Below are 103,991 nucleotides of genomic sequence, written 5' to 3' on the forward strand. Positions count from 1 at the left end.
GCGGGCGGGGAGCGCACGGGGCGGGGGCGGATCGGGCTGTCGGTGCCTGCGGCAGGGCGGCAATCGCGGGTCACCTGCACCGGGGTGGGAGCAGGGGTGATGAGGATGAAAGCGGTGAGGATGGAGGTGGGGGTGAGCATGAAGATGATGGGGATGAGCTTGAGAATGGGGTAGGACGCTGCTGATATCCCAAGGCAAGGGCGCCAGCATGGAGGGAAATGGTGGCTAATCTGGGGACACCACACTCACCGAGCCCCGGCGCCACACCACCCTGTCCCCACACGGCACAGACCCCACAGCTCCCCTGTTCTTTTCTTCCGGAGGCTGCCCAGAAAATGGCTCGAAATGCGTTTTTCCCCGGGCAGGGACATCCCCCTCTCCCGCCCGCAGCCCCTTTCCCAGCTTGTGCCAACACCTCCCTCCCGCCCCCGGTACCGCATTGCGGAGCTGCCCGCGGACCGGACCGGACCGGCCGGGGGACATGGGGGGACATCCCAGCCCTACCGGGGCTCGACGTGTTTTGGGGGCAGCAGTAGGAGTCCCACGGGGACCTCGGCTGTGCCTGTGCTGCGGGAGCGCTGCCGGTGCGTCCCCCCATCCTCATCCTCGCTGTGTAGCGGCAGCCGATGGACAATTAGTTGTGGTGGCTTTTAAAATTGTGTAAATCGAGGTGGTTTCGGTCACAGGATTGGAGTGTGGGGCTGACCTCCCCCGCGGTGGCGGCTTTGCCCGCAGCGGGGATCAGCCCGACGCTCCACACCCGTGGGCAGGGTTTGGCGAGTTTGGATCAAGCCAGGGGTACACCCAGCCTTTTATTTCGTTTATGTCTCCCCCTTTGTTTGTTCGTGCGGGGAATTCTTTTCCTCCTCTTTCACAAGAACAAAAACCCCGGGGTGCATCTGCAAACTCCCGTGCCTGGAGTCCGAGCACTACGGGGGAAAGCAAAACTGTGAGGAGGGGCAGCCCCATCACCCCCAGCTGTAAGACGACCTCTCCCAAAAAATGTCTCCTACCTCTTGAAAACAGCTGAATGCCACCTTCTCTAGAAACCCAGCATTGCCTCCCCTCAGCCCGAGGATGTGTTGTAGCTCCCACACGGGGAGGATGAACCTGCTCTGCCCCTGCCCTGCTCCTCCAAGCCCCCCACGAACCAGGCCAGCCTCATCGTCTATGTTTTCTCTTTATTATTCCATATATTTATGTACCACATTATATGTTAAAGATAGATTTTTTTTTTTTTCTGATATACATTTTTCATCTTATTTACCACAATGACACCACACGTACATTGGAAACAGCTCCACGGATCTGGTAGATTGCACAGAATGAATTGTGTCATAGTTTTGTTCCTGTAATCCTGAACGACATCAAATCCAACCATATATATATATATATATTTTTTTAGCTTTTCATAATTTAGAAATAACAATTGTTAAAACGAAACGAAACATAAGTCACCGAGAAGTGGACTCCAGGGCTGCGATTTCAACCAGAGGCAACACATTTGTATTTGATGGGAAGCGCCGATCCTCGGTGTGGATTCGGATGGAAGAATCGAGCAGTCCTGACATCTATGTGACTACGGTGTAAACATTGCAGGTAAGCGGCATCACCGGTCGTCAGACGCTGCTTGGGCTTGTTGGGCCGGTCGTACAATCTGGGTCTCGTCTACATCCATCTCTCAAAATGTTAAAACGAAAGTCCCTGCTCCCGGCGCCCACAGCGGGTTTGCTTCCCAACCCCATGGGATCGGCAGCTGTGTTTCAGCTCCTGAAACACTGATTTGCATATCTGTGAGGAGTGTTGAAAACTGCGACTGTTTCCCAACAGGCCGTTTGTGGGGGGCCAAGCTTCAGGCAACGAGTGAGGATATAGGGGTGGGGCACCAGATAATTTCTTTCCAAAAAAATCTAAATAACAAAAAAATAGATTTCAATCTGAGCTTGTTTAAAAAGACATCAGGGCAAGCACTTTCATCTCTTCTTATTCCTTAGTTTGCAGCTTCTATGACATAGAATTTGTTGGATGCATGTAACGAAAATAATTACTCTTTCCATTAAAGGGATGCAGAATTATTTGGCTATGCGGATGTTGGATGCGATTCTCTTCCTGCACCCGACTCTGGTCCCTCCTTAGTCTTCAGCATTGGTTCTGAAAGCCTCTATGAGGCCTTCTAAAGAGTGGATGAACCCAGAGATGCTGCAGATACCACCTATAACGAAAATGGCAACATCGAAGAAGACATGATGCCACAAGAGCTTCCTCCACAAGAGTTTGAGGTGGAAGAGACTGGGGAGCAGGAAACAGAGCCCTGCGCCTGTGAGGCTCCCAGTAAGACCCATCAGGAGGGCAAAATGGGGGACATAAATAGCCATGAGCAGGGTAAAAACTACCAGGGCACATCTGAGGGTGAGTCCCCAGGATTTGAGCCGCCCGTCACCCCCATAGCAGTTGGGGAAGAAAGCCCTGTTTCCATCTTGGAAAAGGGATCGCTCCAGGACTTCTACAGCTGCAAAGAACGGCAAGGGGTACGAGAGCAAGGCTTTGGCCACCAAGAAAATGTTGACTACTGCCCTAATGGTGGATGGCAAGTTGTCTGTAATGACCTCCTTGGTCTCATCAGCCCAGGTCAGGTAGGCGACCAAGGCAAAGAGTCCCTTAAGGATGCAAGCTGCTATGTGAGTCCAGTTCATCATGCAGTGAAACTCCTTGGGGTTCTGCATGTTCCCCTCCAAGGAAGGCAGAAAGATCTGGGAGGTGTAGCTGAAGACAATTATGCCAATGGAGATGGGAAACTTCTTGACATCAATGTAAAACTTGACTTTGTCCCAGGCCCAGTCGCGCGCCCTGGAGAGGCAGTAGGCGATCACCAGGATGTTGATGACAAAGTGGGCTAATGTGCAGAGCAAGCTGAACTTGGAGACTGCCTTGAGGTTCTTCAAGAACGCACAAGGCAGGAGCACTGCCGTGGCAATGATGGACCACGACTTCTGGGAGACGGGCAGGTTGGGGAAGCTGTTGTACATCAGGTTCCCACTGACCACCACGTAGAGGATGCAGGTCATGACCAGTTCAATGATCTGAGCCACGTTCACAATTCTGCCCCCGAGGGTGGGGAAGCGGGGCGCGCAGCACGCGTTCGCGATGTCCACGTAGGAGTCTCTCACCCTGACTATCTCCCCATCCTCATTCTCTTCATAAAGACAGGCAATAAGGATTTTCCCAGTGTAGCAGCAAACCACTGCAGCGAAAATTATTAAAAAGAGTCCTAGGTATCCACCGTGAAGGATGGCATAGGGCAGGCCCAGAACAAACATCCCCTAGAAAGAGACAAAATGGAAACCGTGTTGCTGGATGTCTGAGGGGCCTGGGCCCACGCCCGCGGCCGAGCACACGCAGCCGCACCACGGCGGTCACGTGCGAGCTCTCTGCCTGCCCACGCACCACGGCACCCACGCAGGCGGTCACACAGTCACGGTGACGCACCCCCCGTGTCCCTGTGACGTGCCACCCCCACAGTCACACCCACGTCATCGCACCCACCACAGGCCAGCAAGCTTTGGGTGCCCGGGCTTTGCTCCGGTCTCTACCCTCTCTGTCCCCTCTCAGTGCACCAAGACCTCCATAGCTGGGGACATCCCGAGGAGCCAAACTGGGCTCACACCAGTGCAGCCCCACCACCAGCCCAGTCACCCCCAGGCCCCCTGTCTCTCCTTGCCCAGAATCTGCAGTGTCACTGGGCTGGGGCCTGGGTCCCCCCCTGGCACTGTGCCCGGCTCAGGGGTGGGGAGTGGGGGGGCAAAGCAGAAAACTGAGCTGAGGGGTTTTACCTTCCTTTTTTTTTAAATCTGGTTTTCCTTTTCATTCCTTCCTCCTGCTCTATTATTCGCCTCTATCTTTCACCTATTTTTATTTCTGGTTTTTACCCCTTTTTTTTCCCTTTTCCCCCTTTTCCTCGAAGCCGGTTTGCAACCAGCCCACGGCTTCTGCCCGAGATACAGAGCACGTAACAGGACCGGGATCGGGGAGCGCTGCCCGGTGCCCCGCGGCGGTGGCGGGGCGGCGGCGGCCGTACCTGGATGGCGTTGGTGACGTTCCATCCCGCCTCCCATGCCGTGATCTTGGGCTTGCCCTGCCCGGAGAGCTCGGAGCAGGCCTCCTTAGAGGCGGAGGGCGGCAGGGGCCCGGTGCCGTCCCGCTGGTAGTGGATGTCCCCCTCCAGGGGCGGCTCCCCGCCCTCCTCGCTGCCCTCGGACTTGAGGATGTCCATCTGCAGCCCTTGCCGATGCTCCATGTCCAGGTCGTCGCAGTGGGCGAAGCCCACCGCCTCCTCGTCGGTGGCCGCCTGGAAGCCCATCCTGGCGAACATGCCGCTCATCTTCGCCTGGGATTTGTGCGACACCGAGGTGGCCACGTTGGAGAGCTTGCTGCGGAGGAGGGTGGCCATGGCGGCGGCTCCGGTGACTCCGCTGCCCGCGGACCCTCGGGGATGCAGAGACCCGACGGGGCGGGCGGGCGGCGGGGCGCTGGACGGGGCTCGGTCGCCCGGCGAGGGGCGGCTGCGGGGAGCTGCTCCGAGCCGCTACCTCCGTGTCCCGGCGCAGTGCGGGCGGCTCCCGGCCGGGGTGCCCAGGGGCATGACACCGCTGCGGGGGGAGCGGGCCCGCACGCCCCGCCGCCCGCTCCGCGCTGCTCCGCGCCGCTCCGCCGAGCCCCGCGGCGGGATCGGGGGGCGAGTCGGGCGGGATGGGGGCTGTCAGCAGCCGGCGGATGTCACCAGACGGGCAGAACAAGCCCCTGGCAGAGCGCGCCGCGTCTCCATCGCAGTGCGCCCACCTCGCGGAGAGAAGAGGAGAGGGGAGAGAATTGCTGCATTTCTGGGGGAGGTACCAGCCTCCCCGGCCAAGCCCAGCCCCCCGCACTCCCCCCCGCCCCACCCACGCCCGCCGGGCCCCGCCAGCAGCGCCGCAGCCCGGGACCCCCCCCATCCCACCCCAACCCGCCCGGCTCCGCATCCCTTGCGCTGCCCGCCCTGCCCCGCACCTGCCCCGCACCCGCCCGCAGGCCCCCGGCCGCCAGCCCCTTCCCCTCGGAGAAACAAAAGAGCTCCTCCGAAGAGGCAGATAGGCGGCTTTCGACAGGATCTTAACGGGATTTTCCTCCTCGCACCCCCTTCTTTTTCTTTTCTCTGTCCCCCAAAACGCGCGGCCCCTTGGGAGGCGGGGGGCGGCCTGGGCAGCGGCCCCTGCCCAGGGGACCCAGCGGTGCGAGTTCCCCCGCGCACCGGCAGCGAGGGCTCAGCTCCCTGTAACGATTCCCGGCATCAGTGAGCTCCAAAACCGGCGGGACCGGGGCCGCAGATCTGGTTTGGGGCCCGCAGCCGGGTGGCACCGCAGCGGCACCGCGGGGACACCGCGGGGGCACCGGCACCGGGGGATGCTCCGTGCAGAGCTCTCCATCCTCACCAGCCAGCACTGAGGTTCTCCTTTCTTTAAACAAAACACCGGTATTTTCCGTTTGCTTCCAAGCGCTTATGTTCGTTTGTAAATTAAAAGCCTTACGATTTTTTATTTATTTTAATTTATTTTTTTTCCGAGGTGAGCGGCCAACATAGCTGAAAACGGCAATGGGAAATCCCGGTCCTATGGCACAGACAACCGGAGTGTGGCAGGGGGAGCGATGGAATTCGGGGGCGGTGTGTGGGAAAGCACGTCCCCTCTGCGGCGGCAGAGCCTTTGAATCGTTGTTTTAAAAATTATATATATATATATATATATATATATATATGTATGTATGTTCTTTGAAAGGTGGGGGAAGGGAGGAATTTCTGTTTCCTTTGCTGTTTTGGAAGACAAAAAAATAACATTATATTACTACAGTTGAGAGGAAAAGCCACTACTAAATTATTTCCTAGTATCGTTGTTGAGGGAGTTGGGAGGGAGCGCCCGGGATGCGGTTGCAGGTGGGATGCGCTACTGAGCAGAGATGGAGAAAAAAAACAACCCAATTCCTAGGTAAAAACCCCTTAAATCCCGTCCTTAAAAACCTTTTAATTCTTTTTCCCCAGCCACAATCCAAAAGCAAATAGGGTTAAAAGAGGGTGAAGGGCGCAAAAAACCGGAATAAAACTAAAATATCCGCGGTGAGGGCTGTACCCCTGATGGGTCTCTCGGCCACTGCTCCCGGCGCGGGGATGAGCGAGCTGCTTCTACAGCAGGCCCCCCAAAAATGAGGGTTTTTTTTGATGGCAGCGGGGGAGGAGGGCGACTGAGCGTGGCGCATCCTTGGCTTGCGTGGGAATTATTACATGTGAGTGCACAGATAGGTCGCGAAAGCCGAGCGGGGCACGGCTTGGCCCCGGGTTTAGCAGCATCTTGACGGGCTGGGATTTAAGGGGCGAAATTGAAAAACTCGGGGCCATCACCGCCGTCCTCGGCTGCCGCAGCCGCCGTTTCTCCTCTTCACAGCCCGGGAAAATTAGTGTCACGACGTGAGGGATTAATCCAACGATTTATTTTTCGGTTTTATTAACATTATTTTTTTTTATTCATCCAAAGACGAGTTCGTTATGAAAGATAGCGTGAAGGAGCTCTGTTTCTGGAGGCTGCAGGGGGCATCAGGGAAGAAGGAACGAAAATGCATCCAAACCTCTGTCTGGTGCGTGATTATTTCCTCAAATAACCCTGGCGCATCCGTGCCCCCGCCCCGGCACCCCTGAACCCCTGGGAGATCCAAAATGGTCCCACCGGGCATCACGCCGCACCCCCGGGCAGCAGCCCTCGATGTCGGGAGTGGAGTGCTTCACTGGGAGCCACCCAGCCGACCTTTAAGGTCCCTTCCAACCCAAGCCTTTCTATGATCACTCCAGGGGTGGAGGAAATGGGCTTTTGGCTCTTCGTTGAGCATCCAGAATGTCATGGATGTGTCGGGCTCGGGAGACATCTCTCAGAGAAAAAAAAAAAAAAAAAAAAAAAGCCTAACCAAAATAAATAATAATATTTTAAAAAATAATGAGCAACAAACAAAAAGGAAGCAAAAAACCCAAACCGACAGAAAAACCAACCAAACAAGCAAAAAATACCAAAACAAACCCAGGAAACCAAAACTAGCAAAATCCCCCCAAAACAACCAATAAAGCAAAAACTCAAACCAAGGAATGGAAGAAAAAAAAAACCAAACACAGAGAGCTTGAGAATATGTCCAAGATCTCGGGGCCGGGGTGGAGAGAATGCCCTGCGGCAGGGACCCTCCGTCCCCTCGGCGGGCTCGGGGCGTTCCTCCGGCCGGGGATGCGCTGGGCTCGGGGGTCTCTTTTCCCAGTGCTGCCGGGGCTGTGCCCCCTCCTTGCCGGGGAATCCCTCAAACTGAGAGCCCGCAGGGCGCCGGGGGCTGCTGAGCCTCGTGGGACCCCGAGGTCAGTGAGAAACTGGGGGGGATGCTGAGAGGGCAGGGCTCCGAGGGGTACAGGAGCGGGGGTACAGCCGCGGTGCCCCCCGGTTTTAGCGCCGGGAGCTCAGCCCGCAGCCGCTCCCCTCTCCCGGCCGGCGGGGCGCACCTCGGAACCGCCCCGCTCCCCGGCTGGGAACACCCACCCGCGGCCCCTCTGCCTCCTGCCCCGTTTCCAGGAGAGGGAGATGAAGATTTTCTCTAGCAGCGGCTGGAAAAATAAAAAGAATTTTCCCCCTCTCCCCCCATGAACTACTACCGGCGGCTGAAAACGGGTAGAAAGCACAAAAAAATAGGAGCGGGGGCGGGGGGGCGGGGAAGGGCTGCGGGACGCAGAAAGAGGGAGAGGAGGAGAGGAAAACCCGAAGAGGTGGAGAGGAGGGTCGGGACATTTACCTCTGCTTCTCTCTCCATCGCTGCCCGCAGCGCACCGGGGAAGGCTGGAGGGGCGGGTGGACGGACGGACAGACGGACGGACGGATGGAAGCAGCCGCGTCACTCCTGGGCTCTCCCTAACTCCCAATTAACCCAAGCAGGATAATGGTGCCAAACCTTATCCAAAGGTTAGCGGCTCTCAGGGGGGCGTTTGAGCTGCAAATCGTTCCAGCCGAAGCTGAAAGGCGAGAGCGAGCCCGCGAAGAGCCGCAGCCAGCGCTGAAGCCGGGGGCTCTGGCACTCTCTGCTTTCTCTGAGCCGCTCCCCGGGGCGGGCTGAGGGTCTCCTGTGCCCTCCCCAGCAGCCCTAGGGGTGCGCAGCCCTGCTCCTGCGGGGAGCAGCCCGTCCACACCCCACCATCCTCCCCAGGCACAGCAACTCTGCCTTATCTCTGCCGACCAGGCTTGCGAGGCTTGTGGCTGGGTCTTCTGATTATTAAACTGAGAGAAAAGAGCAATTTGTGCTCAAGAATCATTTAAAGCAAGCCAGAAGTCCAATCCTGGGTGTGTTGTCTTTCTAAATCCCTCGCCACCAGCCCCTCTCCAGGCTGGGCGGCACAGAGCGGTGCCAGTTGCACGAAGGTGCAGATATTTGGGAGCAGGATGGCCATCACTCCAAATTCACTGCTCAGTCAGAGTCTCAACTGCAAAGGATTTGGTTCTCATGGGCTTTGGGGGCTGCGAGCTGCTACAAACACACTAGACTGCAAATTGTGACCATACGAAAAAGGGGGTGTGCGAATCCTGAATGTTCACCTTCATCCTCCCCTGTAACACTCAGGAAAAGAGTGAGTGTCCAAATGCAGGTGTGCAAGCCCCTGATTCCTGCTCAGACTCCGGGCCCGTGCCACGATCTTTCCCCACAGCCCTCTAACCTGCAGCAGAGCACCTCCAGCACAACTGCCGGCTGCAGAGACGGGAAGGCTGAGGGCCACCTTCTGCCCAAACAGCCCAGAAAATTCCATGGTCACATCTGCCCGAAGAACAGAACCCTCACAGGTCAGCCCAGGCACTCCTGGAGCAGCAGCCACCCCTCTGCACAGGTACATGTGCACCTGGGGAGGTGATCCCAGGACGTGGAAGCTGTTCCCTTTTCCTGCAGCTGCCAAAAGCAGCTCCTGTGTTTCTGGCCGGGCCGAGGCAGCCCTGCAGCCCCGGCAATGCACAAGAGAGGCTGCACAGCTGCGCCCTTCATCCCGGCTCGGCATCCTCATCGCCCCGCCGCCACCGCGCCGGCCAGCTCTGACAGGATAATGAAGAGTTGCACGATATACTCTAAAAAGGCAATTAGATAAACTGCTGGATTGGGAGCAGCTCCCTGACCTAGTTAACAGCTCTGGGAATTTCGGCTAGGGAAGGAGAAGGTGTCGGAGTCAGGACGTGGGGCACGGTGAGAGGGATTTGGGGGGCTGTGGGCTGCAGCTCAGGCTGCTGGAATGTCCCAAGCCTTGGCTGCTCCCTCCTGGGTGTGTTCAGAGCTCGCCAGCAGCAAAAATCACGAAGTGAAAACTCTGCATGTGGAATCACACAAGCTGCTGCTGGGTTTGTGCTCTGGCTGTTGTGGCTGGTCCACAGTCCGGTGCTCGAGACAAAGACAGCAACAGCCACGCTGGCAGATACTCTGCAGTAAAATAACCATAACAGAGGGAAATCCAAAGGCAGAGTCTCCAGGAGAAAGCCCGCAGTGGATGTCCCCTCTTGATTTAATTTTTTTTTACTGAACACACAAAATGGCTGCCTAAATTGCAGACTCATTAAAAAAAAAAGACCACACATATTAAGGATTTGGAATATAAAAATTTTAGATTAATGTGTATTACAATAAAAAAATTACCATATGTAAAAAAAAGTTTCTTGATTTAACCTCACTATTTGCAAAATAAATAATTTTTGTAATTTGGGATAAAATTTGTACATGAATTGCTGTGATTTCCATTTCCCAGAGGGAAGAGCCTTGATAAACCATTATCACATATAAACTAGAAATTAATTTGCAATTTGAGCCCCACACATTCCCCAAAACACTTACCATAGGTTGGAATTAAATTTAACCCATTGTTTGTCTTTATGCTTCACATCAAAATTAAGTGGTAGCCACTGGGTACCAAATTCCCAACTCACTACTCTGTAGTATTGTTCCCACGAGCCTAACAACATTTTCATTGACTTAATATATAAAGCTTCATCACTGTCAAATTAAATATTCATATATGTACACACTCTTGAATTTCACAGGAAATGACAATGGACTAGGAAAGGAAGGTGCACGCTTCATAGGTGCCAAGCTTTTTAATATCAACTTTCAAATAATAATCTCTTCTGCTGCACTTGTAAAGGCTGCAACAAACAGCAACTGGTCTGTACAGGAAATGTCTCCTGGTGGTCAGATGATGCCCCAGTATTGCAGCCTTTTTATATAATCTATATTTTTTCTTTAATCTATATTTTTTCTTTAATGCTGTTTTTTCTTCATTGTGTTTAATCTGTGGGAAGGCCTCTCATGCCGAGGGCCGGCCAGCAGCCAGCTTGCCTTGGGGTGTTTCTTGTCAGCAGGGCTCAGTCTCAGCCTGCTCCATCCCCCATCTGTCCATGTGCCTTCTCCTTTTTGTGTCCATTTCGGAGAAAAGCAGGTCAGCAACACACAGCCCCTCACATCTCCTGCAAACATCTTCCAGCTCCATCCAAAAGCCAACAGGAGCAATTTGGGAAGCCCCAGATCCTGCTTGGAGATGTTCCTGACAGCTCAGCCAAGCCCCACAAGGCCAGGCAGCAGGCAGAGGTTTGTGCCTCTCCCTTTACCAGGACCTGTCTCAGTGCTTTGGAGTGACAGAAACCAGGTTCACCTAAGCCAAGGACTGAAGCTACTGGCAAAATTGCATTTGGGTCTCTGAACCTGATTCCCACATCAATTTGTGGAGCCCCACATGTGCAGGGTGCTGTTTCCAGCAGCAGGATTTGGATGTGCAGCATCTGTGTGCAGATATCATTCCTTAGTCTGGGTTTTTTTTTTTTCCTAGAGACAAAAAATAAACTCCGTGTAAAGGATACAGTCAAAACCTGATCTCAGAAATCACCAGGTGAAGCTGCTGCTGTGACCGAAGGAAAGCCAAAGGGAAAGTGAGGTAATTAGGGCTTGATCCAAAGGAGAGCCCAGCCCACAGCAACACTTCCCGTGCTGCTGGAGAGGAGGAGACAGAGATCCTGACCTGCTGCCTGTGCCCCCTGCATGCCCACTGCCAGCTGAGGGCATCCTGCTGCTCCTGGGCCAGGACTGGATGCTGCACTCACCTTGGCTGCCTCTGCTCTGCACTGCGGGCAGAGCCCTGCTTCCAGCAAAGAAAGCCAAAAAAAAAAAAAAAAAAAAAAAAAAAGAGAAGAAAAAAAAGGAAAACCCTCATTTTGCAGGAAGGCTCCACACACATCATTCCCTTTCATCCCACATTGCCAGTGTGAGCAGTGCAGTGTACAGTGCTGGAAAACTCACTGCAGCACAGGGGAGGGTGTGAGTGCCTGGCTGTCTGCAGCCAGAGGGGCACTTGGCACAGGGCAGAGCCAGCCCTGCTGGAGCTGCACTGGCACGGTGCAGGAAATGCAGTTACTGTGCCCAGCACAGGCAATGGAGCTCAGGAGGTCAGCTCAGCACGGTGTCTTTGTCTGCAGGGGTGCCCATCATAACCCTCAGCACCTCACACTGCAGGCAGTGCTGACCCCAGGGCCAGTCATGGGGACAGCACTCAGTAATTACAGCCTAAATGCAGCATTTCTACAGAGTTTCTCAAATGCTCTGGCCTGAAAAGCTTTCCTGACAGCATTTCAGATTAGCAAAGCTGGGACAGGGTAATATTTGTGATGTTTATTGTCCTCACAAGCAAGCAAGCAGTGGGTTTCCTGTCCAGAGGTGCCAGAGGAGTGCAGCCAGCCCTGGGGGTCTCAGCATCAACCCCACAGGCAGAAGACCAGACCTTTGCAGAGAAGTCTTCCTTCTTTCATCTAGGATAAAGTACAGAAAGAGAACAGGTTCTAGGGCAGAACTGAAATTGTCCCCTGCCAGGAGAAAATAAAGAGGGAACAGACCATGAGCTGGAAACCACAGCTGCAGCAGAGGATGTATTTTTGGTGATGCAGCAGCACAGTGCCCAGCTGTGCAGCTCACACTGACACACAGCAAATATTTTGGCAAAATAGAAACTTCACCTGTTACCACTGCAGCAAACCTCTTGTGGGGGTTTTGGCCACTTCCTGGTGGGATGCTCTGCTCCATAAGAGGCAGAAATGGTCCCAGGACTAGGCCAGGGGCAGGCAGGGTGCTTCTCACCCAGGCTCTGCTCTGCAGCTGCCAGGAGCCCAAGGGTCTCTGCTTCACGGCCATCACAGGGACAGATTCTGTGCCTTTCCATGAATTTAGCTTAAGCCTTTGAATTAAGAGATGAAGGAAAACGAGATTAAAAAACATTTGCAAATAAGTATTTTCTGGGCACTAAAGCAGCATTCCTGCCCTCTGCTTCTATCCTTGCAGAGCTGAGGGCAGCAGCACAGGGTGGCTGCTGGGGCTCAGAGGTGCTCGTGGTACCTGCACTGAGCACTCCAGGAGCCCAGCCCAGTGTGGTGCATCCCTCTGGGCCACCCTGCAGCTTATGGAGGGGCTTTACCCTCCTCTGCTGCTGCTTTTCCAGGGTTTGAGCCTTGCTGGGGAGCTTTGCTGTGCTGGTTTGCTGTTCCCCCAACCACTTTTCTCCTGGGAAAAGCTCCTAATGCAGGGGACAGCTCCTAATAAAGGGGACAAGCTGTTGGTGAAGTGCATCACTGCATCCCATGAAGGAGTCCATGAGTGCACCAGCTGGGCTCACTCTTTGTGGCTCAGGAGCTTCCCAAACCCACTCAGGCACCTCTGCAGCTTTGTGTGGGGATCCAGGGATCTTCAGCAAGTAAAATAACCAATATTTTAAGCACATTTATAGCTTTTCATCCATTTGTACCATGTTGTAGGCCTCTGTAAATGCATATCAGAATATTTATTTCACACAGGAGTGCTAGGCAGTCTTTAAACTGAAACTCTGAACTTAGCAGCCTGTAATTCCAAAGTGTTACTATTAAAAACATCATTCTCATAATAAACTTTTGGCATCACAACACTATTTGCTTTTAATAGAACAGTACTTCTTCAGCAATTCAGTTAATTTGATTTATGACAAAAAGAAATTTGGAGACTATAAAACCTCAGGAAGAGAACAGCAGGGAAGGCAGCTCTGTGATTACCTCCCCCTGCACACATGTAAACTGCAGATGAGGTAAATTAATACTGAGATTTAAAGTTACTTCTTCACATTAGAAAGTTGAGTGAGAGGAGACTGCCAGGCTGGAAAGGAGAGGGCTGTGCTGTCCCACAGCAGGACTGTGATTCAGGAACTCTCTTCCCACACTGAAACACCTCACCTTAGGACCAGCTATCCAATAAACATTTGGTGGTGCATCAGGTAGCAGATCCTCAAGATTTGTTTCCTGAGGCTTGCAAATGTCACTGAACTCACCAAGCTGGGCACAGCAGCCTCTCAGTGTGCCCGGGAGGAGCTGACATCCTTCCTGCCACACCAAACGTCTTTGGCTGTTAAAGCTGGGCACTTGGCTTTGCCAAAAACTTCTACACACAGCACAAACCCCTGATGGGGAAAGGGCAGCCTGGGATTCCAAATTTCCAACTTGTGCAGGAAGGCAGAGATTAAACTTCCTTGTTCCAGTTCAATCGTTGTAGCTCTGTCACTGTAGATAAATCACTGGAGCCTGGTTCAGCTCACATCCCAGCTGACAATGGGACAGAAGTGCCCAGAGGGAAAGTTAAACTAGAGGGTTTCACATTCCTTGGTTTCTCTAGGTTTGATCCTTTCTACAAACCAGGATTCCTTCCTGGCACCTGATGTCAAATTTCTCCCTGACATTCCCTCTGTCACCTCGCTGGCTGTCACTGCAGCACAGCCCCGCACAGAGACCCCTCCTCACGCCCTGGCTCAGCCACTTTCCATGCTGGAGGCTCCTCACATCCCAGCTCATGCTCCTCCCTCCCACTGTCCCTTCTCTCCTTCCCCAGTCCTGCTGTCCCCTCTCCCAGCCCCTGCCAGGTGACCTGAGTGACACAGCTGAACTAGAGGGGCCAGAGGTAACATTTATTTGCTCTCATTAACAGACTACTACCGAGGGCTCTGAAGCTGTCAGATCTGATAAAGGGACATTAAAATATTCCTTATCTTCCTTCATTTTTCCAGTTTCCCTCAGAACAGAGCAGTGGTCACTGAGTCCTGTCTGGGAGCACTGAGGATGACCTTACAAGTCCCTGTCTCCAGAGAAGCTGCTAAAAGCAGCATGTCCTCCTGCTGAGTCCAACCCAGTAGCTGTTCAGACCCCCACCCATGGCTTCTTGGTTTGTTTATATCCATCAGTCAAATCTTTCCAGGGAAATTCAATCTTCAGAATGATTTTCCCATTAACCTTCACCACAGAAAGCAGGAAGAGCAGTGAAACAGCCACCTTAAAAACCAGCTCTGAACAGCTGCTGGCTGGAAACTCTCTGGGGCAACGTGAGAGGCTACAGCAGCCCTAAAGGGACCATTACCCAGAGAAACAGCAGCCAAAAAGGAACTATTACCCAAATAAACTTCTTGAAAGCCCAGTTCTGAAGCAGGGAGGGCTTAGAGCAGATAATCCATGTCTCCAGGGGCTCAGGTGGTGCCTTGCAACAACACAGAGTGTCTGCAGAACCATCACCAGGGCTGAAAGCAGGGAAATAAGTCAATAATTGTGTAATCAGTAGCATCTTACTTATTTTTAATGAACCTATGGGATGAGGGCTTCCCCCAGCACCCTTCCTCTCCTCTTTTTGCCGGAGCTCATCTTTCACTTTGTCATGCAATTCCCAGCTGGCCGGCTGCAGCCTGCCTCCATCTCTTTTCCATTACACACTCGGCTGAGCCGAGGACCAAAGGGCCCCTGGATTCCAGCGCCGAGGTAATTAATTGACTTTCTGCTCTCGTTGCTATGCGGCAAAGGTGGAAGCTGCAGCAGCCACAGTTCATTTTTAATCCTGGAAGATCAGGCACAAACGGCATCATTACCGAGGTGATCAGCTGCCCCAGCAGAGACACAGGCTCGGGGCACGGGTGTTTTTGGCAGGAGGAGGGCGGTGAGGAAGAGACCTGAAGCCAGGAGCAGCACACCCACCCCACTCCCCTTTAACCCATCAGCCAGGGGTTAATTTTGTAGCTCATCTCCTGGGTAGTCTTTACCTTTGTGTCTTAAACCTGTCCTAACCTCCAGGCTGGGCAGAGAGCAGAGCCACCACTGCTCTGCTGGCTGGTGTCAGCCCCAAAGGCTCAGAGTCCAGGTAGGAGCAAAAATACAACTTTTTGGAGCTGAAAACAAGTGATTGGTTGGATATTCTGTCCCTGGCAGTGTCCAAGGTCAGGTTGGGCTGTGCTTGGAGCAACCTGGTCTGGTGGAAGGTGTCCCCGGCCATGGTAGGAGGTGGAATGAGATGGTCTCCAAGGTCCTCCCCAACCCAAACCACTCTGTGGTTCTGTGACTGTGCCGTGTGCCCAGCTCAGCTGAGCACCTTTCCCTGTTGTGACAGCAGTGCTGTGTCCTTGAAGGCACAGACATCACCAAGATCAGCTTCTTAATGTGATGGAATGGAAAACTCCACCAAAAGTTTTTAGAAGATAATTTTTCAGTTCAAAATACTAAGAACTATTCTCTATCTGAGATGGCAGGACCAATTACATGCAGAAAATTATACATACACTGAAAATATGTTTGAATTTCAACTCCAGACATACAATGAAAATTAATTCCTCTCTCTTCAGCAACAAAAAATAATGGCAAAATATACCTGTTATTTGGGCACATTCATCCAGGTAAGGGCTTCTCACTGCGCTGGAATTCGACTCCCCTGAGTAATCATCTGGTTCTCTACAGCCCACTCTGGCTTTTGGTGATTTCTCACTTTCCCAGCAGCACAATGCCTCCAGCCCCACAGGGCCTGATGTGCTATTTGCCTGAGAAGGTCAGCAGCAGAACAAATATTTGCCTTTCCTGTGTCTCATTTAGGGCTTTATAAGAATTAAAGTTTTATTTTATGATCAAACTCTGTATCTCTCTCTCTGTTCTTTCCCAGCTTTCTTGTCATTCTGGGATTGTTTCCTTTGATTTTCAGGTAGTACCAGTGCCATTTTGCCAGCACACACACACAGAACCTTGCCAGGATCCAAACCTTAGTGATAGTAAAGAAAATATTGTTTTCACAGACTCACGGAATGGTTTGGGTGTGAAGGAACCTGAAAACCATCTCATTATAACCCCTTGTCATGGGCAGGGACAACTTCCACTATTCCATTTTGCTCCAAGCCCTGTCCAACCTGGCCTTGGACAGTTCCAGGGATGGGGGGGCTTTGCAGGAGTGCCCTGACGTGGGGGCAGACTAAACACCTGTAACAACAGAAGGGATTTTGCTGCTTGTGTGCCTTGTCCTCCACTCAGCAGTGGAAGTTCAGCCTTTTCCACTCACTCGTGTCCCAGGACTGACTCACCCTGGGACTGACTGAGGGCTCAGTTTTGGTCAGACCCCAAGCACTGCAGGAGGAGCTCACATGGGGATGTGCTGAGGGTGGAAGGAGGGTTACTGCCCTGAAGTGAAACCTGTCTGAAACAAGGCAGGGATCCTCTTCTCGCTCCCGGCCAGGGCCATCATCACGTTCACAGCACCTGTAAAAGCACGAGGCTCCCTCCCTGCCAGCAGTCCCAGCAGAGCTGTCTCGTTTGCTGAGGTGGCAACTGCTCTCCCACATGGACCTGCGTGCAGACATCGCAGCAGCGAGAGGTGGAGGGGCCTCAGCTGCAGCAGCACCAGGAGTAAAAGCACATTGTTAAAGGTGTCAGCGTATAGCACAGGGCTGGGGCCAGGCACAGATTCATTTTCACCTTTCTGAAACTGTTGCAAAGCCTGAAAGTCATTTTCTTTCCCGATTCTTTGAGCATTGTGAACTGCCCCCTTCATCCCTGCGAGGTGTTTGCTCTGAAACTCGACCAAGGTGACCCATGTTCCTGTGCTGCTTGCAGACAGCTGGTCTGTGATCCTCACAACCCCTGTGGCTGTACGAGCAGTGGGCACAGCAGCATCATCCCAAGGAGCTGATTCCAGGAGTTCCCACCCCGCTGCATCCCAGGGATTTCTGCTGCCGTCACCGATGGCATTCAAGCCCTCACCTGCATAAGAGCCGTGCTTCCCCCTCCTCCTCCCCAGCCGCCTGCTCTCAGGAACTGGGACACACCTCTGACGTGCTTTCCAGAGTGAAACTGAAGAAAATCAAGAGCTAAAATGTGTTTTACCTCTTGAACATTTAACACCTCACACAGATTTCATCAGCTTGGCGTTTACAACCCACTGTGCTTCTCCCGTGCCTGACGAGGCATGCTGTGAGCTGTGCTTTGTACAGCTGGAGCACTTCCCTGTGCCCACGGTGAGGCTGCACAGCTGCTGCACCATGCCTCTGACGTGGGATTTGCATCAGCAAAAAAGCAATGCCTGAGGTTGTAAAGAAGAATTTCTGAATGGGCACACCCCCCTCAGCAGAATACTGCCTTGTGAAAGGAGCAAGTGTATTTCCTGAGACGTAATAAAGTTAATTGCCTTCAAACGTGGAGGTGGAGAAATGTGTGCACATGCCCTGTATATAGAATCAAGAATCTCCTGAGCTGGAAGGGGCCCACAAGGATTGAGTCCAAGTGTTGTCCTGCATAGGGCACCCCCAAGAATCCCACCCTGTGTCTGAGAGCAGTGTCCAAGAACTCCTTGAGTCCTGGCAACCTTCATCCTGACATAGATTCATCTATTTTATGCAGAACACGGTGGCTACAGGAGACATATGTTTTTTCCTATGGAGTTACAGCAGAGTGTGATTTGATGCAGGTTTAATGTCCTCAGATTCTCTCTAGGGCAGTTTCTGTAGGTTCCTGGGAAGACACTGGAGGTACAGCCACTCACCAATGCCCATACACCCATCCATCCATCCAACCATCCATCCATCCATCCATCCATCCATCCCTCATCCATCCATCCTCCATCATCCATCCTCCATCCATCCATCCATCCATCCATCCATCCATCCATCCATACATACATACATCCATCCCTCCCTCATCCATCCATCCTCCATCCTCCATCATCCATTCATCCATCCATCCCTCATCCATCCATCCTCCATCATCCATCATCCATCCATCCATCCATCCATCCATCCATCCATCCATCCATCCATCCCCATCCCCCACCCATCCATGCTGACTCCAGTGGGAACATTTTGCTGTGCTCTGACACGCTGGGCGGGCATTGTTGGACCGAGTGCCAAACGCTGGTGACACGGAGCGAGGGGCTGTGATTGTGTAGATAGGAGGCCTCAGACAGCGTGAGGGGAATTATTCCTTGCCTTATCTCCTCTGCTCAGATCACGTCATCATCCCTGATCTCACAGGTCCCAGAGGACGTGGCTGCCAGTGCTGCTCACCTGATAAGGGAAGCTCCATCATGTGTGTTTGCACAGTTCCTTATATATTTTGCAGAGCCATGACTGTTATTCTGCATTTCTTATACAAGACACATGGAAGACAGCAAATGCAATAACTCTGATTAAAATGCATGTGTAGGCTGCTGCTGTCACAGCATCCACAGTGGGGACCAGGCCTGCAGGCCTGATATTACAGCATAACATGCAAATTGATGTTTGATGGGAAGCAATATGATAATTGCCTCAGAAAAAAAAAAGTCTGCATAAGAAGATGTGGTGAACACTCACCTCTCTGCCTCTCTCTTCCCCACATTTAGCAGCAGAGGTGAACCTCAGTGGGAGTTTGAAATTCTCCATAGAGAGCAGCCCATCCCCAAGGGCACCATTTCCCTGCACATCCCATGTGAGCTGGAGCCTCTGCTTTCTCCTCTGGCTGCATTATGCTGTAAACAAGCAGCAGAGCATTTAAGGTACTGTCACCTCTCTTCCTGCACATTCCCGTGGCCGAGGTGGTCTTCATTGCCTCTGACTCACACAATGAAACCAAAAAAAGCAAACTAAGAAAAGAGAGGTCATAGCTATGGCCATGTGGGAAGTTTATCCTCTACACATCCTGCATGGAATATTTCTGTGTTTACCCAGGGATATTTCTTGCCTACAGCCATCCAAACAGTCCCTGGCACAGGGGACCTGCTGTGCCCCGTGCAGGTACACACTCAGCTACTGCAAACTGTGCCTGTGCCCAGGAGAGATGGGGCTGGCTTCTGCTATTCCTTGTTGCAGAGTCCCTGGTTGGCATTTAGACTGTCCAGGGGAAGCAAGGTCAGCCTGTGCTATCTCCTCAGCTGGAAAAGAGGGAGGCTGAGAAGTGTCCATTACTCAGTGCCCAATGTCTGATTCTCAAGTGTGGCTCTTTCCCAATCAGCAAACATTTTGTGCATCATGTCTGCAGTGCCAGGTGATATCCCTCAGCTTTTGTGCTTTTAGCCAAGGTGAAAACACCACAATATTCAGGAAAGCTGGAGGTCCAGGTCTCATTTAAACAAGAGCTGATATCTGGGAAAATGCACACCATGTAACAGAGGGGTATTTTCTGCCTTTCAGAACTCCCTTCTTTGTTGGAAAGAGGCAAAAGGCAACTTCTAGACAAGAAATTAGGGAAGGAGATGCTCTAGGCAACTGAGTTGTGCCTATTTATTCATAGATAGAAAATGGTTTTATTCATCCATTTTTAAAAACATGGCAAAATACCCCAAATATTTTTCCATGTCTCAGCATGTCTGTTCAAAAACTGTCAGTGCTAAGCTTACTTTTGTTCACAGCTTTTGGGGAAGTTAAATATTTTGATCTCTACCTTTAGATCACTGGGCACTTGGTATTTCTTTCCAGGCACCCTGCTCTGATCCCTTTGCCAGAGGTGAGGAAAATTCTATTGCTTTCATGGGCAGACGGATCAGGCTCATTGGGAATTTCAGACCTTGCCTCTTTGTTGTGTTTCATGCTCGTGTGTTTAAGAATTGGCTTATTGTCCAGCCTGCTAATGTTTTCAATTATGTGGAGCCCAATTCAATATCCCTACCTGACTGGGAGGCAGCAGGAGTTGGCTTTTTGTGCTCTCTGACCTAGAGCTGACTCCATTTGCTGCCTATCTGACTAACTAGTGAAGCAGAAAATGCTCACAATACAGCACAATTAATGACAGACTCTGAAAAACACACCAGATCCCAGTGGAGAGGAAGAAATTAGGCTCTTGCACAGTGAAGGAGTTTGTTGATGATGTTCTTCTATTTATAACATTTTAAAGGGCAGGCATGAGTTAGGCTTACTGGAAAATCCTGATCCTTATTTTTTTTTTCTAAAATTGGCTTTTTTTTTTTTTTTTTTTTTTAATTGGAGACAATAACATTCAAATTCACTCCAGCTGTGTGGCCCTGTGGAGCGCCAAGAGAGTTTTTCTGGCTTTTAACAATCTGTCTCCCTTGGCAAATACAGCAATGTACTTAAATCTATATATAATGAGAAATACCTTTTAAAATTGTTGGCAGTGCTGATTTACTACCATTAAACAGGATTTTACAGCAAAGGGACATATGAAAATATACATCTGGAGTGCTGTGTCCAGTTCAGGGCTCCTCAGAACATGAAAGAGCTACTAGAGAGGTGCAGTGGAAATCACAAAATTCATTTGGGGTCTGGAGCATCTCCCTTATGAGGGGAGACTCCAGGAGCTGGGGCTGTTTGCCCTGGAGAAGACTGAGAGGAGATCTCATCAATCCACATAAACATCTCCAAGGGATGTCAGAGGATGGTGCCCAGTGACAGGATGAGGAGCAGTGGCCAAAATACAAGAAATTGCACCTCAACATGAGGAAGAACTTTACACTGAGGGGGGAGAGCACTGGAATGGCTCAGGCTGGAACCCTCAGTTTGTAGGAAAACACCAACACTGTGTCAGCAATCACTGATTTCAGGAAGTTCACCAAGGGGATGGGTTGCTGTAAGCTCCTGGTCTTTAGCTCAGGTGTATGAGGTGCCCTTGGACACTGTAAAAGAACCTACAGGAGCAGCATGAGCTCATTCATGTGATGGTAATAGAGGATCCAAAGCATCACAATGAGGTGTAACAAGGGGAAAATACAGACACATGGAGCTATCAAGGCATGATCTCTGTAAATCAGGGATATATTGACTTATTTACAGTGCCCCTCTCTTCAGGCTACTTTAGGAGGAGCAAATGCTACTTTGGCAGATGGTTCCACTAATATTTTTTAAACACTTCCTGCACACATTTAAATACCCAATCTAAATTTTAACTTCATTTCACCTCTACCCTGGAAATTTTCTCCATGCCCTGTGTTCTCCCACTGCAGGGTTTCCAGCCAACGCACAAATCCTGCTTCACATCACCCATGGGAAGGCCACTGCTCCAGGAGGGAATAAAGAGCAGCAGCACCATCTATTTCTGCTGTTCACTCTGTGACCACAAGCTCCATTCATTGCACAGAGGCAGACACTGTTCTCAGTGATGACTTCGTGTTTCCCCACAGGCTGCTTTTCATGGCCAATAGAACAAGCAGATTTTTCAAGCACTAATAAATACAAATGCCCGTGACTCAGGAGGACACAGCAGCATCAGTCCCATCTCACCTTGGCAGCAGAGTTCTTGGCTGTGTAGCCAGCTTGAAACACATCTCCAGGTTTTCCAAAGGAATTTCACGTTCTCCCACCTCTGGTGTCTTCAAAATCCAAACCACTTGGCTTTCAATGCAGACTGCAGGAGCTGGACTGCTCAAAAATCAGGTCTCAGAGTATCAGGTTGTGAAACGCTAATGTACATCTACCTTTATCCTTTAGTGAGCAGTTTCTGGAAAGCAAATATTTTTTTGCTTAATAACATTCATTTTAATGCCAATATCTTTCAATAACCCTCTCTGCAAGCACTGAGCACTGTGCCAGGCCTGGGCTATGACAAACAGGAGTATGGCATTTGGCCTCTGAACTTTACATCATTTGCATATTTTGACAGTGAGTTTCTAATTCTCCCCTGTTTACAACAGTTTGTGGGGCTGTTTTTTTGTTTGTTTTTGTGATTTTTTGGGGCTGGTTTTTTGTGTTTTTTTTGTTTTGTTTTGTTTTTAATGTTAATTTAGCATTTGAACATTTATTTTCATTCAAAAAAAATAAATATTTCAGAAATTCCAGTTCCCCAACTGCTTTCCCACACTTCCCAGTATTTTATTAGAGAGCTATAACCCTGGATCCACGTGGTAACACAGGGCCTTGAGAGAGCCTGCAAATGCATTCTAAATTGATGTTTAAAAGCCTTTTTTTTTTTTCCTAGATGGTAGAGGCTAATGAGTCTTAATTCCTTGAAAAGCCAGCTACTGCAATAAAAATATATTTTTCTATTACCAGCAAACCATCTGCTTTGGAGACTGGTTTACTTATTTATGTAAGACCTGACCAAAAAAGCATTTGATTAAGGCTGTGTTTTGTCTTCCAATAAACTCAAAGGGGTGCTGCTGAAGCAGGTTGTACTTTGTAAGCATTCATAAGGAAGGAGAGGTGGAATGGAATAGATGTTGGCCACATCTGAGCATTCCTACCAGCACCCTGGTATTTACATAATTTCCATGTTCTGAGAACACTAAAACACACACAGAGTGCTTTAGGCCCCACAGGAAAAACAGCTCAAGACAAGAGCAACATTTCAGATCTGAATTCACCATTTGGGGCTCTTCACCTTAGGGTTGTCTGCCCATGGCAGGAGAAATCCTTCCAGTTTCAAGAACAGAAAAGACAACATTCTGCCTCTTGCCATCTTCATTGGGAGAGAACCTGGAATGGCAGATAAATGGGGACAAGATGAAAAACCTGCTGTCTCTTAAAAAACAGGGTGTTAAGGAACACTGGGATAGAGTTTGGAGGTCTGGACAGCTTCCAGCTGTTGGTGGGGCAGAGGAGAGCCATGAAAAGCACTGTGAGAGGATGACTGAAGCCCTTGATCACACAGCAGCAGGAGAAAAAAAAAAAAAAACAAAAAAAGGATGGTGTTGAGGGAAGGACAAGAGCCTGTGCTGGAGCCCATGGACCCCTGAACTGCTCTCCAGCAGGATTCCCTCCCTCTGGACAAGCAGAAGTGCCTGGGGAGAACCCTCCATGCAGGGACAAAGGTGCCATCCCCTGCCTTGCATCAGGGGAGAAAACCAAAACTGGGAGCCTCAGGAATGAGATTTATTGCTTGGTTAATGACATCCTTCCCTTCCCAATGACCCCAGCGAAGCACGGGAAGGCTGAGTGACTTTATCTTTATTCAGTGCCGTGGTCCTTCTGGGACACTTGAAGCTGATTGCATCACTTTCGGTGTCAGCCTCGATAAGATGCTGATTGTGTTTCCCGGTTTTTTCCCTGGCAGAGCAGTCCCCCAGCAGCCTGGGTGGTTAATGGGAGCTGACTGGCTCTCCAGTTTGTCAGAGCAGCTCCCTTTGGCTTCCTGCTGTAGCACATTAGCACAACAAATTAACATTGTAATTGCGTTTTAACTATTTATCGCTGTGGAAAAAAAATCGGAAAAAATGGAAGATCACAGGCAAGGGCCCAAGAGACAGGTTAGTAAAGCAAGGCTCTGTCTGCGCCTCCCTTCATTTCTATTTATATCCAGCCATTAAGTTATGCTAATAAACAGCCAGCCACAGGCTATGGCAAATCCCCTGCTCAGAACACATGAAAAGTTGAGTTAAATATATTCAGTTTACTCAACTCCCAGGACCGGTGTGACTGCTACCAAACCCAAAACCACAAGGACCAAAGAACAGCTCCAGCACCTCTCACTGACACCCATCCATGCAGCACAGCCATGGCAAGGCATGTACATTTGCCATTTTTATACATACATATGTAAGTCAAGCACAGGATAAATAAAACATGGAAATTCCAACAAAATACGCCATATCAATGGCTCTGACTTAATCAATTATTTTGGCAAAGGCCAATTCACTTCAGTTCACAAACTGATTCATCTGGGAGAAAACAGCCCTTCTAACCAAATAGCAGCATGATGCATCTGCCACCAATTTCTCCAGAGCAATTGCATCAAAAATAGCATTTATTGTAACTCTCCCTCACATGCAGTTGGTTGTTATTTTATTTTTGTCTGTATGCAGCAGTTTCTAAAGGGGATAGCAGCAGGTCCTCACATAACCTATATATTAAGTCAGATTATCCAATTAAATAATACAGCCTTAAATGAAAAGTCTGCTATTCCCTCAAGCAGTTCTGGGAAGGCTTTCATTGCTCATTCTTGTGCTTAAAATGTACTAGCAGCACTGTCTTCTGCAGCTATTTTTGGGAATCCAGACATTTGTAGAGCACCCATCACTAATTTTTAGATGCCAATACCTTGTTTCCTCATCAAACTATGGCAGTCAGAAATGTCACATTCATCTGTAAAGTCACAGCACATAAAAATAATGAGTGCCTTTATCTTTTCTGACTGAGCAAACACAGGATGAAAAAGTGATTGTGATGATGAAGTTTTTATTGAGGAAACAGGGGAATCCCAGCAGGGTGATGCGATTGTTGTCCCCTACAGGGCTGCTGCTTGTGCAGAGTTGCAGCTTTTGGGATTTTGCCAGCATGTACCTGGCAGAGGAGCAGCCAGGGAGGCTGGATAACCCCCGGGATTCCCTCTGACTTTCCCAGCAGCCAGCACAGTGAGGTGCTGTGGGACTGATCCAGCTCCTGGGGTGCCCCATCCTGACTGCAGGACTGCAGCAGCTCTGATGCTTCAGCCTTGAGGCTTTCTGCACCCCTCTGAACAAAGATGTACAGGCAGGGAAAGGTTTTTATCAACTCTGAGCAGAAAGTGCTGGGGATTGCAAATCCCTAGAGGAGGATTTCACATGAGGAAGGTCATCATAATGCTGTGCCACCGGGAATGCTTTTTCCTGCAGGAAAACCTATGGTTGTTTTCCCCCCCAGCCCCATCCTGGTAAAATTACTATTGATTTACAGGTTGATCCACTTCTCCATGTAATTTCTGAAATGGGTTACAAGGGACTGCCAGGAGAGAGGCAGGGAGGTGCTGGTCTCAGGGAGGTGGAGGAAGGCTCAGCAGTGTGGATAAGTGAACACAAACACCAAGTGTTACAAGACTGTCTTTGCCATGGGAAGCTGGGGGCCAGTGACAGGTTCAGCCTGGACTGAGCAGACTCTGCTGGCACTGAGCACTGAGCTCTCTCTGAAAAGCATCCCGAGGTCCAGGGGTGCCAGTGGGACTCCACCATGAGGCTCTGGCTTGGTGCCCAGGAGTTTCTGCCAGTCTGGCTCTCCCAGAGTGCCCAAGCTTGGGCAGATTCGGAGGTGCTGGTCAGAGCCCAGAGCACGTTCTGTGTTCAGTATCAGTTCCATTGCAGCCATAGGAACAGAACCAGGAGCCTGTGTATGCCACTTCCAAGTCAAACAAATGATTCTCAGCAAATTTTCTTCACCCACAACACAGAAGAAATAAAATAATTTTTTAAAATTATTAATTAAAGAATCTGTTCTGTCTCTTTACTCCTCCCTACCACCCCAGGAAAGCAGGTGAGAGGCATCAGCCCCTGCACCAACTCCTGGGCATTCCCCAACTTCCCAGCCCTCCCCTTTCCTCCAGAGAGCAATTGTATGGAAAAGGGGTATTTTGCAGCCATTAAAATTTCATTTTATTTTTAGCCAGGCACGCTGCCATTTAAAAAGCTCCCTAGTGAGCAAGGGACTGGCAGTGTGGGGAAGAGGGAGCAGAGGCAGCAGGGTCTGGGGAGGAAGCAGGAGGTGTCGAATGCAGTGGCTGCAGGAGCAGCAGAGATGCTGCTGGCTCAGGGAAGGCTTGGCTTCCTGCCAGCCTGCTCTGTGCTCTGAAAAATAGCAAAACTAATAACCTCAATTACAGCCCAGCCTCTCTGGGGGCTGCTGCTGATGCCTTTGTTTATCTGAGTCCCAACGTGAAAGCAAAGATTGTTTTTTGTCTGCAGGGGTATAGAGACACTGGAGAAATAAACAGTCCATGTCAGGGAAGGAAAGGTCAGAGAATCACAGGCTGGTTGGGGTTGGAAAGGATCTTTACAAACCATCTAGCTCCAAGCCCCCTGGCATGGGCAAGCACAGCTTCCACTAGAAGAGTTTGTTCAAAGTGCCATCCAACCCATCATTGAGCCAGTACAGATCAGCCACACTTTCTTCCAAAATCCACTTTAAACACTGACAGCTTTAATGCCTTACATTCTGACTCTTTTGGGCTTGTAGATATTTTAGTTTAGCACCAGAGTGTGGAAAATCACATGGAAGATCCCTATAAATGTGTCAGTCTCAGCTGAAACAGGGGTGGGCTTTCACCCTGACCTGTCGTGGCTTTAACACTGTCCACATTTCCACTGCAACACTCATAACACATTTCCACTCATAACATTCATAAAAATAGGTCTGCTGGCTTTTAAAAGAAATTTGGAGCTATGCTGTAACAGCAGTTGGGAGATGATTACCAAAATATGGATTTTGTAAGTGTATTAGTTAGAGAGGGATGCCTAGAAGAACCAGGCAGAAAGAAAACCACCCGATGTCTGTTGGATACTCGACACTGATGCAACATTGCTGGACTTCCTGCAATTTTTCCTGCTTGATTCTACTCCATATTCAGGAAATCTGAAAGGATGGGCTAAAGAAACCACTACCTTCATCATGAGATGAGAGACTTGAAAATGGAGCATGGCAACATCTATGCTGGATCAAGAGAAAAAGAGAAATCCAGCCTGTGGTAGAGGCGAGCTCTGCCTTCCCCAGTGGGAAGAATTAACTATAACAGATTTCACAGAAATGACTGTCACTGCAAAGCTCTCCTTGTGTTTAAGCTCTGCTCCTGCTGCTGAAGTGAGCAGTGCTTTTGTTCATGCATGGCTGCCCTCGGTGTGTCACAGGACCCTGAGCCTGCAGGCTCAGCCACTCTTGGCTCTGCCAGATGGTCCAGGCAGGCCCCCACTGCAGCTGCAATGCAGTTTTAACTGCACTGCAACTTCATTTTCTCTACAAGAAAAGCCACATAAAGGTTTGTTAGGACCAGCAAAATCTGGTGTTGTCAGGTTACAGGTTCCCCCTCAGCAGCCCCTTGCAGCAATGCACCTCCAGGTTGTATTGGTATAAATTTCAACGGGGGTGAACTTATGCAATGGGAGTTAAATTTTCCCAATTCTCTGACAAAGTAGAGGCAATCAGACCCCAAAGCTATGCCATGAGTCAACTCTGTGTCCTGTGCACAGACACAAGAAGCACAAGCCTTGTTCATCTGTAGCAGCAAAAATCTGAAAATACATCTAATAATCCCCAGTCCCCACTTACCAGATACTGGATGCAAAGGAATAAAACACTTCTTCCTGGCCAATAAAAGTGCAATGCCAGCCAGCTTAGCAGCCTGCAGTTGGAGAAGTTCTGGGTAACAGGTTACCAGGGTGTGTTAGACCAGGTTTACACAGACTGATTAAATCTAGCACCCCTCACATCCAGCAGGGCTAGTGGGGCTGTGCTGTTGATGTGTTTTGGCTATGAAAAAGCAAGATCTAACAAGCAATGTAACACTCAGGGTAGATAACCCTGCCTCAGGCTAGGAGTCAAATCTCTCCTTGGCTAAGAGAGCCTGACAATTTAACCTTTGCCTGATCTCACACATGGCTGGCTCTTAAAAAATTACAGTAGGACTGTGAAGGTGTGGGGGGGGAGTTATTTTATCTTTGACCTTGCTTGCTTACAATAAGTAACCAGACACGGGAGGGTGTGACACAGCCAGGCTGAACCTCTCTGTGGACACACACTGGCTTTTCCATCAGCCACAAATTGCTGTTGAGAAAAGCACATGGAGCAGTCACAGAGGAGCCACAGAACAAGGCAGGAGTCATTGCCTGTCCTCACCATGGCTGGGCATCTCCCGAGCCACGCTGCACCAGTGCTGCACTACCAGTGACTGGAGCCTTTACATGCTGGTACCACCAGCTGCCCCTTCCTCTTCAGATCCCTTTTCCTCCTTTAAGGACAGTAAAGATTGCACGGAACTTAGAGCTGGAGGTTTGCCTTGCAGACATTATGTGATTTCTCAGTAAAATCACAGAAACATCAAACACATGTTTAAGTTCTTCAGCCAAACCCTCCCCAGATGCCTCCAGTCCCCAGGACCCTGAGTCCTCTCCTGGCTCCACACTGCTGCAGAAACACTTGCCGTTCCTGCCATGTTTTGGTGCACTGATGACAACTGGGATATTATTGTCACGGGCAATGACAGCCAGAGCAGCAGGAGAAATAGGAGTGGTGACAGGAATATGGAAAGAAAAAAAATGAATTTTGTTTTGTGGCCTTTTTAAAAATAAAATAATCCAAGAAACACCAAGGTCAGAAAACCAGTCAGCGCCAAGATACCTGTGTGGGTGACAGACCAAATCCCACTTGGCCTGTCCTGCTGCAGAGGATGTAGATCTCACTAGAGCATCTTTCCTCTTGTCCTTTGCTGAGGAGCAGTTTGTCACACGAGCCCCTTGGCACCTGTGTGGCACTGACTGGGTTCTGTGGGTCACCAAAAAAACACCTGGCACTAACAGAGAGAGTGACCCACAGGTGACACCAACCAGGCTCCAAGGAAACAAGACTTGCAGCAGGTCCCCAAAAGTGAAGGAGCTGGAAGCAGGGCTGCACCACCCAGCACCAGTACAAACACTGCTGCTACTGGTGCCAGAGAGAGACCTGACCTTAGTGTTAAAACCTAGGTGGGTAACATGATATTCCAAATTCAAATTGCTCTGTTCTTCAGCTAAATGTAGATGCAGCAGCTCAATAAGCATAATTAACTGTGCTCCAATTTTTAAGCTTAGGAGATTGCAGACAGCAAAGGATGCTCCCCCCTCCAGTAAGATGAGAAGGAAATAAAGAAGAGGGAGCAGTGCAGATGCTGTTGATGTTTCAGGGAGATCTATGTGCTCGAGGTTGATTAGCAGTTGTCAGTGTCCTTTCTGTGCCAGGAGCAGATAAGCCAGGAGCAGAACACTGCAGGCAGCTGATAGCAGCAATTCCCAGATCAAGGCTTGTGGGGGCTGAGGATGCAGAGCAGGGAAGGTTTCCTGGAGAAAACAACCCGTGATGCTGAATGGTTCTGAAGTTTGTGAAGAGTGCCTTGAGCTTACTAAATACAAATATGTCACTGAAATCTTCTTCCTAGAGAACAATTTTGTTTTAAACAGAAAGCAGTATCTCCCAAGTTCAAACCCAAATTAATTTCAAATGTAATTAAGCTTGTCAAATACAAATCTTCAAACATTGTTTACAACATCAACTACTTACAAACATACAAGTTTATTCTGGAAAACATCACAAATTGTGTGCTGTCACTCCATATATCACCCTCACCGATAAAGGACATTAACTTCATTAAAATAAACAAGAAAAATCCCCAGCTTCAAAACAAAGCAGCCCCTCATGAGCTCTCTGGAGGTTTACATGGGAATGTAGGTGACTGGAAGAATCTATCCATATTTAATTTCTTAAGCCACTTAAAGAACCCCAAAACTGTTATGCAAAGAACTACAAACCCTTAGTTGCCAAGGAAAATAGGAAGACAGAGTTTCCAAGCCCCAAGCAGGACGAGTGCCCCCAGCCAGCTGGGCTTTGGAGGGGCTCTGCCTTTTAGACAGAGCATCAAACCCATTTCTGGGTAATAGCCCTATAATTTAGATATCAAACCCAGGCCAATGAGGGCCCAGCAGCCACAATCACCATGTTTTTAGCCATCCAACCTAGCACAGAAAACCTCCAGTAGTCTCCTTTCGTAGCACATTATCTTTAATCACAGGCATAATAGAGATTCAATTTGAGCCTTCAGCTGCATTTTCTTCCTTGTTATTCACAGTGCTGTATTTTCCTCAGCAATAAGCAATTTTCCCCCATTTCATTTTGCATTGATCTGCCTCAAAGAGAGTCTTTTAAGGTTTTAATAGCCCTATGTGGAAGCCCCTGGCCAGTAATGAAGACAGAAACTCATGGTTTTTACCCAGGAAATCGAATTGCACAAAGCAACTGCTAAGAGAGCACCCACTTCCCTTGTTCTCCTGCAGAAAACATCCCTGGAAGTTTGAGAGTTTGTTGCAGCCATTTGCCAACATTCAAGAGCCCAAATCCCACTGTCAAGAGTTGCTCCAGCACAGGCAGGGGCTGCTCAATCTGATGCTCTCTCAGGGTGCTGTGACCACCCAAATGCTTTGTTACCGGAGGGCTTGGAACCTTTTCCAGCCCTTTCTCCCCTTTGAGCAGCATCACTAGTCTCAACTGCTTAAAAAGAAAGTTGCCAAAACATGAAATTAATCCAGGCTGTGTAAATACACAGCTTCCCCCTAATTGACTCTTTAAATGCACCTGTGTCAATGCAGGCACCCAGTGATGTATCAGCTTGCAGGGCTGAAAGGTCTGTTCCCCCCCAGAGGCAGCTGGGCTAACATTTCATAAATTACAATCATGTTTTCCTTTTCTGTTAATATTTTCATTCCAAAGGTCATTTACCACACACACACACACACACTCTCACAAAGCAGAAGAAGGTGAAGGAAGCTGCTTGATTCCCAGGCACAGGAGTCAGTCACTCTATTAATGAAGCAAATCTACAATCCTACTACAAAGATATTTCTATCTGCACCTGGCTGGAAAAGGCTTCATGCTATGAGAGGCTTCATGCTGGGAGAGAGTAAGGAAATGCCCATGTCCTGTGGGCCCATATGACATGGGGTTATGTAGGAAAAGGGATGAAAAGGGATCTGTAAGCACTGCCAGAGCTGTATTTCCCCCTGCTCAGGTTTGGGGAGCAGTCTGTGTTTTTTCTGAATACTGCAGTTCAGCCCACATGGGATCAAAATTCAGAGAGCGACTGCAGAGATTGCACCAATCCAAATGCCCTTTTGTGGGGCATTTTAGGGGGCATTTCTGGGGCATTGCCCACTGGGTCAGGGCACAGAATCCCATGGCTGTGGGTACAGGTGTCCCAGTCCTTGTGTTTAGAGGACACGATGTCCCCTCCCCTGGGATGAGGGAGAGCTCTGGAGGCAAAGCCTCCCTGGGCCTCTTGCACTGCCTGCTCCTCTCATCCCTGCTGCACCAGCTCATCCCTCTGATGCCTCAGGTTTTAGCTTTTCTGTTTTTCAGCTCAGCTTGTGGAGCAAGTGCAAGACACCTCTCTGCACATCCCTTGGGCTGCTGAGGGTGTCAGATCATCATCAGGGCTTGGAGCAACCTGCTCCAGGGGAAGGTGTCCCTGCCCATGGCAGGGGTGGGGTGGGGATGAGCTTTTAGGGTCCCTTCCAACCCAAACCATTCTGGGATCTCTTCTGAAGCTCAGCCCTCAGCCCACACTGAGGTAACCAAGCCTCAGTCAGCAGGAGCTGCTGCAGCCAGCCTTGCTCAGCAAGATCTCACAGGGCATCTCTCTTTGTTCCTGGGGGGCAAAAAGGATCAGGCTACACAGCAACTATGGGGCAACACCAAAAAAGGGACCCCAAATGTGATGGGAGTGCTGAACCTGCCCCAGCCTGAGCTGGGGTCTCTCACAAGGGATGCTTGATCCCAGGAAAGCTGGGCAGTGTTTGGGTGCAGAGAACATGGATCTGAGAGCCTCCCATGGTTAATACCCTTCCTGAAATTTCTAAGGAACATAATATTTTCTCTGACTATTATCATATTAGCCTGAGAAGGATTGTGTGCCCCATCCTAGAGGGTGTCAGGAGCTTAATATTAATTAAATAGCATATTTAAGGTTATTTCTCATAATCACAGCTGTGATGTGAATTATTGCTTGATGATATTCTACTTTGGCCCGCTTGCTGCTTTTGATTAATTATTTGCATTTTCTGCTTTATAACATTCATGCATTGCTTCAGACAGAGGCATCTTTTTTGATTCTAACTGCATTATATTCTCTGGTCAGATGATGGATTGGAGTTCCCAGCATACCATAAGCAGCAGCCCTTCCATGATATGTATCTATATCCCATATTCACTTCTCAGCATATCCTGTATTCAATCATCCTTATATTCATTTCACCTGATATTATTATTATTATTATTAGCCTTAGGGAACTTGTTTTATAGGCTATTTAGTTTGAATTAAGCATGTATGCCAGTCACTTCTTGTTTCCAGAAGAACACAGATGATAAATGGTAGGATTTATGCCTGGATTCTGCTTTGGACCAGTTCCCATCTTTACTTATATTTAAGCATTTAAGTATTATTACTATTAGGAAAACAATGTTGTCAGGAATTCAATGCACACATTACATAAGCTTGTTGGAGGGTTCATGAGGCACAATTAGAAAATGCATTTTCTTTCTACCGACTTTCTGATTTAACCAAATATACTCTCAAGACAAGAAAGACTTTTGCCTTTCCCCCCCCCCCGCATACAGCTCATTGCTACTTCCCAAAACAAAATTCCTCGACTGATCAAGATATTGATTATATTTCAGCCACGTTTCATCTTGATATTAAATTGTCTACACACTGAGACTTACTGAAATTTTAATTCTTTTTAAAATCAAACACACTTGTTATTTAGGAACAATTGAAAGTCTAGACTCTTACTTGGGACAAGTCTTTCTCTCAGCTGTAATGAGACCAAATCAGATAAGCACACACTGTCAAATGGCCACGTGTGCAAGCGATGATGGAATATTCAGCCATATAACCCAATGTTCCTCCACACTCAGGTTTTAGTGCTTTATCCCCTTCCACAAGCAGAGCACACTGCAGATGACACAATGCTCAATTGCTCCCCATTATCCCCCCACTTTCTCATCCCACAAGTGCCTCATGGGAATGTCCCTGGGGATGTTTGGGGTTGCTGGCATTGGCACCCTCTGAAGCAGCAGGGAGTCACCAGTCCCTGGTTTTGGCTCCGAGCCCACATTTCCCTCTGGCCCTGCTGCAATGGGCCAGGCTGCAGAGGGACAGCACAGGGAATGTCCCTCCCCTGCTCTGCCCCGGTGACTGCACAGGCACAGTGACTTCTGTGAGTCACAATTCAGGGTTCTCTCCAGAGCTTGTGTGATGTTTCTGCTTCGAATTTCCAACTGATACTAAAAAATCCCTTTCTGGAGGCATTTGCTGCATTGTGACAGCCTTTGGCACAGCAGTGTCACACACCATCAGCCAGAGCTGTACATTAGTCAGCCCTGCTCTCCCAAAATAGAAGTGAGCAGCCTGATGCACGCAAGCGGATTATGAAACTATTTTGTCACATCTGCACTGGGAGATTAAAAGCTGACAAATGATTATCATCATGGAAATGGGTTCTCCAGCAAGTTGAAGATTGGAAACAGCTGGGATGCCACCAGCCAGAGCTGAAGATTGTCAAGACTGGCAGATTATCTCCTGTCTCCATAATTTTTACATATAATTCCAGCTACCTGACCAGGGATTAGGGCAGGGAAGCCTAAAATAATGCATGACTCTATTTTTCAGACAGAAGTTTTCCTTCAGGATGCAGCTAACAGGATATTTGGGAAGGAAAATCAAACAAAGAAATTATGTCCCTCCAAATCCAGGTAGAAAGCAAATCCTCTGTGAGACAAAACATGAACAGACAGGGAAAAAGAAAAAAAAGCACCCACAATCTTTGCCTGGAAATATTGCTATGAATTAAGATGATAATTCTTGCTCTCTACAAATCTTACAAATGTATGTAGTAAATCTGAGCAAAATGAATGCCCAGATGCTACAGCATGGCTTTAAATCAAGGGAATCCAAAGGCAGCCAAGCAGCAGGCAGCAATGCAGGCTCTGGTCAGCTGATGCAGCAGCAGGCATCCCTCCTCCCCACACTGAGACACCCTGGCAGCCCCTGGCCAGCGCCCTGCAGCTGAACCATCAAGAGATGACTCAGAAATGGCTTTGAGAGCAGAGAAATCCTTGAGGATAGGACTGCAGGAGGATGAGGCATAACACGTTCTTCCCACTTAATCCTTGCCAGTGTAAGCACTTTTCTTATGGAAGATTTATAGAATCAAGTCCTTGAAGCAGCAGAGGAGGGAAGTGTGTCCCTGGGTATCACTCTGCATCCTGCTGCAGGTGTTCTCACAGCCAGGGCAGTGTGTGGGCACTGAGCAGGAGCAGAGGAGGGATTGGCAGCTCAGGGTCCATCACATTTCTGTCTCATTGCCCTGCCAGCTGCAGCACCCTCATGGAAGAGATCCTTGCCCAGAGTCCTGACTCATTGAGTCAGAGAGATCACAGCTTCAGGACAGGAGGGAGGAGGAAGGCAGGGGTGGAGATATTTTTATGCCTGACCCTCTTTGGACATTCAGGAGCTGGGGTTTGCTTCTCTGAAGATCCAGGTCTTGGTCTCAGACACTGAAGTGTTACAGCACTGAGAGAGAGCTCCTGGCAGGACCTGTGGCCCCGTGGAGAGAGGAGCCCGTGCTGGGGCAGCAAGGTTGAGGGGGTTCAGGCTGGAGCAGCCTGCCCACCCTGGAGCAGCTCAGGGAGAGCTGTCTGCCATGGGAGGGACCCATGATGGAGCAGGGCAGGACTGTGAGGAGTCCTCCCCTGAGAAGGAAGGAGCAGCAGAGTCAGTGTGAGATGAACTGGCCACAACCCCATTCCCTGTACACTGTGGGGAGGAGGGAAAGAATTCAGGAGTGAAGCTGAGCCCAGGAAAAAGAGGGAGCGGAGGGAAGCTATTTTTAGGATTTGTTTGTGTTTTCCATTACTTCACTCTGATTTTGTTGATAATAAATTGACCTCATTTCCCCAAGCCAAGTCTGTTTTGCCTGCAGTGGTAAAGGTGAGTGATCTCTCCCTGCCCTGATCTCAACCCACAAGCCTTGTGCTGTACCTTCTCTCCCCTGTCCAGGAGGAGGAGGAGAGTGATGGGGAAGCTTGAGGGAACATCTGGCACCCAGCCAGGCTCAACCCACCCCAGCTCACACCATTGTTCACACAATTTCTGGGGACAGCATCATCCTGACCACCACTGAAGCCTCTGTTTCAAACATAACATTCCACAGGTAAGCCCATCAACAGGCAAAAGACCCAAGGTTTTGGTGCAGCTCCTCCTGCCAAGCTGGAAATGAGGAAGGTTAGTGTAGGAAGCTTGTTCAGAACAATTCATCTACCCAGGCCCTGCAGTCTGGGTAGATGAGATGTATTTAAAGTACCCAGATACAGAAAACATCTCATGAATTCCTAAGGGCTCACAGTGTGAGCTTCTAATGAGTGAGCACTCAGGAACATTAAGGAAAATGTTAGGACTTTTAAATAAACACTCAGACTAAGCACCTGATTTATAAATATTCTGTTTAAGCAAAATAAAAGCAGGAGAAGCTCAGCTCCACGGCCCAACTTCCAGCTGGGTGGTAATAGCAGAGATGACCTCCCTGCCCAATTATTCTCAGACGTTATCCAACAGATATGTCTGTTGATTTTAATCAAGTACAATATTTGGATAATCCAGGAAAATCCACAGCACTTCATGCTTCACATAGAGAAGGGGGTATCTTTGTACCAGGAGTAACCTGAAAGGGTACGTGACCAACAGAAATCAATCTTCCAATCCCTGCATACTAACAACAATCTGAGCATCCCAGCTTTCTGAAGCTTATTTAAATTTTGAACCTGCTGCCCTGAACATGGGATATGCAGAAGAAAAGCCCTTCCTGAGCTGGAGAGCCCAAAGTTCACACAAGCAGAGCAGGACACAGCACAGAGCAATTCAGCTCAGTTCCTCTGCTTCAAGGGGAGATAATAAAACCTAAACCCACCAAAACCTCTGCCTGAATACCCACAGAGGGAAGCAGGAGATAGGTGAATGTTGCTACACATTCCACTTGACCTGCTCAGTGTCCCACGTGGTTTGTAAAAGGTGTTTTCAACAAATACTATTAACTCACTTTGTATCCTACAAGGTACTGATTTCCAATATTTTAACAAGTAATTTGAAACACTCTGTGGTGTTTGTATTTATTGCTTGAGTAGATTGGAGGTCTCAGGTGCAAAAGCCTGCCTGGGGCTATGTGTCTCCTTCCACCAGGGACGTGATGAAAGGCAAAATCCAGACCAGTATGTAGAAGAATAATTTTACTGTTACAATGAAACAGTTTGGATGAGAGAGGTTCAGAATTTTCTCCCTTTTGCCATATATATAGCTCCAAAATTTCCCTTGCTTTCAATAGTTTGGTGGGGAAATATTGATTATAAAAAAATCTGGCTTAAAATGAGTCTTTACTTTGTCAGACCCAAGAGCCACAGTGTTCTCTGTGCTCCTGACTGAATGTGCCTTTTTCCTTTTAGCTCCCTTCCACACAAAATCTGTCACCCTGCCTTATTTATTATTGACCCGTCACAGTTTGGAAAAACAGTTTAAAATAAATGAGAGCCTGAATGCCACGGCTGTGGAGTTATTAAACTGCCTGGCATTGAGGAAATTGCTTTTCATAAACATCCTGAGCTCCTATGGCTTTTTTTTTCCTAAAGTGCTTAATACAATGAGAACCCAAGTTAATCTGAATCAGTCTTCAAACTGAATTGTTAATAAGAAGGGAAGATGTATTATTGTTCAATATTGAAAGGCTGAAGTCAGAGGACAGAGCAAAGAAAGGAGTTTTCCATGTACAAGTAATATTCTTTGGGCTTGCTGTCACTCAGTGCACAAGCTGATCAGTGACAGAAAATGCCTCCACATTCTCAGCAGGTGAGGCCACACAGAGAATGTTCATTTAATGTTCATTTAATGTCTCTTCCACCACGGATCCAAATGGCAGTACCAGCACCTGCTGTTACCTGCTCACCCTGGCCATTCAGGCAGTAACAGGTGAACAAAGAATAAAACAGGGATTTCCACATTACTGTGGAATGGGGCCACAGAAGCACAAAAAATATCTTGCAGCTGTTAATTCCCTATTAATCTTTCCAGCTGGGAGTACTCAGTCATCTGTTCTAGGCACCAGTGAGGAGTGGACAAGGGGGAGTGCAAATCCACACAGGTTTTTGGAAAGTCAGATACATCCTCCAGAGAGATGCCACATGCAGCATGTGAATCCCTCTACCAAAATCTAGATAAACCCATTAGGGACACCCTCATGACATCTGAGCATCCCATTTTCCCTTCCAGGACAGACTGACTTGACCCCACTGCTCTTACTGCACAACACACACCAAAGCTGAAGTTTAAAAAAGCTCTTTGAGCCCCTTCTGTGTGAAACAGCCAGAGCTGCAGCAGGACAGGGAGACCACGGGATGCCCTGCCCTACCCACACACTTGGCAATCCCACTCAGAGCTGGGATTTGTTTCTTACTTGCACCATATAATCATGCTGCCCTTCAAAGCGGGCCTGGGCAGCCTCCGTTTGCCTCAATCTCAGCATCTCAGGGTCCAGGCAGGAGCAGATTGATGAATCTCTTTCTCCTTACACCCAGTGCTCCTCGACAGCCTCACAGACAGGGCGGGTTTGTGGTTCCTCTGCAGCCTGGTCCAGCACCCCCCTGCCCTGTCTGCCCTTCAGCCTCTAACAGAGCCCAGAGGGAAGCGGGGCCATCATCACCCTCCTCACCCGCAGCACCCTGTGTGCCACCAAGGAGGGCTCCTGGAGACAGCAAGGAAATTTCCCATCCTCATCCCATCCAGCAGGACAAAGGGATGGAAGACAGCAGATGAAAACCCAGACAAAACCTGGATTTGTCTTAGGTTCATTTACCCCGTCAGTGTGCACCCATAAACAAGGCCAACACCAGCTGCCACGTCTTTAAGAGATGTTAAACCTAAGCGGATCCTCCATCAGCAATGAACTCCTGTTTGAAATGCCTCCAAATTGAAGGAAATGAGTATTTCTTCTGGCGGCCCGGCCCCCCAGTCGGGGTTGCTATGCAACCTCCTCCTGCACATGGCTGATAACACTGCCGGCATTATTTCCCCGCCTGACTGCGCCGTCAGAACAAAGCCCGGCTAATGAAGCTTTCAGATGCTCTTGGCTCTGCCTTTGACACGGGTTCAGCACGGGTTTTCCCTGCTCCTGTGTGGCAGTCACAGCAGCCACTGGGATGGAGATGCCGTGGACGGTTCTGGGGCAGGGCACAGCAGCTCCCGAAATGGAGAGAGCCAAAGGAGGAATGGTGGGGCCCTCTGAAGTGCTGGTACAGATCAAGCCCATAAAATGCTCCCATTTATCCATCTGCCCCAATACCCTCGTCACACCTCGCTGCTGCCTGCGGATGTGGGGACAGCGAGGATGAACTTCCTCTGGCCCATACAAAGAGGGCCAGAATGAAAACAGCTCTCCAGGTTAAGCAGTTCAGTTCATTGAAGCACTTACAGGTTATTTTTTTAACAATCTGTTGAAATAAATGTGACTGTGATGGTCCCACACAGCATGTGCAGGCAAACCTAGGTGAGTTGGCACAGCGACAACAACCACAGCTGGCAGGAGCAGCAGCTTCATCCTCCTGAGAGAGCCGAGGCTGACACAGACCCATTTTGTACTGCTACCCACACACATCTCACAGCACTGCCAGGGATAGTGATTCTACCCCTTTCTGGGCTGCCTGTTCCATTCTTTCAGTGAAGAAATTTTTCCTATTCTCAAATTTAAACTTCCCCTGACACAACTTGAGGCCATTTCCTCTTATTTTGTCACTTGTTACCTGGGAGAATAGACCGACCCCCACCTGGCTACATCCTATCCAGTAGTTGTAAAGAGGGATAAGATTCCCCCTGAACCTCCTCTCCTCCTGGCTGAACAACCCCAGCTCCCTCAGCTGCTCCCCATATTGTGCTCCAGACCCTTCTCCTCATGTAGCACATCTACCCTCTGCCAGCTCATTTCCCAGCAGGGCAGAACACAGTGAAACAGAGAACAGAGCATTTCCTTGGTCTTCCAGCATCTCACCTCCTGAATGGGATCACCCTCAGTGCCTGTGTGGGTGTGACACAATCCTGGTATGGCCAGGCAGGGAGGATGGCTGACAGCACATGCAGTGGCAGCTTACCAGAGTGCACGGACACAGCACAAAAGCTTCAAGAGGGACAAATTCCTGTCACCAAGTGCTTCTCAGACAGCACATGGCTCTGTAAGAAGAGCTGGGGATGAGTGTTTCCCACACCTGTGGGCTGGGAGGATTCCTGGAGCTAAAAGCACAGATACCCTCAGACACCAAAGCAATGTGGGGAGTTGGAGAAGCTGGTATCTGCTCAACTAAAGATAACTTAAGGAATCAATCTTTCTCTCGAAGACATAAATTCTGCAAACAACCTGATAAGAGTCAGAAATGAGCACAGCACCCAGGGAATCCAACCAGGATTGATTGAGGGGGGTTTTCAACCAAACAACCCACCTGGCTGCTCACCCGCTGACTCTGCCTGGCTGGGCTGAGCTGAGCAAAGTGCAGCGTGGGTGCCTCTTTTTTGGAGACAAAATTGCCTAACAAGAGACAATTATGTGACATTACCATTAAAAGCAGCGTGTGGCAAAAAAAAATTGCTCTGAGCCTGTGTATCCTGAGGTCTGCAAGCCCCTTTCTCTACTTTTGTGCTAAATAGGTCTCATTTAGCCCATTTGTTCTGTCCCAGGCTGGCAAAGCGAAAGTAGGGTTGATCGATTTGTTAATTACAGTAATTTTGTCTTAAATAGAGACAGCTGAGTGTTCATCAAGTCACAACTCTGCCTGTTACCGAGAGCCCTACCCCCTGCTCAATAATTAGGGATAATAAGTGGCTCATAATAAATGCAACCCACAACAACAGGCTCTGTGAGGGAGATGCAGAATCAGGAGGACTATTAGGGAACCCCAGGTCTATTTCTCCTTTTGAAGAAAACAATGTAAAATCTTTAATTGTCTCTCTTGAAACCCCGAGACAGCTCTGCCAGTTTGTTGTAAGTAAAAGGCAATTATTCCACTTTGTGGCTGTGCTTGTGTCCAGAGAAGGCTTAACCAGAGTCATCAGGGCAGGCAAAGGTGGCTCTTTCCTCCTGCACTGGGCACATGCAGAAAGCTGGAGTGGGAGGTGACACCACTGGGTTCTGGGTAGCCACACTCCTTGGGAGTTCTAAAACCTGAGTAAGGCTTAAAAGATTAAGTTTTATACAAGGCACAAGAAGTCTGTGCACAGCTTGGAGCTTCCATTCACACACATGGACAAACAAGAAATACATTCAGCACTAAAGGCTCACCTCACCTTTCCAGTACAGAAAGGACACACTGGCAAAAGCTGAAAGCAAGAGAAAACCAACCTCTCATCCTCATCCTGAACAGGATAGGGAATTTCTGAAGCAGGTTTCTACTACAGCCTGCCAAGAGGATGAGATTGGGATGAGTGAGAGGGTAGCAGAACTTGTGTGCCTTTGTGTCTCTTCCAAACTCTGAAAAACAAACAAAATTACACAAAATCCACAGAGGTACACCCACACCCTGCATTTCTGTTGGATTTCTTCATCTTTTCCTGCTTTTTTCCCTGGTAATTACCCCTGTAACTTCACCAGCTAGAAAAGTGAGGACAGCCAAGACAGTCACAGAGATGAAAAGATCACCACTTCCAATTCCCTTTCAAGGACTAAGGAGAAAAGGAATACGAAAAGGAACACCTTCCTCCTCTCCCATTCTTCAGGTCAGCCCCTGGCCAGAGCTAGAGAGCAGAGTTCAGTGTGGAGGGGAAGGCTTCAGCCCCCTGAGCTCAGTGGATCCTGCCAGGTCCCAGCACTGGCGGAAGGACTCTGGCAGGGGAGGTGACCTCGCTGTCCTGGGGAAGGACAACCAGCACAAAGCTGCTCTGGCAAAGGGTGTCTGCCACCACAACCAACCAAAAACCCATACAAACCTGAGGCTGGAGGGACTAGAGACTGCCCAGGCCTTTTCCCAGCTGGTAAGGCAGTGCAGCTGCACATTTTCCTTTCCAGTGACTTAAAACGTTGAACTTCAGCCTCTATTTCCCCCCACAAGGTGAAGACATGTGCAGTCCTCACGTGCAAACAGGATTTGGAGAGAACTTTAGGGTTCCATCCTCTCAGCATGCAAAACCACTGATGTCACGTGTCCTGTTCTCAGCATTGGGGAGTGTGTGGGGGTAAAGTAATAGATTTGATCAAATGCAGTTGTATTTTATTTACAACAATAGTTGCTGTCACTTACTTTGCTCCAGGAAATGCATTTACTTGTGACATTTCCCTCCAAGAGCTGAAGCTTCGCTTGTTCCTGTGAAGACTCTATATTTTTTGCAAATACTTTTTCCTAAGGCAAGCTACTTTTTAAAAAAATCATTATTATTATTTTGATATTTCAGTTCCACTTCATCCACAACTACATTTAACCAGCATTTGCAAGATTCTTTTATGCTCTGTCCCTTATCTCAGCACAACATACAGTTGCATTCAGAATAAATCCTGTTCTGAGCAGGGGAGAGCTGTGTAATGATCAATCACAAAAGCCCTCGGGGATGGGAGAGATTAGCACTTTGATACTGCTGAAGATGAATGGGTGGAATGAGTTTGATAAACTGGTGTTTTCCTCAGATAATTGCTCAGGAAGATTTTTGAAGCTGCTTGGATCCTCGTCCTCCTTTCTTTCTGTGTCTGGGTAGGAGAGCAAGCCCTGCTTCTCCAGCAGCACTGCTGGACAGGCTGCTCCACTGCTTTTAAACACTTCACAGTGATTCATGCCACATCTCATCACCACTGAACACTATTAGTTGTGATGGAACCAAAGATCCAGGCTGGATTCCTGCTATTCTTGGCTGGGCCAGGGACATGGACACATTTCCTCAAGCTGAAATCTTGAACAACTGCTCCTCTTCCTTTGGAAGTCACTAATCCTTGGTGCTCACCTTCTGCTCCCATCCACCTTTCTCTGGGCTTTTTATACCCAACACAACCTCCTCTTCCTCCTCCTGGAGCATCCTTCTGCAGCAACCCCACAGGATCAGCCAAAGGGGAACTGCTCCGGGAACACAAAACTCATCCTCTTCATCCCTCGTCAGGCACCAGGCAAATCCTGCTGCATTCACAGATGGGGTGCCATTTAACTTGTTCTCAAACACTAATGAAAATGGAGCCAAGGGATTTTACTGTATTTTTATTGTTTCACTGAATAAAAGGAATTTAAATACAGAATTAAAAACTCGTAAAAAAAAGGTATTAAAAGCCATCCTTCAGGAATGACTGAAATCACTGACTGAAAAATTTACACTTACTTTTTGATACAAAGATAGGAAAAAGAATTTTAAAAGCATATCCATAATCTGGAAAGAGCTGTTTTGTTTTATTTTTTTTTTTTTTACATTTCCTTTCATATTTAAACCTGATAGTTGTCCCATGAGAGTCTCCCATTAACCTTATTTTTCACAGCACTGATTCACATTGTTTGGTGTTCAAAAAACCCCACTCATTTGTAGTTCACAGCAGCAGTGATGCAGTCATGACCCCTCAATACACATGGACAGAATATTTAATATACCAGCATATGAGGGGCAGAAAAAATGCAGCATTGTGTGATTTGCAGAGTGCAATTCAGCTTGCAAAGGAACTTTGAGCTCACAGTGATACCTTTATGATTTGGGTTCTTCTCAGGGTATCACATCTCTGGCATTTCCTCTTTGCCATCTTTGCTCCATCACTGCCACAAGGAATTCCTGAAGTGATGCTGAATAGGTACCTTTGGTTTTTGAAGCCACAGTTTGAAGCAGCTTGATCTTTCCACAGACATAAATCACCCATTCTCAAGGAAAAGAATCAGGCTCTTTCAGGCACTCTTTAAGCCCTATGAAAGAGGCATCTCAAGAATTGTTGACACCTGAGTGAGGGTTGGGAGGTTCTATTACAGGTTCTTAAGAAGACATCTATGAAGGTGATCCAGCCAGTCAATGCATCTGCATCATCTCAATCAAAAAGAATAGACAGACTCTCTAATATATGAATAATTTCAAGGTATCTGCACCACTCACACAGAAGTCACAAGAAGCTGGAAAGAATATGGACTGTGGCTCACCTGTTCCTCAAGGATCTTAACCAAGAGGATTGAACCACACAGACAACAATCACAGAGTGAAGCACATTTACAACAGAATCTAGGAGCTTGAGATAATGAATAAGGAATGCTACACTTCATCCTGGGGAAAAAAATGAGAAGAGGAAAAATTCAGATTGCATTGGAAACAAACACCTCTAACACAAGAAGTAATACTGGAGATTGTCACTAGTGCAGCTGGGATTTGGCAAATGAAATACTTTGAGTATACACTTGCAGCGCAGCCCTGCTTCTGCCACATGAATAAATATCCAAATGTATTTAAAAACAGTATTTAGAGAAAAGAGTCCATATTTCCTGCCAGGCTGAGTGTTTCACCCCTCACACTGCGCTGTGGGGTTCTTCACATGAGGAATTTCAGCATCACCACAAAGGGAAGCAACACTTCTGCACTCCTCCTCACAGGCACGGTGCTCTTGGAGCCAAGGTTGGATGATGATGAGGATGAGGATGCAGCAGCAAGGTGTGTGCTCTGCTCCACCCTCACCTGTCCAGCCCACAGCTGTGCTGAGTGCAATGGAAATGTGCAGCCAGAGCAGTGAGGCCTCAGCTCAGCCCAGCCCCCTCTCATCTCAGGGGAGGTTTGTTGATTTTGGACAAACACATTCACACAGAATCTTCCACAAAGAAGTTCAGTTCCTGTGGCCAGGTCAGATTACCAGCCTCACATTAGCTTCAGGATATTTCCTGTGTTGTCTGTTGATATATAGGTTGTTCATCAAAATAAATGCAAGTTTGACCCTCATCAGTGGCAATTTGGGTGTGCATTACCAGCATGGGACAGGCACCTTTCTGTCACACTGGACATCTGAAAGGCTGCTGTATTTTCCATAGCTTTTTCCAAGGAAAGTTATTTTCTTGTGTTGCATATATGTATTTAACTGCAGTCATGAAACTCACAATGTGCTGATGTCACATCCCATCTGGCCTTTTTGGAAACATCCTTTCTTGTTCTTCAAAGAAAAGAACAGGAGCTTAATAGTGAAGCCCAGGATCATAAACTCTCCTGGTGACATGCCACAGGCAACCATGGACCCTACCCAAGGGATGTCCTTAGTACCACTGCAGCATATGACTGTCTCTCCTCCAAAAGAAAAAAGCAAATCCAGGATACACAAATGCCTTCCACCATATTCAAAATAATCTTTCTCTTCTTCTGTCCCATCTTTGCTGTACAACCACTGCAGCTGTGCCTTCAGGGTTTGTTTTGGGGGATATTTTGTTTAGGAACAGCCATTCCCCCTGCAAACTCTGCTACACAATAATTGCTGTTGGTTTCCAGCACCCCTGTTAGCACAGAGGCTGTGCTGCTCTCACTGCCAGCTGCCATGGAAGCAGATAATAAAGGTGCTTTTCCTTCCAAGAAACAAGCAGTGTCTGCTCTGACACTACAACAGGAAAGTCTCTATTTCCACACCTTCCAAAAGCTGCAACCAAGTGCTTTGTTTTGCTTGTGTTTTCCTTAGAACATCCGAGGATAAGATGGGTTTTGCTTAATTATCCACTCAGCATGAGGGTTGATGTGGTACAAGTCCAAGAGGTAAGTGTCTGGGTCCAGGCAATGTTCACCTGTTAAAACAAGACATTCAGAAAAAAACCACATTTTTAAATATCCTTAGTCCTTTAGCTGCTAGATTTGTTTTTTGTTTGCTTTTGCCCCCACCTAAAAACTAGGATTTCTTCACATTCATTTCCATATTGCAACTTTCAGAAGCATTTTCACAAATCTAAAGCAATGGCTTTGGGAAGAAAGAGGGAAGATGTACATTGGATATTAGGAAGAAATTCTTGAGTGTTGGGGTGGTGAAGCAATGTCACAACTGTCCAGAGAAGTTTTTTAAATACCTCCTAAAAGAAGCTAAGCATAAAAACTGGATACCAGAGTCCTTATTTACCATTACTTACAAATGGTAAGTACCATTTGTACTTACCAATATTGCCTCCCACTTCATACAGGAGCAAATTTGTGCACTCTGTGGAGTTGTTACTGCAGAAAGAAAATCACACTGAAGGTTAAATCTCTGCAAAAACAGGTTGGGTAATTTAGTAATATTCCTTCAACAGGAAGATGGTTCAGCAATGATCAGAAGCCATGGGACAGAGACCTTGCTGATCCTCTTGCACAGAGCAGGACACCCAAAACTGGCAGAAAAGAAAACAAGGCAAGCTGATGGTGAGGCAGCAGCTGACCCATATCCAGCCAGCTTCCCCTCACCCTCCTTGTCTGGACACCTCCTGGGACACAGAGAGGCACTGCCACCTTACCTGCCAAATTCAGCCTGCAGGAGCTGGGACAAAGGGGGCAGGAGCTCCTCTGCTCCTTTTTTGGGTTAGTTCAGCAATTCACCACAGGAGCACAGGAGGGAATTGCAGAGTTTATTTTAGGAAATCCTGACATTAACATAAGCACGCTGGAATTACTACTCCAGGCAATGCCACAGGTGATGTTTTCTGCAAGAGGGATGGAGGGAGTTTGCTTGTCAGGGTCAATGTTGCTGCCTTTTCCCTTCCCTTCAGCAAAGATTCTTGAGTTCACTTGGTGTCCAGCAGCACAGAGGGCACCACTGACCTCCTGACAGCCTGAGCCCTGGGTGGAATCACTCAGAATAAAATTTGCCTTCCCCACCCAGCACCATTTCCTAACCTTAGAACAGAGGAGCAGAGAAAAATCTCTCTTCATGACTTGCTGTGCTTCCACCTCACCTCTACCCCAAGACAGAAAACAGCAGCTAGACCACTTAGTGTTTTATTTATTTAGTTTTTTTAAGCAGAGAAAAAGCCATTTACCACTTGAGGAGGTTGACAGTGTTAACAATATTCCAGCCATTCTGGCACAGGTTCTTCTGAAACTGCCTCAAGACATCAGCAACCCTGGTTGCATTGTTCAAGTGCACCTCCAGAGAGTCCTTCAGGAGGAGTGATGCGTGGACCTTCACAACCTTGGAAGGCTGAACAAAGCAGGCAAAAAGAAAAAAGTGCTTAAAGAAAGACTCTTACAAGTCAAAACATTAATTTTCAAAATAAAATGGAGAATGTGATGAATTAAACCTGTCCAGCCAGCTGTTCAGAGAGTTTAGGCTTGTTTCTTACAGTACAGGTTGAAAGCTTATGGAAGCACCAAGGTGAGCATTATAAATATCATCAGTAAATCATCAATGGTTCAGTGCTGAGGCCACGAGAGGAGCCCTGTGCTCTCCATCAGCGTGTGCTGCTGCTCTCTGCTGTTCAAACACAGCACTGACACAAGCTGGGATCAAAACAGCGTTTGTCAGAAGAAATTCTGACAAACTGTTTTGCGCAAGTGTGAAAGACTCCTCTGAAATTAATTTAAATTTCCGGGAAAGGAATTTAGAGGTTAGGTTGCAGGCTACTGAATTCCAGGAAGGTCCTTTCCAAAGAAAGGAAGCACCAAGGGATGTGCCATCTTAACAGACATTATGGAACAAAAACAAAATTAGGCAATTTTCTGAATTTATGCTTTAAAAAATGAAAATAAGTCTGCCTTTATCCCAGCACCAACACATGAGACACTCAGAGCCCTAAGAACTCTGCTCTTCATGTGGGGAAAACCAAAATTTCTGCTCCAGATCTCATCCTTGCTCTTAACCAAGTGTTTTGCAGCCTGAAATGTATTTAGTGCTTTTGCTGTTGAGATCAGTTTTTGCCACAACCTGGCCAAAAGTATCTGGGAAACTGTTCCTCATTATTCTGCTTTTTTTGTCCCTCTGGCTCTTTTCAAAGGTACCACCCCTTTCATCTTTCTGAGTTCTCAGGAAAACATTTGACTCTGCCACAAAGGGGTTTGGGTTTTTTCTAACTCACCTCTCCCTGGTTCTTTTCCACCTTGTCTTTATCAGCGTGAATCTTCCGCAGCAGATTTTTAATCCTCTTGTCACAGAACTGGTACCTTTTGCTGTTGCTCTCGTTCAGCTTTCTCACCTGAGCCACCAGAAAAGAGGAGACCTGGGCAGGGGAAAAGGGTGAAAACAGGGATTAAATCAAGCAGAGATAAGGATGTCATTTAGGAACCCAATCATCACTTTAGCTCCTTAAATAGACAAAAAAACCCCTGTGTACCTTGAGGACAGGTAACCTTGGAATTCAGCCAGACGTTTTGCTCACAGCTGTATAATTCCTCTGAAATTTCCAAGGCTATCCTTTCCCTATTCCAGTTCTAAGAAGACCAAGACACTGCTACACCATACCACATAATTCCTGTGGAACTCACTGTCCAGAGCAGATCCTGGTAATGGATCATCATCCGCACCACGTCAGCCGCCCCCTCCGCCAGCTGCTTCTCCTTCCCCTCAGGGATCTTGTTTGGCAGCCCCTTGTGCATGAAGAGGTTTGGGGCCATGACTGTGGAAACGTTCCAGAGGTTCATTTTGTTGTTTTTTTCCCTGGCAACCACCTTGCTGAGAAACTCAAGCAGGGCCTGAGAAGAGGGAAAGAGATGTAAGCCATCCATTACTAGTAATGCTCAAAAAATACCATGGAAATTGCTGGAGAGATCATTAATTAGCACTTTTTCTTGATATAGATCAGCAAATCCCACCTCTCCAGCCACGAAGTGGAGTGAACAATTTCTAATACTAGGATAGCAGCAAATAACCACACCAAGAGAGGTTTATCCAATCAGGAAAAGCAGTCTGTGTGGGAAACAGATGAATTTTTACTCCTTGGCAGGTGGTAATTTACAAAGTCTAGCAGTAAATTTTCTGAATACAAAGATAAATCCTCCCTTTCCTTCAGTGTCCCCTCAAAGCCATTCCCAGATGTGGAAAAACAAACCCTTTTGGATTATCTCTTTCAACCTCACACCTCCACCAGAGCCATGACAGATCACGTTTGACTGAATTATATATTCCAGTGCTCCAAATGAAGTGTGCAGGGTGCTAAGCGAGCCTTACCTTTAATATCTGGGAGAAGAACTACTGAGGAGGAAAAGAAAAAAGGCAGCAACAACCACCACAGCTCTTATAAAGCACAGAAAGGCAGGGGTGGTGTCTATTTAAAAGCCACGTCGCTGGGGATATGGCTTAGTGGTTGCCTTGGAGGTGCTGGGGGAATGGCTGGACTCTAATTTTAAGAAGATTTTTTTTTCAGTCTAAACAATTCTGTGATTCTATGTTTTACCAGCTAAATAAAAAGCAAGCAAATACCTTCAGAGTGTTTCTGTTGGACTCTGGCAGAATCAGGATCAGGAGGTTCAGAGCTTGCAATCTTTGCTTCAGGTCTGGAATATCTAGAAGGAGAGTAACAACAGGACAGAGGATTCAGGTTTCTGACCCTTCTTATTGAGCACAGGAATCCTCCAAGGAATGAGACAATTACTTATTGAATGGCTGGCCATCTAGAATTTGAGACCTTGTTTCACAGAAGTAATTCAAACTCATACTGTCTTTAAGAAGGGAACTACCCATGTTTTTGAAGACTGACTCATTTCCTTTAGAGTACACAATCAACCAGAAACCCTTATGCCCTGGAAGGGCAGCAAAAGAACCCATATTTCCCCATTTTTTGAACAAAGAACTTGTGCACTCAAGCAGTCAGATTAACACATCCAAACTCCTAGTCTGCCCTTCAGGATCTTAATCTCTAAGGGAAACACACAGAGGTTCAGCAAGTTATCTCTATTACCCCACTAGTGAGCAAAGAAACATGCTTGCAGAGCAGCACGTTACCTGCAGGCTGTGTGCCCTGGCCAGCTCCCACAGCTCAGTCTGTGTGTCATTATTGATCAGTTTGTCCTGACAAATGGCAGCAGCCCTGCAGGCTCAAGTGACACATAACTGAAGACACCAGGACAGTGCTGCTGCAGAAATGCACATTCAGCCAAGCACAGTGACTGCAGCCCTCAGCTGTGCTGCATTCCCATCGCATCCACAGGCTCCCAACACACCTGACAGGACAGCCCAGGGCCAGGGGAGCTTTGCACAGACCAGACTGGTGCTAGGCAGGAGAGCAGCACTCACTCTGAACAGCAGCAAAGGCAGGCAGGTACTCTGCTGTCAGCAGCGGGGCCGGCAGCTCGCGGATGAATCTCTTCAGCAGCCCCGACACGTCGTTCTGGTGGACATCATCCCAGCGGAACAGGCCGCTGTAGAAGTCCCTTTCCAGCTTCTGCTCCAGGCTCTGTCAGAAAGATGGAATTTATCACGTGCTTTAATAAGCCAATGTAAGAGAAATTGTATAGCTGAGCACTGGGAGGGTGAGACATCGAGGCAAAACGGTGCAGAGAGCCTCAGCACACACCCCAGTATTTCCCAGCAATGGCTGTCTCTGGTTCTGCTGGGAAGGGGACAAGATAATAAAGGTCATTCAAACACTTCCTTTAGCAAATGCTTCCTGATCACCCCTGACACTTCCAAACAATGCTAAAGGGCTCATACCTTAATTCTGGTCTGGGACCCAGAAACTCTCAGGATGCCCTCTGTCTCAAGTCCCCTCTTCTCCAGGCAGGACAGCAGCTGTTAAAGGGGGAAACAGAGGAGGAGTCAGCCTGTCCTTATCACAGACTCCTGACTCTGAGGACCAGAGGTGGGAATTAAACCAGCCGAGAACTTACTGCCTGGAGTAGCAGAGGGACCTTGGTGTTGGGCAGCAGCTTTTGGTCATTTTCCAACAGGGTGTTGAGTGGAACTCCAAAGAGTCTTTTCTCTACAACAAAAACATTTCCAAGTCTGTATCATTTCTAATAGAGGTGTAAGGGATAAATCCCCCATTGCAGACTAAGATGGTATTTTTGTAAACACAGATACTGGAGAAAGAGAGTTAAACAGGACAATTGCAACCAGACATAAATGTGCTAGTAGGTCTTGAAGTCATGATCCACTGACTTCCAGAAGAAATCCAAAGAGAACACACCTGTCACAAGGTTTCTTATCAAAGACCACCTATTCTAACATTTGAAACACACGTGATGAGTGTATTATGAGAAGATGAGTGGGGGAAAAAAGGCATAAAAAAAATTACAACTAACCTGTTGTTTTCAGTTTTGCTGCTTTGTTTCTCTTCAGCTCAAAGCCCAGGATATCACAGAGAGCTGTAAGTTCAATGAGGGCCAGTGTGGGGATCTTCTTCATGTCCTGAGCTGACAGATCTCCAATCCTGGTCACTCCTAGTCTGCCCTTCGGGATCTTAAATCTCTAAGGGAAACACACACAAAAGATTCAGCTCAAGTTATCTTTATTAATCCCACTAGTGAACAACTTTTGCTGTAGTCTTATTTTTTTTTATCATAACCAGGCATCTGTTCTTCCTGCTGTGTTCAAGACCAGACATATGCCCAAAACTACTCCTACTCAACCACAGCTGAATAAATATTTTCCCTTTTCAATATTGCTCTTTAATCATACTAGAGATGCCAGTTTTTTTAAGTTAAAGGCATCCTGATACCCACCCCAATGTATTTGAACTTTGGAAGAAGCCCAGCTCATTTGCAGAGAGGAGAAAACTTTAGAATTATGAGTAAGAAAGTACAGTTAGTTACTCTCCTCTTTTCAGAGGAAACAACAAGATGTGTGTCAAAAGAGGGAGTTTCAGATAAAAGTCTTATTCCTTTTGATCCTCCTCTACATAATGTCTATCCTTGCCCAATATTGCAAAGATAACAGCACAACACAGCCCAAAATACCACCAGACACAGACCCATTGCCTTGTACCACCTTGACAAGCCAAGACTGATAAATTCTAACAAGAAAAATTCCTCCAGTGCTTACTGTTAGGGCATTTCCATCCTTTAACTTCCTGGATTCAGACAGGAAGGATCCCTTGAGCAGGACAGCTGCTTGCTCTGAGTAGGCAACATCCATGTTGAACACCTCCTCTTTCCCAGGGTTTCGAACTGTGCAGGAATAATCCTGGGCTTCTGCTGCAGAGGAGAAATTGTCTTGAATTTCTGCAAGCCAGGAGAGTGAAGCTTAGAAAGTAAATGTGCTAAAAATGCAGTTTGAGATAGGTTTGGAGCCATTGCTTTTAAAAACCTTGCAGTAACACATGAGAAGAATGTCCCCATAGCACAGAGTGATCAGTAGGGTAAGAGTCTTTCCTGAAAGTGTGCTCAGGCATTGGAACATGGGAACAGGCTGCCAAGGGAAGTGGTGGAGTTACCATCCCTGGAAGGGTTCAAAAATTGTGCAGATGTGGCACCTTGGATTATGGTTTAGTGGTGAACACACTGGTGCTGAGTTAGTGGTTGGACTTGTGATTTTAGAGATATTTTCCAAGTTTAATGAGTCTGTGACCAGTGTGAAATCACATTATGGCTAAAATTACCAAGACACTGGGAAGACAAGACCACAGCCTTAAATTAAAGGACACACCTATGGCTAACATCTCTTTACACAACTGCTGGTGGCATTTATAATGTTGCACTGTGTGATCTTTACTAGACTGATTTTATTTTTATCATTCAGTTGCTTTATCAAGAACTTCCAATGATCAGCTTAAGTGACAATTCTAACACTGGAGCCTCGAAAAGTTTATTAATCCACAGGCATGAATAATCACATAAAGAAATCCACACCCCAACACAAAGAAGGTCAATGTTTCAGAACCTGTATATATTTAAATATGTGTGGCTTTCCTTCAGTTCCAGCCCTACTTCAGATGCTACTCTGCATTTAAAAACTTCCCCCTTACTTCTCTGAGTGTTTGAAGTCCGTAGATTGTGCCACAGTGGGTCTGGGCTGGACTCCTCTTTCTCTGGTGCTGTGTCCTGAAGAATAAGAAAGAAATTGTTTTGGCCACAACCGAAAGAGCAGTACCACAGGAAAACAGCTGAAAAGATGGTGGTTATGAATTCTTTATCAAGGAAAAAAAAAATCCAAATAAACCAGCCAACTTCCCTGCTAAAAAAAGCAGCATTAGTTGTTCTCCAGGATTTCCACATCTACAAGGTCAGCTTATCTGAACTGAATTTGGGAAGTGCTCTTGTTTTGTTTAACAGTGATTTAACACTTCACTGGAACAAAGGCAACACAAGAGGGCTCCAAACTATGCCAGTGCTCCACGAGGCACTATATAGCAGGATGTTCCTCCAGCCTGGGAAGGCTGTGCATCTATCTGCAGCCTTTCAGTAACTCCTCCTCCTGGGTTATAATATTGGGGTGTATTCCATTACCACCTCGAGCTGCAATCCCTTTCCTTCCTTATCTCGCGACTCAGAGATCAGTCCCTCCAGGAGGACCAGTTCTTTTAGCCACAGGACTGATAAGATCACAGCGTTCTATTGTGAGATGCTCCACCCAGAGGGAGGAGCCAAACGATGCCATCAAGGATATCAGCAGGGTTGTGCAGACAGCAAGAAGATCCCCTCTTCCAAGAGGAACAGCTGAGACCTTCTCTACACTGGACCTCCAGAGGGAAACTACATCAGTCTACAGGAGCACTGCTGGGGCAGAACCATATCTGCTACCACCACCCCAGCCAGAGTCAGGCTGTATCTCTAACTCTGTCAGTGGTTCTTCTTTTGTGCTATTGTATGTATTTGGTTCTTTGTTCCCTTTTTCCTAATTGTATTTCTGACTTAGAGCCTCTCACTGGTTTTGCTTTTCAAACCAGGACACTCCTCAACACTGCAACCAGCATTTCTCCAGTCTCAATCTCTTGAACTGAAAGGAAGCCAGGACACACCAGGAGCCCTGGACCCAGAAAGCCAAATCTTACCCCACGAGGCAAGAAGCTCTTTTAGGAGATGCCAACAAACCAACCAACCTGGGAGCTGCCCACGGCGAAGACGTCGCGCACGTCGCGCACGGGGTGCTTGTTCCTCCTGCGGCGCGAGCGGGAGTAGGTGTCCAGCCGGCGCTGCACGGCCGCCGCCTGCGTCCTGGTCAGCGTGGACAGCAGCACCAGGTTGTCCTTGTCCACCTCCGGGTCCCCGAGGAGCTCGGCCAGCCCCGCGTCCTGCAGCCACTCGGCCTCGGCCTCTCCCTCTGCCAAGCGGGGGAAGGCAGAGTGAGCAGAGAGCAGCAGGATGGGCCATTCCCTGGCTGGGGTGGCAGTGGGACATGGCTGTGTTCTGAAGGAGGGAGCCACAGCCGTGTTCTGAAGGCTGTTCTCAAAATCTCAGCCCTAATCCCAAGTGCCCAGCTGGGCATGGGGTGACACCGGAGGACACACGGCCCTTTGGGCGGGTGTAGCTGCTCACACAGTTCTTATTGCTCATTCCAGGTGAGGAATTCCACCGGGCAGCAACTGGCAGAACAAGAGGACACAGTCTCAAGCTACGTCAGGGAAGGCTTAGGTTGGATATTAGGAAAAAAATTTTCACTGAAAGAATAATAAAATACTGGAATTGTCTTCCTAGGGAGGTGGTGGAATCACTATCTCTGGATATGTTTAAAAAAAGACTGGACTTGGCACTTGGTGCTATGGTCTAGTTGTGGTGTTAGGGCATAGGTTGGACTTGATGATCTTAGAGGTCTCTTTAAACTTCATTATTCTGTAATTCTGTGAAAAAGGAGAAGAAAGAACTGTGGGGGTAGAGATACTCCCAGGAGCACAGCTCGCAGAGGAGCTGGGCAGGAGAGGGCACAAGTGTGACTCTGGGTGCTATTTAGACAAGGACTGTGACAGGATATGGGAGTGAGGTCAGGTGGACCTGACAAATCTGCCTTTCCATGGACTGCCTGTGCAAAGGAGAGCTCTGTCAGCAGCACACAGCCACCCCAGAAGGAATGGCAGGCCTTCCCTGGATTCCACCTGATCTTTGAACAGCTTTGAGAATGGACAAAAGGTCTGTGAGAAGCCACAGCACACAACACCACATATTTGGCTTATTATTTTTCCAAATGACTTGGTTGCTTCTTTTACTTTTTTTTTTTTTTAATCTATATGCATACCTAGGTATCAACAATTTTTTTAAAAACTATATCCAGATCTTGATCTGGTAGGTTCAAATGTGTTTTACTTAATATACTTGCTGAACTATTTGTGTGCATCATCCCTACTCTCTAATTTTTTAAGTGGATTGGTATCCATATACCCAGCTAAAGCAAAAATGTTATTTTTACTCTGTGCATTCATTTTATGCCTGGGCCTATTCAAAATATCACTAAAATTAAAGATCATTCAGGAAAAGTCAGAAGCCTGGAGACCGTACAGCAGCATTACTCAAACAAGCTTAATTCCACTTCATTCTTCAATACATATAAAGTCGCACTTCAAACACAGAAGGCTTTTTTTTTTTCTTATGGGACACACTCATAAGGAAGTGCAAGTGAGAAGTGCCTTGAGCAAGGCAGCTACTTGAAATTCAAAGATGAAAGAAACAATTTAGCAGGTGACTTCAACTTTAACACAGCAAACACCACAAAGCCTTTATCTTTCCAATTCCATCTACCACATTCATTCACTGCAGGCAGCTCCAGCACAGCCCTACCAAAGGTTATATTGGGAAAAAGAGAAATCACAACTGAACTGACTGGCACAGAGCAGCTCATTCCCACTCTCCCTGTCCTATGCAAACTTCCACCTCCTCAGTTACCACAGCAGCTCAGGCCAAGTTTTTTTATTGCTGCATAAATAAATAAAAAGCAGCCATGCAGCTCCTTGAGAGATGAAATAATTTTATTTTTCTGGAGAAACCTCATGTTGATGCAGCTTGCAAACACATGTTGTGACACAAATAAAACTCAGCCTTCAGAGCATGGTCTTTGTGATTTTTTGTGTCATAATGAAACAGAACTTTTTTCATCATCACAACACAATAAATAGAGCTGAACTTGAAATCAAGTATTTCACGAAGTGAATCTTCTAGCAAATTGTCTGGTTTTCCTCCATGGGCCTAAATTTTGGTATTTTCCCTGTCTGGTTCACAGAAGTTCAGTGGTAACAACATCCCTTGGGCACAGCCAGTTGTGGTCCCACTCACAGCTCCTCACCAAACATCTTCCTGTTCTACATCCATGGTTTCACAGCAGAACAACACACAAAAAGCCTCTGGTTTATTTTGCCTTTGGGAACTAGAGGAAGTGAAGTGTATTGCTTGCAAATATTGAAAATAGCCAATTCCAGTCATAACAGGAAACTGATCCTGCACACAATCCCACACAGCAGCCCCTCCATCGGACATCCGTGTGAGCCTGCTGCCCCATCTGCTGCCAAAGCACCAGATTGTAATTCCTCTATTTACTATTTTGGCCCAGTTATATTTGCCAGTAACACAAAAGGAAACCAGCAAAATGGGCTATTTTTGGGGAAAAGGGAAAAATTGGAGAGAAACAGGTCAGAGCAGAGAGATCCACAGAATATGAGCTGCATGTTTAAGCCTGGAGAGCTGCTAAGATTTGCTTTGTGAGTTCCAGGCAAGCAGCATTTCAGGAAGGCACAATTAGGAATGATTTTGCAAAAGTAAAGAACACCAGTTCCACAAATTTACTTGAAACATAGCCTAGTCAAAAAATAGCATTCATAATAAAGTATTCACTCTCCAAATATTTAAAGGACAGCTAGAACATCCTACATTTTCAGACTAAACATTAAGCACAACTTCCTATCTAATTTTTGAAGATGAAGAATCCCCATTTGCAGACAGTTCTCAGCCATGGTTACATGCTGTAAGATCACAAACAGGTATTTTAGTGGCAGAGTGCCTGTGTCCTCAGCTGACTCTGCTGTCAGGCCCTGGACAGAGCTGGGCAAACGGTGACAGCAAGGACAGCACCACGCTGCATGTCAGGAAAAGCTGCTTCCTGCTCCCACCAACTGTTAGCAGGGCCACGAGTTCCCTCAGCACCTTTCAGCTGCCCCAGACCTGCAGTTACACCCTGGCCCCTCACTGCCACCAGGTACAGCAGCTCCCCAGGACATCCCTCCTCAGCCAGGGCTTGCACAGGAGTGTTCCCAGCAGGGGTGTGGGAATCCAGGGCTTCCCTCTGGCTGCCCTGGGACCCTGGCAGGGGTCAGGAACCCCCCTGGACAGAGCCCCCAGAGACACTGGCTGTGATCTCTGTCCATGGAAAAGAGTTTTCAATCTTACAGGATGAATTACCAGCTCTGAGTGTTTGATATAAGTAATAATTAAGTGTGAAACGGGTGCAAAAGTAAAATTTTAGGATTCTAGATTAGGGGTCCAAAGGGGACAAGATGGAGGAAATTGGGTGTGCCTTGTCCTTTTTCTCTTTCTCCATGCCCTCCATGTCTCACTGTGGTGTTGGCATTTTTCTGTTGGTTCAGGCTGGGGACACACTGTCCAACGTAGGTGACAGATATTGGCACGTTCTTGTAAATCCAGCCCAGGGGGTTTCTGGTATTTAATGTTTGTAACATCCCACTGAGGGCAGAGCCCCACACGCTGCCCTGCAGGACAGAGCTGGGCAGGGCAGCAGAACATGTGAGAGATAAACAGAATAAACAACCTGGAAACCAGCACAGACCAATTATGGCTTCTTCTTTGGCAGGGGGGCTGACAGAGACTTTCTACAATCTTGGAATCATCAATAGCTCAGATTCCAACACTGGGCCAGCATGTTTGCAGTGCCTTATCTGCACAGCCTCCCACTGTCCCTGTGCCGTGGTTATCACCAGCCATCTCCCAGGCTGAGCTGTGCTGTCTCCAGAAAGAGCTGCCCAAACCTCAGCTCCCCAGATTTATGCAAAAAGTGACCGTGCCTCTGGCTCTGAGGAGCCCCACAGCCTCCGTGCCCTAAGCAGGAGCTGAGAGATGTCAAAGCCAAGCCCTGCACCCTGCACACCATCTGAAGCTTCCCCGCTCCCAGCACAGTGTTTATTTGCCTAAGCTCCTTCAGAGAAGGCATCAGGAACCTGAACCTGCCCCACCTCCTTCCCCAGGCTGCTGGGAAGGCTTTGCTACTTGGAGCATCATTTCAAGCCTGTCTGGTTTCAATGGCCAATTAAGCACTCAGCTCTTGCCTGCTAGATTAATCTACAGCATTAAAAGACTTTTCCTCATATCCCTGCTTATACACAGTAATCAAAGTGCCTTCAGCATATCAGTCTTTAGGATATCCCAGACAGTCTTTCATCTCATGGGATGGTCTCTTTTCCAGTCTCCTTCCTGGTGCACTCATTTTCTGAACCACTTTGCATCTCTTCCAGTTCTAAAAACCAAACTTGTGTCCTTTATAAAGGGACATGAACAGGAGAGCTTCACATGTGCTACGTCCTGCCAATGATGGCAGACAGGGACAATGATATTCCCCCCTGCTCTCCAGAGCCTCTCTATGTCCCCATGAGAGTAGCTAGCCCTTCCCAAGCAGAGCAGCACACTGGGACTGTCACACAAACATTTCCCCAGGACACAGATCATTCTCAGTATCAGGCAGCACAGCAGCTGTGCAGGCAGCAAACCTGTGCTCAGGGGATGTACAGACAACTACCTCAATTTCTTCAAAATGGACCCAGAAAGGTGTGATCCCCACCTGTGGGATCTCTGGGTGTTTATCTCCACTTATCACCCCTCCAGCACCCCAGGGTGTTGTACTTCCCATGGGACTGCTCATCAGGAACTGTAGTGACTGGACAAGGAGTAATGGGTTCACACTGAAAGAGGGGAATTTGTGTTGGGTATTTGGAGGAAATTCTTCCCTGTGAGAGTGGAGAGGCCCTGGCACAGGTGCCCAGAGCAGCTGTGGCTGCCCCTGGATCCCTGGCAGTGCCCAAGGCCAGGTTGGACAGGGATTGGAGCAACCTGGGATAGTGGAAGGTGTCCATGGCAGGGGTGGCACTGGAGGAAGTTTACAGTCCCTTCCAACCCATGTGATTCTATGATTCTGTAGAAGGAAAACATATCATAAAAGTTTCGGAATAACTGGCCCAGGTTCCAATTATTCCAAAGCACTGGATAGCATCAGTGCTCCAGAAAGAGCATTAGAAACAACCCATATGCATTTCTTCCAAAGAAAGAAAAAAAAGGATATGCACACAAACCTTGTGTGGACAGACTCAAGGCTTTCTGGGTGTTTATTGTGGTTTCTTGAACAGGGAATTAGAAAGGGAACAGTCTGCCTTCCACAGAAGCAGCTCCCATAAAAGCCACTATGATGAATCTCAGAATCATGCACACAAACAAGGCTTCCAAAACAGCCCCAGCTCTCACAGAGTGTTTACTATACACCACCTGAACTGGAACTGAGAGCCCCCACCCTTGGTGGGGCTGCTTGAAAAACCTGGTACATGTTCCTGGGACTGACCTTTGGAGTTAGCTTTGCTCCAGAAGCCGAAACCAGGCCAGGCCAACCCTCCCCTTCTGCAGGGCATCATCCACCACCCAATTAAAATAATATCTCCATCCCTGATTGACTGATAATATTCTAACCATACTCCAACATGCTTCTGAGTCGTTCAGGTGCATAGGCAAATCTTCAGTTTCAGATGTTCACATTCCTCTCCTCACCCCCAACATTTTTGGCAACCTACCCTCCTGTGTTTTGACATCTGCAAGGCTGCATTCCTCCTGCTCGGCTTCGGCGCTCTGTTTAATGTTCTCCACTTCCAGCCAAAAACTGTCCATTGACAAGTTGTCCAAAGCCTCTACCCTGGAATTCGTGCTCTCTGACACCGGGGATGCCACAGCACTCTTCAGGGGAAGCTGGTTCATTTTCCAAGGGCAATGGCTGGTGCTGAGAGAGGAAGAGATAAGGGGAGAGAGATTAAGCTCCACGTATCACACACGGTATTCAGCATTCGTGTCCAGCCTCCACTGATTAATGACTGCAGCAGAGCCAAACAGAGGTAAGTGCTGAACTTCCTTTGCTTGGTGTTTAGCAATACAGACAAGGCTGGGACTAAATCCCCCGGAGAATGGGGAAAACTGCTGTCCAAACATGTGAGAGGACACAGGATCAACAGAGTCTTTTCAGTGCTGTCCCTCCTGTGACCTCCAACACACCACCTACAGCCCCACACTCGCTCCAAGACCTCCCTGCAAGTTTGCACAGGCACCCTCAGCATCCACAGCCACCCAGGATGTCCCAAACTGAGTTCATGTGTGTTCCAGGAGCTGGCACTGAGAGGAGCCTGGCAGCTCCCACTGCAGCAGCCCAAACCCAGCAGGTTTGTGCTCCCTACGCAAAAACCAGCACAGCTCCATCCCCTGCACTTCAGCTCACACAACAAACAGCTCACAGGGCTGAGGCCCCCTTTTCCTGCCTAGACCAGATTTTTCAGCTGTGAAACAACACGAGGTGTCCTGGGAAGCCCAACATATGGAATTTTCTTACCACCCTGCTGATTCATTCATGTGCAGCTGAAGTCCCAGACTGGCCTCATTCAGCTTTCAGCCCCTGTGCTCTGAGCTTCTCATCACTTCATAAAACAGTGCCTCTCCTGAAATGAGCTATAATTGTCTTCAAAGAGTTCCAAGCCATTTAAACCCTGCTATTTTTCAAAGACTTACAAAAAAATGGGGTAAGTGGAACATACTTATGAGAACACCTCAATGGTTCCACTGATGAATACAAAAATTAAAGAGATGGAACACTAACTGTGGGTGGTTCAAGAAACACCCATGAGCAGCCACCACTACCAATCACAGGCCAAAATTCCTTTATAGTTTCATTAAAAAAAAAAGAAAAAAATTCAAGTCTAAGTCTTACACCTTGAAAACCATGACAACAAAACACCCACAAAATGATATTTAGCCTCCTAGCTCTAGAAGCCAAAAGTTATAGATGGCAAAATATCTGGAAAGTTTTAGCCCCTTTCATTCCAGAAAGCAATTATTAGCAGTTCTGGCACTAACTTGCTTCAGCTGAGGAGCATTTCAAATTTTAAACAGCTAATTTGAAGATCTAATAACTAAGAAATGTTGTAGGCCATTCTGCACTTGTATTTACACACCTGTGTGCACATCACACTCACACCTCAGTCTAACACACACAGGCAGCTCTGCTCTTCTGGAGGTCAGAGCCACAGCAAAAGCATCATTCCAGGAACATCTGGAGACAGCCATAGTGTTTAAAACAAGAGTTAAAGGGGTTTGCTTGATTGTTTTACAGGAAGACAAAAGTAAAATACTGACTTGAGCTATTCTGCCACCCAGCAGGCAGGAACAGAGGCAATCTGCTTTCCTATTTCTGGATACCCAAGTAACGCTCAAGACACCAATTTATAGCCTGGTGGAGCACTTAAATAGTCAATCTAAGATTTATTTTTTACCTGCACACCTCATGTCCAACTCTCTCAGTTCCATTGTAGCTACTAACACAATTTCTTTTTTCTCTTTTCAACTTTTACTTCTATCTTTACCCATTAAGAGTTAAAAAGTTAGATTGCATCCCTCACCTTGCCTCTTTATCTTTACTACTCCTCTCAATTTTCTCACATTTGCTAACAATCATCTCATAATATTAGATTCAAACAAAGACACCTTGCTAGCATCAAAAAAGACTGTTCAAGACTTTGCTAGGATTCTATTATGAATCAGTCAACAGAACTCATCACTTACAACATGCAACTTAGTGGAAGGATGAATTCAGATTATTTTGAGGGAGTTGGCTTTGGCCATATGAGGAACACTAGAAGACAAACTTGCACTGAAGAAGTCTCCCAGCACAACACTCAGGAACCATCTTACAGGTTCTTCTAATTGCTCTGCTGCAGGCTCTCAACAGGCCCAAAACAACTCTTCTTGCCTTAAGTTACTGCCCTATACTCCTGTGGGATCTAGATTATACAGATTAAAGTAGCTCCAAAATACACCTTTCAGCTTGGTTTGGAGCTGGCTCATAACACCCCAAAAATCTCCAGGGATCAACACCAAAACAGAATTTGGGTTTGTAGCTCCAGCAGAACCTGCCCCAGACCTGATCAGCAGCTTGCACCCAGCAGATGTGCACTGTGACAAGCCTGTGTCACACATAGCTGTGACAATTCCTTCCCCACACCTGCCTGGAAAAAAACAACACTATTTTAAGCCAACATAAATAAAATCTTCAGCTCTTTCCAAAGGGTGGCTCTTGACTTAGAGCTTCTGCATGACTTACCCTGACACCAGGCTCTGAATGCCAGTTTCAGCCCAGGAGATGTTACTCCAAGGGGAGCATTATTTATGTGAGGCATTAGGGCATATTCCTGGAGCACACCTGAGAAGGGTCACAAATTCCACAGAGCCCAGGCTATGCCCTTGCCAGCAGCTGGTTTTGGTCTACCTTCAGTCTATATCACAGAGTTCTGGTGCAAGGACAGAGCTCTGCCAGACAACAGGGAACTGCTGCACCCCATCCCACCCTGTGCTTCCACACCATCCACAGTTACTTTGCTTCCTTCCACAGCTGGAAATACAGATGTTCTGGGACTGCTTGCACCAAAAGCCCATCAGTCCTGTTATAAACCTACTCTAGGAAAGCCACAGCTGAGCTACTTGTGTGTCTAACAAAAGTCATCCTAACATTTTCCCCTCAGCTGGCCTGTTTACTGATGCACTTAAGCTTGGTTTCAGTGAGCTGCAGGATGCTGATCTCACACATCACCTCTACAAAGGGGCAGAAGGACCCAAAGCCCAGCTCTACTATTGTTAAACTAGAGCTCTTGCTCCTGTCTCACAGCACAACATAAAAATCAGGCCTTAATATTTAGAAAACTTTTTATTTTCTGGTCTAAATGCCTTTTTTTTTTTTTTTTCCTTGAACTCAGTGCACAGTGCTTTGCAAATCCAGCTGCCCAGGTGGAAGGCTAATTTTAGATTAAGTGCACCTAAAAGATTGTTCTTCCTCATTGCATACCCGAGTCAACTGGAGGGCAGCCTACGCTGTGCAAGCACAGCAACAGCTGAGATTGAAAGCAGAGATTGTTGGCTTAAAATGTTAATGGCTCAGTGCAACTGGGCAAAGAGGAGGTGGAATAATCAAGCTCACTCCATTGCACTGTCAACCTAGCAAAAAGCATCAGATTATGAAGCTTTAAAAATTAACCAAACAAAAAAGAGACTGGCAGCAAGATCTTGTTAAGAACAGCCATTCAGGAAGGGCTCTGTGGAAAGACTGAGCATCTTAATCCAATAATTCTCCTCTTGTTAAGAGCACAGCAAGTTTTAACAAGGCTCGAGATTCACCTGGCACCTTCAGCCTGAGCCTGACTTCACAGCATTAATAACACAGCTGTGAGACATGAGGCTGGCACAGACACCACAGTTCATTTTCTTCCTGCTCCCTCTCCCTGTCCCCTCCACGAGGATCCCTGGAAGCCCTGCATGCCTGGCTCCGTGCTGGGGGCTCACTGACCCTGGGCTGCAAAACGCAGCCCCAGAGGAGTTTTTGATCTGTTCCTAGATACTGTCAACACACTGCAAATATGTTGCAAACACTCATGTAATTCTTCACCCTCTTGAATACCAAAATACAATAAACACTGTTGCTATGTTCACTCCAGGCTTGAATCACTCCCATGAGAGAGCTTCTCAAAGGACCGGGAGCTGCTTGGGCTTCTTTTCTGCTTGCTCAACATCCCTCCCTCATTGAAATACCTCTCTAGCAGATGAATAAATAAAAAGGTTCCTTCTCAACCATTTCAAACAGATCAGGAGGCAACAAGTGCAAGCCAAGAAAACGGAATTCCTTTAAGTTTCTGCTTCCAGAAAATGAAGATGAGAAAAAGGCAAAAAGAACAGAAGAATTCAGGCAGACAAGGCAGTCCTGCCACACAAGCAGCACCCAGTCTTTAAAGACATTTCCAAAGGTCTGGAGCAAGCACAAAGGCACACATGGAACAAAGAAACAGACAGAAAGTCTGAATGAGCCTCAAGAGCAGCTTTGGAGCAGCACACCAAGTCACAGCATCATTCACAACAACCCAGACTGTGAGCATGGAACACAAGCATCTTGCAAGGAAAAAAAAAAAAAAAAAAAGGCAGAGATTAGTCTATCAGTTGGTTACAGTATTTTGACAGATAGAGACCCTTAGAGAACAAAACTGCATTAATGTCACACCACACACGTCTTACCTGCTTTCAATTTACTTCAAGGTCAAAAACAACTCATGAGCACAAAAGCAAAAAAATTGAAAGAATCAACCAAAAAATCCATGCAGGTTCTCCTCACATTGCTTCCAGGTTCTTACCCTAAGCAAGCAGATTCAACCTAAAGAATGAAACGTGTAGTTGATTCTGAAGAGCAAAAAGTCACCTAAAGATCAGCACATCACAGTTCACAATATACTAGGATTTCTTGTTTAAAATAATGTAGGGGGATAAAGGCACCCAGGAATAACAGACAAGAGTATCTGAAAAACTGAGAAAATCCTGAAGTAGTAACTCGCATATATGCCTTTTTTTTAAACATAGATATAGCTGTAGCTATTTTGCTTATTGGAGGTTTAAACCTCAGCCTATCAAAATTATCAATGCAAATATAAAAACAGTTTCCTGTATGGAAGAAGTCAACCTACTCATCAAAACTTTACATGAAATACACACGATCACTAATTCATTCAGACACACAAAACTACACAAAGCTCTATTCCTACCACAGAGAGCAATTTTATGCAGGAGATGCCTCATGAACAAAAATTCCACAACTTTTCTACTAAAGGTCTAAGCCAGAAAAAAAGCTGTACTGCAAATCTTCAATGTCTGGCTTAGTCACTCTCAAAATACCCCAGATTTTGTACATGAACACCACCACCAATTCCTCCCTTCTCCCCAGTTTGAAGAAAAGAACTATTAAGGCTTACTCTTAGGAGAAAATGGAAAGCACATGGCCTGTTCAGATTCCTCAGACTAGGCCATAAAAGCAAAGAGAGGCTAATTATCAAATTACTGCGGTGGCAATGAACAGTGACCTACCCAACAGACTCTCACCATGCTTTCCTTTCCCTGGCTTAACTCAACCAAAGCAGCTAGAGCCAGAATTAAAGCAATTTTAGCTGTAGTCTGCCACTGCTGAGGCACATTTGCACACCTCTGACCAGACATTTGCTCACATATTTAGTATTTTCACGCACAACATCCCCTGTGAGAAGTCACAGTGCCTTTAGCCCAGGCTATTTTATCCAGCACTGCTGCCAACCCCCACTTCTGTCCCCATTAAGGCATTTTATCAAGGACTTTGCACACGTGGGATGGCACTGTTGAAGGTCTGTCTCTACAGCACCAGCAAGAATAACTAAGATGTCAGTGCCACAATTTGCTAATAAGATTACAGCTTGTTTTCAGTAACACAGCAATCAGCTCATCAAGATCTTCCATTATGCAAGCAGCTCAGGGAGCAGCGTCATTTCAGGTTGTTTTGAAGAAGCCTGTTCTGCAAGTGATAAAGAGGACGTGCCAGATCGTGCTCTGTGTGTGCAGCAATTCCCACCAGCTGCAGCTTTGCCCCAATATAACAACGAGGAGGCACAACCTCACCTCCTGCCCCAGCATTCTCAGAAACGCCAGAAAAAGCAAACAGGACTCCTTTGCCCAAGGCTGTGTGGAGTGAAACATGTGAATCCTGAGGTTTGTGTGTATCCCACTGTGTCAGCCAAGCACCTCCAGTGTTTTCTATGCTGGACAAACTCCAGAGGGTGGTGGAGCACTGGCACAAAGAAGCTGGGGATGTCCCATCCCTGGAAGTGTTTAAGGCCAGGTTGAATAGGTTTTGGAGCAACCTGACCTGATCTTGGGCATCCCTTCTCATGGATAAATCTGGAACTTTATGATCTTTAAGGTCCCTTCCAACCCAAACCATTTTATGATTCTGTTACCTCCACCAGAGCTTTAGATCTCAACTAAAGCACAGGTTGTAGCTTTCCTGACAATAAATGTTTCTATCAAAGGGCTAAGTAACTCTGTTGCTAGTTCCTTGTCTCAGGCCTTCACCTGGAATTGATTTGTCTCTACTCCATCTAGGAAGGGGCTAAATAAGCCAGCTAAGGAATAGGGAAAGTTGCCTTTAATTACAAAACTGCCTAGAGGCATCTCCGACCGAAACTCAGAGCAGAACAAAAACAGGATTGATAACCCCATGCAGATAAAGCCAAATTAAAAATATTCAAAGCCATAGTTTAGACTATTAGCTGGGTGTCTGTCCCACCACACTAGGGCTTGTTTTGGTTTCAGAAGACACAAGCCATCCTCTCTGTGCATGGTTTTGTGCTTGACTGTAAGGTCCCCATGGACGAGCCTGTTGTTCACTTTCCCCGCATTAGCAGGGTAAGCCAAACAGGAAAGGGCTTACATCCAAAGGGAAATCCTGCTGGGAGAAAGGGGTACCTGGCCAAAACAAATCTTTAGTAGTACTGGGATCTTTAGTGTGATTGTGAATTGATGAAGCTGATCTACAGGATGGTTAGATGTCAGTCATTAATTAAAAGGTGGCATTCCTAACCTTATCTGCACTGAATCCATGTCCATTTAAACACATCAGCAGCTTTGTCCATCCAGTTCCCACAAGTACCTGCTCTGCCATTCCCGTTCCACCTATCAGTATGGCACCAGGATCCCAAACCCCTCAGCCCAGCTGGCATGGGGCTACAAACCCCACAGCGCAGTATCTCCCAAATCTTGTCCTCACCCACTCCCCTCTCCCACACAGAAGCTGCCCTGGGCTGAGCCAGTGCACAGGAGTGCCACGAGGAAAGCAGCAGGCAGGGAATCACTGCCCTTTGGTGACTGTGCTGTCACAGCCCCGAGCACACACTGCCAGGGATTCTGCTGAGGCCAATGAGTCAATCCCTCCCAGTCACTGCACACATCCTAAATCCCGCTACCATTACACCAGCTGAGGCACCTGCACTCCATTGCCATCACTGCTGGGACTGCAGGCCACATGCTCAGCCTGTGCACACCTCAGACACTCAGCTGAGGGACCAAGGGTGAGGTACCACTTGGCTTCCAGAGGAAAGGCTGCCAGCATGTTTGAGTCCACCACAAAAAGGCTGTGAACTTATTTCTTGTGTGATCATTCATTAATGCCTTTGCCCAGGTTCACACACACTAAACACTTGTCCTACAGCTTCTCAAATGTTGAACTTGGAGTAAATCAGGGTGATAGCACTCATCCTTATTTCTTCTTCCAGCCAATTCTACCAGCTGTACCTGCATTAGAGCACAGAATGAGTAACTGCAAGTTGTTGCTCAGCTGCATGAGAGCAGCCCAGAGATGTTGGAGAGGTCACAAGAGTGACGTGCTGAGCAGCAGAGGGGAAGGAGGGGTGGAGAGGTGTGCTGGAATCCAGCTATGCTTCACTCACGAGAGCTTTAGGGATGCAGGAAGACAGGGAGGAGTCATCAGCTCCTCGCATGGATTTCTCAGGGCAGTTATTACACATAACACAAGGTGCTGGCCTGTTACCCTGCCATGAAAAGCCCTTGGCTGGGATTTATAACCAATGCTGTTCAACTGGAGGGCCACCAGCCAGCCCAGGGCCACCAGCCCAGTCTGTGAGCCACCCCAGGTGCCATGAGCTTTACAACACTGAGAGGAAGAGGAGGAGGGAGGCAGACCTGGCTCAGCAGTGGCTTTTGCTCCATGACAGCACCACCAGCCCCTTGCAAGCCAGCAGGAATCTTACTGGGAACTCAACGAGCACGTCAGAGTGCTGATCAAAAATAAGCACTGATTACGGTCAACTAATTAGGAGAGCAGGTTGGCATATCCATGCCCTATTGGACAGGTAAGTTTTAGGTCAATCCTAGGCAAGAGGCTTAGCTACACACAAACACACAGACACCTCACCTGCGGTGAGTCCTGAGTGAGCAGGTGGGAAGTGCCACTTGGCTGGAGTTCAATGTTTTGGGCAAAGTTGATGAGCAAGTTTGAGGCTCCTGCTGTAGCACCTCTTCAGAGCTGACCACAGAGGTGTTCTGGCACCAGCACAGACACTGGAACTCAACTAACTCGTTTAGCAAAAGCCTTAAGTCGTTAACAAATATTTTGATTTTTATCAAAGAAAGCCTGCAACACCGAAGGTTTTAATCTCGTTCTCTTACACGTGGGTAATTTTAAAGTAATTTACCATATCATTCCTGTGTCAGTCCCCCTACAATTATTATTAATTTTCTTTTTTCACAACTCAGATTTTGCCTGGGGTCTTTTAAAGAGTTTCTGTCTTGCTTTGAATGCACAGTGTCATCAAATTGGACTGGAAAAAAATGAGAACTCAGACACATGAGAATGTGAGCTATGATTAGAAGTAAAATCTCTGTCAGCACATTCACCCAAAATCAACAGATTCTGACCACTACAGCAAGGAAACATTCTAAAACTCAATGCAAACTTCTCAACTGATGCAAATGCACCTTAGATTAATTCTTAACTCATACAATACCCAGGAAGCACACAAGCAGAACAGTGGTTGTCAAGCAAGGCAGTTCAATTTTCAGTACTACCTGCATGATAAATCAGCAGTTCTTACATCCACAAACCCCCGAAGAGCCTCAGACCCCGAGGCAGGTTAGCACCGGGTCACAAGGAAGAATTTCAGCCCCTCAGGTCCCACTTCCCCAGCCTGCTGCACTCAGCCCAGAGTGAGCACAGCGAAAAGAACGGCGATTTTCGTAGGCTTAGTATGAGGGGAAAGAAAGGCAATTTCCATAGGTTTAATTTCAGGATCAAGGCACTCAAAGCACTATTTTAAGCACATTTTTTTAAAGCACTAGCTCTTGACTCTGTGGTTGTATGTGACGAAGTTGTAGCAGCTGCAGTGATCTGATCTCATGTTGAATTTGGTTTGTTACAGATTGAAATTTATTTTTCAGATGAAATAAAAAAGCTGGCTCAACAATAACGTATATTTAATAAACCCACAACCTATATATAACTACTTTAAAAATCCCATCTCTCCATTTCTTCTTAAATGAAGACTCACAAATGGAGAGCAGTGAGATCTACATTTTCAGCCCCCCAGGTGCCACTTCCCCAGCCTGCTGCACTCAGCCCAGAGTGAGCACAGCGAAAAGAACGGCGATTTTCGTAGGCTTAGTATGAGGGAAAAGAAAGGCAATTTCCATAGGTTTAATTTCAGGCTCAAGGCACTCAAAGCACTGTTTTAAGAGCGCACAATCGCCTGCCCACCTCTAGAATTCACCCTGCTTGCACCTGCCCCATGGCTGGCGCTGCCCGCGCCCCGCTTTGGGTCGCAGCGAGCGGGGCCGGCCCGTGTGCCAGGGGAACGCTCCGTACCTGCTGAGCAGCTGGGCACAGCTGGCTGCCCGGCCGGGTGCCAGCACCCCCCGGGACCCGGCCGTGCCAGCCCTGGCCATCCCGGAGCCACGCGGGCCGCGCTCGTCCATGTCCAGCCGGGGAGGAGGGCGGCGGTCAGTCCATCCGCGCTGCTGGCACCGCAGAGGCGCCGCGCGTCACCCGCGAGGGGACAAGGGAGCATCCCCCGCTCCCGCCCCGCAGCACGGACACGAAACCCGCCGAGCCCTGCAGCAGCGCTGCCGCCCACGCGTGGGACGCAGGGGACAGCCCACAGGCAGCAGCCAGCGCTCCGAGAGCAGAAACAGCAGCGAGCTCTTCTTCCCAAGGCTGCAGCCCGGGCTCGCTAAACATTAACGTGAAATAGCAACTCCCGAGCGCAGCCTGGGAAGGAGGAGTCAAGCAGCCTATCTGCTCCTTAGCGTTGTACTTGAAGAGAACATCGAGAAAAGAACAGAATATCTGCCCGGGGATGTGGGGAGGGCAGGGAAAAAAAAAAAAAAAAACGAGTGCCTATTAAAAAAGCCATTCAGCATTTCTTGCCATAGTTGAGCAGTGAGTAAACCCCAGCTGGATGTAAGACACTGGTGTTGAAAGAGCAGTCTAAACTCGTAACACCTACAGAGAATATTTTGCAAGATCCAGATTATTCTTCAAAAATCTCATGAACAAGCAATGTACAAGTGAACAAAGGGTTAAAGCAATCGGATGCCTGTAGCCGTTCCTGACAGGTTTTGCTCTTTCTTTGTTATTCTCTCTACGGTGTTTCAGTGACTCTCCTTTCTTCTAACAATTTTTTTCAGAATCCCGATGTGAAAGGGATGAGTAATTTATTTAAGTTTTTTAATGAAGGCACACAAAGCTCATCCAGCACAAGTAACAATCCCAGTCTGTGCTTCCCATATTCCCAGCAAGGCTGGATCTACAGCTCAGGCTGCTTTGCCTCCAGCAGCTTAAAGGGCAGCAACAGCTATTTTAGAGACAATTCCTCGTCTTAAAAGATCCCACCTTGGCTTTGTTCCTACCAGCACAGGTTTTTTCCCAACCACTGCTTGAGCTCACCCTGCTGCTGAAGGAACACTTCCTCACTCCCCAGCTTCAGACCCAGGGCTGGCACTGGGAATGTTCTTGGTCTGGGACATTCAAAACTCCCCACACTACCTATGCAAAGGTATTCATGGGGATTTCCTCTCTTCTCCTCCTTACCCACAATTCCTTAAAACTTATTCCTCCACCCGTAATTCAAAGCTCAGGTTTATCCACATAGCTCCTCCTACACCAGCTCCAAAGATCAACCACAGAGAGTGCCAGCTTGTGAAGTTCAGTTACAACCAAAACCCAGAGACCACAGGTTTTACAGCAGCACAGAATCACACACAGGCAGACAGCACAGAATGGTTTGGAAAGGACCTTCAGGACCACCCAGTGCCACCCTGCCGTGGCAGGGACACCTTCCACCCTCCCAGGCTCCTCCAAGCCCTGTCCAGCCTGGCCTGGGACACTGCCAGGGATCCAGGGGCAGCCACAGCTGCTCTGGGCACCTGTGCCAGGGTCTCCCCACCCTCACAGGGAAGAATTTCTTCCAACTATCCATCATAAAAATTCACCCACTAATGAAACCTGTAGGAGCACACAGAAAGCAAATTAAAGATTTTTCATCCTTTTTTTGCAGCTAAACAGACTACAGCTGCTGCAGAAGTGTCACCATCATGTGTGACCACACACACTGCTCAGGATGTGAGACATGGAAGGGGAGAGCAAGGAGGGAAGACAACAAAAACATCTGCAAGAGCAAATGTGGCTGCCCTTTGCTTTCTGTTTTACAAAATTTGAAAAGCATTTTGTTCTCTCCAGGGAGCACTCCTCCTTTCCAAACCACTCCCCACCAAGCACACCTTGCCCTGAAACAAGGGGTTGGGTTTCAGGCCATTCCTTCTCCTGGACATAAAATCACCTCTAATCTGCCAAATAGATGGGCACCACAGCCCATAACTTCATTTCTTTTGTCTCTCAGAGGTGTTCCTTGTCATTAAATGTATTTTAATAACTCCAGCAGCCAGCTGATCATCCTTTTTAATGGGTCAATTTACAGACAGAGGCTGCCAGACACTCGTACCAGGCAGTTTCATCCTCAGGTTTCTCATGCAGTAGTAATAACTCAGCCAGGCTTGTTGCACAACTGAGCAAATTTAAAGCATCCAGATGAAGACAGAATTCTTTAAGAGTACATTCAGCTTTGATTACTCACACAAAGAGTACACAAGCACTGCTGAAAGTTTCTGATCTCTGTGGATAATAACAGCTGCACTACAGCCTTTCACATCTCCACTCCTGTCTGGCCTTCAGTTATTCATGGCATTTGAGAGGAGTAATCAGTAAGTTTATCTCCTAGATTGTTCTTGTGAGAAAAAAGGTGGAGGAATAGAGGCCAGCTGAGTCTGCTTTTTCAGAGTGAATCAGGATAAATATTCCAGCTCTGGTTTTGACTTCTCCAGCATGTTTCATGCTCCAGGACAGTCTTCCTGGCATCATTAGAGATGAGACAAGCTCACCAGGATAAGATTATCTGGATCACAGGAGCTGAATCTTACTCAAATATGGAGACAAAGAGACATATGATGCTCTCAGCAGCCAATTAGTTCAAATGAATCATGGGAATAGACCCAGCACTGTTACCGTCACCACTTTAGTGCACAAGTTATTTCTGAAGGCATCCACACATCCTGCCAAGCTGACATGACTTGGCCTGACTTTTTCAGGCTCAAAAGGAGGTGGAAAAACATCTGACATGCTTTTTGGATAGTCATGAATTTCAGCAGACCTAAGGGCTGGAGGAACTCTGCAGTTTGGGAGAGCTGCCTCTGCATGGTGCCTGACAGAGCTGGGCATCAGAGCCCTCAGGTCAGCTGGAATAAAACATCCATGGGCTGCATTGCAAGATCTTATGGCAGCATTACATTTTTCAAGCATCCCCAAATTAGTTTGTTACCCTGAAAAAATGAATGCAAGTGACACACTGCAAAGTGGAGTGGGAAAATTTCTTCTTCATTTCTTTTTTTCTCAGGTTTATTTTGAGGGCACATAGCATTAGCAAAACCTGGAAATCAATTATCCCTGCTCAATCCATCACATAAGAAAATCCTCAAGTGGTGCTACTTATCCATCACACAGACTCACTGTGATTAAGAGATTATTCCAGTTTCTGGAGTCACTAAATCAGTGAGATTATCCAAGCCCCAGCTTGCTCCCAGCCTGGCAGGAGCAGCAGCCAGGCTGTGGCCTGGGGCACAGAGTGAGCTGCAGTCAGGTCCCAGCAGCTGGGCCTGCCACACATCTGGTTCTGCTGTGCCTGAGCTGGGAGAGAAAACCAGCACCTCACAGCAAAAGAGCAGCCAACAGACAGCCCCAGCAACACTCAGGCTCTACAAAGCATTTCCACTGATGACTTTACTGCTTGAGACAAGAGTTAATCTGTCATCCTGCTGGGAGGATGCCCGGGGAGCTGAAAGATCAATAATCAATATCAATAAATATCAGTATCTCCAGCTGCCTACCCTGTTTGAAAATATCCTGCCTTGGGAGAATCAAGGAAATGGGGTAGGGGGGAAAAAAGTCATACTCTCTTTGGACACAGATGTATATTCAGATAAGTCAACTGTAAAGTCTCTTAAGCCTAATTACTACTGTAAATGTAATTTAAATCACCCAAAACATTTCCACTGCTGAAGGAAGAGCTGCAACAATAGGAGGAAGCACTAAGACAGGAGCTATTCTTAACACTCAAAAACATTTATTCTGATGAATAACCAAAACTTGCTTATTAATGTAAATTGAATATGGCTCTGCCTCCTGGGCACTGAAGGCTGGGTAAAATTAAAAGCCTTAGCGGGTTTCAGAGGATGACCTAGTTTACCTCCCTACCCAAACACGTGCCTGATATCTACAGAGGGCAAAAAAATCACAAAAAAAATCTCTCTCTTGCTGGACACTGAAGGCAGAAAGGAGTCACAGGCACCAGAGTCATGACCAGCAAGCTGCTTGTTCACTTCCTCCAGGCACAGGCACCTATCATCCCTGCAGCCAGGTGACAGAGTGCCACACATCACTCTGGGGCAGAGGCAGGTGGGACAGCGAGCAGCAGCCTGGCCCCCTCCAGCTGCAGTGGGTGAGCAGCACCTGGTGCCAGTGAGCAACCCAGGAGTTCTGACTCCACTCTGCACAGCTCGTCCCCAGCACCACCTCCACAGAGCACTTCAAACATTCTTCATTTTCACAGAACAAGAATATACAAAAGCTCCATTTCCTGAGCTCATGCCCCAGCTGATTTCACAAACTTCATTTTGATTTTTGCAGGTTGGCTTTTCTGTTCCCTTCTGGGAAAGAGATGAGGCAATGAAGCAACAAATAGAAAGAGTGCCAGAAATGGACTTTCTTTCTGGGGTGCCCCAGTTGTCAGTCCAAAGATGTGATAGATTAGGCTGTCAACTTGTTTATTTCCTGCAGCATAATCACAGCAGGGGATGGGCTCGCTGGGCTGAGCTCACCATGAGTCAGTTTGCGGGCATCCTACAGGAGTTGCTGCCCAAGGAATGCCAAACATCCACTCCTGGCAGAAGTCATGCCCGTGGCACGGCCCCACAATCAGCGCAGCTACCAAGGTTATGAGACAGCTCAACAATAGCTATTGATAAGCTGGGGTTTTAGCAAGGATGGTAAGACAAGGGGAGGAGAAAAGTAGGAGTGACCTGATCATAATTCCACAACTAAGCCATCTGCTAAGGTTAAAAGTGAAACACCTGAGCATGGAATAAGTACAAAGAGAGTTTTTAAAGCAGTTAGAAGTTTCAGAAGTTTTAAAGTTTCATTTAGGAGGTTTTCTTGTTTGTTTGTTTTGACAGATTTTAGCATATTATGGTTTTTATAATCTCCTCATTAATTTTTATATTGGGTCAGATTAGCTGAAACTACTTCAGAAATTAGGCTGGACACCCTCTTCCCTCCCCCCCTTATTGAAGCTAATCTTGTTTAATAATTACATTAAAACCTAAATCCACTCACATAAATACTCCAAGATTCAGAGAAAAAGAATTGCCAAATAGGTCCGCACACACATTGTTCTAGGGAGTTTACTTGGGAATGAAATGCCACTCTGCTCATTTGTGGGGAGATCCACCAGACTCCAAGCAGGGGAACAGAAGGGCACCCCCCTCTCTAGGGGAGCTGCATTTTCACAGATCCCGATTGCTCAATCAGTTATTTCCAAAATAAGAAGAAGATTTAATACAGTCAAGTAGCAGAAACTCTTATTAAGCAGCCAGGCAATTTTAAGTGCCAATTATTCCACTCATAAGCAACAGTTTTGTTGTACTCCAAAGTGCCATCACTTATCCTAACAGGCTTCTGCTCCACTTTGTCATCTCTTCAGCTGTAACAGGTCTGTCAGGAAGAATCCAAACTTATCTGTGTGGAGAGGGATTACAAGTGGCCTGTAATTTATATTTATGGGCATTCTCCTCATTTGTCCTCGAGAAGAGAGATGGATTGCTGTTTAAAGGCTCAGAAGTGAAAAAAAAAAGCCAGCATCCACTATTTTTGCTCTGCTGGCACCTGGCTCTGAAGTCACCACTCGGAGCTTGTCTGTACTGGTTCCATCTATAAACGATGCAACAGCTGGAACAAAACTGGTTGAGATGCTGGATGGACCTGATTGCACAATTCAGCTCACAGCTCTCACAGAGCTATTTGTAGTCAAGAGCCTGTTAACTCATTAGAAGAGGGCTTGTTTTTCCAAAATTTTAATGACGAAGTTTAATTACGCGAGTCTTTATGAAAACCAGGACTGGAAGATGTCAGACATGATCGAGGTTTGGGCAATGAGGGGATGGAGGGGCTTGCTCCAGACATTCCCAAACAGCTTTGCAGTGCAGGATTGGCAGGAAGAACGGAGGGCAGCTGAGGCTGGTGGTGTAAGATCATCTCAAAGGTCAGTCAGGGATTAGAGCAGTGTCTGTAAATCCCCACGTGCTGTTTGCTGTAGAAAAACCTCTGCTCTAACTGGAGATGGGACACAAAGTCTCAGGCACCAGTGTCAAGTGATGCAAGACAGATTTTTATTGTTCAGTTTACACCTGATGTGCTCAGTGCCAAGGCCAAAAGAAGATTTTGCATAGATCAGCCATTGAAAGACCACAGTCAGAACCAACAAGTGAAAGAATCAGAAATTCAGCCTGGACTCCTAGGTGAATTGAAAACTATGAAGATTTCATAAAAATAAACCTAAAAGCACACAAGAAAGGAACTAAAGCAATTGTGTTTTACCTCACAGCTCTAGTAAATTTGATGAATAAACAAACTCTTTAACCCAACTAACATTCAGAAACACGTTTTAACCCTGGTGTAAGCAACCAAGCTTTTGTACAATAGCCATTTTTGACACAGACATCACCTGGCTGTGGTTGCTGACCTGACTCCAACTCATGTTTTGGCCCCAGAAATGCTGATACAGCTCAGCCTGATCTGTGCTGGGAGCAGCCACTGGGCTAAAACAAGAGCTACACATATGGCAGAGACAAAGGAGAGGAGGTGATAAGAATTTCTGTTCCTGCAGCTCTTCAAAAGCAACTCTTGGGCAGTTTATGATACGACAAACTCTTCAGAAATAACTGGAAGTAGCCGCAGGAATGGTAAAAATAATGCTTCCATGGCTGTAAATACATCACCTTATCCTAAAAGCTTTCAAGCTGACCCAAGGGAGCCCACTGTGATACTTGCACCATGCTGGAGGAGGAGGGAGGAGCATTCTCACCATCAGATGGAAAACTGGCTTCCTCATAAGCATGGGAGTTAGGGAATTTGTCAATTAACCAATTAATTAGAGAATTAACAAGCTACCATCCCACTGAGAGGGGACTGAGCCCTTGTTTGAATTTTTTACCTGATGAGCTCACATAATAAGGCTGGATTCACAGTGTACATCCTCTTGGAACTCCGAGAGATCCAAATGAGCTGTGATGCCTGACTTAGAGCCAGTGTCAGAAAAAGAAATTTTACAGGGTTAAATGATATTCATAGACCCCCAGACAGCAGCTTCTTGACCTTTAAAAGACTGTTTTTCCTTTGCCATCTGCTTTGTTAACAATGAAGTCATGCTAATCCTTTACAAAACTGCACAGACCACGTTAGCAGAATTCACAGGAATGCCTTAAAGCAGCAATTCCTTGATCTTATTTACCAGTTCCACTCCCCAGTTAAATTTCATTCCCTCTAACACATTATTACGGCTAAAATGAGCCTTGCAAAAAGCTGTTCTCCAAAAACCCTTTTTCCAGGGTGAGTGTTGGTATTTCACCGAGCCTTGGATTGTCCCAGTGGATCTGGCAGCTCTGTGCTTGCTCCAAACCTTTCCTGGCCTGCAAACATCCTGCAGCCTCGTGCCTGCGGAGCACTGGCCAAGGCAGCGTAGGAAGCACGGAGTGAATGAACTCCAAAACCCTTGGATGAGGGATATGGCTGCTCCCAGGAGGGATCCTTCCTCTCCTGTTACTCAAAGGAAGCACTGCAGCTAAATACAGCTGTTACCTTTATCTCCTTTTACCCTGCTTGTGCACAGGCTGGAGGGAGGCCAGGCCTGAGGAATGTTTGCCCCACAGAAGGGCTGGGAGATCAGCTGCAGGGATGGATATACTGCCCTGCGTGCCTCACCTTCCGCTGGGGGACACACAGGGATTTCCTTCCACTGTGTCAGCCCCGCTGCTTTCAAACAGGAACATTGTCCCAGCTTTACCTTGACCGAGAAAAACAACTCTCATCAGCAAAGCTGTATTTATTTGTTGCCTAAAGAGGATATCCTTCCAGTTCCATTATATATTGGCCACCTGCTATGGGCTTTGCAAGAGTTCCAGGCTCCTGTTCACTCAAGGGCTTCCAGAGAAGAAATTCCGCCTTTATTTCCAGTGTTCGTCACTTGAAATCTGATTCAGAAATGAGAGCCTTCAAAGAGAAAAGTGCAGAGGCAAGGGAGTGAAGAATACTCCAGATTTATGCCTTTCCAAAGTTTCTGTTACAATGATACATCTCTCACGCCTCCCTAGGTGACCAAGCAGAGATAACTGAGGAATATAAAATAACTCTTGGCCAGCAGCCTCCTGTCAGTGCTTCATCCATGCCCAGGCTGCCCAGCTTGCTACCCTTGACCCACCAGTGTGCAATGGCCAAGCAGGCTACTGTCACTTCACTACATGATGGGAATGTCTATGTTCATGAGGACACCTCACAGAGCAGAAGCCACAACCTTCAATTGAATTAACATTCAATAATAATTAAAAATTCTTCCAAAATTCCGTGTTATATAAGAACTAAACTTTCAGAGAACTAGTGAATTCATAATGGGCTTGCCAGATGTCATGCAGGAAGATTCAAGGGTCCTGAAACATTTCCCTCAAAAAATTTTAAAGTATGGGAAAGAAATACCAGAATATTGTTTGTTCTAAAAGGTCCCCAGTGGGGGCTGCCCTATTATTTTCCTGTATGATGGGAGCAAAGCTCCCTTTGCACACAGCTGGCACAGAATATTTATCTCATTCTTACAAGAGACACAGATTTTAATAGCTCAGCAGTCCAGGCGCTGGCAGCCCTGGGGGCTGATGGAATAAGCCTTGCACATGGAAACAATTATTTAGGAAGGGAAGGACTCCTGCATGCACGGAGCAACATCTCACTAAAACTGAAGCCTCCCACCAACACACATTCCAGATTCTTGCAGTAATTTGCTTTGGGGAGTATGCTTTAAGCTGCATCAGCTTTTGTACTTCTTTCTCCAATCTTAATTGCAATCACAAAACATACTCCCCTGCAAACTGACCCAACGGTCTGACCAAGCAGCAACAAATACCAGGAAATATTGCAAACATCTGAAGCTCAAACCAAGTTAGAGACCCAACTCTTCAAGCAACAAGTTCTGATTTCAGACAAGCTTTTCACTACACAACACACCTGGAAGGACTTACCCACCCAATCAATAACTCTGTAGTGGATGACTTACACCTAAAGTCTGTGGAATAAATAATGAATAAATCACACATGCTGTACTTGATATGTAGTTTATCAAACTGAAATGTTTTACATAGATCAAAATCATGAATCTTGGAAAGGAACAGAATTTCCAAAAGCACTAATTGATTAGAAATATCTAATTAAGGGTAGTCCTTTCAAGCCAGCTGCATAAAGAATATTTAATATATTATATGTTGCAGGAGAAAAGTAACTCCAGCAGGTTTCAATTAAGCCTCGTTGCCATATGGATTTTGCATCCACAGCAGGAAGGCTCAAACATCATGTCACAACTAAGATATTTTTATGTCTCCAACTGAAAGTATTTAAACTGCTTGGAATGGAAGCATATGGGCCATAACATCCCCAATTAAGAAAATATTTTGCTGAACTGGGAGCCAAAAAGGCATATGAAGCTAAAATACACAATATCGTTGGTCAGGTATGGTAGTTTCTAACTTTTAAAGGATAGAAAATCTAGGAGTGTATTGCATGTATGCCTTAGTGACCTCCTTACCCAAAAGAGAAGATGCCAGTGCAAGTCCCACAGGGATTTTTAAGGAGGCCCTGAGGTGCTGCTCCTGGAGCACTTCACACCATCACAAACAGTGAGGGGCTCCTCAGGTCACCACCTCAGCCAACCTCCTGCTTAAAGCAGGGTCTAACAGCCAGAGCTGGGTTCTGAAAGCTTTGGCCAGCTGGGTCTTGTAAAGAACTGAGGTGCCAGCACCTCTTTGGGCTCCTATTTTAGCACTCCAGTCAGTGATATTTTCCTTAAGGCAAGCTGGACACTCACCCACTGCATTTTATAAAGCTTTGACAAGCAACACAACTCTCTATCCAACTCATCAAAGATGCTGTGAAGTGGGAAACAACAGTTACAGTTTTTTCCTTCTCATATTTTAAAAAAAACTACTTCAAAAATGTGTTTTGATAAACCCAAGAGCTCAGCTGCTGTTGCTGCTGCGCCCTCTTGGGATCTTGAGCCAAACATTCAGTGTTATTTTTCTTCATGCAGCTTGGACCCAAGAACCCTAATTCCTCTTTACTGGAAACAGATGTCAACCAAGTTAAATCATCCCATGACTCCTGCAGGAGAAGGATGTAAACAGGCACAGCTCACCCAGCTGTTACTCAGAGAGGTCCTGCTGACAAGTTAGGGATCCTCACACACTGCAAGACCTTAAAAATGCTTTTACTTAGTGATTTGAGATATGTTTATCACTTAAATCCACCAAAACACATTAGGTCACTTCAGTTTACACTAGATTAGAGTTTGGGTCTTTTCACCAACATCTTCCAGAGTTTTGAGCCCAGAGGAGAAAGAAATTGTTTTCTATGTTTTTGTACATACAATGCTTCCCAACAGAGTCTTAATGTTTAACAGACCCCACCCCTGCAACATGCCTGCAAAGTAAAGGCTTTACAAACAAGAAGGAGGGACAAAAAGAGAGATTAAATGATGTGTAAAAGGTCACAAAATATGTACAGTACTGTTCACACAGAAATGCATCCTCTACCTCCCAGGAGGCTTAACTTCAGTCAAAAGGAACTACCAAATTACAACTCTCACTAATGCTGTGTTCCAAAGTGTTCAATCCAGGTTTTGCTATCTTTTCAGCTGAGAAAAATACCTGCTTGCTGCAGCATGGAAGAGCTCTGGGACAGAGGCTGCTGGATGCATATGAGAAATGATGCACCAGGTGAACAGGAGACCCTCAGGTGAATTAAATCCAAAACTATTTGTGGTCAGCATAAACAACCACATTGGCAGGAGCTCCACTACAGCATCCAAGGCTGCAAACTCTCTTGTTGATGCCCAGGAAGCAGCTTTTGAGCAAACAGCAAAAGGAAATTAAAGCACAAACTCACAGATGCTATTGAAGCACTTGCAGACTACAAGGCAGCTTCAAGGTCATGCTACATTCATGCTGAGAGCTCCAAATGCCCAGCAAAGACAGGGACAGGCATTACAGCCAGATTCAGGGAAAGGAAATGTTTTAAGAAATGTGGATCACAATAAAAAGTCCACAGGGTTCAGACTGGGACCCCTGATCTGTAGGTCTGTGTTCATTCTCCAGGCCAGGTTCACACACCACCAGTCTCTTGTAAGAGGCCGCGGCAAACCAAAATGCTCTTTCTATACTGCTTTTAGCTAAATTCACACATAAAAGTCCTATTCTTAACTTCCAAATATTTATTTGTGCATTATTTTTCATAGCTCAAAGACAGGAAAACCAGGTTTAAACCACTAGTGCCATCAGCATAGCTGTGGTACTGGGGAACTCTGCAGGAACTAGGAGTCCTCAAAGTAGCTTTCTCAAGCAGGTTTTTGCAAGCTGGCACCAACCTCCCTGCTATTACAGTGACACTGCCAGGGACAGCCAGCCAAGCTAAAGCTATTCTGAGTGTATTTACACAGACTAAAAACTACACAAAGCATACACTTTGGTAGCACCAGGCTTTAGAACATCACTGTGTAGTACAAGAAGCAATATTCTCCTAGACCTTTAGACTGTTTATTTACCCACCTCAGTTCATCTACTTCTTTGCAATGATGGTACCAATATAACATTTTTAACTTGAACTGTGGCATTCTGGCAACTACCTCAGGATAAGAGGGTTTCTTTTTGAGCAGAGATTAGCACAGTCTAAAAGACTCAAGCAGCCTAAATAAGTGAAGAGATAGGAGGTATAATTCCCCAGGGCTTAGATGCAATATTACAGGCATCCCCAACAATGCAGCTACCAGATGAAGCCTTTCTTGCCAACACGTTTTTAGCCTATATAATGGAAAAGGTAAAGAGAAAAACCTTGACACTACCAGCAAACATCCTTCTCGCTGGCTCGGGGAAGACAGATTTAAAATATCAGTACAGCCGAGACAAAACCCCATTCCCCAAAGAGGCAGAAGCCAAATCCTGCGGGAACAGCGACAATTCATCCCTGCACAACCACGGCACCCAGACCCCCGGAGCTGCGGGGCACGGCTGGAGCACCGCAGCAGCGCCGAGCATCAACCTACCTGGGGCGGTCAGTGTCCACCCGGAGGGGTCAGTGCCCACCTGGAGCGGTCAGTGTCCACCCGGAGGGGTCAGTGCCCACCTGGGGCGGTCAGTGCCCACCCGGAGGGGTCAGTGCCCACCTGGAGCGGTCAGTGCGCACCTGGAGGGGTCAGTGCCCACCTGGAGCGGTCAGTGCCCACCCGGAGGGGTCAGTGCCCACCTGGAGCGGTCAGTGCGCACCTGGGGCGGTCAGCGCCCACCTGGGGCGGTCAGTGCCCACCTGGGGTGGTCAGCGCCCACCCGGAGGGGTCAGTGCCCACCTGCGGCGGTCAGTGCCCACCCGGAGGGGTCAGTGCGCACCTGGAGCGGTCAGTGCCCACCTGGGGCGGTCAGTGCGCACCTGGGGCGGTCAGTGTCCACCTGGGGTGGTCAGCGCCCACCCAGAGCGGTCAGTGCCCACCCGGAGGGGTCAGTGCCCACCTGCGGCGGTCAGTGCCCACCCGGAGCGGTCAGTGCCCACCCGGAGCGGTCAGCGCTGCAGAGCACGGCCGGAGAAGAGAAAGAGCAGAGAGCGGGGGGTTCTCCCGAGCCTCATCTCAGCCGGCCGGAGCCGCCCAGGGCCGGGCACGGAGCTCGGCGGAGGCGAGAGGAGAGGAGACCCTTCTTCCCCCCGCCCCCGTCCCGCCCCTCCAGAGCTCGCCCCGCTCCCCGCCCGCTCCCTCCGCATCTCCCCGGAGCATCCAACCCCTCCCGTTCGCCGCTGCCAGGCGGGGAAAGAAACGGGGGATCCCCGCTGGAGAACCCCGAAGCTCTCTCCCGGGATGTCCTGGGCAAACAGCTTTTCTTTTTCTTTTGTGTTTTCCTTTCTAAAGAAAGGCGCCGCGAAAATAAAGATGCTGGCAAGCAAGTTTTATTTAAGAGCGTGGACAAATATTTGGCCACGCGGGGCTCAGGGGATGGGGTGGGAAAAGCAAACACAACCAGGGCAGGTTTCATCATTTTTGCGGGCTGGTGTTGCACAGTGCGCCCGTGTAAGGCTCTGGAGAGACAGGCACCGCACACGGGCAGCAGAAACAATGATTCCCACGAGCGGCAGCGCGCTCATTGGATTACTTTGTAATTCAGGTCCTCTTGAAAACAAAAGAGTGTGTTGGACGTGTGCATCGACACAAGAGCACACAGCTGTTCTGTTCAAACCCAGCACCTCGATAAACCCTTAGGCTATAAAACGATGGCTCATCTCGGGCTCCTCACCCTCCTTGTGGTTGCAATAACTGGTTAAATCAAGCTGTTGTGAGTGCCTCTCTAGGCTGTAATCTACCTTCCATCAGCCTGCCAGCTGTGCTGAAAAACAAAGCCTGAACGGAAATCGGGGACATGCATGCTCAGGATCTGCTGAGGGCATAATTATTTCTTGTTAATTGGAGGTAGGCCTGCTTCATTTCTTAGATCTGAGTGTTGAAAAGCCAGTTCTTAACTTTGAGAACTGACAAGTTGCAGATGGGAAAAGTGCTAATTGGACTATAAGTATAATAATCCTATGGCTGTATTGTATTTAAAATCCAGTAAGAACTGCTACAGAGAGACATTGCCTTGATCTTATTTATTTGAAATCAAGGATTAGTGTTGATGAGCAGAAACTATCACTGTTGGTGGAGTGCTTGGTCCTTGTGAAAAAGGAGCTCATCCCTCTGAGGCGAGAGGGGAGCAGAGTGGGCAAGGTCATCATTTCACATTTAGACAGTCAACACTCTGAAAGCAGCTGTGGTGAGCAGAGTAGGTGCTGACTTAGTCTGGAGTGGGGTTTTTTTTTCAGAGAATTCCCCTCCCTCTGCCATGCTGCAGAAGCTGTCACCAATGCTGACCTGGATTGCCATGTCACTCCCTGCTTTATTTTCACCCTGAGGTGGTTGTCTGAGCTTGGCTCAGCTGCAGTTTCCTCCCCAGCACTGAAAGCAGCAGTCCTCTGCTCTCCAGACTCAGGGAGCCCAGAATTTTCCCAGCTCTCTCACCCAGCAAAGCAAACAGCTGAGCCACGTAGGTAACCAGATAGGATGGCAGCAGCAGAGTCCTCAGGATGCTAAAGGTCTGGAGCAACAGGGAGACAAAATTCCAGGTGAGAGAGGAAAGTAAGGAGCACAACAGCTGGGGAAGAAAAGGAAGAACAGAATTGTCACTGCAACAATGCCTTTGGAAGAGGTTCTGTTTTCAGTGGGATATACAGGATTTTGAAACCACCATGTCTTGTTCCCTTCCATCACCCACCCAACAAATGTTATGTCCTACAAAAGACAAGTTCAAGCAGCTGTTCAAGTCAATAGTTGTACATATGAGGAATTCTAGGAGAACTAAATGGTACCCTAGACAGGACCAAGCTCACTGTTGGCACTGTTAGCTTTTGAAAAAAAACAAGGAAATGAATGACTGTTAAATAAATTGTTACTACTCTGATTTGGTACCGCCTTGGTGGTGTTAATGCTTTAAAAATGCTTTCAACTGAGGTATTGCTGATGCCATGCCAAAGCTCAGCTGCAGGGTGTGTTAGTCAAATAACTGCAGCAGGTTAAGATGATTCCAGTCCTTGGCTAGTCCAGCCTAAGCAAGGTTTGCACTCCAGCAGAACTGGTGGAAGGAAACGTGAGAGAGTACCTCAGATGCTGCAATTCAAAACTCCCAGCAATGTAACTGAGCAGACAGGACTGGGAATTGTGACAGTGGAGGCACAGAGCAGCTTTCCCTTGTGAGCCCCTTCTGCAAAGGAACAGACAGTTAAGGCACAGGGAAAGAGTAGACACACAAGACATGAAGCTCTTCCACTGCTTGAAATTTATCTTTTGGGATTTGTGTAAAGCCTGAAAGGATTAGGGTTGCTGTGTTTGCAAAGAGACTTCTGGCCTCAGTTCTTATTGAGCAAGTGAAATACATCTTATTTTCAGTCACATGCTCCACTGTAAGAAATCTGAAGCAACTTCTTAGAGCACGTAGTACCAGCCATAAATACCAGGAGAGTTTTTACACACAGTTGAGTTAAACTTCTTATCTTAGAGGAATAAGTAGCAAATTTTACCATTTTAAATGTAGTTCTCAAGGCCTTTTAAAATATGCATATGTACCTTTAAAAATGTATACACACACATATTCATGATAGTCATTCTGCACAATTTTGTGCTACTTTTACCTCATCTACAACAGGAGTCATCACAAATAGGGAAGGCAGAAAGTAAAACCTCCTGTTAGTTATTAACCAGGCAGAAACCAATCTTGGAGTGGAGCTTTGTCTTTCCCAAGAGGCCTCTGAGTCAGGCAGAGGTGAAAAAAGTCAGAACTGAGGCACAAAAGCAGTAGATATGCAGGGAGGCAGCCTGGTCCCACTACTCACCATCAGGATGTTATAGAAAATGCTCTTTTCAGCACGGGAATATCTTATCTTCTGCCTCTGGGAGCAGCTGTTTGAGGTCACAGCAAGACGACTTTGGCTTTTAGGCTTTGAGCTCAGATAAGCAGGTTTGGGCCTCGGTCTTCCCACAGCTCCACTGGATTGTGACTCCTCTTGCATCTCTGTACTAGATGTATCTCTCTGGTTTTCTTCCTCTGTTAATTCATCTTCAGAGTCAGAATCAGGCTCATCAGGAGATTCTTTCTCAATCTTTTCTGTGCTGGGCATCTGTGCTAGAAGCAGGTTTAAAAAGAACATGTAAAACACCTGCATGTGACTTTTTTTCCCATGGCTGTAAGACTTACCCATTCAATCCAGGAGCTGGACAAGGTTTCTATTAACTTTTTTCCAGCTGAAATAAAGGATTTTCAAACCAAAGTAGACAATAAAAGGCCTTTAGAAGTGTTTAATTTTAGCTAATTAGCTCTTAGTCAGCAATTTTATTAAAGGAGGAGCTGAAACATTACCTTTTTACTTGTGCTTGCTGTAAACTAGCATAAAGGAAGCGGATACAACTGAATTAGTTAGGAAGTTATTAAAAAGACTACTTTTATTTTTATAACTGAGGAAAGCTTTAATGTTCTTATTCTGTAAATATGGTGGTATGTAAAAATTTAGTGATGTGTCTAGTCTTACTGGTTAAAATGTAATTTAGAGCACTTGTGGAAACAGTTGGAGGCCTGGTGCTAAGAGCAGTCACTACAGGCCAGAAATTGTGAATGCAAATGTAGCAAGAATAACCTGAAGAATATCCTTCAAAACATCAAGAGAATTACTCTGTCCAGACAAAAACCTGAGCACTCAACTGCAGTGTAAGGATATGGCACAGCTATGTAAAATAGATATTTTGTCACTGATTTTGAACTTCCTCAGCTGTGATTAGGGTTTTTTTTCCTCCAGCATTAGAGCACAGTAGCAAGGTTTTATCCTCACATGTGCAACAACAAGCTTATTATTAGTCTAAACCAAAGCCTGTTATTGGTTGCTGATATGTTCAAAGAAAGAATTAGGGATAGATTGGAAAAACAAACTGGAAAAATACATAAATAAATGAAAGTGCATGTCTTGCTCCCTTCAAAACTTTCTTTCAATTAATAAAAGAATTCCTCACCTGCTCCCCCAGTAAAACCCTCTATGCCCTTCCAAAAAAGAAGTGCAAGAGAACTGTGAAGCCAGAATTTAAAGTGTACAAAATTAGAGGATTAGGCTTGCTTTCTGGGGGATTTTTGAAATAGAAACCTATAAAAATTACTTAAATGTCCTTCTTAAATCAAATTACCACTGAGAAAAAGGGAGAGTGTGAGAAGGGTAAGTAGCAGCTTGGTTGTCTTAATGACCGTTTTTGACAGAAAAACATAATCATTTGTTTGTTTTTTCTAAATGCTACCACTAGTACTAACAAACCTTTAGCTTCCTCCTGTGACAAGTAGCACTAAGCTAAAAATAGCCAGCAGAGTGCTTTAAAGAGCAAGGTAACTTTATGCAGCAGCATTTTACCTGATCAACTGCCCAACTTACCTTCATTAAGCAGCAGCTGTAGCCAGATAATGGCAATGATCAGCAGCATGACAAAGGGCAAGCAGAACCAGAAGAAAAGCAGAGGGAAGGTCAGCTCATTCACCAGAGGAACCAGGGGATACCTCATGGCTTGCTTCAGGTTACTCTAAGTTTAGAACAGCCCGACTGCTCCCCTTTCTAACCACCTTTTAATAACTCTCATTGCAGCGCTGGTGGTCACAGAAAGGAGTGATAAATCAGCAAAGGGGCCAGCCCCAGCTGGGGAGGGAGCAGCAGGGATTAATAGGGGATAAGAACAACTGAGAAGGGCCAATCAAATCAGATGTTTTCTTCAGCTGCTATTTAGAGGATAAACACAGGTTAGGAAGCTTTCCAGGCTTATGCTAAAAATGTAGTTATAGTTCTTGTCTTTGGATATAGAGGAGGTAACCAAATGCTTTGGCCACTTTGAGACTGAGCAGCCAAGGTTGCTCTTGAGAATAAAACAGATTCAACCCTCTAGAGAGGTGTAGAGGATGAGCAGCTACAAGATTCTTCTCCTGGGCTCTTATTCAATGTAGAGCACAAATATGTCCCCATATAGACTCTATTATTAGCCTACTCTGTATATCCTCATTTATTAACCAATTCTTTAGGGAAATAAACCTTCATAATTTAATTGCCCTTCTGTCTCCCTTCCCTGTAAGAAAGGCAACTAGTACATTTCATAGGATTGCTTAGGAGTAAAGGAATTCAGCAGTGATCAAAGAAGGAACCAGATATGTGCCTTGATAACTTGATATTCATCACACTGTGAGTTTCTCCTTCAATGAAATAAAACCATAATCTGTTGCTTACCTCACAGAGGGTTGTTTGATTAGATTGTTTGTGTAGCTCTCAGGAGGAGAGAGAAGTGATGTAAATGCACATTACAAATGATTGCATTTAATGTTCTTGCTCATGAGCATGTGTTTGTTTTTATGTAGTAACAGCCCCTTGAAATGTGCCTTTTAATCCTAAGGTCTAAATGAACCCTGCAAATTCTTATTAATTCACATTAATAACACCTTTATATGATAAAACAAAGCTATTAGCCCTGCTTTGTGCATTGGGTAAACAAGTGAGAAAAGCCATTAAAGCCCTGAGCTTCAAGGATGCTCAATATTTGAGTCCCCATTTCACACAGTGGGGGTGGCAGGTTGGGGGCACCTCTGGAAATCAGGCTGTTGATAGTTTGTCTGCAGTGCTGAGAGGGATGGAAAGGAGCTGAAGCTGTGATCTGTTTAATTTTAATGATGAATTGTGTCTCTTAGTCACTTCACTGGAAGCCCTTGGAGTCCACTGACTCTCCCTGAGCTGAGCCAGCCTGGGACATCCTTGTTGCCAAGGCAGGATGGATCCCACCCTGGAACCCCACCTCCCCAGGGAATGGGGGTTGAAATAAGGGGGAAAGGCCCTCCCCATTCCCTGGCTGGTGGCACAGGAGTGGCAGATGCCTGGGCTGTGTCAGTGACCTCCCGGGCAAGTGTCACAGCCCAGGGCTCTGGGGTTTCACCTCCACACAAGCCACAGCCACTGGGGAGGATTCCCAGCCCAAGTTTAAAGGGGCCTGTGTGAAGGGGAGCAGGGCTACAGCTCAGCCCCAGGCAAATGGTGGTACCCACAAAATTGGATTTGTTACCTGGTGTGCAACAAGGCAGTAATGACACACTCGAGAGGGACATTGTTTATTTCTGCTGCCTCAGCCTGCGTGCTCTGTGGTACTCCAGAAATCCAGCACACCCCCATAGAATTTCCCTGCCATTATTTATACACAGAAATTCAGAATTAGTGACTTCCCAAGCACAGCCCCTCTGTTAGGACTGCCTAGTAAGTTCCATGCAAGTTACATCAGCCCAGCAATTTCTGTGCATTCTCAGGGGAAGGGTCTTTTTTAGCATTATAATGAACATGTTCAGCTCTAGGACACATGGATTTTGAGTATTTTGCCAAGCTAGCAATACAAAGATAGGCATACATCAACATCTGTATTTGCTACATCCTTAAAGCTTGTTAGCTTCAGGATGCCCTTGACTAAGTGATGATCCTGCTGCCTGTTCCACTGATCAGGTTTCCTTTTCTGCTCATTAGGCTTGAAAGCACACAATGATCTTATATCAGAGAACATCCCAATTTAAAATAATCTTGATAGGCTCCACCCTGGGGGTGCTGGTGGACATGAGCCAGGTGTGCCCAGGGGCCAACAAACTCCATGGCACCCTGGCCTGTCTCAGGGCTACTGTGGCCAGCAGGAGCAGGAAATGATTCCTGCCCTGTGCTGGGCACTGGAGAGGGTCACCTCGGCTCCTGTGCCCAGTTCTGGGCCCCTCAGCTCAGCAAGGACAACCTCCAGGGCTGGATGGGGCTCTGGTCTAGCTGACACGGTTGCCTTAGGTTGAAAGTTGGACTCGACGATCTCGGAAGCATTTCCCAACCCAAATGATCCTGTAAGGGATGCCAGCAGCTCGGAGCAGGCGATTGTCCCCTCTGCTGCGCTCTGGTGAGACCCCACCTCAAACACTGGGCACAGCCGTGGTGCCTCCAGCACCACACGGACATGGAAGTGCTGGAGCAGGTCCTGGGGAGGCCACGAAGCTGCTGAGGGCACCTGGAGCCAGGCTGGCAGAGCTGGGGCTGCTCAGCCTGCACCGGAGGAGGTTCTGTGCAGACCTCAGGGCACATTTCCAGCCCTGAAGGAGCTGCAGGGAGGCTGGGCTCTTCCTCAGGAGCTGCAGTGACAGGACAAGGGGGAATGGTACAAATTGGAAGAGGGGAAATTTAGGTTCAATATTAGGAATATTTGTTTTGTTTTGTTTTTTGGGTTTTTTTTTGTTTTTACTGCGAGGCCCTGGCACAGGGTGCCCGGAGCAGCTCTGGCTGCCCCTGGATCTGTGGAAGGGCCCAGGGCCAGGGTTTGGAGCAGCCTGGGATGGTGGAAGGTCCAGGGGGATGGAATGAGATCTTTTAAGGTCCATTCCACGACTCTGTGCAGGGCTGGGCGCTCCCTGTCCCGCTGGTTAGGCTGGGAGCACACAAAGCTCTCACATTTGCACCGCACCCGTTTAAGATCAGCTCGGAACTGCGGCCGCCGGAACCGCGCCGCGGGCCCGCGTTGCCGGCCGGACGCAGGGGGGGCGCACCCGGCATGGCGGCGCCCACACGGGTGTTCGCGTTCCGGGACGCGCGCTGGGCCCCGGACCCGGTGCTGGAGCCGGGCGCGGCCGTGCGGAGCCCGCAGCCGGCGCCGCTGGTCATCGACAACGGCTCCTTCCAGACGCGGGCGGGGTGGGCCTGCCCCGACCCCGCCGTGTCCGCCGAGCCGCTGCTGCGGTTCCGCTCGCTGGCGGCGCGGAGCCGCGGGGCCCGCGGCGGGGCCGGCGCGGAGACGCAGGTGGGGAACGACCTGGGCAGCCCCGAGCCCCTGCGCTGGCTGCTGCGCTCGCCCTTCGACCGCAACGTGCCCGTGCAGCTGGAGCTGCAGGAGCTGCTCCTCGACCACGTCTTCCAGCGCCTCGGCGTCTCCTCGCAGGTACGGGCATCCCGCTGTGCCTCCCGGAATGGCTGGGCTAGGACGGGACCGCGCTCCGGCCCCTGCCGTGGGCACGGACAGCTTGCACTGGGCCGGGCTGCTCAGATTAACGTGCAGCCTGGCCTTGGATGCTGCCAGGGATGAAACAGCCGCAACTTCGCTGGGCAACGCGTGCCAGTGCCTCACCACTCTCACAGGGAGGAGTCTTTTCTTAATAGATTCTAAATCTATTCTTAATAGATTCTATAATCTAAACGTACTCCCTAAATTTACTCTTGGGGAATGCTCTTATTAGTAGTGTTTACTGACCGCCTGCGTACCCAGCTGTGTTGAGAATTGCTTCTCAGACCATGGAGCCCTGTACCTGCATGACAACACCAGTTTGAAAGCTTTACCCAGAGTGGAACTAAACTTCCACTGGTTTTCACTCATCTCCTCGTTGCATGGATTGTGGTTACTTAGATTTTTAATAATTTATATATGTGTTTAATTAAAAGTCCATTCTCTACCATTATGCGTTTATTATTTGATTGAATTAACATTAACATCTTTTTTACCCTCTTAAACACTAGATACAATTTAACTTTAATGATTAATACCTACACATAATGTGCTTTCTCCTGCCCATTCTAAGTTTTTTTGCTGATGCTTAAAAGAAGAAGCAGAGATAACTAACCCTGGCTTTTCCCTTCATACCTTTATTGCTGTTCTTTCCCCTTGCCTCTCCCAGGGCTGTGTGGATCACCCAATTGTTCTGACAGAAGCAGTTTGCAACCCTCTGTACTCAAGGCAAATGATGTCTGAGCTCCTCTTTGAATGCTACCAAGTGCCAAAGGTGTCCTATGGCGTGGACAGCCTGTACAGTTTCTATCACAACAGGAGGCAGAACTGGCCCTGCAGTGGTTTGGTGATATCCTCAGGGTACCAGTGCACACACATTTTGCCAGTCTTAGAAGGCAGGTGAGTTCTGAGTCTTAAGTTCTAAGTCTTAAGTCTGAGTTCTTAAGTCTTAAGCCACTGGCTTTTCAAGTGATGCCAATACCTGTTGCTCCAGCCCTGCACTATTAACTCTTGTAGTAATCAATACTGATAAGTTAAAACCAGGTCTGCAGATTTTGCTAAGTCGTGTTGAGTTTTGGATTGAAGGAGCAGCGCAGCTCTTATAAGTGTTGTGTTTTAGTTGTTAATTGTGCCTTGATGTGTACTTTCAAAGGGAGAAGGGGATATGTGCCCCAAGTGAAAACTTAAACATAATTTAGGTTTTAAAGCAGCCTTGGGACAATGTGATGTGCTCTGTGTGTGAGACTTCTGCAGTGCTTGAGGCTTTTATCATTCTGGTTATTCTGCTACATTGCTCTACTTTCTCTTTTTTGCTTTTTTTCTCTTTTTTAATCCTTACTTACTGCAGGAAATGGCTTTATTATATCTGGTAGTAAATTTTCAAAGTTTACACTTGTCCAACCAGAAAGTGTTACAAACCTTAAAAAACTACTTTTAGCACCACTACCCATCACTTCTCTTGTTAGAACAGAACACTGCCTTGCTGTAGCCAAAATTATTTAATATTTGGTTTTTTAAAAAAAGCAGAACAGAGCCTTTCAGAATAAAATAGTGAGCACAGCAGTGATTTTTGTTACCTGAGAAAAGTTGGTGTGTTTGATTCGCCAGTAACCAAACCTTGAAATGGTTATCTGTGAATATTCATCTACAGAAATCAAACTTTGGCGGGGGGGGGTGGGTCTACAGAAATCAGACCCTTGTGGGGGGAAGCAGGAGCTGTGTTTGATTTGCTGTGAATCTCCCCAGTGTGAGCCGTGTCTGTTTGCATTTTGAGGCTGGACGCCAAGAACTGCAAGCGCATTAACCTGGGGGGGTGCCAGGCTGCCGTGTACCTGCAGCGGCTGCTGCAGCTCAAGTACCCCGGGCATTTCGCAGCCATCACGCTGAGCCGCATGGAGGAGATCCTGCACGAGCACAGCTACGTCGCCCAGGACTACATAGAAGGTAAAACCAGCTCTAATTCACCACCAGCTAGTGCTCAGCCGCTTCATTATTATTGTTCACCTGCCCATATTGTTGTTCTTTCACTTAATTCCCAACTAGTTCTCAGTGGTTTTAGTTTGTTCTCTCTACCTCCTTAGTTTGAGTTCCTCCAGAAATGTTCTACTTCTGTTTTGCTTTCTTTGTGGTAACTTGCCTTACATTTAACAGCAGTTTCATATTTAAAATTATGGAACTGAAATAAACTAGAAATAAATTTAACTACTACTAGAAACTAGAAATGAAGTTTCTAGTAGTTTCTACTACTAGAAATTATTTAATATTTGGGGTTTGATGTCACCCTGATTCTTAAGATTTTCTAAAGCCTTCCAAGTTTACATTCTGTTAGAAAACTTTCTCACGCAATTTTCTATAAACAACATATTGTTTTGCATACTTTCATGGGGTGGTGAAACTTGATGTACTAGTAGTTTGTCCAATGTCTTTGGAGAGGTGGCACATTCACTCTCCAATCCAATGTCACCTTTGGAAAAGTATAAAAGTTGGAGTCAGAAAATAAACCTTCTTTACCTTGCAAAGAGTAGTGGCTCACGTTGTGCTTTCATGTGTCCTATAGTGACAGTTCTACTACTAGGAGTTACTACTAATGAAACTAGAGATAAAATTTAACTACTACTACAAAGAAAAAAAAATTTGTATTGGTTCAAATTTCTCTGTGAATAAAAATTGTGATGGTTTCAGTGGAAAAGAATTTAAAATGAGCTTTCTGTTTCCTTTATACATCAACAAAACCTCTAAGGGGCTAGGATTCCTGTGTTTTGTATCTGTTTTAAGGTTTCCAAAGTTGCACAGGAGATTTCTCATGTCTTTGTGTGAATTAAGTAAGTTTTAAAATTCCCATGGCAAATGTCATCTGAAGTGGTGCCTGAAGAAAGGTGTTTTTTTTTAATTTGTCGCTTGTAAATGAGTCTTCCTTAGAAATGTGTGAGTGCTCTCCCTCCCCTTGGGCAGAGAGACTTCAGTGTGCACTTGCACTTGCAGTACTTGGTGTTTCCTGGAGGTCAGAGCTCTCAGAGCTGCCTGCACTGGGTGTGTGACCTGGAGGCAGCACTCCGAGGGGGCAGCCAAGCTTGGGAACAGCTGCCAAGAGGTGACAAAATTCTGTGCTTGCCCTTTTTTTGCCTTCTTTCCTCACCTGTCATCCTTCACACGAGGTGCACACAGCACGTGAATCGTTGTTTTGGGCTGCCAAAACAAAAAGTTACTTTGCTTTCCAAATGCCCAGAGCTGCAGAAGTGGCGGTGCCCAGACTACTACGAGAACAATGTGCACAAGATGCAGCTGCCTTTCTCCAACAAGCTGCTGGGCAGCACTGTGGCATCTGAGGAGAAGCAGGAGAAGAGGCAGCAGCAGCTGCGGCGGCTTCAGGAGCTCAACGCGCGGCGTCGGGAGGAAAAGCTGCAGCTGGACCAGGAGAGGCTGGACAGGTTGCTGTATGTGCAGGTAATGGAGGCAGAGTTTCAGTGTGGGATCTTGGGAGGAGGGCAGGCTGCCCTCAGAGCTTTATCAGAAGGTCACACATCATGGTAAAGAAGCTGTGACTGTTGTGGGTGTTCTCTGATAGGAGCTTGCCAAGGTTACTTGTGAGTGAATAGAGAGAGATTATTGATGCAGGGGATGTTTTCAGTTTCTGAACAGCACTTCTGGGAAATACTTCAAATGCTGTCAGTGTGCACATCACAGTCTCTAGTCATGCAAGCAGAGTGTCTGTACATCACTGCTGACTGCTGTTGCCCTGTCTTGTTCATCACAGCTAACTCTGATCTCCACAGGAACTTTTAGAAGATGGTCAGATGGATCAGTTCCACAAAGCTTTGGTGGAGCTGAACATGGACTCTGCAGAAGAACTTCAGTCTTACATCAACAAATTGAGTCTGTCTGTGGAACAAACGAAGCAGAAAATCCTACAGTCAGAAGTCAATATTGAAGTAGATGTTGTGGACAGCAAGCCAGAGGTAGGATGTTTTCACCAAGTTAATCCTCATTTTATCTCTGAAAGAATTAACCATTTGTGCTTGAAAATGTGTCCCTTCAGACTTCCATCGATGAACTATGCTTTTTCTTTAACACACTGCAAGTTATTATTAAGTTGGCAACTGGTTCTCTCTTTTCAGAGAGAATGTCCTTAGACAAACATCCTTAATCTTCAGTAGCTTTCTATTAAAAATACAGGGGAACAAATCAACCTTTTTGTTAAAAACAGTATTTGTTTTCCTTTCTGTTCTTCCCCTTCAGGTGCAGAGAACTTAATGGTAAACAACCTCCCTGCCTTCATTATAGCTGTCTATTTTTGGTGCATTTAAGCAGCATGTTCTGTTATGGTTCCTTAATGAAAGATTAATTACTACACTTAGTTGTTGGAGTTGCAGATGAGAAGCTCCTTGTCTGCTTTGCCAGACTAACACAGGCCCAGCTGCTGCCAAGAGGTGCTCTGAGACTGCCTGTGCATGTGCTTTTAATTGCCTTTCAGGTCACATAAGACAAAGATTTTTTAGCTTTATCAGCCTCTGTTCAGGGAAAAAGTAGAGAGAAAAATTGAATCATAGAGGGGAGATGCTTATTTAGGTTGCCTAGAGAATCTGTGGCTAGCCCAAGCCTGGAAGCGTTCAAGGCCAGCTCAGAGCAACCTGGTCTAGTGGAAGGTGTCCCTGCCCATGGCAGGGGATGGAACTGGATGAGCTTTTGAGGTCCCTTCCAACCCAAATTATTCCATGATTCTATGTTTATCAGTGTAAGAATCAGAATGATTGTGCTTCAGCAAAATTCAGGGAGATGATGGGCTTACCATTGTAGTGAAGAATCTTTCTGCCTTCTGTCAAAAGAAGATATTCTAGAAAAAAGAGAATTGAAAGATTAGCAGTTACCTGTGATTTTTCTTGGTGACTGTGCCTAAATTCCAACATCTCCCGCACCCCTGCTCTTTGCTGGGTGCAATCTCAGACCTCAGAATGAATCCACAAGCTTTGCTACTTGGTTTGTGCCTTGAGAGAGCACAGAATCCCTTTGTAAAACCACATGTTCGGCTGAGTTCTGTGTATCTTTTTGGTTTTGCCTTTCTCCTTTTTTTATAAGATAAAAAAAGAAATGCATTTAACACAATTTCATGAGACTACATTTTTTGCTGTAACAATGAACACTTTTAAACTTCATTTTGATTGATTGAACTGGCTAAGTATATGTACTTAGATACTTTAAGAATGTTTGACAGACTTAATTGTACCTCATCCTGGCATTTAAATGTTTCAAATTTAAAATAACCAAAACAAATATTTAGCAACAAAATCCCAGTAGTAACATTGTAACACAAAAAACTAAAAGATAATTAAAAACCTGTTCTTACCTCACAACAGGAGTCTTGTTGGATTTTGAGTGATGCTTTTCATTAGGACAGAGCTTCATGTCTATGTAAAATAAAAAGGGATTTGGTGCATCCTGTGAGCAAATAGGAGATAGTTGAAACTCTCAAAAATTGTGTGGTAGCTTTGTAGCTAGCAAATATTTGTTTTCCAGTCCCACACAAGCAAAATAGGGAATTTAATGTAATTATAAAGCAGTTAGAAGTGTTGGAAGGATACCAGGTTTAAGCCAATATAAAAAGCTATTTTACTAAGTTTTAATATGCTGTTATGCTTAGGACATGGCTGCCTGGGATCCTGGCAGTCAGCCTGGTGACTGAGGTCTGCATTTCTGAGCTGGCATTGGGATAAATTTATTGGAAGTGTTTGATTTTTGTGCTTTGTGTGAATATCTGTATTTTTGTTTTCTGGGCATATTTGTTTTCAGGCATGTTAAAGAGTTGAGATTTGAGAAGAATGAGTTTTCCAGCCATGTCACCAGAATTGAAATCACACCTGAGCTAAGCTACTATAACTTGCTCTGTTTCCAGACTCCTGACTTGGATGCACTGGGCAGTGAACAGTCCCTGGAGGATGTGGAAAGTATTAATGAGTTTGAACCTTTATTTGCTGAGGAGCAGCCTGAAGTTGAGAAGCCAGTTGCTGCAGTGCAGGTTTGCTTTCTGTATTTACACCTTGTGCCAGGGGTTTGTGTCCCAGCTGTCCAGCCAGTCTGCTGACATTTCTCCTCATGCAAACATTGTTTGCCTGCTCTTGGAAGAGATGCCTAAATTATCTGAACAAGACACTAAGAGAGAAATCCTGGCAATCTTAGCTGGTGGTTTAGGATGAGAATTCCCTCTTGGCTCACTCTGCAGGCAGTGCCTGGTGTAGCCGTGCTGTGTTATTAAGGGGAAAAAATTCTGCTCAAGTGTTTTTATCTGTGATCCGTAGCCTGATATTCCAGTGGGCACAGCTTTCAACTTGTGAGGTTGAGCCTTAGAATTAAGTGGCTCCAAGCAGAATAAATTACAGGAAAAGTCCAGCTTCCCTGGCCTTTTGGAACTTTTAGCATAATGCTGTTCCTCTGTGGGAGCATTACCATTTAGATTTTTGTACAGAGTGGTTTGGAAACGTTGCTTATTGTAGAATATTATTGTTCTTTAACATAATTCCCCACTATTTCTCAATGTTTTTAAAGCCCGTGTTTAACCTGGCAGAGTACCACCAGCTTTTCCTTGGCACTGAAAGAATCAGGGCTCCAGAGATTGTCTTCCAACCTTCCCTGATAGGAGAGGACCAGGCTGGGATAGCAGAAACCATGCAATATGTCCTTGAGAGGTGAGTTTACATAACTATTTACTTCAGACAAGCTGTTCTTCATGTGATACCAGCTTTTGTAATGCTGGAGGTTTAGCAGTAATTTGAGAAAATATGTTGAATAGTTCTTATTGGTGGGGTCAGGTATTGCAGGTTAGACATCAGTCTTTAGTCAGTGAGTCTACAAAGTATTTTGATCCATAACCCTATCAATGAAAAATTTTTGAGCACACACCTCCAATGTATGTATCTTTGTAAATTGCAGCTACTGCTAAACTAATGCATTATGAACATTTTAAAACATACACAAAAATAGAAATTAAAAAAGAATGAGATAAAGGTGAAATAAACACTATTTAAATGTATTTATCAATTTGTCTTCCTGCACCCCACTGGATTGTTTGGCACAGACCCTACTTCAGCAATCCCTGGTCCTACTTGTTATTGAGGGGAACAACAAACACTTTCAAAGTGAGCTGGCAGTCTCTGGTTTTGGAAGACCAAAATTAGGGGTAACATTTTAAAGTTAAGATACAGGCACATCTGCTGGACATTTCCAGACAAATTAGCATTGATGAAATGTCAGCCCTTAGCTGTATGAACACAGGAAATCACATTTTCTGAAAGGTGAGAATTCCAGCCCTAGAAAAAAATCCAGTTGTTGGTTTATGGGGTACTGAGTGCTTTCAGGATTTTTTCGGCCACCCCTTTAATTTCCAGAAAACAAAGTTTTTGGTGCTAGGAGAATGAAGTTTCTCAAAGTGAGTCCTGGGACAAGGTATCAGTATTCCACACAGCTGTTCCAGTTCATAGGGCAGAGGTCCTAGAGAAGGGCTGAAGCTGTTGTTGTTCTTCACAGGTATTCAAAGGAACAACAGGCTATCCTTGTCCAGAATGTTTTCCTCACTGGTGGAAATATGATGTACCCTGGACTGAAGGCCAGAATCCAGAAGGAACTCCTGGAAATGAGGCCATTCCAGTCATCCTTTCAGGTGTGTGTATTGCCTTGGTGTTTATGTGAACAGCCTGTTCTTCTGTGTTCAGATGGAATTGGGTGAGGTGCAGAACAGGGGTGTGGAGAGGGTTTTAAGGCAAGACTCTGCAAACAGCTTTTTGACCTGAGAAGGTGCAGGTTAAGCAAAGATTCAGTTGCTCTTTGTGAAGACAGGATCTTGAGTAGGGAAAAGGAAAGTCTGCTTCTGCTAAAGGACCATGCACACAAAAACATGTTTGGCTGGAAATTTGCAAATTGTTTGCTTAGGAATTGATAACAAGGTGAAAACACACTTGAACCCATTACTTGTTCTGCGAGACACTGAATAATCAGCTCAAATTTCTGAAATTCAGTTCTTTGTGTCATATACTGTTGTAACCAGGGTAAAAAGGGCTTTCCTTTATATAGTGAAATGTGTCCAACCGGCGGGAAGAATGATGCTCTGACTCCAATGATTTCAGAAGGCTAATTAATTACTTTATTGTACTATAACTATATTACACTAATAAGAACTATCACTAACTAACTAGAAAACTTGTGACTCTCCTGAGTCATACATGTGGATTCAATTGGTCAGTGAAACAACCATCACTAGAATCCAATCAAGCAATCACCTTGGGTGAACAATCTCCATACCACATTCCACATGGGCACAACACAGGAGCAGTGAATGAGATAAGAATTATTTTGATTCTCTTTTCTCTGCTTCTCTCACAGTTCTCTCAGGAGTAATCCTGAGAAAGCCAAGTCTCTCTTTGTTCAGAGAGCATGTGAATACCACACCTTTCCTGTGCTGAATTAACATTGTTCTGTTTTTCTTCCATCCAGGTCAGCCTTGCTTCCAGCCCTGTCCTGGATGCCTGGTATGGGGCTAGGGACTGGGCAGTGGAATACATGAACCGTGAGGAAGGCTGGATCAGCAGGAAGGACTATGATGAGAAAGGGGGGGAATACCTCAAGGAACACTGTGCCTCCAACGTCTATGTTCCCATCCGCCTTCCCAAGCAGGCCCCGCGGGCAGCAGAGGCTCCCAGCAGAGCCTCGGGCACAGGGAACCCCAGTGAGCAGACATAGCCCTGTCCTGGGCAGCCTCAGCGCTGCAGGGAAGAGTTCCTGCTGTGCAGCAGGGCAGAGCCTCGCTGCCTGCTGGGGGTACTCAGGTCCCATCCAGGTCCTTGGCCGAGGAGCACGGGACATGCTGAATGTGTGCCCGTCACACGCTGCAGCTCGTGGAGAGGAAGAATCCCTCTTAGAGACTGTCATAGTAAGGCTCAGGGGTTTTGGAGAGTGTGTGTTTTACAGCTTTTTAAGATGTAATGAAATGTGCTGGTTTTGGGTGGTTTCATTGCGGCTGGGCTGTAGCAAGGCAGGCAGCCCAGCAGGTGTCCCCCTTGCCTGTCTCACATGTCGGGCAGGGGGGCTGAGCTCAGCCCTGCCTCCCCAGGCCCGTGTTCCATCTCCTTCCTGCTAAAGCAGCACCAAATAACCAGTGGGTGCTTCTTGTCTGCATCGACGTCAGAGATAGCGATGTTGTGGCTGAAACTGGAGAGCTGGGCACACAAAGACACAAGCCTCCATACAGCACAGTCCAGAGGCACTGCCAGACCTTCTGCTGCCCTGGAGTGGTTCTGCAGGCTGAGCAGGGCAGCTCTTTGATGGGACTTTTTGATCAAAGGTGTTGTAGCAATAAAGCAAAGCTTTTTGCTTTACCACTAACTTATGTGTTCCAGTGATTTCACCTCTTCAGAGCTATGAGAATGGGTTTGGTTGGTTGTACTTTACTTAAAAACACAGGTTTGCAGCCAGGCCCCTGTCCTGCTATACAATTTGCCTGTGGATTCAGCTGTCACACTGAACAACATGTTGCTTTCCCAAAAGAATAATCCATACTGAATACTGAACACAAATCTAAGGAGACTGTCACTTTGGCAAAAGCTGGAAAAGGCAAAGTAATGGGGAAAATATCCAGACTGTAACTGATAAAAAGAAGGTGTAGAGGTGGTGTTTGGTGTCCCCAAGGGCTGCAGAGCATCAGGATAAGTTGTCATCTGGCAGATTCAAAGCAAGGAATGTGATGAACTTGCTTGTGCTGAAGTTGGTTGCCAAAATATGAGATTTTTTTAATTCAAAAGTATTACTGAGATTTACCATTTTTTAAAAAAATATAAAATTGTGGGCAAACACTGAGGTTTCACCTGTGCATTGAGTGTTCTTCAGAGAGCCTGTGAGGGAAGGGTTGTTGCAGACCTGCTCTCACACAGTTCCTGTGGCACCCAGCACTGGCCAGTCCCAGGTGGATCTGGTCTCGGTGGCCTCTGCCTGCTCCTCACAGGCTGTTGGGCAGGGCAGGAGAAGGGAGCTGGCTGCCTCCAGGTGACCTCAAGTTTGGATTATTGATCCTATCCCTGGCTGCCTGGAGGCAGTTTTTAGGATAATTAAGGGAATTCTGTGGGTCATAAAGAATGTGGAAAAACATGCTGTGCTGAAACCAGCCGAGTTACACCCAAACATGTCTTTTGTGATCTCGGTGACCTAGAGTCAATGATGTCCCACTGCTATGTGACCCCTGTCTGACCCATCTTTAGCTTTACTTTAGGCAGAGGGCCTACCCGAGGAATGGAAATAGTTCTGATATGTGGTGTTGCCTGCTAAACAGATAAGTGTGTTGTGCATAAATCTGTTCCAGAATGAGGGCCTGAAAGGGCATCTATAATGCATGATTATGTGACTTTTAATCTATGGCCAAATTGTGCCAGCCACTTCTCTTGCATTAATTCAAAGCAGAGTTGGCTAATTCTGCAAAGAGGTGCCAGAGCACCTGCTTAAACAGCTTTAAGGAAGCAGAATTTTATAATCTCCTGAATATTAGTTGTTAATTTGATACTTTGTGCCGCAGTAGCCAGAGTAACTGATGAACTTGGCCTAGGTGATCACTGTCACAGGCTGCTCTTGAGTGTGCTGATGGCCATTCAGGTGCTTGGAGCAGCACCATGAAAAGCCTAAATTGCTGAATGGGATGAATTTTACTAATTTCAGTTCAGTTCCCTGGTTATGATTTGCTGTGGTGGTACCTGAGCATTGCTGCTGGCAGGACAGAACTGGAAGGAGTGTGTGGTGCTGAGGGCAGGCAGACACAACAGTGTCATTTCAGAGAGTATTGTTGGAATCCTTGTGGAGCTTCACCATTGTGACACTTGTGACAAGGTTTTCTCACCCCCTTGTGCAGAAGAATTTGGTTGTTTTCCATGTGAGTGGCACAGGGATCTCCAAACCCAGAAGGGGCTTGGGGTATCTCCTGTCATTGGTTTATGCCCCCTGAGAGGGGAAAAGGTCAAAATACACATGCTAGGCCTCTTTTTAATGGGAGTTTTGGTTGTGTTAGGGGAACTAGGAGGAAAAATAATCCTAGTGTGGACAGGAATCTCAAAGTGCTGCTGTGAGAGCCTTTGGCAAGTGATGTCAGAGCTGTTGTGTGAGCTGCTGTGCTTATCCTGCAGTGTCCTCCAAAGTGACCTAGGTCACTTGCCAGGTCTGAGATGGTCAAGTGGTTCCCATTTGGTCCTTGGTAAATTAAGTTCAAAGCAACCTGTAACCTGGTTATACAATTCAGTTATGCCCTAATTCAGGTCAAATACAAAAGTACAATTTCACAGCAGTGCTGAGTTTGGTCTATTTAAAAGAGAGCTCAAACTGGGTCCCCACCTTTCACAGGGTCTGCTCTGGGTGGAAACACCACGTCAGTGAACAGCCCTGGAGACTGAACGTCCATCACGTGTCCCATGTCCCAGATTTCCTTTGGAGCTGCTGTCGAGCCTCTCTTTGGGGCTTCAAGGCTTCTTATGCATCCTGTGCCACAGCAACTTCAAACATGTTCTTTGCTAAATCTCTGCTAGGACACCAAGATTAGAACTCTCTGCTCCAGTTATTAATCTCTGGAATACTTAATGTGCTGTAAGACAGCATCTCGGAAGAAAGAGAAGATGCCCGTGAACTGTCACTTAAAATTTAGGATTATCCCTCCAGAGACAGCCCACAGTGATCCTCTGGCAGTCAGTCATAAACCACAAGTTTTGAAGCTTGTGTGGGATGAGCAGGGGAGAGGAGAATGCTGTAATGGATTTAACATTATCCCCAAAGTCATATGGTGGGATTTCCAGCCCATGGTTGGGAAGGCCAGGCAGAAGCAGCTGTGCTGATCCCCACTGCTCACTCCCACTGCTGTGTGCTGCTCCCTGAGCATCAGCTGCAGCACAGCTCGGGTTTAAATGGCTCAGACCCTGAGCATGGTTTGCCAAGAGTTTTTCAAGCTCCTTTCATCCCTCTTCAGACTCTCAGCTTCCTGTGTGTAGTTGACAGACACCTTTTCCCCCCTCCTTGTTCACACAATCTCAGCTCTCATGTTAGCAAGGTGTCACAGTTTCAAGGGATCTTTTTTTAAGTTATATTGCTATTTTTACACCCTATGGGGTCTTTTATTTCTCTTTTTGAGCAGTGAGCTTGGTTCCCATTTCCTAATGCAGCAGAGGCCATGATGAAAGAACCATTTTCATGGATCCAGCTCATAGCAATGTTTGCAATCGTGGTTCTGCCCTCAGTTCTGTCTCAGCAGAGCCAGCCTGAGAGTGGTGCTGGCTGAGGCTTTCACACAGTGCACAACTCCTCTGGGGAAGGAGGGAGGTCAACTAAAATCATGGAGACTTGGTCCATCTGTGCTCATTGCACAGTGTGCCAAGTGAAAAAATCTTCAAACCTCAATTCCTGAAGCCAGCACAAGTCTCAAGTACGGAGAGAATCACTATGCAGGTATGCTTTTATTTGTAAGCAATTGCTGTTCCCCACTATCAGAGTATGAATAGCACGCTGGATTTATGGTCTAACTGAGGAACTTTTGTGCTCTTAAAATTCCTGGGTTTAGTCAGGACAGCAGTTTTTTAGCTTTTCAATTATTTCAGAACTGAGGAGAAGTATGAAACAGCTTCTCCCTTCATCTGACAGGAGGTGAATATGCAGTGCTGATGGGGAAAGCATTTTTATATTGTCAGTGATGTTCTGTGAAGATCCTGCACTTCCAGTAGTCAGGCTGTTACATCAGGAGGAAGCTCATCCCCAGGGAAGCTTGTGGCAGGTCTGGCTGGACAAATGAGCATCGTAACATACAAGAGAAAAGTGAGGCTTTGTTCAAACCTATGTCAAGTGAATTCCAGGGGAGAGAGACCTTTGGAAAGCCCCCCTTGTTTGAGCTTTTTAGGAATATAGTGGGCGATAGAGTATTGGATAGCAAGGAGACCATGGGGCATTGGCTGCTTTCCTTATTTAGATGAAAGGCAAGGATGCATGATGGACTTCTGGGTGGGAGAAGGTTTGAGGGATGATGTCAACCAAAGGGCTCTGGTGGCACTTTCCTGAGTGGCCTGATGCTCAGGAGGGTTGGGAGGCTGTTGCCTGTAGGAGAGGCTGATTTTTCCACTTCTCCAAACCATCACCCTGTTTCTGCAGCTCTCCCTGGAGCGTGTTCCCTGCTCCTAAATGGCTCCTGTGCCAAGTGCAAAAAATGTCCTGTCCCAGCTTGGGAGGCTGGGCACTCACTGCTTTGTCTGAGCTTGCTTGGTAGCAAGTTCCAGTCTGTGCAAACAATTTTTGGGTAGTCTTAGCTTTCCACTAAACATTTTGATGTGAAGGGTTTGTTCTTCAGGGTGTTTTCATTCCCTTCAAAGGAGAATACTAATGAGTAAAACTGTCCTGCCTCACTGACACTTGTTTCTGCACCTGAACAGCAGCCCCAGATGAGGAACAGTCCTGTTGGTCTGATCTGCCTGCTCTGCTTTGGAGGCTTCACAGGGCTTCCCCACAACATTTTAGAAATAACTCAGTCCCTGCTAGAATGCCCAGAAGTGTGCTGTGGTACACAGAAGTCTCACCTTGAGCACCTGCTGTCTTTCAGTGTTTTGTCTGCTACACTTAGATAAATCCACCCGATCTAGAAGCCATCAACTGATAAAATCTCTGTGCTCCAGAGGCAAAATGCTTTGAGAGGGTCCCAAAGTGCTTTCTTGAGCACATCCACAGTGACATGTAACCTTTAAACACAGTTTTGTGTTCCTTGTGCATTAGCACATTTCTCCTGGCTGACATTGCTTCTCAGCTCTGGGAAATATATTACATATCCTCATCCTTAGATCAGTTTATTTTTCCCATTCTACCACTTGGTTAAAATATACCCCACTCCTCCTCTCACCCCAGATTCCTGCCACATACCTGGCATTCTTTCATCCTTAATGAGATGAAGGAGTGGGGGATTTCACCCTCCTGGAATTTTAGAGGAATAGTAAGTGGATTTCTCATGAAAAGCCCCATTTAGGATACAAGTCTCCCTGAAAAATAGTCCATGACAGCAAACCTTGCTTTTGCTGCTAATGATGAACAGAGTTTTTACCTCCCCATTCAATAGCTACTTTCTGCTTGGTTTTTACAAGTATTGTCATTGATGGAGACCCTGTTGGAGCAAGTTCCCAGTGGAGGAAGCAGAAATTTGCAACCTTGCAAAAGTAGCTGGGGAAACCAGCAGAACTCAGGCTGCGATGTGGCCAAACTCTCCATATAGACACCATAAAGGTGGTTAAGTCAGAATATTTTCATCCAGACTCAGTCATTAACTTCCCTTAATAAACATACAGGTTTGTTGCATCAAAGGTTCCTCCAGCATCGTCCTGGAAGTGACCTCCAGGAGATGTTTAGGGGGAAGTACAGGAATAGGAGCAGTGTGATGTGTGTGTAAAACAAGGAGAGGATGGGAAATCATCCCAGCTGGTCACTGCTACACAGCCAGGGACACGGGAGCACAGTGCTCCTGGAGTCCTGATGTGGGATCTTGAAACCAGGGTCCTCGTAAGACAGGAAAGCTGGACAGGACAGAACACACATCGAGCCAATATGGTTAATGCCATGTTCTCTGATTATTAGTGAGAAGATGGCAGTTTATATACACTTCAGTATAGTTTACAGTTTACAAAGGCACTCTCCTTGGCAAGCTAACGTTGTTTGTCTTTGTCTTAAGGTGGGCTAAACCTCACACTATAAACCTGTACTACTTCACACCCAGACAGCCCAGTTCTTCCCATCACACCTTAATGTAATTTCTAACTGCGCCACAAACTCTTAATTTCTAAGAGTTCGTGAAGCTTAGAGGGTCTCACAAGCCCCAAATCTGAGGCCTAGACTGGCGTAGCTCAAATCCCATTCCAGACAAAAATCATGCCCTCTCTTTCTCTCAGAAATTCTGCAACAGGATCCATCCCACAGCCCTCTCCTCTGGCACCTGTTGACAGGCCAGGTGAAAGCATCGGGGTTACAGAGCTCAGCGTGGACGATGAGTTTGGAGCAGCAGCACCACGCTGCACTGAGCATCTGCTGAGAGCTGGGGCTGCTGCCAGCCTCAGCCAAGCCGCTGTGCCAGCCCCAGCTGGCAGTGCCAGCCCCAGGCTGTGCCCAGCAGCCCAGCGAGGGGACACAGCTCTGCTCCTGCCCTGCCACAGGGGCTTTGCTGCAGCTCCCGGGGCTCAGACAGCAGCAGCAGGAGCTCCGGGCTCCTTTCATCCAGCTCTGCTGTGGCAGACGGCCACGGGCTGTCCGAGGAAACAATGGAGAGGAAGGCTTTGATTGCAGCAGC

At 47.0% G+C, this 103,991-nt stretch overlaps 4 protein-coding genes and 2 long non-coding RNA genes across 15 annotated transcripts; 2 read left to right on the forward strand and 4 right to left on the reverse strand.

The window, feature by feature from the left end:
* Positions 1–1,164: 1,164 nt before the first annotated feature.
* SLC32A1 (solute carrier family 32 member 1) lies at positions 1,165–4,591 on the reverse strand. Its single transcript, XM_021535478.3, has 2 exons — positions 4,076–4,591; positions 1,165–3,320 (listed from the first exon to the last, which is right to left on the reverse strand). Exons 1-2 carry the CDS (start codon positions 4,445–4,447, stop codon positions 2,133–2,135), a joined length of 1,560 nt encoding a protein of 519 aa, XP_021391153.1. The 5' UTR covers positions 4,448–4,591; the 3' UTR covers positions 1,165–2,132.
* Positions 4,592–6,493: 1,902 nt separating this feature from the next.
* Positions 6,494–7,973, reverse strand: LOC110473173 (uncharacterized). Its single transcript, XR_014949628.1, has 2 exons — positions 7,843–7,973; positions 6,494–6,604 (listed from the first exon to the last, which is right to left on the reverse strand). It is a non-coding gene; the product is annotated as an uncharacterized LOC110473173 (long non-coding RNA).
* LOC146765708 (uncharacterized) lies at positions 6,528–8,333 on the forward strand. The gene is made up of 2 exons (XR_014949629.1): positions 6,528–6,657; positions 7,873–8,333. It is a non-coding gene; the product is annotated as an uncharacterized LOC146765708 (long non-coding RNA).
* Positions 8,334–42,012: 33,679 nt separating this feature from the next.
* On the reverse strand, positions 42,013–80,758 carry ARHGAP40 (Rho GTPase activating protein 40). 8 transcript variants are annotated; one of them, XM_085557977.1, is made up of 15 exons: positions 80,595–80,758; positions 58,364–58,566; positions 52,697–52,917; positions 51,623–51,698; positions 50,701–50,879; positions 49,962–50,127; positions 49,548–49,639; positions 49,372–49,449; positions 48,955–49,114; positions 48,142–48,224; positions 47,208–47,414; positions 46,802–46,942; positions 45,767–45,927; positions 44,911–44,966; positions 42,013–44,548 (listed from the first exon to the last, which is right to left on the reverse strand). In XM_085557977.1, the coding sequence occupies exons 2-15, from the start codon at positions 58,542–58,544 to the stop codon at positions 44,442–44,444; spliced, it is 1,908 nt and encodes a 635-aa protein (XP_085414103.1). In that variant the 5' UTR covers positions 58,545–58,566; positions 80,595–80,758; the 3' UTR covers positions 42,013–44,441. The 8 variants fall into 8 exon arrangements, with proteins under 8 accessions (XP_085414103.1, XP_085414106.1, XP_085414105.1 ...); XM_085557980.1 differs by having other exon boundaries at positions 50,701–50,852; positions 80,595–80,753; XM_085557979.1 differs by lacking the exon at positions 80,595–80,758 and adding an exon at positions 80,435–80,487.
* A 250-nt stretch (positions 80,759–81,008) lies between these two features.
* ADIG (adipogenin) lies at positions 81,009–85,515 on the reverse strand. Of its 3 annotated transcripts, XM_085557983.1 has the most exons (4): positions 85,069–85,515; positions 83,477–83,783; positions 83,293–83,374; positions 81,009–82,259 (listed from the first exon to the last, which is right to left on the reverse strand). In XM_085557983.1, exons 1-4 carry the CDS (start codon positions 85,193–85,195, stop codon positions 82,011–82,013), a joined length of 765 nt encoding a protein of 254 aa, XP_085414109.1. In that variant the 5' UTR covers positions 85,196–85,515; the 3' UTR covers positions 81,009–82,010. The 3 variants fall into 3 exon arrangements, with proteins under 3 accessions (XP_085414109.1, XP_085414107.1, XP_085414108.1); XM_085557981.1 differs by lacking the exon at positions 83,293–83,374 and having other exon boundaries at positions 83,494–83,783; positions 85,069–85,504; XM_085557982.1 differs by lacking the exon at positions 83,293–83,374 and having other exon boundaries at positions 81,009–82,202; positions 83,494–83,783; positions 85,069–85,501.
* A 2,697-nt stretch (positions 85,516–88,212) lies between these two features.
* Positions 88,213–98,041, forward strand: ACTR5 (actin related protein 5). The gene is made up of 9 exons (XM_021535481.3): positions 88,213–88,615; positions 89,346–89,575; positions 90,450–90,619; positions 91,902–92,119; positions 92,449–92,631; positions 94,563–94,685; positions 95,213–95,352; positions 96,191–96,323; positions 97,154–98,041. The coding sequence occupies exons 1-9, from the start codon at positions 88,232–88,234 to the stop codon at positions 97,397–97,399; spliced, it is 1,827 nt and encodes a 608-aa protein (XP_021391156.2). The 5' UTR covers positions 88,213–88,231; the 3' UTR covers positions 97,400–98,041.
* Positions 98,042–103,991: the final 5,950 nt, after the last annotated feature.

Source organism: Lonchura striata, chromosome 20 (assembly GCF_050655825.1).
Source record: "Lonchura striata isolate lonStrDom1 chromosome 20, ASM5065582v1, whole genome shotgun sequence".
NCBI classification, from domain to species: domain Eukaryota; kingdom Metazoa; phylum Chordata; class Aves; order Passeriformes; family Estrildidae; genus Lonchura; species Lonchura striata.

Coding starts and splice junctions, on each gene's coding strand:
- SLC32A1 (XM_021535478.3), bottom strand. CDS start 4,447: ATGGCCACCCTCCTCCGCAGCAAGCTCTCCAACGTGGCCACCTCGGTG. Junction 3,321..4,075: donor ACGTCACCAACGCCATCCAG/GTACGGCCGCCG, acceptor GTCTCTTTCTAG/GGGATGTTTGTTCTGGGCCT.
- ACTR5 (XM_021535481.3), top strand. CDS start 88,232: ATGGCGGCGCCCACACGGGTGTTCGCGTTCCGGGACGCGCGCTGGGCC. Junction 89,576..90,449: donor TTGCCAGTCTTAGAAGGCAG/GTGAGTTCTGAG, acceptor TTGCATTTTGAG/GCTGGACGCCAAGAACTGCA. Junction 94,686..95,212: donor AGCCAGTTGCTGCAGTGCAG/GTTTGCTTTCTG, acceptor ATGTTTTTAAAG/CCCGTGTTTAACCTGGCAGA.
- ADIG (XM_085557983.1), bottom strand. CDS start 85,195: ATGAGGTATCCCCTGGTTCCTCTGGTGAATGAGCTGACCTTCCCTCTG. Junction 83,784..85,068: donor ACAGCTGCTGCTTAATGAAG/GTAAGTTGGGCA, acceptor ACCTGCTTCTAG/CACAGATGCCCAGCACAGAA. Junction 82,260..83,292: donor TGACTCCTGTTGTAGATGAG/GTAAAAGTAGCA, acceptor TTTCTTCCCCAG/CTGTTGTGCTCCTTACTTTC.
- ARHGAP40 (XM_085557973.1), bottom strand. CDS start 68,153: ATGGACGAGCGCGGCCCGCGTGGCTCCGGGATGGCCAGGGCTGGCACG. Junction 49,115..49,371: donor GGTCCCAGACCAGAATTAAG/GTATGAGCCCTT, acceptor TCTTTCTGACAG/AGCCTGGAGCAGAAGCTGGA. Junction 44,967..45,766: donor ACTGTCAACCTCCTCAAGTG/GTAAATGGCTTT, acceptor TTCTTTCTGCAG/TAACAACTCCACAGAGTGCA.